The sequence below is a fragment of the Monodelphis domestica genome, chromosome 4 (assembly GCF_027887165.1).
Source record: "Monodelphis domestica isolate mMonDom1 chromosome 4, mMonDom1.pri, whole genome shotgun sequence".
Lineage (NCBI taxonomy): Eukaryota > Metazoa > Chordata > Mammalia > Didelphimorphia > Didelphidae > Monodelphis > Monodelphis domestica.
In genome coordinates this window covers 18,364,259-18,486,154 of record NC_077230.1, presented here as the reverse complement: position 1 = coordinate 18,486,154, position 121,896 = coordinate 18,364,259, and the positions used below count along the sequence as shown (strand labels likewise).

Genomic DNA, 121,896 nt, shown 5'->3' with positions numbered 1-121,896 from the left:
ATATATGTATATATATACATATATATATATATACACACACACACATCTTATCTCCCTGGTTAGAATCAAATCCATTTTAAGGCAGGTAGTTTTGTCCTGATTCCTCAGTCCTTTTGGCAGAGTGCTGGCATATAATGAACATAATAAATGAGGGCTGATTGATCTACTGGTTTAATGTCTCACTGATGTGACAAGAAATTGAATTATTGATTAGGTAGGAAAAATCTAGATAATAGCATTATTTAGCAACCTGGGGCAACTCATCAAAAATAATTTATTAAGTATTTCCACCAACAGTCATGGCCTCAGGATGCATCTGATTTGAAGAGACGTCTCCTGAGACAATGGAAGTTTACAATTCTTATATACACAATTCTGGCTTTTGACTTGACTTGTTCTGTGACAAAAAGAAAATAAAAAAGGGCTGACATGGGTTCAGTGAACATTTTTTATTGAATAGTCAATTAGTATTGATTATTGCCCATAGGCATTATGAGTAAGAGGAAAGAAGGAGAAAACAAAGTACCTGCTCTGCAAATATGAAGGCATGGACAGCAAACAACATATAAGTAATATGAATCAACAGAGAATGTATATTCAGGGAAGGCAGGAAAAGATCATGATCATGAGGTGGGGTTATTTACAGAGTCAGAGGCATCATGGGGTGTACACTGAAGGCACGAATCAGGAGAGATTCCTGACTGGACAGCCAAATAGCCCTGTGACCTCTTGAGCAGGTCGCTTCCCTAATTTGGATCTTCATCTGCACAATAAAGAGGCTGGCTGAAGTCTAACATTCCTTTCCACTCTAGGAGTGGAGACTAGAGTCTATAAGTCTACTTCATGAGTCTAGAGTAGGTAGGAGAGGGAAGAAGATAGCAATTAAGAAAATCAAAAAATGGTCACAAAGGTAGTGAGAAGCAAGGCACAGTGAGAGAAATCTGAGAGTAGCAAGCAAGAAAATGGAGATAAATTTGATGGGAGGCTTTTAAAGCCAGGTAGAAGACTTGATGGCACAGACAGAAGAAACAAAAACAAAAACAAAAAATCTATTTTCTAAAACTGGGAATCTAAGTACTTCTGATTCCCCCCAAAAGGAAATATGCCATATTGTCTGTGGGGCTTCCTCAGTTTCTCAGGAGGAGCCCCCTTTTATATGCAAAGAAAAGAGCAGCTGCTGAAGAGAAGACTGTAGATAATCCAATCAGCCTCAGAAGTCCTGGCACAGAAGGCAAGTTTCTCTCCAAGAAGGTGGTGGTGATTGGCCGGGCTGGCACATCCTAGATAAAAGAACATTCTATATTAGTTGTGGGACAGGTGGAGGAGAGGACTAGCACTTATATCACAAGGTCAAAGGATCTAGAGAAAGAAGAAGCTTGTATTGTCCATGGCCACAGAGGTAGCAAGGGATATAAAAGGCTCAAATACACCAGTAGGCTTAGATGCTTTCCCCTCTTTGGATACTAGTTTTCACACCTGTAAAATAAAACATTGAACTTTGTGATCTCAAAGAGATCCTCCTCCTATTATTAAGAGGGGGTTCAGACGCATGGTGAGCCTCCTCATTTCCAGCACAGGATCTTTCTGTCTCTCCTTGTCTCTCTTCTTTCTCTATCTCTGTTTTTCTTGAGAATTTAATTTTTAAATTTAGTTTAAATTTAATTTAATTTTCTTGGAATTTAAAAAATATATGTATATCCTTATTATTTGTGTGAGTACATATGTAGATCTATATCTACAGACATATTTACGTAATATATAAAACAATAAACATTCACTAAGCCCCTATTATGATCAAGGTGCTAAGTACACAAAGTACACAAAGGCAAAAATGAAATAGTCTGTGCCCTCAAGTTACTTATATTCTGCAGCAGATGACACTATATTCATCGATAAGTATATCAAATTTATGAAAACAAAATAATGATTGTTTATCATTTGCTTGCGAAGAGGACCAACATGATCCTGAGGTGACATCTTGGCTTGTAACATGAATTGAATTTAAGTGAGGCAGAGTTCACAATGTTATCAGATTTACTCTCTCTTCCAGAGACATCCCAAGACAAAAATCAGGATGACTGGGATGCAGTGGATGACCTTGGCTTCCATGTCTGACCCCAGAGCACCTGCTTCAGCCATCTTCATGGCTGAACCTGGAAAGGAATTTGCTGTCATCTGTCCATTCCACCATGCCATGTCTTCACCCCTAACTCACTGATGGGTCTGGGGCTCATTGGTTACCCCCAAACTAGTTTAGTCCATTGGCCAAGATGTTTTACCAAGATGTGACCTCCCCATGTGTTATACTTTCTTAGAGCCACAGGAGAGAGGTGAGTACCAGGCAGGCACCAAAGGTGATTGAGCAGACTTGAAAAGGTATTGGCAAGCCCTCACACCAGAGGTGCTCATTCAAATATGGCCTCCTATACCTGTTACCCTTGTGACCCGGTACAATTCACTTAACCTCTGTTTGCCCCAGTTTTCTCATTTGTAAAATAATGATAGTAATACCACCTACTTCCTAGGGTTGTTGGGAGTACCAAATGAGTAACAAATTTTTGACATATATGACAAAATGAAATTCAAAGTAATTATTTCAAGGAGGTAATGTTCTCATGAATATAAAAATTTAAAATTGCTTGTCAGAGCTCTACCGTTAATGAATTTTATTGAAAAATCTTTGAACTTCGTTATCAGTTTCAATCTGTACCATATTCTAAAGTAAGTTTAGATAAATATATGAATATTTTTAGCTTTTCCCTGTTTAAAGGTCTGCTTCTGGGTCACCATACTCTGGGTCTTTCAGTAATACCATTGCTGAGTCTGTTTCCCTAGAAGATAAGGAAAAAGGAAAAGAACCTCTATGTTCCAAAATATTTATAGCAGCTCACTTGTGGTAGCAAGGAACTAGAAACTGAAGAGATGCCCATCAGTTGGGGAATGGCCAAAAAAATTATGGCTTATGACTACAATGGAATACTACTGCCCCATTAGAAATGATGAACAGACTAATTTTTTAAAAAAACTTAGAAAGAACCATGCAGGATAAAGAATAGTGATATGAGTAGAACCAAGAGAACATTACACACAGCCACAGATTTAGTACTTGAAGAATAAATTGTGAATGTTACTTCCAGAGAATGAACTGAAAAATGGAAACATGAAAGACCTAATTTATATATATCTTGAATGATGCCTTCTATGGGGGAGGGAAAAGAGGAGCTGAGAGACTTGTAAATAAAGACTATTAAGAAAAAAAAAAGACTTGTGTCTAAACCAGAGACAGAAATAGGAAACTAAAAAAAGCAAACAAATCAATATTCTGATTCTTAATAAATAAGCACGTAGCCATTGGACCCAGGCCTTTAATGACTGAACAAATTTTTATGGTAGCTTCCTCTTAATCTTTACCAAAAGAAGAGACCTAATTATTTTTGAGTCTTTTTCAGATATGGAATAGACTAAATGGTCACTGAATTTCTTTCTAACATTGAAATTCTTTGATTTTTTCTGTGCATGAATAATTTTAGTCTGTATTCACACTGAAACCTGTTTATTAGTTCCATCATTTGACTTGAAGTCATTCTTTTGTATGTTCAAGGGAAGGACACATTTTTTACTTTCATTCTAAAGCTCTTCTTCAATAATGTTCAGCATCTAAGTAGTCTATTTGGACCTGATGGCAACATGAACTTTTTGGAGGAAAACAGTCATTTCAGATTGAAGGTCTCCCTCTCTGTTTACTTGCATTTTTACTTTCAGACACCATTTTCTGAAACCTTTCTAGTTTTTCCTCATCATTTGACATCATACAATTCAAAAAACCTTAGTGTCTTTTGTAAAATTGGAGATTTTGCTAAATGCTTCTTTTGAAGATCATTTCGAAAAAACAAAACAAAACAAAACAATAACAGTGGATAGAGAGTGTTGGGCTTGGAGTCCAGAAGATTTCAGTTCAAATCTGGCCTCAGACATTTACTAGCTATGGGACCCTGGGAAAGTCATTTTAACTTGCCTGCCTGATTTGTAAAATGAGTGTAAGAAAGAAATAGTAAGTACTCTAGTATCTTTCCTAAGAAAGCCTCAAATGGTGTCACAAAGAGTCTAAAACAACTGAACTGGCTGAACAGGAATTAAATAAGACTGATCTTAGCTCTTATCTCTGAGGTTCTCCTCTATTCAGAGAAGAACCATTTTCCCCCTACTGTTTTAACCTTTTCTTTTCTGACTTTTTAGTACATTGTGACAAAAACATACATAACCTTCCCACTTCCAGCCCCATGGTATTAAATGGTAAAATATTCATTAATTGAACACATAAAGATGGAAAATTATAAGGTATTTTTTTTCAATAAAGGAGATTTATACTAATGTCATTAGGACATCTGATTACCATGAACTATCACCTACCAGAGATTCTGGTTCTGGCTTCCAAATGTCCTCTTCTGGAATTTTCCCCATAGCATGTAGTACCTGAAATGAGAGTATTTTCTAGTGAATCACACTAATTTAATTTTGACTTGTAAACCTGCATTAAAGGAAAAAGAACTCACTCATTTCCCTCATCTAGCCTCCCTCTCTGGCTCTTTTCCACAGTAAAGGTGTTATTTGGCCAATCACTGAGTCATCTGTTCATCTGTACCTTTCCTCCCCCCCCCCCCCAACCCCCAAGTAAAACAAAAAATTATCTTCCTCTGGTTACTACATACTGTTTCAAAGCCAAGATTTCAACACAATGCACCAATGGGGCAAATTTAAAGATAAATTATAAATAAATGTATTTGTAAAAATGTATAAATTGTAAGTTGTTAGTAAAAATAACTGCAATTCATTTTTTTCAAGAGTATGTAAAAATTACAAATTCCTGTGAAGCAGTTCAGAGTTCTTTGTTCTTCAGTGTTCTGAGTTTGAGTTGGAGGCTGGGGAAGAATCTGCTGACTGGACCTGAGACCCTGGACTGGGTGAGACTTCTTAAATCTCTCCCTTTGAACTACCATGTGGGGTGAGTGAAAAAGGCTGATTCCTTCCCTGGATTTTCTGAAGGGACCAGCCTCAGGAGAAACCTCCCCTCTTGAGAGAGGCTTCATGACTGAAACTCTTGTTTTATTCATCCCCGGGACCTTGGCTCAAGGCTGAGGACTAATTAGTCCAGCTTGGGTTGAGCCAAGGGGCCGGAGCAAAATACTGAGTGTGAAGGTTAGATATCTTACCCTTTCCTCTCTGATTTTTTTACTTTCACTCTTTCTATATTTTATAAATAGATTACCATAAAAATTATTGGGAATTAAGTATTAATTCCTGGTGACCGTACTCTTAAATAATTTAGTACAACCATTGAATTTTAACCCCCAACAATTTTCCCGCTTACATTCTGCCCCTTACAAGTGAGAGTTTAAATTGGTCCCTGCCTTCCATTCTTCTCTCACTTTCTTAAGAAACTCATCTTAACCTGTAGACTAATATTATCCATGTATTTAATTAGGCATTTCCTGGACTGATTTCCTGGATTTCAATTTGGGAAGTTATTGTCAATAGTGTGATAATTACAAGAAAAAAATAGCATGTGATAACTATTCTCTAATTACCTCAAGAAAAATGGAATTTGTTGGTTGACATTTAAAACTCTAAAGTGTTCTCCTCTTGTGGAAGTTTAAGCTCTAGAACAAAAAGAGTTCCAAGAGGGACATGGGATCAAATAGATGGTTTTAGATATTATAGGTTGTTAAAATGGATACATAGTCTTCGAAAAATAACATATAAAAATGTTGCTTATAGTTTTATGTTTCATATTTAAATTTTTTGTTCGCAGATGTGAATATTTGTTTTTGCTAGTATTTAGAAAAAAAGTGGAAAGTAGATTTTGTTTAAAAAAAAATAGACATTGGCTCCCTTCCCATACCTCTCTAGCTGCCCTCTCTCCTGCCTGTACTGCTCCTTCCATATATCCACTCCAATGTGTAGCAGTTTCTGTTCCGGCAAAATAAATCCTGCCAACTGGCTGTCGAAGAACCCTTGAAACCAAAGCAAAGAAGAGAGAAAAAAAAGAGTAAGTCGTGTATTAGAATTCCAAAAACAAATGTTCTCTTTATGGAATGAGCTACACTGGCCATATTCCAGTAACCAAGGATGAAAACTTGCCCTCGCTTCCAGGGCTATGTAGGGCACCCAGTACAAAAAAGGAAACTTAACAAGCACTAGTCTCCGTTGCTTGGAGTTGTTCTTCAGTCATGTTCAACTCTTTATGGCCCCATTTGGGGATCTGCTGACAAAGACATTGGAGTGGTTTGCTGTTTCCTTCTTCAACTCATTTTACAGATGAGGAAACTGAGGCAAACATGTTTACCAGTTTAATTAATCAGGTTCTGCAATTTTCTCCTTCCATAGTCTGAAAATCTTCTGAGGTTTAATAGGTGGTCTTTAGGGCATCGAGGGGGCACAGTAGATAGATTCTGTGCTGGGTCTGGAGTCAGGAAAACTTATCTTCCTGAGTTTAAATTTGGTCTCAGAAACATTTTGTGTGTGTGTGTGTGTGTGTGTGTGTGTGTGTGTGTGTGTGTGACCCTGGGCAAGTCATATAACCCTGTTTGACTCACTTCCTCCGCTGTATGAGCTGAAGAAGGAAATGGCAAACCACTTCAATATCTTTGCCAAGAAAACCCCAAATGGGGCCACAAAAACAATCAGACAATAATAAACAGCCTTCATAAACTGCTGTACTCATAGCAAATTATCCCACTGAAGAGCCTCTCCCAACCTAGGCTGGCTGATCCTCACAGGAGAGATACATAAACCCATCCAAGTTTTGCCAACCTATCATAGGATTGCCATATTATATTCTGATGGTAGAACCCAACGTCACCTCCACGCCATGATTAAAGTCTAGAGTTAGGGGAGGAATATGATTAATAGAAATGAAAAACAGCAGACATATGATCACAAAAAGATGATTTCTAATATGTTTCTTGTTGTAAATAGATGAGATTTGATATATCATTTTGCTCCTGGATTGACTATATGATGATATCTCAAATTCTTCTGACATAAAATTCCTCTTAAAATATGCATTCTATTTCCGCTCAAAGGTTGTGATTAGTTAATACTAGCCTCAGTCTCCTCAGCTAAAAGAAAAGATATCAACATGCTTACAATCTAAGGTAAAAAAAAAAATAAACTCTTATAACCTTTGAACCTGCACCCAAATAATGATTCAAATCTAATTCTGTCATTTAGAGGGCATCGTCCTAAATCTAGAGTCTGTACAGTTTGGGCTCTTCATCTTGGGTCCTGTCTCTCTGATTGTGGCTTAAAGCAAGTTAATAAACCATTTTATGTCTTGGTTTCTCCATCAGTGAAAATGCAATAATAAATCAGGGCTGACATTTTCAAGAGGATGTTTTTAGCAGTGAAAGTGAATTATATGTGGAACCTTGAGTGTTCAACTGATTCCTTTCTCCCAAGGAACACATAAATAAGAGACAAAGAATTACTTTCCAGTATCAGGATGGATGGTCACTTCCTTTACTCAGAGGAACCAGGAATATATCGACAAAAAAGACTTCGATTTCATTGTCAACCTCTGACTAGTTGTTTCCAGATGCTGGATTTAAAGTGGGGGGTTGGGTAATGGCACCCCACAAATTGTCATTAAATTAAATCCATTAAATGGCATTTTAAAATTAAATTAAAGCTTTAAATTAAATTAAATCTATATTTTTCTTCCCACATTTTATTGCCTTTTCATCTTTTACCATGTCCAGTCATTGTTTCCTAGGGTTGGATTGAAAAAACACATGCACTTGTCTCCTACCAAAACACATGAGAATGAAAGTTGCAAAGCAATAGAAAGGAGGCGAGAGAGAACTCAAAAATAAAAGAATTTTAGAAAGAAGGTAAATTTCAAACTCGCTATCTCATTTATTCCTGGCTTAGAGTATATCCATTCTGAGGAAGGTTAATATCAAACAATGGTTCTTGTTTTTGAAGACTTTTCTCTCCTTTTAGAAAACATTATAAACAATATCTTTCCCCCACAATTAAACAGAATGTTTTCCATATATATGATATTTATATTATAATAATGTTTTGACACTGAGTCAAGAGCCTCAGTTTGATATCAAGAAATAAAGCTTCCACATTGCCAGGATGGTCACTCTTAGCAAACTAAAAATGGTTTCATTCAGAATTTTTTAAAAATCTGCTTTTTGATCATTTCTACCAGTTTCTCATAGATGGGCAAATAAAACAAATCCCACGTTTTCCTAAGTCATTTCTTCCTTTGTTTTTTTTTTCTTTCTCTTTAAGATCCTTACTTTCTGCCTTAGTAATAACATTTAGAAAGAAGGGCAAGAGGTAGGCAAATGGGATTAGGTGACTTGTTTAGGGTCATATAGCAGGAAGTGTCTGAGGCTGGATTTGAACCCATCTCCTCCTGACTCCAGGCCTGGAGTTTTATCCATTTTGCCACCTACCTGCCCCCATTCCTTTGTCTTTAATTTTGTTTCTTATGAATTATTTATGTTAAGAATTCCTCAGGACCCAAGTCTTCCTTAAATTTATGCAATAATGACAAACACAGCTTGTGATATGATCATAAATACTCCAAACAAAATCATGATTTTGATGACCTGGGACCTCTGAATGAAAGAAATAATTTTCTGTTTCCTGAGAACAGCAGTGGTAGCATTATGGTACCTTTATTTCTAGGTATGATATGAGGCTTTCGACATGGTAATGAAACATGCAGATGATTATAAAACACAAAGAAGGTATTCAGGTTAATTGGAGGGGGAAAAAAAGTAGAGACATTGAAAAGACTTTCAAAAATCCCAAATTCCAAAAATCAGTAGCAAATTTCCATAGAAAACCACTTGGAGAAAGGGAGCTTCAGAGTACACTCTAAGGATGCCTTGCACATAGCAGTAGACATAGCTAAATGCTTGTGAAATTGAAAGCAGAAACAAACAAAAACTCTCCAGTGGTTCGCCATTGTTTCCTGAGGTCTTCCATATCTAGTCTCATCTTCCAGCTTTATTTTTTTATGATTTTCTTTCACAGACTGGAAACCAATTCTACTGCTCATCATTCCTCATTCTCTAGCCTTTAGGGCTTTCATACATGCTATCTCCCAAAGCTCAAATGGAAATTCTTCCCTTCTTTTAAGATCTGACCACACAGCACATTTACTATGAAATATTTCCTAAGACCTTCATCTATGTTGGATCCTTTCCTATTGTGAAACCCAGGTGCCATACTGGTCTCCCTTAAACCATTATCTGTGTATCTGTTTTATTTTATCTGCTAGATTATAAACCCCTTGAAGGCAATGATTTTGTTTCATTTTTTAAATTCCTACCATTTAGCCCAATACACTTATACATAATAGGTATATTGTTTGTTTAACTAAAGAAAAAGCAGCAGTAGCCTGCCAACAAGAAGCAAACTTAAAAACCAATTCTTCATTTATTTATTTATTCATATATGTATTTATTTATTTTTAAACCGTTCTGTCTTAGAATCAATACAAGGCAGAAGAATGGTAAGGGGTTACAGCTAGGAAGTGTCTGAGGCCAGATTTGAACTCATTTTCTCCTGATTCCAGTCCTGTGTTATAAGGAAAAGTTGTTAAGTAGGAAAGTGTGTAAGTTTGCAAAACAGGAGAGTGACATAAGACAAGTAGGAAAAGATTCTGGAATTTTGAAGAAAGGGTTAGACTGGTACTGAGGGGTTTTCTGTCTCTCTGGAGGGATCTGGGGAGTGTGGCTGCTTTTCCTTAGTGACTGATCCTATTCTTGTTCCTGTCCTGCTTGCTGTCTTGTCTGAGCAGAACCTGGTGATCCTGACCAACTGTCTGCAGTGATTGTGAGACCAAGTCTGGGTCCCTTTTTGGATCCAGGACCTCCCTGGGTCCTATCAAGCTTACACAGACCAGCACCTTAATACCAGCTAAGGGGGGTTTTAGTTGTAGCTCAGCAAGAACAGGGACTGGGGATTTTCTAGGAAGAGAGGAGAGGATTAGTGTAGAACAACCACTCTGAAGACTCTCTGTGAAGAGACATTAGATCCTTGGGGTATTAGTTAGGAAATTAGCTTCTAGCCTATTCTCTTTAATTAAACCCACTTTCCCATTTTACTGAGTGGTCTGTGTGTGATCTCAGACTGGGCTCTGCCCTGGTAAGAGTGTTGACCACAGTCAACTTACTGACGCTGGCCCAATACAATCCCATCCCTAAAACCCTCTCCTTTTTACACCTGGCATTCTATCTCCTGAGCCACCTAGCTACCCTCTTATTTATTTTTAGTGTCAGAAGTCATTAAATGTGCTTTAATATTGCTATTTACATGGATATTTTAATCAGTACCATTTTAGAAAGAGTTGATGGGTTACAACCTGTGACAGGTTTGCACATAGGAAAAGTGCCAGGCTGAAGAGCTTGTGGATCTGCTCACCTCGATGGGGGAGGGGTCCCAGGAGGTCTGAAATGTTGAGAGAAATCAAAAGATTCTGACTGGGATTTCAGTTGGATATCGCTCTCGACCTTGAGAAGCCTAGGAGGAGAGATCTGGCCAAATCTTTCTCCTGGAGATATCCATCTCTTTCCTCTCCTGGTGCCTGGATATTCTCACCCCCCCCCCCCCCCGCCCCCATTCCCAAACTGAAGGAAGATCTGAAGAAAGACATTTGAGCCTTTGTCAAAACTGTGTCCTGGGTCTGAATTGTGGCCAATGGGCCAAACCCAGGGTCAGTCAACCTGACTATGTCTCAGGGGACTCAGGCTGCCAAAGCCTGAGTTTCCCCCAAGATTGAGGAGGGAGGGAAAGGGGTTAGTTAAAGGGACCCCCTTTTCCCCATTTCCCTTTCCCATTCTTTTCCCTGCTGGCCATTCCTTTGTATTACGCTAATTGAATTAATTTACATTAAAGAGGTTATCCTTTCCCAAATTTGAATCAAGTGTGAGTGGAACAGCTCAAGAGGAAGAGACATCTTCCTAAGAAGAAACGTTTTAGGCTTTAGTAGTGGAGGGGGACAAGAACCAATGTGTGAGAGTAGCCATATCTGAGGAGAGAAGGCTGAAGGGGAGAATTCTTCAAACCCCTTCTCCTTTCTCTGAGCCAAACTTAAACATCAGCTGTCTCTCCTAGATCCTGTTTCTTTTACCACCCACAAACCTTCTCCATTACAAACATCAACAAAAACTTAAAACTTCTAAATATACTCACTGACCAATGGAATTATTATTCTTTTTAAAAATTTTAATTTTATTGATTAATTAAGAAAAAATTCCATGGTTCCATGATTCATGTTCTTTCCCTCCCTTCCTCCCACCCCCTCCCATAGCCAAAGGGCAATGGAATTATTATTCTTGCAAACATGGTAAGAGGTATCATGGGAACCTTGAAGGCCATCCTTGTGGTCAAGAATAAAGAGTGTAATAGTATCAGCAATGCCTATGCTCAATTTCCCCCTCCATGGGGAAGTTTCTCTGATGCATCTTCCTTCCCTGCCCTTCAGGCATCTTCCCCCAGCTCCACCCTCCATGCTTAATCAACATGGACTGAGCCTAGGACAAAGCTGTTCCAGGGATATGATTAGCACCAGTTTCTTTGATGAATCTTGGTGGTGGTCTTCTGGCTGCGTGGGGAGGCTAGCTGGCTCAGTGGATAGAATTCCAAGCTTAGGATCAGGTTTTGAATTTGATCTATGACATTTCCTAGCTGTGTAACCCTGGGCAAGTCAGTTTAACTTTATTTGCCTAGTCCTTGCCTTTCTGTCTTAGAGTTGTTATTAAGAGAGAAAGTTAAAAAATAAAGTCTCTGGCACAGGGAGTCTTAGTCTTTCAGATGTGGTGGGTACTTAAGACCATGCAAGTTGGCATATCTTGATGATCAGAGATATTTCCAGATGGGGAGGAGGTAGGCTGTATCCAGAGAACCTAAGTCCACTGGACCTTTGTTGGATATCCTTGCTATATGTTAGGACAAAATAATTCTTCTTTGTTAAATGTTCAATGATTTACCACTGCCTTGTTCTGTTTCAACATCAAACCTGAATTAAGAGGGTGTTGGAGTTAGAAGTTGGGTCTCCAACTCATGGGTTAAAGAACTGGATAATAGACATGAGTAGTCACAGGCAACAGACTTAGCTTCTCCATTCCTATAAAGTACGAAGAATTGCCTTTTGCATGGATAAAAGGAGTTCTTGACAGCAATGAAACTGGGTACCAACCATACCACCCCCTCAACAAGAAAGACCTGAGATATTTTTTAATAATAAACTATCACAGCAATAGAAATGTAATTGGTCTGAATTCCATTGACTTAAAATAGAAGAAATAGAACTTAGATCCTACTTTATGAGAATATTGATGAGAAATGGATAAACATACCAACATGATCTTAAAGAGAATCACTTAAAGAGACCACTCCAAGACTTCTATAGTTACAGTTTTGCTTAAGTTTCAAATACAGTACCTTCCATACTGAGTCATTATCCCTGGGGGGAAATAAGTTGTGTAGCAGCCTCCTGAGTATTGTTCCTCACACCAGTTCTTCTCTTCATAATGTACTGGCTGTAAGACAATTAGGACAGTTTGGAAGAAAGTTGAAGGAAGACAATATCAAACACTATGCAGTAGCTTCTTTCCTAAACAACCTTATTTTAGAATCTTAGAGTTCTCATTCTCTTGCTCTTAAAAGTTTGGGCTTTGGACACCAGATAGAAATGTCCAAGTATAGTAAAAAAAAAAAAAAACAGAACAAAACCTTAATAAGAAATTATAAGTTAGAATATGTGTGATGCATTTACATTCATATATTAGTTCCTATTTGCATAAGTTTCCATTTCCCTTTTTACAAGTTTTCCCTGTTAATGTCTATTTCCTTAAAAAAAATATTAAAGAAGTATTTACTTTTTAGTAGGTTGGGATTCTAAAGGATCAGAAAACTAGGCCAATGTAGCAAGAGGGTGTATCTACCTTGCAGGTGTGAGTAAAGATTTAAGAGATAACTCTGCAGTGGGATTAGAGTGATAGCATCTTTGTGTTATGAATTTTAGATTTACTCTACCCTGCTTAGACTAGCAATCAGGAATGTATACACCCCTACTTAAGGATTAAGTACTGAGAAGGATGACCTATGACAGATGTGCTAGCAAATGACAAATCAGAAACAACTGACAGACCCCCCTGGGCTGTCCTAAGTCAAGCTTAAGCTATCATTGGTACATGTGAGACACAGGAAGTGATGTAAAAAAAAGTCTACATATTCGTGTCACTTCCTCTTGCCGGTCTCTCTCTCTCTTTGGTGGCAGAGGGGTTGAACTCGGGGTCTCTCTCTCAGAGATGTTGGGTTCGACTAGCGGTGTGGCACGTGGCAGTGTTTTGGCATCTTGGCGTCTTGGTGTGCGTCAAGTGAGGCATCTTCCCTGAGCTCTCTCAGAGTTTAAGCTGATTCCTTGTTTTTTTTTTCCTCTACCTTTCCTAAAACGCTATACTCCTAGGAGGCCCCTCTTCTCAGAGGAGGCCTTGTGGCTGCAAGCTGAGCTAGATTAAATCTTGGAGGAGGCTTCACGGCTGAGGTTCTCTGAACTCCCCTTGGCTTAGGCTAGGCTGGAGAAATCTTATACCCTTTTCCCTCTCCTAATTAATTCCTTCCCTCTATATTAATTAAACCACCATAAAATTCCCAAACTGACTTGAATATTTTTATTGGGACTTGAATTAATCCCCGGCGACCATAAGTATAATATATTAGTAAAAAACCCCTACATTTACCCCTTACAGAGTGGAGAGAAGCTGGCATGAAATTTTATGGGGAAAAAAGCTAACTTTTTTTCTGGAAACATGGGCTGTTCCCATTTTGAGTTTTATTCTGCCATTATAAATTATACTTTTTGACACTGTGACATTTCTGTGTTCACTCCAACACTTTCAGCTGGCAAGCTGAACACACTAAATTTAGTTCAAAGCATGATGTCAATTTGTAGTTATGATAATTTGCTATTAAAAGCTGGTGATACCTTCGTCAAAATCAGTCATAGTTCAGAGTAGATCTATCCCATGGATCTGATTTATTGACACAGAGAAAAACAAAGTTATTTTTTTCCCTTTCTAAAAACAGAATTTTATATGAAAGTGAGAAGAATAGTGGGTTTGGCCTCAACGAGCCTAAGACTTGAGTCCTGAATTTTCCACTAACTCCATTTGACATGGAGAAATTATCTCTATTTAGATCTCAGTTTTCTCATCTGTAAAATAAGAGCCTTGGAAGAATTGATCTCTAAGGTGTGTGCCTTCTAGTTCCAAATCCCATGATTCCATGGTACATTTAGGAGGGCATAAACAAATGTTACCCTTAGGTTAAAACTTATTGAAAATACATCAATTCTTTGTTACAATTAAAATTCTTTGGAGATTATATCTTAATTTATAATTATTAATGCAATAATTTAAAAATAAGAGAAAGAAGAAGCACCAGCCATATGTGGTGGACCACTCTTTTAGCTGCCTTCTCCCCAAGTTCGCAGCACCAGCTCCAAGCAAGACTATGACTCTCCTCAGTCTGAGATTCCAAGTAAAGAGAGATTTTTTCCTCCTCTGCCAATTGATGCTCTCCATGTTGTCCCTTTCCCAAGCCTCTTTGATTGGAGGACTCCAACCTCAGTCAGGACAAGAAGCAGGTCTTCCAGACCCCAGGAGTCATCATCACGTCTGCACATTCTTCTCCCCATTGCTATGCCTATCTTATTTCATTTTTTCATCACCCAAGAGCCTTGTTTACTTGAAAAATGAAGAAATTGTCTCCACCCTCTTTCAGCAAGGGGGAGGGAGAAGCAAAGGGATAGCTTCAGTCTTAAAAATCAAACTTTTTTCTCCTTTAAAATCCAAAGGTTGCCAAGAAGGCTTACAGATTAATATTAACTTTCCACAACTTGAATATATGTATTCTAACAGAAATTAATTAAAAAAGATTAAAACATGATGCATTGTTTACAAAACAATGGATGGTAGCTCAAATTCATAAAGCATATATTAAGTTTTGTAAAATTCTTTCCAACAATGACCTGGTAAATGTCAAAATCAAGACTTGACCTTTGGTCCTCTGAAACCAGTTCTAATGATCATCTCATTAGACTACATCTCTCTGCTGCAGGTCTTAATTGTTATAGAAGAAGCCACGTGGTTTACTAATGGTTTAGGAATTGCTACTTATGAATGTGCAAACTAGGCTGTTGATTCAATAAGAGTAGGTAAAACTATCCTATTCTTTACTGATGATCTCTTAGAACCTACTTTAGTGATTTATAAGTACTTGACCCTAAATGAATAATTGTTGAATGACTGAATGAGTGAATGGATTGGATTGCAAAAAGAGTTCATTGGTTAGGTTTTTTACAAAGTTTATTTTTACATTAATATCTATGTTTGTTTGTTTGTGTTTAAAGCTTCACATACAAATGGATTTTTAATCACTTTCCAAAAGTGATAAAATACATGTCAAAAATTTTCAAAATGAGCAGCTTAGTGAATCTACCCAGAACATTAACTCATACTATAGAAAATGAATAAAGATGCTGAATTTTTCTATTGCTTTGCATTCGAGCTGCTTGGTTATAACAAAATGTGCTAAAAGGGAAGGTACAATCTAAATGCCTTTGAATTGAAAAGGAAAAAAAAATCTTCTCTTCCAACTGTTTCCATGGTTACTCAAAACACAGCTTTATAATGCTGCTTCAAAGAAAAAAATGAGAGAAGCTGAGACAAAAGTAGTCAAGCATCCAGGCAGGAACACCTCCCAGTGAATGGACTTGGGGAACCAAACCCTGTGTTTATCTGCTGCTCTTCCATTCCCTACTTTTCCCACTACCCTTTCTATGCCAGTGAAATTAGGAATTGGAAAATAGAAATAAATTGCCTTAGAAAAGGGGAGTGGGTGAGAGAAATCACAATTAAAAAATCACAGTTGGGTAGTCTATGGGATGTGTATGGAAGCTGGGGAGGGGCAACCATGCCATCTGCTTTTCTTGGGTGGTTATGGTAGTGCTGGGGTGGAAGTTTATAGACAACTCAGGTTGTCATCTTTTTGTCCTGGTGTTGCTACCTCTATCCTTCTTGCTAACTCACTCCTCAAGGTTTTGTACAAACAAAACCAATGCAACTAAAATCAGAAGGGTAGCAACAAATTGGGAAACAATCTTCATAAAAAAACCTCTGACAAAGGTCTAATTACTCAAATTTATAAAGAGCTAAACCAATTGTACAAAAAACCAAACCAATCTCCAATTGATAAATGGGCAAGGGACATGAATAGGCAATTTTCAGTTAAAGAAATCAAAACTATTAATAAGCACACGAAGAAGTGTTTCAAATCTCTTATAATCACAGAAATGCAAATCAAAACAACTCTGAGGTATCACCTCACACCCAGCAGATTGGCTAACATGACAGCAAAGGAAAGTAATGAATGCTGGAGGGGATGTGGCAAAGTTGGGACATTAATGCACTGCTGGTGGAGCTGTGAATTGATTCAACCATTCTGGAGGGCAATTTGGAACTATGCCCAAAGGGCGACAAAAGAATATCTACCCTTTGATCCAGCCATAGCATTGCTGGGTTTGTGTCCCAAAGAGATAATAAGGAAAAAGACTTGTACAAAAATATTCATAGCTGCGCTCTTTGTGGTGGCCAAAAATTGGAAAATGAGGGGATGCCCTTCAATTGTGGAATGGCTGAACACATTGTGGCATCTGTTGGTGATGGAATATTATTGTGCTCAAAGGAATAATGAACTGGAGGAATTCCATGGGGACTGGAACGACTTCCAGGAATTGATGCAGAGCAAAAAGAGCAGAGCCAGGAGAATATTGTACACAGAGACTGATACACTGTGGTACAATTGAAGGTAATGGATTTCTCCATTAGTGGCAATGCAGTGATGCTGAACAACTTGGAGGAATCTATGAGAAAAACCACTATCCACATTTAGAGGGAAAACTGTGGGAGTAGAAACACAGAAGAAAAACAACTGCTTGAATACATGGGTCGAAGGGATATGGCTGGGGATGTTGACTCTAAATGAACATCCTAGTGCAAACACTAACAACATGGAAATAGGTTCTGATCAAGGACACATGTAAGACCCAGTGGAATTGTGTGTTGACTACAGAAAGGGGTCGGGGGGAGGGGAGGAGGGAAATAATATAATTCTTGTAACCAAGGAATAATGTTCTAAATTGACTAAATAAATTAATTAAAAAAAATAAACCTGCTTCTTACAAAGAACGCTTTTGATCATGACAACATTGCCTTACTGAGTCTCCTTTTATGGGGTCAGGGGAATGAGAATCTGGCAAATTATGTAGGAAGCGTTGGTCTTACATTAAGTGCTTCTTTTGATCCCAAAACCTTTGCATAGAGCTCACATAGTTTCTTCTTCCTTCAAAAGAAAAAAAGAAAGTAAAATCGAATAAGGACTCTGCTTTAGGTTCTACTTCTCTTCCCTTAGCTCTCAAATTATTTTGCTAGGGTGTTTTCTCATTTTAATTTCATTCTAACTTGGCTAAAAAAGTCATTTTGGATCCAATAACACAAATGCAAATAAAGAGAGTGAAATGCTCAGAAATCTGTCTTACTTTTCTCACTAGAATATAACTTAATTAGGGTCAGAGATTATATCTTAAACATGTTTGGATTTCCATATAGACCTATTTTACCTTACTCATAAAGAATACTGAAAATGGCAACTATATTTAGAATGAACTACAGGATCTGTTTGTTTGTTTTGGTTTTTGGGTTTTTGTTTTCTTTTTTTTTACTCTTTCAGGCTCAGGCAACATTTTAGGCTATGGCAATCACTAAGCTGGCAAATTGATCACTTACAGTTTGCCATTGTTTACGAAATTGTTGAGGAAGAATTAATGGATTTGGTATTGGAAGGTATGATTCTGTCCCAGTCCTTCCATTTAATAGCTATCATGATCATTTGCCTGAGAACCCCTTATTTCCTCATCATTGGGAAACATAAGGACAAGACTATTATTGGTTCCTAACTCATTGTTATGAGGAATAACTAAGAAGTTTCAATTAAAGTGCTTTATAGACATAAATTAGAAAAAAAAATCAGGGAAATGTGATTAATATAGAACCTTAGAACTGGTTCTGCTTCGTCATATCTCTAATGGAGGAACTGAGCCCTAGAGAAATGAAGTGAGTTGGCCAATGCTACACAGTTAGGTAGTATCAGAGCTGGAACTGACCTCCTGACTCTCGGGCCATTCCACATGACCCATTCCATATCTCCTCTCAGGGAAGTCAATCATATGAACTCCCTTCATATAATAAGAAAATAGAAAATATTTGAGCATTTTGGTTTCTATACTATTAAGATTCCTAATTATATATTACAAATATTATCTCATTTTATCATCACAACCACACCCAAAGGAGGGAGTGGTTATTAAACCCAGGGGAGCTCGGTGGTTCAGCAGAAAGTGATGCACTGAAGTGCTTCCTGAAGTCAGGAAGACTCATTTTCCTGACTTCAAATCTGTATGTGACTCTGGGTAGGTCACTTAACTCTGTTTGCCTCAGTTTCTTCTCTGTAAAATGAGCCAGAGAAGAAAATGACAAACCTCTAATTTTGGCAAACACTCTAATATCTTTGCCAAGAAAACCCCAGATGGAGTCATGATAAGTCAGACCCTCCTGAAACAACCAAACAACATCAAAATTAGTATCCCCATTTTACAGTTGAGGAACCGAGCAAAAAGAATTTTAGTGATTGGCCCAGGGTCACAAGCTAATGCCTAAGACAAGATTTGAACTCAGGTCTTCTTGATTACAAAGCCAATGATCTATTCACTATGCCATTTAGCTGCCTTTAAGTGATGGATATGCTTTTATAACATGTTATAAATTATCGGCAATGTATATTTATGTATTATTATATATAGTGCAGATACTTTGTTATTTGAGTAGTGTCAATCCTGGAAGGTGGGAAAAAGACATTTAATTTTTTTAAAAAAAGCTTTTTTTTTTTTGAGCAAGAGTGTCCTAGAAAATACAGGGTACCCCAATTTCTATATCCAATCAGATCAGTCTGATTAGAGTAGCAACTACCTCCAATAGATTCAAAGAATACAACATTGGTCTAAAAGAAGTTTGTCATCTTGGAAACTGAAATGACAGACATTCATGTAGATGCTACCAATGAGTAAGTTTTTCTAAATCATTCTAGAAAGTGCTCTGTGGGTTCCTGATTTGTATTCAAATAGCAATTTATTAAATAAACTAAAAAAGTCAAGGCATCTCCCCAAATGAATTATTTTCTCTCAGCAAATAGCTAGATCCTTGGCAGAAACTCTTTCTCCCACCATCTCCATGAGGAAGCTGAATGGAAGATTCGAAGAGCACTCTTCCCTATTTTTCTTATGGAAAAGTAAAAGGGGTTCATTTTCTAACTCATGAGAACCAGAAATAATACCAGGGCCAGTGTTATTGTCTTAAATATTCAGTAGTCATCATTCATCTAAATGATCAAAGAATACCAGGGATGAAAAGTGCCTGCTCTCTCTTCAAAAATTTACTAATAGACAACTTTAAGAAGTTAGCTGAAAAAAAATCTTATTTAAGTGCCATTTTATAAAAATATTTCCATATAGTGCTTGAGAGTAGTAGCCAATGTACAGTAGTGAAAATGATGGAAAAGCAAGGTGAGGAGGAGAGGGATGTGCGCAAATATAAGTTAAGGATCACTGAATTGGCAAATTATTTGCCAGCTGTAATATACATACAATTTGACAGTGACAAATTAGATTTCCAGAATAAGCTCCCAACACCAGGAAAAATCAATTTCTATCAGCCCGATGTTACATGTGTTTTTGGTGATGTTCATTCAATATTTACCACATACTGCTTTATAACTCTAGTGTATTAGTCTTATTTTCCTCATTAGACTACAACTAAACTAGGGTCAGGGGTTGTAGCTTAGATTTCCTTGTATTTCTCCATATAAATCTATTTCACATTGTTCATAAAGAATATTCAAAATGGTAATTATCTCCAAAATGAATTAGAAAACTTATTTTCATTTGTTTTTTTAATATTGGCTATATTTTTTAATATAATGTTTTATAAGTACCTTGATAATTAAGACTAGTATTTGTGGTCTGTATATTAATTATGAGATATTTTGGACATTAATTTTGAAATTCACAATAATAAAATATCAAATAACAAGCTTTATTTCTTACCTTTCTTCTTTGGTAAGACGTGCCAATTTTCTTGCTTTGTGGGCAAGAATAAATCTAGAACATAGAAAAAAAGAGTATAAAATTGTCTTCCCTTCAGATCTATTCACATAGCTTTATGTACAGATAGCATTCTGTTTTAAAGACTTATCAGAATATATCACACTTTTTTGCCTCAATGTCCCTTTTACTTGCAAGTTGTTTCAGTTCTAGGTACTGAATGCCACTTTCAATCTTGAGGAATTCTAGGGGAAAAATAAAAATATCCATTTTTCAGAAGTCCAGGTCAGGATCATATTGCTTTCCTCCAATGATGATAGGATAACAATCGCTTTTTAAAATTACTCATCTAGTCCAGTTCTTTGTCAAACAACTTCCTTTCCTAAAAGCATATTGTCATTCTAATATTTTCAACAAGACAGCCTTTGAACTGCTGCCTTTCTAACTTCAAACAAAAATGGCAAGTGATAGATGTAATTACTATCAAAATGTAAATAGAATTCAAAATTTTAAGACATGAATTCATTGAACGGTAAAAAAAAAGTAATAATGGTTGATTTATGGAATGGACTGAGAAACCATTTTCGTGGGTAAGATTTTAGTTCATCTTTCTTGACAGCATAGTATCTTTATTCAAGAAAATCTTTTCTCTAGTATGTTTAGACATTAAAAGAGAGATTTTATCTTTTATTCTTACCCTATTATGGCAGGATAAGCACCATCAGGTTTGGTGTCATCCAAAGTGTAAGCAACTGGGGCTTCCTCTCCTTCAATGATCATGGTTCCACAGTAATCTTGACAAGATAGAAAGAATAGATAGAACTTAATTTTCCCATCAAATCAATCCCAATATCAACAATGTAACACTTAAATTAACTTTCAGAATAAAATTGTAGTTGATTGTTTGGACAATAAAAGCAGAAAGAGAAGACAAATGATTTATATTGAAAAGAAAGGTAACCAACAGATCATTTCCCTTTTTCAGTTCTAAAAATGAGGCTACAGATTTGGGTAAAAAAAAGTAAAATAATATAGCACTATGAATAAATTCAAGAATAAATTTAATAGAATCTTGCTATTCATTCTGTTTCCAATATAATTTTCAGCTCACTTTTATGTAGACACTAAGAAGAAAATAAAATTGGAGATAAGAGGAAAAGAAGGATTCTAATAGTCTATTGCAAAATAGAAATGGTATTGAATATATAAAATCCATCAGGCAATTTACAGGCTTTAAATTTTATGGTTATTTTTTTGCTGTTCCCTTCCAAGAAATGTGTGGCAAAAACTATTTGTGCTAAGTTTTCAATGAATTATCAGTTATCTGAAAGACAATGAAAATATGAATAATAGAAATCTACTAATAATACAGAATCTTCACTTCAACAAATAGTTTCATCTTGTAGAGAACCAATAAACCTCTTGTGTTGGCTCATTTCATCAAGATGAATCTCTCCTGACCATTCAGAAAATTGATGTTTCATCTACAAAATGGTGATGCTGAAGTGTGGTGAAGATGCATAGGGTTTTTTTAGGTTATACATCATGAATATTTATTCAACCACATGGAAAAGTTGATTCCAAAAATCTTGTTAGATATACAAAATATTTTTAAGAGGCTGGGATTGGTCTGGGGAGGCACTAAGTAGCTGGGGGATTCAGAAAAGACTTTATTTAGAAGATAGCATTCTTCAACAAAGCTTCTGCTGGAATACTACTTATAAGTAATAAAACTGACTAATGGGATTTTCACGTCTTTTCCTTGCTTATTCTCTAAAAAAGAGACACGACTAAAAGATGAGTAAGAGAAAAGGAAAACTGAGGAATTCAGGCGACTGCTTCTCAATCAATGGGTCTCAGTACTTTGGTTTCTTGCGAAGACATGATCAGCTAACTAGAGATGGTGAGATGTGGATTGACGAGGAGGAAATTGAGTGGATTGGGAAATGAGGTTTTAGGAAAAGGGAACAGTGGAATAGATGACAGAAGGAATAATAGCCACGATGCAAGAAGAAAAGCTAATGATTGGTATGTTTATATCTTGAAGGTGAAAGTTAACAGTGAATAGACAGATGGCAGGACAGGTGGATAGATGGCCATTAGGGAAGCAAAGAAGAGGATGCCCTCTTCCTTAATATGCCTTGGCAAACTCATCTATGTTAGAGGCTAGAAAAGAGTGGAAAGGTCCTTTCTAGATAATCAATACATAGGATCAATTATATCAGTCTGCAAAAATGTGGCATATAATCAATTACAAGAATATGTAAATATTTCTCTTTTAATAATCAAAATTCTTTTTAATTAATTAAAAATAACATATATAAAAGATCCATTAATTGATTATTTTCAGAAATTTATGACTTCAGTATGGATATTTATGTCCTCCTCTGACACAGATCAGAATTCTCCCATGCTTAATTGCTTGTTTAGTAGGACCTCATTTTATATGACCAATATATTCCATCACTCTTTACATAAGTTGAAAATCACACATAGTTGCAAGCCTCAATCCTTAAGAAGTTTTACTTAGAAAAACATGCCTAAGTACTTTACACCTTTTTTTATGCTTATCAGAGCTACCAGCATCACCATTCTAGTACTTTGGGGCCATTATTAATAGCTCCAAATTTAGTGATGCTCTCCCCAAGACAAAATTTTTCTGGATTCAACTTAACTGACTGGTTTAAAAATCTATCACACACATTATATCAGTTAAGTCCTGGATTTTTTAAGGAGAGATTAATTTTATTTTCATACATGAAGTTAGGATCTCAACCCAAAGTTCTAATTTATTCACTTGATTTTCAGTTCCATTCCACCAACATTTATTGACCATTTTATTCTACGCAAGACTCTGCATTAGGTCCTAAAGAAGGTAATAATAATAATAATAATAACAGCTGGCTATATATATATATGATATATTTATGTGCATAAATATATACACATATATTACTATAAAGTTTTCGAAGTGCCTTACACAATTATCTCAAGTGGACTCCAAACAAACTGTGAGGGAAGTACTATCATTAACCCATTTTACAGATGAGGAAACTCTGAGAGAGGTTAAAAAGCTTACTTCTAAGTCCTCAGGAAGCTACTAAGGTCTTCCTGATTCCAAGACCAATATGTTATCCGCTACTCCAGCTAACTAACATACAGATAGAAAGATGAACAGTACATAGCTGCTACTCTGAGATGGAAGTGAGAAGACTGAATATGTGCATAAATCAACAAAATTGAATGCAGAGTGTATGATTGCCTAAGAGAGATACAAGGAAAGTGTTAGGAGAATTAATGAGAAGACGATCATTTTTGGTTGAGGGGAACAGGGAGGAGTTCTGGAGATGACTCTTGAGATGGGACTTGAAGTGGTAACTAGGATGTTGTTTCTCAGAGATGTTGGGAAGATTTTACTGCAGACTTCAGGCATGAGACAAACAAACATATGGAGGTAAGAAAGGATTCACAAAATGTCAAAGAGTCCACTTTGACAGGAGTTGTGAGCAAATGAATAGAGTTGTATTAGATAGGGCTGAGAAGGTAGGCTGTGGAAAACCTTGAACGTTAATGTAGGCTTAAACTTTATTTCATAGTAGAAGAAAAGAAGTGACAGTATAAAAAGCCCTCTAGCATTTCTTTTCTTAAAATGGTCCATTGGAATATTAATTCATGGAATAAAGTACCTACCCTTTTTCCTCCAAAAAGGTTCTTTGTAATATACCATGCATTTAATGACTGAACCCAATGGAACACGAGAAATCAACTGGTTTCTCATCATTGGCAATGGTGGGTTAAAATGTATCTTCATACCCAATGTTGGAGGAATAGCACTAATGACATATTTGGCCTGTAAAGAAACAAATGGCAAAAGGAAATAATGAATCATTGATTTCTATAAGATCATAGATTTTGAGTTGGATTTCTTCCAACTAAGAAGTAAACGAATTCAATCTTTTTTTTATTTTACAGATGACGAAACTGAATCACAAAATGTTTACTGACTTATCCAAGGTCACACAGTTCAAGCGTCAGAGGTAGGATTTGAACTCAGGAACTGAGTACTCCAAGTCCAGCAACCTGTCCATCACACCAGGTTCACCATTACCAAGAATATTTACAGAGTTCAATTACTATGAATCTTTGCATATTAAAGAAAAAGGATAAAAAACCACTTCTGCAAAATAAGAGAACATTTCTCATTCTTGAGGAGAAAAAAGTACTATATCTGAAGTTTGAAAAAATATTGTCTTTATTTAAGTTCTGGGTATTGGCAGAACTTTGAAAAAGAATCTTCTCATTAGAAGGTATGTTAAAGTTTATTTGTTCCAATTTCCAAATTAATCAATCAAATAAAAATATGTATTAAGTACCTACTACATGCTAGGTCCTGTGCAAGGTGCTAAGGAAATAAATACAATGAATTAAAAGAAGGAATCTTCTTTTCTCTAACCCTAACTGATGATTATTTGGTCTTTGCTTGGTTGATTTTGGTAATGAGAATTTCATTGCTTCCTGAGTATTTCACTTCATAAGAAAGTCACAAAGTCTCTTTCTTCATTTTTAGATAGTTCTAACAATTAAAAAGTTATTCTTTATATTGAGCTGAAACAGTTTCCTTGAAATTTCTTACTATTAATCCTGCTTTTTATTTCCCTCCTCTGGAACTACCTGGAATAAATTTAATCTCTATTCTACATAATTCATCAAATATTTGAAGACAATTATTATTTCTCTCTCTTCTCTTCTTCAGTCATTTCCTTCAAATATTACTCATAACAGATGGACTCTAGCTCTCTCACAAATCTAATTACTTTCCTCTGTATGTATATAATTTATCAACCAACAAAACAATATATACAGACTTGAGAAGAATACCACGGATGTGTTCTGAACAATTCAGAGTAGAAGCCTATGATCTTTACCTCCCTTTGATACAGAAACATTTTCATTGTATAATTACTGACAGCCTATGATTACACTAATTATTTTGTCTACAACAGTCAGAATGTTGACTTATTATGGTCTCACGGACCACTAGCTTCCAACTTTTTGTCCCCCACCATTTAATTAATATAGTTCTACCACATCTAGTACTTGTTTAGTTGGGTTTATTTTAGCCTACGTGCAGATTTCTACATTTCATCTTGTTAGTGTCAGACCATAATTACTACTGATTAACATCTTTCAAAATCCAAATTTTGTTTTTTGATGTATTAGCTATTTCTTGCTACTTTAGGACACCTTTAAAATTTGCTAAAGGACCTTCCTAATCTTTTAACCATGATATTGATAAAACTATTCAGTAATACAGGACCAAAAGCGAATCCTTTGACAAGTGTCTAGAAATCTCCCTTTAGCTTAACTTAAATCTATTAATCAATGTTCTTGAGTGCTTCAACCAGCCCAAAGTCTACATTTATATCGATATTTATATATCTTATCCATAGAAAGAGCTAAAAAGTGTGTTAAATGCTTTGCTGAAATTAAGACATTCTGTTTTTATAATATTCCCATTAATCTGCCAGTTTAATAACAATTTTAAAAAATATTGTATTCGTTTGGTATAACACATTCTAGTTCCTACACATCATTTGTACAACTCTAAATCTTACAAATACATCATTAATTAAAAAAGCATAAAGGTTTAAATTACCTCATATATCTCATGGTTCAGGGTCTCCACAATAATATTATCACCCGACTGATCAATATGAGTTACTGGCCTTTCCAGCTTGACTCGGTCTCCAAGAAGTTCCATGATCCTCTCACTAACTTGATTAGAACCTCCAATAAACTTCCTTTCCTGTAAAAGAAAGATGTATTCTAAGAGAGGGGTTAGAGGGGGAAAGAAATAGAATGCTTGTCGTTATTATTACTCTGTCTGCTTTCATCTTCTCTTCTCCTACCCTTGAGAGGTATGTCTAAATGATGACTGGTATAAATCGGGGGGAGGTGAGGGAAGGACAACTTGCCCTATCCCCTACCCAGAATTCCATATGGCTGTGAAGTTATGGCAACTAAAGCCATATCCTTCCTAGGTGAGTTTGATTCTGGATTTTGGCTGCCTTTTATGCTTGTCCTTTCTTGATGTTTTGTGAATGGCTATTAGCTCTATTCCTCAACTGATAATTAATCAAACATTACTATTAATCAGTTTTGAGAATAAATCAAAGCTATCAATAGTTATGTGAAAAAATGCTCTAAATCATTACTGATGAAATGAATGCAGATTTAAGTAACCCTGAAATACCATCTCATACCTATCAGGTTGGCTAACATGACAGAAAAGGAAAAATGATAAATGTTAGAGGGGATACTAATGCATTGTTGTTTGGGTTGAATTGATGCAATCATTCTGGAGAGCAATTTGAAACTGTGTCCAGGGGGATACCCTTTGATGCAGCAATATCATTACTAGGTCTATATGCTAAAGAAATTAAAGAAAAAGGAAAAGGACCTACATGTACAAAAATATTTGTAGCAGATCTTTTTGTGGCTCCAAAGAATTGGAAATTGAAGGGATACCTATACTGGGGAAGGGCTGAACAAGTTGTGGTGTGTATTTCAAATGGAAAATAATTGTGCTCTAATAAATGATAAGCAGGACGGTTTCAGAAAAAAAAACATAGGAAGAATTATATGAATTGATGCAAGTGAAGCAAGCAGAATATTGGTCATGATAATAATATCATTGTACAATGATTGAGTTGGCTATTCTCAGCAATACAATGATCCAAGACAATTTCAAAGGGCTTATGATGAAAAATGCTATCCACCAAGAACTGATGGAATTTGCATGCAGACTGTAATATTTTTTATGTTCTTTATTTTTCTTTTTTTTTTGTCTATTTTCTTTTGCAACATGGTCAATATGTTTTGCATGACCTAACATGTATGACTGAAATAAAATTTTCACCCAAAGCTTGATAATATTAAAATTTGGATACAGTGAGCTGAAACAACTTTTTATTTTTTGAAAAAAATTGTCTAAATCTTTGTGTATTGCCCATCCCTGTTTTGGTTCATAACTGTTTATCACTTATAGTTTGATTGAGACAATGCAGATTTGAATAGATTTTGGGAAAGTGAAAGCAAATTAATATTTTAAAATCTTTAAATTCTGGGTATTTTTATCAAATTTGTTATAGTTCAAATGGGTGAAGTGCTGACAGAAAAATTATCATGCATTTTAGCTTCACATATTTTTCTTCTGATGTGAAAAATAGAAGGAGCAAAGTTTTCTGGGCTAATCTTCCACTTAATAAAACCTTGAACTTTCTTCACAAACATCTCCTGATTTTTGTTTTAGATTTTTGTTTTACGATTACACTCTTAGTTTCTGTTGTTTTGAATACCTATCAACAGATAAGTGTCTCTAAAAATTTAAGAAAGCTCAGACTATTATAACACAATCCCTTGGGGTGTGTGTGTGTGTGTGTGTGTGTGTGTGTGTGTGTGTGTGCAAGCTCTGCTCTTTCACATGGAAGTAACTTTCAAACTAGAAATATCTGTTGATAATTATGGGTACCTGTCCTCCATTGGTTGTTGAAATGATTCTGGTTGTGCCCCCACACTGCTTCACATACCACAGGAACCAGAGGGCAGAGACTTCATGAGTCTCAGCAGTGACACAGAGATTCACAAAGAGAATGGCAAGCTGTTTGGCAGACCTGTATATGAAAAAAAAAAAACAGTTATCCCTCAAATCATCCCCTGCACTTAATTGCCCAAGAAATGTTCAGATAAAGAATTTAGGTGACACAATGAAAATTAATATTGTTAAGTGGATTAGTCTACAGTGAGACAGATCAAGCAAAATTCAGTGACTTGAGAGACTCCATGGTGTAGTGGATGGAACACTGGACAACATGGCATGACAGTTCACCTAAAAAGCACAGGTCCAACCATCCCACCCCCATACTCAACAAAGTCTAGTTGCTTCCTATTGTTACCAGAATTAAATACAAAACTTTCTGTTTAAGGGCAGTTAGTGGATTGAAAGCCAAGCCAAGAGACAGAAAGTCCAGCCTGAGACACTTCCTAGCTGCTTGACCCTGGACAAATCACTTAACCCCCATTCTCTAGCCCTTACCATTCTTCTGTCTTGGAACCAATGCACATTATTAATTCTAAGATGGAAGATGAGGAATTCTTTATTTGGCGGTCCTAGTCTTACCCCCATCTTTCCAATCTTCTTATACTTTATTACCCTCATCCTATCCCTATTCCACTTTGGACTCTTCCATCTAGTGACACTTATCTTCTGGTTGTTCCACAAACTAGACACTATCTCTTGGATCCAGGAAAATTCTCTGGCTGTCCTCCATGATTAGAATGCTTTCCCTCCTTATTTCTTCTGCCTGCTTCCTTAGTTTTCTTCAAGTCCTTGCTAAAATCCCACCACTTGTATAGGAAGTCTTTTCCAATCCCTCATAAGTCTAGCACCTTCTTCTGTTAGTTATTTCCTATTTATTCTGTATAGACCTCCTTTGCACATATTTAGTTGCTTTTCTCCCTCCATTAAGGTATGAGTTCATTGAGGGGATGGACTGTCTTCTGACTTTCTTTGAATCCTCAATATTTGTGACAGTGTCTACACATTGTAAGTGCTTTATAAGTGCTTACTGACTGACATACAAATAAGACATTAGCCAATAAAAATGATTTATTTGTTTGTTATTTTAAAATACCCAGTCTCTCCTTTCTTTCCTCCCATCAGAGAAGGCACCATTTGACAGAAGGATATATGTATATGTAAAACTATGTCTAATTTCTATTTATCAGAAATCAGTAGTTTTAAAGAGTTGCTTGAAGGGTTAGAAAGATGGCTCAGTGGATAGAGCATCAGCCTGGAGATGGGAAGTCCTGGGTTCAAATGTGGCCTCAGATACGTCCTAGTTATGTGATCCTAGACAAGACACAACTCCAGTTGTCTATCCCTTTCCACTCTTCTGCCTTTGTACCAATACTTGGTATTGATTCTGAGACAGAATAAAAAAGGTGCTTAGAGCACTAGAAATTTAGTGACTTGCTCATGAACACAAATCTAGTTAATGTGTCGAGAAAAAGCAACTTTGCCACATTTCCTGCTCCTTGTATTGGTGAAATTTCACAATTTCTATATTAGTTCAGTCCTCATAATGCCATTCCCTAATCATGTCAAGACTTGACAGGTTGCCTCCTACCAGAGTCATCTCTTTTTTATATGTATTTCCCTTTTTTATTACAATGGAAGCTACTTCAGGACAGGGACTTCTTTTGTACTGGTATCCCTAAAGTTCAGCACAATACCCAGTATATATCAGGTGCTTAATAAATGCTTTTTTAATTAATTTATCATACAATTCTGAACAAAATATTCATTTTTTTCTTACTTGAAACCACCTGGGAAAAATACATTCTTGAATGTCTTATAATGTTTCTATACTTTAATGAGTCTGTGATCTCACTCATAGGGGCACTAGTCCAGCCTAGAGAGAGACTGGAGAAAATTCATGCCTTTTTGTCCTGTGTAACTTTTGTCCAGGTGCTTCTATAAATCCTTTATAGATAGTCTACTCAAAGTGCTTTTGTGCCTCCTCCAATTTTTTAGACATTTCCTAGATACTATTGGCTGTCTAGGGATTATCCTGCATATTCATTATTCTCTGTATTTCTATGATTTTTTTTCTGAGAATATTTTAAAGATAAATCTCCTGTACATTTCCTGATACAGTGAGGCTACTTATGACAACTTCTCTCTCCATTGCCTTTTTATTTTATTTTTTTGTAGTTTGAAATAGTCCATGCTTTGCAGTACCCTAGCATCATTAGTGAAATCAGAAAGTGAGATAATATAAAAGGAGAAGAGGGATCAGAATAGAGCCTTGGGGAAGATATACACAGTTAAACATACATTTTTCCTTTCAGGGCCCTTTAACAAATGTAATTTTATTGCATAACAACCAGTAAATTATTTTTTTCTATATATTTTACTTTTCTATATATTTTTTTCTATATATTTTCTTTTCTATATATTTTACTAAGATCTTTCCATTCTAATATATAGTCAATTTTTGTAAAGGTATCAAGTATAATTGAGAAGTATATATATTTCATTTTGTTCCCATTTGGTAATTTCCAAAGATCTTTGTTTCTAATTTTTCTAAAGTTCTATTCAGGGGGCAGCTGGGTGACTAGGTGGATAGCAAGCCAGGTCTAGAGATGGAAGATTCTGTTTTCAAATTGACCTTCGACACTTCCTAGCTGTGAGACCCTGAGCAAATCATTTGATTCCTAGTTGCCTGGAACTTATTCCTCTTCTGTCTTAGACCCAATATTGGTAAAGATTTTTTAATTATATTCAGGTCTTCATTTTCTTGTTTATCTTTTGGTAAGCCAAATTTCAACTCTGTAACTCTATAGCATCCTTTCAATTTTGTAGTTAAAATTCAGTCATTCACTTGTGTCTGACTTCACAATCTCATAAACCATAGCTATCCATGGAGTTTTCTTGGCAAGGATACTAGAGTGGTTTGCTGTTTCCTTCTCCGGTGGATCCAGTTGATCTTTTTATAGTGTAGACTATAATATTTCAGTTCAATTTGCCAAGCCAAGCAAGCATGGCATGAAGGAAGAAATACTGCACTTGGTCTCAGTGACCTGGGTTCTCATTTGGGCTTCACTAGTATCCAACTGGTGAGCCATCTAGGCAAGAAATATTTTCTGGATTTTCTTCTTTATCTATAAAATGAAAAGGCTTAACTAGCTGATCTTCAGTGTTATCTTTAGCTCTCAATGATTTTCTCTGACTAAGTAGTTATTGAGCACTTTATTAAGGATAATCCTATTGGAGTGAATATAAAGTAATCCCTGGCCTAGAGTAGCCATCAGTTTCATTAAGGATGAAAGTTCTTCACTGAGGAAACAGCTAAATTGAAAGTGTAGAGGGTTTATGATTGGTATGTGCTCATATACTGTAGCAGAACAAACATCAGATAAAGAGTCAGGAGACCTACGTTTGAGGCCCATCTCTGGCATTTATTATATCCGTGACCATGGAAAAAGAATTTAAACTCTGAGCTCAGCTCCACTCTCAGAAAAATTCAATAATCCTTGCACTGAATGTAATAAATATATTACAGGCTCAAATTGCTTGCCATCCCAGGGAGAGGGTAAGAGAAGGAAGGAGAGAATTTGTAACTCAGAATTTTAAAGAAGGAATGCTAAAATTTTTCTTTACATGTAATTGGGAAAATATAAAATATTAAATGAAAAAAGGACACAAAATATGCAATAAGATTGTGAGGAAATAACTTAAAATATATTCATATTGTGAAACATAATTATTTTGGGCAGGATACTTAAGGCAGTACTTGCAACAATGATAATACAAAACATTTATATAACTCATTAATATAAAATTGCTTTAGCATATACATGTGCAACATATTGTTAGAGCAGAGTCTTTAAGGCTATTTCGCTCTACTATATCAAATGTTTGTGCATATTTTTTATCAGTAATTATAGTACACATTTTTTATCAAAATTACAGTAGAATCTTGTATTTTTCATATATCTCAATGAATTCTGTGGCTGAAAACATAAAATGTGCTATAAAATTATTGGTAAGAACACCATTACCTTTGCATATTTTTAAAGGAAATTTAGATTTATAGATAACAGACCTTTTCCATAACAACCAATACATATGAAAAAGAAGGCATTGCAGCTGGTACATGATGATGGCTCGTTTGTCTTCTTTTTTTTAAGTGTTAAAAGTACTTAATCAAGTATTTCATCTTTTTAATTCTTTTGGAAATACTAACAGCATATAGTACCTTTCACACGTAGTTAAGCTCATACAAAATCTTTTGGCAGAATGAAGCAGAAGTAACTTTGTTGAGTGATTTCTATTCATCTGTATTAAGTCAGGAATATTGCCCAGATTGGGTCACACAGTTAGATGGGCTACCATAATGCGAATTTGCTAATAAAAGTAGTAAACAGCTATTTCCTTCAAGATCTGAGAAAAAGTTAAATACAAGGAATCAGTACTTCTTGGACTCCATTGTCCTTTCATTCTCTCCCTCTTACTTTCATGCTATTTCCTTCTTTAAGGGTATTTTCACATATTGCTTTCTTGGCCCCTTTGCTTTGGATGCTCTTATCCTGCATTCTCTCCAAGGTCTTTTTCCTGGCATCCCCCCTCCCTATCTTCACAGAAGATATCTTCACAGAAGATATCTTCACAAGATATCTTCACTGTCTCACTTGGCAGTGTCATCATTAAGGATAGTGTATATCTCACTATCCTTGTGTATCCTTGTATATATATTTGGGTAGTTGAGTGGCATAGTGGATAGAGAGCTGAGTCTGGAATTAGGAAGACCCAAGTTCAAATATGGACTCAGACACTTACTAGCTGTATGAACCTGGACAAGTCCCTTAACCCTGTTTCCCTCAGTTTTCTCATCTGCAAAATGAGCTAGAGAAGGAAATAGCCAAACACTCCATTATCTTTGCTAAAACAAACAAACAACGAAACAATCAAACAAAAAAAAAAACAACAAATGAGATCGTGAAGCATTGGGGATGACTGAAACAACTGAATAACAAATTGTATAAATCAACCTAAATATCTAATATTTGTCATTAGTATCCTCTCATCCCTACCATGGGTTACCATATTCCATTATCAGAGATTCATCGTACCACTTTTAAAACCAATTATCCTCTGAATCAGGGGCACCCCCACATTGTCTTCTTACTTGGAGACAAAGATAGATCTGTTGATTCTGTCTCTTTTGGTGTACATTATAACTCTATCGTGCCTTCTTATCTTTTGTGCTGTTTAGTCATGGCTTTCTATAAATCCTCCAGAAATATACTCACAATCAAAGAAGTCTCCTCTGGTTCTTTTACTGTATTGGGGCTATTGTAATACTCAGGGGTCTTTCTGTTGTTTCCCATTTTCACTACATTATCAAGTCATCTCCTTTTATAGTCACACATGGCCTATACATATTCCCTTACAAACTATAGATTATCATTGTCTGGTTCTGTTCATATTCATCCTTTTGATGAAAAGTCAATAGTCATTTATTAAGCATTTGCTATTTGAGAAGTGCTCTACTAAGTGCTTGGGATAATAGGAAAAACAAAATCAAAACCAAACAAAAAACACCACTAAAATTTCTTCTGAAACCTAGGAAGAAACTCTAACAGCCACACATGACTTCCTAAAACAAGACACCTCTCATTCAGGACAAGTGAAAGAATGGAAAAAATATTAAGAAGCTATTTTGCATTATAAGCCTTTCCCTATTTTCTTTGCCCTGAATGGGGTGTTCATTTTTCCTTGTGAAAAATCCTACACATCTCATCGAAAATGTGGCTGGAGATGGGCTTATACACTTACAGGGATTTGTTTTAAATTGGTATCTGCTTCAAATTAAAACTATTGCTCTACCAGAAAATAACCAACTGCCATGACTGGAAGGAAATACTATGATTCTTAAAAGTAATCACCTGAATTGCTAATTGTGTTTTCTTTATTTATTGATCCCCTTAAATGATGCCCAGCATCTGCCAATGTAATAAGTGACAAGAGAAAAAACTATAGCAAATGCTATGTTCACTTAAATGCAATATTCCAGGTGAATGTTTGGGTTTTTGCTTTTGATAGATGACAAGTTTTTCTTTGACAAGAGAGATATTGCTCAGTAATGGTTAACTCTCCTTTTTCTTCAAGGAATATTGTGAAATTCTCATAATAAAATAAAATTAAAATCACTTAAAGAAAGTTAATTAAAAAAAACTCTTACCCACTGTCTTAGACACTCAGGAAGAATTGATTGTAAGGCAGAAAAGTGGTAAGAGCTAGGCAATTATGGTTAAGTGACTTGCCCAGGTTCACACAGCTAGGAAGTATCTGAGGCCACGTTTGAAGTCAGGATCACCAGTCTACAGTCCTAATACTATATCCAGAGAGCCTCCTATATGCTTTTTAAATTAAAAAAAAAATTAAGGCTATGCTACCTAGCAATTTTTTTGGTTGAGGTGAAGGAGATAATAAAAAAGGCCCAAGCACAACAAGCTTGCTACACTTCCACAATAGTCTCACATACGCATACACTAGTGAGAACTGGTTTCAGGTCAGTAAAAAGAGGTCCTTTAAAATGGAATCATACATTAGCTGGAAATCCTTTAAAATCACCACCTTGGTTTTTTGTTTGTTTCAGATAGTTTCTTCTTGATCTCACCCTTTATGATACATATTTTGGGCATCTTTCTCAGTTTCTTCACTGGCAAAACACAAATTGGATTAGATGATACCTAAAGTTCCTTTTGGCTCCCCAAACGTCCTTAAATCTACCTGTTCCTAAACAATTTAAAACTGCACCCTAAAAGTTACAAGTCTCAGTTGAATTTATCGGTATGTCGAGGGCTGCTTTGTCATTTGCAGCATTTATTGTGAAAAGAGCATTACATGTTTAATTTAAAAATCTCGGTTCACATCTTGTTTGTACTTCTTCTGGGTCTCAGTTTCCCCAACTGTAAATTAAGGGCATTATATAAAATAATCTCTTAAGGTCCCTTCTTATGATTCAAAGTTTAGCCCATGTGTCCTGAGTCAAAGCTACATGCCTGTCATTTAAGGTTACTGATTCCTTTTGGCATATGTCTTTATGTCTTAGTCTAGAATTACATTGAAATCTAAATATTTTCCTCCAAGTAAAAAAATACTGGCTGAATTTTAATATTAAAAAAATTCATCTAGTGGTAAGACATAAACGTGAGTCCAGAACAAATCAATTCAACAAGGTGAGGCAGCTAGGTAGAACAGGGGATAGAGTGCCAAGTCTGGAGCTGGGAAGACCTGGGTTCAAATTTGTCCTTTGACACTTCCTAGCTGTGTGACCCTTGGCAAGCCACTTAACCCCCATTGCCCAGCGCTTACTGCTTTTCTATTTTTGTTTCTGACAGAAAGGAAGGGTTTTAAAAAAGTGAGTCCTTCCCTTCTTGCCCCACTCCTCCCAAACGCTGGGATATAATTTCCATATACCTAAAAGAGTACGTGTTTGTTGTCTGTCCTGATAGAATGGAAGCTTTCTGGGGTGAGAACTGTTTCATTTTTATTTTCATATCCCTAGAATTCAGCACTGATTGCCTGATACAGTGTAAGAGGCTTATTAGATTCCTGCTATGGATTGGAAGGATGCACAGTGTTTGGTATGTTGAGGATTCATGTTCATGTATTTTATCACCAATGTGGTGGGTTAAAATTAAAGGAAAAAAAGACAAAGCAAAATGAAAAATGATTTCTGTCTCCATGTATAATTTTATGAGACCTTCATGGAAAAAGCAATTCAATTCTGGCTTGTTCCCAGTACTTTTTCTTATGATAACTTTAGAGAAGTAGGATTTGGAGCACTTAGGTGGCTCAGGGAATAGAGAGCCAGGTTTGGAGGTACGAGGACTCAGGTTCAAATCTGGTCTCAGACATCTCCTAGTTATGCAACACTGAGCAAGTCATTTAACGCAGTTTACTCAGCCCTTGTCCTTCTGTCTTAGAGTTGTTACTGAGGCAGAAAGTAAGGGGTTTGAATGAAAAAGAAAAGAAAGTAGTTTAAAAGTACACTAAGTGGGAGGTCCTGGTTTCAAATCTGAAATCAGCCACTTCTCAGCTGTGTGACCCTGGGCAAGTCACTTAACCCCCATTGTCTAGCCCTTACCACTCTTCTGCCTTGGAGCCAATACAGAATTGACTCCAAGACGGAAGGTAAGGGTTTAAAAAATGTACACTAAGACTTGTTGGACATCCTGATCACCATAATAAAATCATAAAATCTTCTGTGGGTCAGGCACCGTATCTTCTAGTATTTTCCTTCGTGACAACTGGTGTTCAGCACAATACTGGGAGCACGTTAGATTAGATTCACCCACCGAGAATCCTTCCAAACCATCATCAAGAAACCAGTAAGCATTTACATTGTACATAAGCATCTACATTGTATCAGGCAATGTGCTGAGTTCTAGGGATATGAAAATAAAAATGAAACAGCTCTATCAGGGGAGACAACATGTATCCAAGTATACAGAAGTTCTAGGCAAGCTTTGGAGGAATGAGGCAGGAGGAGAAGGGCTCGCTTTTTAAACCCTTCCCCTATGGGGAGTCTCAGTATCAACTCTAAGGCAGAAGAGCAGCAAGGGCTGGGAAATGGGGGTTAAGTGACTTGTCCAAGGTCACACAACACATATTAGAAGCCCGTTGAATTAAACGGCTAAATAGAAATGAAAGATTATACATGATTAGGAGTTATGTGAGCAGGTAACTTCTTACTCAGTCCAGCAGATCTTGTCCAATAGCTCCTTCATTGTCATGAAGTCCCACTCTTCTGCGAGAGGCGCTTTCCAAGGAGCATCACTTGGAATCTATGCAGAGAAGGACAAAGATGTTTTCCTATTTGGGGACATCAGCTAAATAGCATTAAGGCATAACTTCTAGACCATAAAGGAGGTTATGTATCTGCACTCTGAAACTCCATAAAAAGTGATAGAACATCTAGTACAACCAGAGAGCTAAGAGATGGGTAAGTGAATGAGCTACAATGCCCTATAATATTAAAAGAGAGAGATAGACAGAGACTGAGACAGAGAGAGAGACAGAGACAGAGAGACAGACAGACACAGGCATAGAGAGAAGACAGACAGAGACAGAGAGACACAGGCATAGAGAGAAGACAGAGACAGACAGACAGAAACACAGACAGAGACAAGCATAGAGACAGACAGAGACAGAGACAGAGACAGACAGACAGAGAGAGAGAGAGAGAGAAAGAGAGAGAGAGACAGACAGACAGAGAGACAAAGACAGAGTGAGGCATAGAGACAGACAGAGAGACAGAGATAAAGAGACATAAGCACGTGTGCACACTGCATGTGTGTATATATCTGCATTTGTCTGCATTAGCCAGTCGGCCCCTTGTTTTTGTATGGCCAGCACACTAAGAGATTTTATTGTTTACAATAATAAAACATTCTTAGGGAGTGAGCATAGTGGACCAAATCCAACCTCATGGGCCATATTTTTCCAGCTTCTGCACTACGCCAGACTGTCTTTTCTATGAAATATTAGAACTGCTTCAGGTGTTATCTTCTCTGTGGCAATTTTATTTGTTCAGTTTTCACAATATTAGTTCACTTATTGAACTCCTGAATTCACAATGAAACTTTTCTTTCTTTTAATAAACCTTGTCTTTAAATAGATTGTCCCCAGACATGGATCATTGTGTCTAATTCTAATTTTAAAAGAGTATCTACTGTGTCAGATTAGAATAATAAAGAAGTAATGGGTGGAAAAGAAAAAATAGGCAAAACTTCCCTGGATTTGCCCAGAGAAGGGTTAAATTTGCCTCTGAACATAACAACTCAAATTCAAGGGTTCCAAAATGTTTCAAAAATGAAGTTATTCAGGCCTAGAGAGGGGAGGTCCTGGGTTCAAATTTGACCCCAGACACTTCCCAGCTGTGTGACCCTGGGTAAGTCACTTAACTCCCTTATTGCTCTTCTGCCTTGGAATCAATACACAGTATTGATTCCAAGATGGAAGGTAAGGGTTTTTAAAAAATGAGGTTATTCCCTTGAATTTGCTCCAATCTAGAATTCTAGTTTTATTTCACCTTATTCTCTTTACTCATTTTACATTCTAGACAAATGAGATTACTATCAATTTCCTGAATGCAGGCTTCCATCGTTGACTTCCCAATACAGACCAATCTTATACCAGGAGAACAATCCTGCTTTATGACTTCCTGATAATGCTCTTTCTGAAAGGATCCATTTGGTTGTGAAGAATCCTTGGATCACTGAACACTAACATGCTCTCTCCTTCCTACAATTTTCTTAAATCACTTCTTGAGGATCTCTCTTTTGTCCCTTTCTCACTTTATCCTGCCTCAAATATTTTGATATTCATGTCATATTTTCCTAGTAGAACATAAGTTCCTTGAGGCCAAGAACTGTGTCCTTTCTCTTCTTTGAATCCCCAGCACCTAGTAAAGCATTTTGTGTATCATGGGATACTCATAAATATTTCTTGATTTGAGAAGTAGAATGTAACTGTATATACTGATGTAAAGTTTAACCTATAGGATGGGGAGAATAAAGATTTGGAGAAGTATGAGCTGTATCTGGCTTGATCTAATGCCAGCGTAGGAAAAGAGAATTTTATGAATTTTTTTAAAAGAAATGTATTATATTTAACAGTTATAATATGTCAAAATTTCTATTTTTTCCTTTTTTGTTGGTTTTTCCTAAAGAACAGGAGGGAAATAAAATAACATAAGTAATATTGTTGAATTGTGATCTTTTTAGATGCCAGGAAAATATGTTTTCTCTTTAAGCAAAACATTAGAAATGCTTAACCATTGTCCTTTACACTCCAAGAAAATCAAAATGACATCACATGATGGGGTCAATGTACAGTGTGTCTGACTGTGATTGGTCAGACCAATGAGTTCCAACGGCTCTATCACAGATCAGGCACAAATAGCACATATGATGGATATCTCTTAATTTGTGCAGCTCATGGTTCTTTCAAGTTATGTTGCAATTCTACCTAGTTCATATAGTATGACAATTTCTTTGCTGCAGGAACACCATGCTGGACAGTTCTGTGCCAGTGTCTCCCATGTTTCTCAACTGATATATCAAAGTTCTTCAGAGAGACCTTGAGAATGTCACTGTATAGCTTGTTCTGACCTCCTGAGCACTTGCCTTGTGTGAATTCTTTGTAAAGCAGTCTTATAGGTAAATTTGTATTTGGCATTTGAACAACAAGGCCAGCTTATGTACCTTATCAAAGAAGATTGCACAGGCTCAAACATTCATACCTGTTTCCCCATTTCATCCATTGTTCTCCATAGGTTATTATGATCCAGCATTGCAATAGGGTTCCAAACAGGAGGAAACGGACCTCTGAAAGCATAACTTTTGCCCTGTAACATACAGAGTTTTTTTTATCACTTTGATATAATGTTCTATAATCTTTGATTGCTTTGTATATGTTTATATTAATTTCATTATAATTAATACTTTCAAAGGTGAAATGCTAGACTTCCAAGTTTTTTTGTCTTAAATCTCAGCACTTAATATAGTCCACCAATAGAACTTGAAGAAAGAAATGATTAATTAAATTAGGGGTTCTTAATGCACAGTCTATGAATTTGGTTTTAAAAAAAATATTTTGATAGCTGCATTTCAATATTAACTGATTTCCTTGGTTGTCCTATGGATTTTATTTTATGCATTTGAAGACATTATTCTTTAACAAGAAGGGATCCATGACACACCTGAATTCATAGAATTATACACATGGAGCAACTATGACCCAAGATAAGAGAAATGGCCCAAGATAAGAGAAGTCTAAAGTAATAATATCACGAGATCATAATTTAGAGCTAGGAGGTAGATGGTTTAGTCCCAGAGGAACTATGTGGTTTATTCAAGGTCATACAAATAGTAAATGACAGAGATTTTGATCTCTGGTCCTTTGGCTGAAAATCTTTCCACTGCCCCACTGCCTTCTTTTTTTCCTTGGGTATCCTAAAGAATGGGAAGAAAATAAAATAACATAAAAAGCAATATTGTTGAGTCAAAAGACTATCCCAGATCAGTCAAAAATAGCTTATATGAAGATTTGGGATGGAGATGTCTCTAAGTTACCACATAAATATTGGCTTGCATTTATAACAGCACTTTATAAATGTTTTCCCTTGGAATAAATCTCTGAGAAAAGAGGTGTAAACATTATGATTCCATTTTACAAATGAGTAAGCAGAGACTTAATGAGGCTAATGATTTTCTTGCAGTTCACATCTTACTTTGGCAAATAATAGAATTAAGATTCAAATTTAAACCTCCCGACTCTTAGTTCTCTTCCCACTAGACTATACTGTTTCATTTAAAGTTGTGAAATATAGGCAATAGAACTCTATCACATTGGGGACGAGGGAGGACAAGAATAACATACGAGTTTTGTGTCACAGTGAGGATAACACATCAATAAGCTGGCTTAGTTATTGGTCAGTAGTGTCTGGCTTTTTGTGATCCCCTTTGAGGTTTTCTTGGCAAATGGTTTATCATTTCCTTTATCAGCTCATTTTACAGTCGAGGCCACCAGCTAGTGCCTGAGGCCAGATTTGAACTCAGGAAGATGATTCCACAGAGAGCGTTATTTGACTCCTTGGCAACTCATTTCATGGTTTAGTGAAACATTTTCTATTGAAGTTCTTGATTCTTTCTCTAACACAGCCATAACCATAGTAGAAAAAATGGCAAAGACTATAAAGATCAAACAGTTAAGAGTCAAAATCACCAAATTTGAACCAGAGAACTTCCCCAGGAAGTCAGACTTACAGGCTCATGAGAACAGTCATAGAGAAGAACAGTGATAAAGGGGGAAATTACTGAGTTATAAATATGGATGCCCTCTTGTCTGAAACATGTGATATATACTCTCTGGTGTTACTACTGGCAGTGATCAACTAGATAATAAGAATTAATGAGCAGTTGTTCTGAGGATTAAAAAATGAAATAACAGATAACCCATCTGCTCTAGGGTCACCTAGTTAGCAGCCAAGAGAGAATACTTTTACACACAGAAACACAACAACTTACCTCTATGTTTTGGAACCTCCCTAGTATGGAAGCTGAATGATAAATTCTGTGCATAACTATGACAACTTTTAAAATTATGGTTTTCCTCTAGAATTTAAATTATGGTTTCCCCTAGCCAGTAAACCTTAAAGTAACCCTAAATTTTAAAGTAATCCCAAATCACCAGAAAATATTATTCTTATATTTATTTTGTTAGTAGAAGAGTGATGAAATTAAAAAAAAAAACAATTTCCCTATTGTTTCTCTGATGCTAAATTAACATAGTACTTCACATATAATGTGCTTAATAAATGTTTGTTGAACTGAATTTATTGCAGATTTTAAGTTTCATAATGAGAAATCCTGTCTTATGCTTCTTATTTTATTGTCTTCCTCTTACCTCCTTCCCCTAGTGTTTTATACACTGCTACCCAATAAACAGGAACAGATTTATTTTGTAGAGATCTTCTGGCTAGCTGAAGGGCTGGAGATTTGGTGTGAGAAAATATCATGCATTAGGGGGCAATCCCTCATCGGTCCCGGGCAGCTGGGTGATGCAGTGGGTAAAGCACTGAGCTTGGAATCAGGAAGACTCATCTAAGTTCAAATCTGGCCTTAGACACTTATTTAGCTGCATGACCTTAGGCAAATCATTTAACCCTGTTAGTCTCACTCACCCATGAAATGAATTAGAGAAGGCAATGGTAAATCACTCAAATCCCAAATAGTGTCACAAAGAGTCAGATATTGATTAAAAGACTGGAAACAACAATCCTATTCTGCCACTACTAGCTAGTTGTGGGATATCTAGTCAAGTGATCTCTCTTGGTCTTAAGTAAATTGGAGTATGAATGGACAATGGCCTAAGAAAATACTAAGGGATGGGGGGTGTTAGAGGTCATGATGTAGTTAAAGAGTAGATTTAGGAGTTTGGGGGCAAATACAGAGAGGGATGGAATTGCAAGAGATTATAGTCAAAGGAAGGTCAGAGTTTTTAATAAAAATAGAATACTCACAGTGAGAGCCTGACTATAATCATCCTTGTGCATGATTGAGGCAGAGTGAAGGAACAGGTAATGGCATTAGAGAAGATTAATGAACGAAAATTTTATAGTTCTTGGCTTTTGAAATCCTTAGATTAAGAAAAAGAGTTGGTGACGAGGAAAAGACAGTGAGCCAGGTATGGAACTTCTTGAGAAAGAAGAGAGAAAAACTTAGTTGGGAAGCAGGGATTATGGAAAGTAAAACAGATCATTTTAATTAAATGAAATTTAAAAGCTTTTGCATAAACAAAACAAATGCAGCCAAAATTAGAAAGAAAATAGAAAACTAGGGAAAATTTTACAAGAAATTTCTCTGATAAAGGCTTCATTTCTCCAATATATATGGAGTTGAGCCAAATTTATAAAAATAAGAGCCATTCTCTGGTTACTTCTAGGATCAAATATAAAATCTTGTTTGATTTTTATATCCTTCATTACCTGGTCCCTTTCTAGTCTTCTTGTATTTTACTCCCCTGCATATACTCCGTGATTTAGGGTCACTGGCCTCCAGTGGATCTATCTATCAGGACTTTCCAAGGATTTTTGAGTGTGGCCACAGTGTATGTACTTAATTTATGACTATTTAATCTATGTCCCCTCTGAGACTCATTGCAAGGGCAATGTGGCTTTTGAGAAAATTAATGTCACATCAGAAAACTAGAAAATCACTGAATTGGAGGAAATTGAACTTGTCTGTTAGAAAACATATTTATTTTAGAAAGAAGTGAGGGAAGAGTCATTGAATTGATTTGTTTTTTTTTCCTCCCTGGGAATGATGTAGGAATTTTAGAAAACTACTTATGAATTGGCTATTATGGAACTTTGACCAACATCACTTAGATATTTTATCTCCAACTAGAGAATAAATGTTAGAAAAGTTCAGAAATATACTTAGCCTCTGTTCTTTTACTTGCTCCATAGAAATGTATCTCTGTGTAAAAGGTGCAATATGAATATATGTCTCATTGGAGGAGAGGTAGGAAGACGATAAAGTGATATTCCTGAATGTCGGAGAATAGAGCAAAATTCTGTGACATAAGAGAAATGCCACTTCTCCCCAAAACATGCAGCAAAGTAACAACCACCCCCAGAAAAGTTTAGGCCATGGAGAGACATCCTTTGGGGATGTGAAAGAAAATGGGCAGGAAGATGAGATCTGTCCTTTTGTAGGGCCAGAGAACTGAAGACTACTTGATTGGCATTTTTGACCATAGTAAAACCCCATTATGAGTTTTTACAAATAATCAGCAGCTGAACACTTCACAGAAGAGGAAGCCCCATGAGGAAAATGTATTCAGAAGTCCAAATCAAAATGTTTCCAACCAACAGTTTCTTTGTTTTTAGCTAGAAAAATTGGCATGCAATAATTCTTTACAATGAAGGAAATCATCATTATTCAAGACTTCTCCTTTCTTTTTGTTTTTCTGGTTCTGTTCAGTCAGGCCTATCTTGGTGTGACCCACTCTCATGTGCTTGGTTTCTTGGCTAGAATACCTGGTTCTGGTAAGATCTTTGGACTGTTGTCTTTTGCTACTTTGAATCCCAGAACTTAACCTCAGAACACACTATACCCCACTTCCCACAGAGTTTATCTATTTTCTCCCTTGCCAATCATCCAGTAAGGTTGGCATTTGCCAGTATTCCTCTATTCCATTTAATAGGGAAGGAAACTAAAAGAATAGGAATAAGAAAAAGAAAAGAAATACTCAGTGATTTCCTTTGTGTGAATAAAAGGTTGAAGTGAATGTAAAATGATCTGTGATTAAAAAAAGAAATAAAATGTCACATCTCTTTAGTATTTATAATACATTTTCTCTGGGTTAGAGTAATAAAGAGCTTCACTGCTGAGTAAAATTCATAAAATTAATTAAGATTTTCATATGGACAAGAAAAGCAGCTCGTACAAGCAAGCATTATTATCAGGATTCTACAATCTTCATGCTTCAGTGAGCCAATTTATCACCAAAGGGAGAGCGAGGCAACATCGAGCTACTAGATATTTTTTCATATAGTAGCTTTATCATTAGCCTTACCCCCAAACAGATGAGTATAAAATCATGTGAGAAGCTGGGGGAGGGCAAGATTTCAGCTTTGTCAGGTAGGTTTGGCCTGGATTTCCATCTTGGTACTTTTTTCTTGATGGTTCAACACTAAATTTCTTCCAAGCAACAAATGTGGCTAGGAACCGTATTCTTCATCTTTACATTATTCTTTCTTGGAAACAAAAAGGTTTCTGTGAGAATGGGAACTCAGTAAAGCCAGAAAGTCATGTGGCTCCATATTCTTCTACTCTTACCACCAGTCCAAAAACCAAAAAAACAAAAATCACGGCAAAGCTAAAGAAGCCTCCATATGAGCCTGGAAAACTCCTGAGAGGAGACTGGTATAGACTCTAACCAAAGAAAGGCTAAACTTGCAGCTAATGAGAAGCCTAAGCTGTGGTGAGGCCAAAGGGAGGCATGTCAACATCAGCGTTAACCTCACCCTATTTCCTCACAGAACTTGCTAAGAAAATCTCATTGAGTCCCATCCTCCCCATCTCCCCTCCCCCCAAAAAATCATCCTCTGCTTCGAAGCAGAGATGAGATATTTCCCATTTTGATCATTTTTGAGCATATTCCAGGCCAGATTCTTGATTTATATTGAACATAGGGGCATTTTGCAAGTATCTCAGGAGAAAAGGGTCCTTACTGGTGATCATTCAGAGAGGAAACTGAGTCTGACTTGGGGTCAGGACTACGTAAATTCCAAACCTCCCTCTGACACACACTGGTCCTACCGCCCTAGTTAAGGCTCTTAGCTTTTCAGTGCCCCAAGGAAGTCCCTAAGACTACAGTTTGTAGAGCAATAGCCATTCTGCATGGGTCCAGGGGAAATTGTTCCTGACCAGAAAGTCTCCTCTACTGATGGTATGAGAGGTCTAGATTAAAAGAAAAATGATAGCACCTTGTGAGGTATCTGGTGTATGCCTAGCACTCCTCTAGATGTGATAAGATCAAGCTAGGTCTCTACCCACCAGTCATTTGATATCGAAATCGGGAACCAATATTGTTATTCAAAATATTAGTATTATTTGAAGTCAGCTAGGCTAGAAACTTAATTTTGAACCCAGGGAGTCTTCAAGTCCTGCCAAAAGCTGCAGGAATCTGGCCAATTCTCTCAGCAACCTGGCCAATTCTCTAAGACTGTTTAAAGTGCTGAGAAGGCACCGACTTGCATTGATAGAGGGCGTTTCCTGGCTGGCAAGTCTCCTATGTGAATGATATCACAAGTCTGATCTCTTTACACATGACAAAATGGACTCAGATTCAATGACTTCACTGATAATCACATGGCTAGCTAGTATGAGGAAAAGAAAAGTCCAACCCTCTTTCTACTATACCATAAAGTCTCTCACTAATAATGCTGACAAGGGGCTGAAACCTGAGCATGGCTTAGTTTTACAGCCCCAAATGCTCTTTCTTAGCTATCCTTTTGCTCCACATGCAAAATAACACTGAAATAGGAAAAGGTCTAATTACTCAAATTTACAAAGAGCTAAATCAGTTGTATAAAAAATCAAGCCATTCTCCAATTGATAAATGGGCAAGGGAAATGGATAGGCAGTTCTCAGATAAAGAAATCAAAACTATTAACAAGCACATGAAGAAGTGTTCTACATCTCTTATAATCAGAGAGATGCAAATCAAAACAACTCTGAGGTATCACCTCACACCTAGCAGATTGGCTAACATGACAGCAAAGGAAGGTAATGAATGCTGGAGGGGATGTGGTAAAGTAGGGACATTAATGCATTGCTGGTGGACTTGTGAACTGATCCAACCATTCTGGAGGGCAATTTGGAACTATCCCCAAAGGGCGATAAAAGACTGTGGAGGAATTCCATGGGGACTGGAACAACCTCCAGGAAGTGATGCAGAGTGAGAGGAGCAGAACCAGGAAAACATTGTACACAGAGACTGATACATTGTGGTACAATCGAATGTAATGGACTTTTCCATTAGTGGCAATGCAGTGATCATGAACAACCCAGAGGGATTTATGAGAAAGAACACTATTCACATTCAGAGGAAAAACTGTGGGAGTAAAAACACAGAAGAAAAACAACTGCTTGACTACATGGGTCAAGGGGGTATTATTTGGGATGTAGACTCTAAATGAACATCCTAGTGCAAATACCAACAATACGGAAATGGATTCTGATCAAGGTCACATGTAATACCCAGTGGAATTGCACGTCGGCTATGGGAAGGGTGGAAGGAGGGGAGGAAGAAATAGAAAATGATTTTTGTAACCAAGGAATAATGTTCGAAATTGACCAAATAAAAAAAAATAAATTAATGAAAATAAAAAAAAAAACAAAAAAAACTCAAAAGGAGTCTATTACGCAAGATTCTTCATACATACAGTGTATGTGATTAGAGAGAAGGAAGGAAAGAACATTCATTTTCAATGTTGAATAATGCATGTTTTGCTTTATAAATTTTTTCCCAGATTACATGTAGATACAATTTTAATTATTGTTTTCTGCCACTTTGTGATCTATACTCTCTCCCTTCTTCCTTTCCCAAGACAGCAGGTAATAGGATATAGGCGATGTTGCCATATATAATACATCATTCTGCATGTAAAGGCATTGTTGTAAAGTTCTATGATCTTAAATGTTCTTGGTCTGGGGGGCTTCTGGGAAAATCCTCTAAAACCTCCAAACTGGGCAGTTAGGTGGCACTGGATCACTGGACTTAGAGTCAGGAAGATCTAAGTTCAAATCCTACTTCAGACACTTAATAGCTTATGATCTTACCTTCTGCCTCAATTTCTTCATCTGTGGATGAGAATTAATACCTAACTCTTGGGATTATTGTAAGGATAAAATAACATAATATGTGTGAAGTGCTTTGTAAACTTTAATGTACTCTATAAATGCTGGTAATAATAATGATTAACTATTTTGCTATTTACTAAAAGAAAAAAAACTCTTGTAGTTCCCTCAATAAGGGCACTGCTAAAGAGGAGACTACGTAGAGAGGAGTTGTTTGCATCATGTGTGTGTATATATACATATATATCTAGCAATCCATTTCAGAGCTTGGAAAATGCTTGATAATGCATTGTAATAGTACAAAGGAAACTAGAAATGCCATTTCAGGTTCCTCTTGAGCTATGAGGCAGCAACTTGAAACTTAATTTAACTACATTTACTGTTGTACCTCAAAATACAATGACCAACATAAAGATGGCTTCTAAATGCAATAGTCAAACAAAAGTGATCCTATAAATCCATATATTGGATTTTTCCTAGTTTAGGACTTTGATAAACTCTGTATTCCTTTCTTTTCATTAAGTATACTGTCAAGTTCTTACTCATTTCCACAAACACCACAAAGACTGGCTAGTAATGCTTTCTACAAATATCACAAAGCCTCCCACGTAACCAATGGGAATTAATTTGCCTGAATACTCCCTTGCTGACAAAGGGATCAACTAGAAGGCCAGTGTATCTTGTTATTTGAGAGCCAGTGGATAGCTGAGAATTTGTACCCAGAAAAACAATCTCAAATTGCAGAGAAAAAAAAATCTTTTCATCATAGTAGGTGCTCACCTGTTCTCAGAATTTTAAGAACAGTTTCTGAATCATAAGTGCTGCAGCAATCAGAACCTATTGTCTTCAGTCATTACCCAACAGTCTGGCTAATCCGTAACAACTGTAATGTCTCCAAATCTGAATCAGTTATGCTACTAACACAGGTGTCTAGAGATCAGTTGGTCTCCTCTCCTTTCAAAAATATTATCTGAATGCATTTGATGTCCCTGACATATAGGACAAACTCGCTTGTGAATCTGCTTTGATGGGGTGAAGTAATTGGGGAGAGAAGGGAAACAAAGGAAGCAAAGGGAGAGAAATGACCACTTTCATGTATCCATCCTGATTTTTTCTTCAAATTGAGGTTTCTCACTAAATATTTCTAACAGCTCTCTTTGTGGTGGCAAAGAACTGGAAACCGAAAGGCTGACCATCCATTGGGAAGGGCTGAATAACTTGTGATATATTGTGATAGAATAAGAAATGGTGAGCAGGTTACTTTTCTTTTTTAAACCCTTCCATCTCAGAGTCAATGCTGCGTATTGGTTGCAAGGCAGAAGAGTGGTTAGAGCTAGCCAAATGAGTTTAAGTGACTTGCTGAGGATCACATAGCTAGAAAGTGTCTGAGGTCAGAATTGAACCCCCAACCTCTCCTTTCTGGACCTGGCTTTCAATCTACTAAGCCACCTGGATGCCCCCTGAACAAGCTACTTAGAAAAAAACAAACATGGAAAGACCTATATGAAATCATGAAGAATGAAGCAAGCAGAACAAAGAGGACATTATATACAGCAACAGAAATATTGTTTGAAGAATGACATGTATATCCACCTCCAGAAAAAGAATTGATAAATATAAACAAGCAAGATGTAGTTTTTATATACATAAATCCTTTTGTCAAATGATTGCCCTTTTCTAGTGTTGGAGAGAAGGAGAGTATTACCACTGAATTTTAAAACAAATTTAAAATAAAGTTTTCACCAAAAGTCAACAATTATTTTTTAAATCGTCATGGAGCCTTTATTAAAAATTAATTGGCCCTGTGATTTTATCACTTTCTTTGCAACTTTTAAATATAGAGAGCAGCATGGGTCACTGAGAAGTTAGATAACTTGCTTATGGTCAGTGAGCCAGTGTCTGTGAAAGGTGGTAGGACTGGATCCCAGGTCTTTGTGTCTGTAACAGTTGCTTTTGATCCATTATGTTAGTGATCTTTAAAATGGGGGATATGGCTTGATCTCAAGGGATGTATAATGATGCAATTAGGATGTAAAAAAGATGGGTCGCCATCTTCCCTGCAATAAAGCCTTTCCCAATCTTCTTAAACACTAGTATAATCTTGCTGAGTATTTCCAATTTATCCCAACTGTATCCTATTTATATGTAGCTGTTTTCATGTTATTTCTATAAGACTTATGAGCTCCTATAAGTAGGGACTGTTTTTGCCTTTATTTAAATCCCCAGCACTTAGCACAGTGCCTGGCACATAGTAGGAGCTTTTACGTTTATTTGTTTCCCACACAGTTATCTTTAGCCTCTCAAACTTTCCTTTGTTCCTTTCTACTTTCTCCCTCCATTATGTAAACTCCTTCCACTGCACAAGCTCTCAACCTCATTCTTTTCATGCATCAGTACTTCAGGTCAGTTAAAAACTGACTACAATCTGTGCACTCCATTCCATTCCCACTTAGGAACTGTGAAGGGGCTACTGGGAAATTTAGTGTCTTCCCATCTAGCGTGCCCATGTCCAGAACACCCATGACTACAAAAAGCATTCTTGTGGCAGGCTGTGTGCTTCAAAGAGATGGCACAGTAAGAATCTTGACCCTTTATCCTTTCTCATTTGGGGGACAATGAATTGCCTAGAATAAGCAGTTCTGGGAATGGTTGGTAATTGCATTATGCTCTCATATCCAGTCTTCTTCCCTATTTTCCCATTATGTGAAGATCACTACTGTCATTTTAACATTTTTTCCACATTACATGTCGATGCAGTTTTTAATAATAATTTTCTGAAATTTTGTAATTCATATTCTCTTCCTCTCCCTTTAAAAAGGAGAAATACAGCATAGATAGTTTGCATGAAATAAATTCACCTGACTGGTCAGAATGAAACTAATGTGTGCCATCAAGAAAATTGTGCATCAGAGCGATATGATAAAAGAGGCTTTGGAGACCCAGGTCAGACACAGCTGCTCTCAGAGATGTCCAAACTGGGAAGATTTGGCCATCATGCTATTTACCAAACTCATCCTGTAAATTGCCTCAAATCTCTGAGTATTATTAGATGCTCTTTGTAAAGTCAAAGAGAAGCATGGGATACTGACTAGTGCCTCGGCTAATGTGAGCAACACAGATCTCCCAAGAGTTCCCATGACAAGTTACATAAGCAACTACCATGATTACAAATATTTAGAATGGTGCTAGCATAAAGAGGAAGGTGAGAAGGATAAAATACCCGGAGGGAGAGAAGAAATGGAACAACCAGAAGGCAGGGAGGGAGTTTAATCAGAAACAACTTTAAGGAACTGGTGAATACTGAATACATTTAAAAAATTCTCATCTTCTGTTTTAGAATTAATACAAAGTATTGATTCCAAGGCAGAAGAGTGGTTAGAGATAGGCAATTAGAGCTAAGTGACTTGCGCAGAGTCACACAGTTAGGAAGTAACTGAAGCCACATTTGAATCCAGAACCTCTGGTCTCATATCCACTGAGTCATCTATCTGTCCCTTGAATACAATTTTGAAGGAATAGAAAGGCAAGGTTGGAAAATGAGGTGGGTTAAAGTCTTGATACAGGATGTGAATATTTCTTTAATTCATTTATTTTTCTCCACTCATATATTCACCCTAATTCAGTCCCTAAAAACTTCTTACCTGAACTATTATAATAGTTTCATGATTGATCTTTTCCCAGTTCTTTCCTCTCTCTCTAAACCATTTTTCACAAGGTTGCCAGTATTATTCTTTAAGCACTGGTCAAAAATCTCAATAGACTCCTATTATCTCTTAGAAAAAATCCAAACTCCTCATTTGACCATTTTAAGGCCACACCAATCTGGCTCCTGCCTACCTTTTCCAGATTTATAACCCATTATCTCACTTTGTGTGCCTGACCTTTGATCCTATTTGTCCTTCATATGGAACATTCTACCTCTTATCTCTGAGCATTTATTCCTCATGCTCAAAATAAATTCTCTCCTCAAGCAATCAATAAGAATTTTTAAAGCTATTAGTATATGCTAAGCTCCATGATAGGTGCCGGGAATAGATTTCTTTCCTCTAGAATCTCTAACTTCTTTCAAAGTTCAATTTCAAGTGCTGCCTCATTGATAAGACCCTTCCTAATTCTTCCAGCGCCCAGACAGGGTCTTCTCTACCTCCAAAACATTTTGTGTTTATAAATAAATATAACATATTTATCATGTATTTACATTTACTTACATGAGTAAATAAATGTCCCCCTCCACCCCAAAAGAATGTATGATTTTGAGGTCCTCAGTAACATAATAGGTACTTGAATGCTTATGGATTGATTGGTAAAGAGTCTTAATACCAATAAATTGCAATTTCAATTTGATACAATCAGATGAAGGTCCCAAATGATAAAATAACATTCATCAAAATATTCTAATGATAATGATGATGATGATAGAAAGAAAAGTAAAGAAAATGAGGCAAAAGGTACTTGAGTTCTTCCCAGAAAGATTGCAAAGTTCCTGTCTCTGGCACTAATTAGCTGTATAATCACAGACAGATTATTCAATTTCTCAGTTTACTCATTTGTGAATGATGACAATAATACCTCTAATGTATATCTCAGATTTTTTGAAAAGATCAAATGAATTAATGAGTGTAAAAAGCTTTGTAAACCTTCAAGTAATATCTCAGGGGTTCCCAAATAGGGAGTATATATCTCTTGGAATAAGAGAGAATCTTATCAAGAGAGTAATTGACTTTGTCCTAATGGACATTTAACAACTTTACAAATCTAAGTATGTTTTATGCACTAAATAAAATATTCTTTATCAAAGCATTATGTGTAAATATATAACATGCAAACCTATTATATATAATTATTTTATTTCTTATGTGCACATGAATGGTAAATTATAAAATTTCCTACTGAATGTATGGGGAAGACATAGTGAAATTCAAGGATACAGGATCTGGGTATCTGACCTCAAACATTACCTAGCTATGTGACCCTGGACAAGTCATTTAATCCTAACTGCCTAGCCCTTGCCACTGTAAGAATTAAAATTGGTTTGACTCAGTATAAGAGTTATAAAAATAATACTGTGGTTGCCATTTATAAAATATTAACCCCTGAATCAAAATGACTCTTAGCAGCTTTTATTTACAACAAGGTAGAGATATCGAAAGTGGGAAATGTTGGAAGGAGACAAAGCTTGGTTTAACCTACTAGTCCTAAGAGGTGCTCGGGTGAAGTAAGGCTCAGCCCCTGGCAGGGGCTTCCCCAATTCCAGATCTCCACAGAGATTTCCCTGTAGTCTTCAGCCAGAGTTCCACCAATGTTTCATGACTCCAAGGAAAAGCATGTCTCTTCAGCTCTACTTTACCAATGCAGAATCCAAGGGAAGTCTCTCCAAGGAACCAGTCTCTCCAAAAGCCAAGGAAGTAAAATTACCAGACCATGTTGGTCTCTTCTTTTATACCCTTTTTTTCCATGTCATTTCCTGTCTCTCCCTCTCTTTACAGAAACCAATTATAGTCTTTCAATTTGCTTAGCACTGCCCAGGGCTGGGCAGTGTCCTTTGGAGGTGAGAGTTTTCTCTAGAAAGTGACTTTTGAATTCTCTTCCTGGAGGGTTAAGTAGGAGTATTTTGAGTTCTTGGTTGATTGAGATAAAGGTTGCTGATAGATTACATTAAAACAGACAGAGAGAGTTAATTTTTCTCTTCACACCACTCTTCTGTTTTAGAACTGATACTTTAGTCAGATCTGTGACCCTGGGTATGTCACTTACCCCAATTGCTTAACCCTTAACATCCTTTTACCTTGGAATCTATACATAATAGCTATTCTAAGACAGAAAGTAAGAGTTTAAAAAATGTATCCAGTATTCACAAATTCTTTAAAGCTGCTTCTAACAAAGTATGAAAGTCAGAAGGTAAGGGTTTAAAAAATTTCAAGAGTGCGTGATCTAAAAGAGTTTGGGAACCTCTGTACTTTGTCAATGTCAGTAACTAATCTTATCATTTTTTAATCCAAGGCATATTTATTTCATCAAGAGAGATTCTAATCCAAAGCTCTAGTGCACTTGAATGACATCCAAGCTGGCCTTAAAATTGTATAAGACTCTATATTGTGTGCCACTAAATCTTGTCTGTTTTCTCGTAATTAAAGACAATCAAATTTGGCACATAACTTCTTCTTACTCATTGTTTAAATATCACAAATTTGGAGTCTCTAGCCAACTTTCAAAAATATCTTTTTTAAATCACTGCTAACTGAAAAATAAGCAGATCCCCAAGTCTTTCTTTCCATTGGCATGTCCTACCCTAACATACAAAGATTCCTCAATCGATATTTCTTCCCTTGGTAGAGCTAAAGAGAAACTCTAGCAGTTCTGCACAAAACTTAAACAGGAAGACAAATCCTATTTTCTACACTTGGTTTTGCAATGTACCAGAAAAGCTGAATTTTTACCTGTTCTTTTGTCCTCCAACATGATCTCCCGCCTACTTCATATCTCCTTCCCCTAAATTTGTTCACCATTACTTTTCTCCTTACATGTATTGTGCTTATTTCTCTTGTTAATTTTAAATTCTTTTAAGGGAGGTGCCATATTTCATCTGAGGGCAAGGTCTGACTTGTTTTCCATTCTTATATCTTTAGCATTCAACATAATACCTTAAAAAGAGAAGGCATTTAAGCCATGCTGGTTGAATTGAATCAAACTGAGTTCAATTGAATCTTAGAAATGCTTTCCACACAAAATACTGAATTCTGCGAGCAATCAATAAAGATTTAGAAACGTATCCAGGAGGACTATAACAAATTTGGTCATGGTAGATATGATTTCAACCAATTAGTCAATACAGTGACTTGGTATATACACTATGAAGTCCAAAAGGAATTTATCTATTATTGTCCAGAATTACCTGAATTTAACATATGCCTTTTCTCAACTGAATCTGGGTTTTTCTGAAATATTGTTCAGTGCCAGAAAATGTGTTTATTTCTGCAAAACAAGAAACACCATGGTGGGTGGGAGGCTGGTGGTGAGAGGAATCATTAAACCCATTTCAGAAAATTCTAGACTCTTGAATGTGGCAGACAGATAGGTTTCCTGGTGCCAGATTAGCTCTAAATGGTATGTGTGAAACTCATGTGAATCAGGCAGCTGTTCCTGTGTGAAATAGAAGCATTTGTCTAACCTGTTCCTATGGATTTCAATCATCAGAAGCAAAAACCAACCCAACACAAATGATGATTACAGGCAAGTCTAGTGTGGACTTTGATCCAGACTCCTACCAAAAAAAAAAAAAGATTGGGGTGAGAGTCTGTCTCAAACTTCTTGTTTAGTTTTAATTTTTTTTAATCAGTCCTGAGGCTCTTAAATAGAAGACACTGGTGTTTTCCCATTCTGTCTTGCAAATTTAATTATCTTAAATATTTTCTTTCCCAACTTGTCAATTCCAATTCCATTTCCATTTTTCAAATGCAAGAGAAGTCTTGAACTCTATTAATTCTTTGGCAAAGTCCAGTTTTCTGAATTAAAATTATTCTCTCTACCCACCTTACTCTTCCTGATGCTTCCTTTATTGCATCCTTATATAAAATGTTTTCGAATGGATTTCAGGCTTGGGGTCATTATTAAGGGACAATCCTTAAGGTTTTCTTCTCACACAGAATTTGGCTGGCAGCCACAACACCAACAGAAAACAGAACCTGCTTCATAGATGGCCCTGATCCATCTTTTACTAGCTTTTACGTTTACCAGCTGTGTGACCTTAAGCAAGTCACTTAACTTCTCCTAACCTCAGTTTCTTCATCTATAAACTGAGGATGAAAACAGCACTGACCTCACAGGGTTGTTGTGAAGGTAAAATGAGATAACACGTATAAAGCATTTTGCAACTCTTAAAGAGCTATATGAAGCCCTTATTATTATTATCTATGTACTTCTTCACTATTGATAAAACCAAATGAGTCATTTATGAAGAGAATGGCTTCTTGTAGTCTCATAATTAGTATAAAATGAATATATCCAACTCACAATGTAAGAAAACAAATGCCCCAAACTATTTTTACATGTGAGAAAAATGAAATATTACTGTAATTGTGGGGGAAAAAAGAGAGGGAGAATATTTTACCAGCTTCTTCAACCCTCAAACTAACTGCTGTGTGAATTTGGGTCAATTAGTTTTCCTGGACTTTAATTTCCTTCTCTATAAGATGAGAGGGTTAGATTAATAATCTTTTAAATTCTTTTGGGTATTAACATTCTAGGGTTCAAATACGATCACATAATTGATATTTCTGAAATGGGATGAGTTACTTTATTGAAGTAACCAAAACTAGAAGAGCTACATCTTCAGATATGGTGACTGGTGATTTTTAAAAGATCTTGAAAAGGAGAGAAGGAGTTATGACTAAAGAAGGAAAACATTGTTTTGATTTTCCAAAAATTATATCCTGTGATATTCATGATGGGGGACAATGTGATAGACAATACGTTCTTTAAAAAAGATAATTAGACTTTAGTGTGTTTCAAGTCAATAAATATTTATTGAGTACCTACTTTGGTTTTCCTAAACAGGGAAGAATTATGGAAAAGTGAAATGGGTTGTCCCAAGTGTGAGTGGGTTCTCCCTTCAGAGTAGGATTTCAAGTGAGATCTGGATAATCACTTCTTCAGATATTGTAAAGGTGATTCTTGGTTAGGTATAGGGTAGACTAGATGGCCCCTGACATCCCATCCAATCCTTTGATTACAATTATGTTAAAGTTCAGCAATAATTATCAGTCATCAGAGATCTGGTACAAACCAATTTCACTCATTATCCTGTTGATTTGGGAGCTAAACTATTCTCCATCCCTTGACAAATTTCAAATACTTTTCATTTGTATGTAAGGAAGTTCACTATTACCTACATTGTTTTGGTTTCAAAGAATAGATTAATACAAAGCTTCTTAAACACAGGAATTTCATTTGTCAGTGACCCAATTTTTATCAATTATCAGAGTCCACCTAATAAAGTCAGATGAAGGAAACAAGACACAACACTTCCTAAAACTGTATCCTTTCCTTTAATTTGATGCATCCCAAGAAGGAAAAGGAGAGCAATTTTACCTAGACATTCAAAAACCATTTAAATGACTGCGCAGTAAACTCTACTAACAGAAATCTTCCCTGTTTTCTATACCAGTTTCAGTCTCAATAGACCATATAGTTCAGCAGTAACAGATAAATCATTGGCATCAGAGAATTGAGGAAAACACCTTCTGGATTATAAAGCTTCAGGCAAAAATCACTGTTTAACCACATTGAAAATTAAATCTTAATTAAGCTGTGCTGTTTTATTCATGAATAAAGTCCTAAAACACTATGTGTTAATAACCAGAGTTGGATATATAGCAGTACTAAAAATGAATGATACCCTGGAGGACCATAAATATTTCCAAAAGAGATCATAGGCATCTGAGGGGGGTATATTCATCAAGTGATAGTTTATTTAAAACATTTTTAGGGACAAGAATAAAAATCCCTCATCTCTCAGGAGGTGATATGAATAGTAGAATCCAGCATAATACAGTATGTCACCAGATGGTACAAAGTTACAAGTGTGGAATTTAATCTTGTGGGCTGAATCCTTTTAGTTGGATAAATGTCCAATCATAAGCTGCCCTATAATTTTCCCTACTTGGGTGCCTTCTATTCCATCTATAAGGTAGCCAGGTGGCATAGAGAATAAAGTACTCAGCAAGAAGTCAGGAAGTCCTGAGTTCAAATCTGCCTTTAGATACTTGACAAATCATTTAACCTTTGCCTTACTCTGTTCAATTTTAAATAGGGGTTAATAATAGCACAGATATTGCAGAGAGATAAAATCAGATATTTTCCAAGTGCACAGCTTATAGTAAATGTTTGATAAATCCTTCTTATTTTATCTCTAAAGGTTCTCTGGTAGCAGTTTCTACTCCCAAAGTTCCCAACTTCCTGGCATACCAGTGTTTTATTAGATTTCTTATTAAAACATGGAAAATACCCTCCGGTTTAAAACTAGAGGATATAAATAGTTTGAATCCTTACTACATGATGAATTTTTCAATTATTTCTTGGATTAAAATAGTATATTACTGAGGCAATGTCAAGATGGCAGCATAGAGGCAGCAAAAGTTCAGATCTCTGAAAACCCTTCCTTATCCATTACAAACTAAATGCTCCTAGGGGACTGAAAATCAAACCTAATAACAAGACAGAGCCAAGGAACCCTTTTGCTAGACTCAATTTAAAGGTAAAACCCCAAAAACCAGAATTCAAGAAAATTTGTGGTTTAAGGAGAAAGAAGAAGGAAGGTCCTGGGACCCTCGCCCACCTAGAGCCCTAAGCCTAGGGCAGAACTTCTGGATGGGCAAGGGTGCTGGTCTGGAGGGAGTTGTGGGCAAAGCTGTGCCAGACTCAGAGTGTCAAACACAGGCAGTTGGAAAGCAGTCAGAGAAGAAGCACAGAGCGGGAAGCCTAGTTACAGCAGGGGAGACACTACATTCTGACCCCCCCCCCACTCCCGAGGTTTTGGCCTCGGGGCACATCCAGCTCTGCAACTCAGTTCAGGGAAGCTCAAGCTCCAACAACCCTCCACCACGGACTGCTGGACTTAATTCCATCAAAGCTTGCAGAGGGAAGGGAAGCTCAAGCTCCAAAAACCATCCCCCACAGACTGCACTGAGAGATTTGCTGACAAAACTCCAAGGATGAAGGCTGAAAGAAAAGCTGAAACCCACAAAAAAATGAGAGGAGCAAAAGCACCAGCAACTGCAGGGAGTAAATAAGGGGTAAATATGAGCAAAAAAAAACAGAAAAAGAAAAGAGAAATTACAGTCAATGGCTTCTATACAGGCAAAGAACAAAGAACAAACAGAACAGAGAAGGATGAGGGAACAGCAAGCAAAAAAAAAAGAAATCCCAACGAATTGGATACAGGCTTTGGAAGAACTCAAAATACAATTGAAAACACAGTTAAGAGAGGATGAAGACAACTGGGAAAAGAACTTAAAAAGTAAAATAAGTCATCTGGAAAGAGTAAACAGTGTCTTAAAAGCCAAAATTAACCAGCTTGAAAATGAGGCAAAGGAGACAAAAGATGAGGCAAAGAAGATAAAAGATGAGGCAAATAAAATGAAAGATGAGACAGAGAAGATGAAAGATGACCTCCAAAGAAAATCAGACCAGAAGAAGAAGGATGACCAAAAAGCCAGGGAGGAAGTCCAGTATTATATATCCAGAATACAACTAGAAGTAAACAACTTCACAAGGCAGCAGGACACTATAAAACAAAACCAAAAGAATGAAAAAATTGAGGAAAATATGAAGCACCTCATTCACAAAATAGAAGATTTAAAAAATCGTTCCAGGAGACATAACTTAAGGATCATTGGTCTACTGGAAGATCATGACAAAAGAAAAAGCCTGGACATCATACTACAGGAAATTATTCAAGAAAACTGCCTCGATATTCTAGAACAAGAGGGAAAAGTGGAGATTGAAAGAATCCACAGATCACCTCCTATACTTAATGCCCAACTGACAACACCCAGGAATATTATAGCCAAATTCAAGTACTATCAGACCAAGGGAAAAATATTGCAAGCTGCTAAGAAGAAGTCATTCAGATACTATGGAACCACACTGAGAATAATTCAGGATCTGACTGCATCTACAATGAAGTACCAAAAGGCATGGAATATGATATTCTGAAAAGCAAAGGAATGAGGTCTACAACCAAGAATCAATTACTCAGCAAAACTGACTATATTCTTACAGGGGAAAGGATGGTCATTCAACAAAATAGAAGAATTCCAAGAATTTGTAAAGAAAACTCAAGAACTGAACAGAAAATTTGATGCCCAAGCACAGAATTCAAGAAAATCATCAAAAGGTAATTAAGAAAGAGGGAAAAAAGAAAAACAAAAAAAAAACCCTTTTTTAAGAGACCTAATACATTAGAATGATATGTATCCCTATAAGAAAAGAGGTCATTGGTAAATCTTAAAAATGCTATTATAACCTGAGCAGTTAGAAGAATTACACTTAGAGGGAATGGTGACAAACTGTATACAATGAAATACCAAGACATAAATACATATATATATATATATATATATATATATATATATATATATATGAGTGTGTGTGTGTACACACACACACACACATGCAACTAGAACTAAAAAAAGAGGCTAATACTAAAAGAAATGGGAAAAGAAACAAATGGGGGTAAATTTATATGTCACAAAGAAGCTCATGGTGTGAGGGGGGAGAACATCAATGCATGGAAGGGTAAAGAGGTTGGAGATAGGAAATACTTAACTCTTACATATATTGAAATTGACTCAAAGAGGGAAAAACAGTCAAATACATTGGGGCAGAGAACTGATTTGACCCCTATAGGGAATTAGAAGTGTAACAAACAGACTAGGGGAGAGGGAGGCAGTACAAGTGTGGGAGAGGATGGGGGGGTAGTATAAAAAGATTGTAAAGAAAATTAGAGGGAAATAAGAAGGGGGGTGTAAAAAGGGAAGTAAATAGGGGTGGGAATTAGGGGGACTGATTAAAAAATTTGAATGGAAGGAAAGAGTGAAAGAAGAAAAGGCAGGACTAGGAGTGGAAATCAAAATGCTAGGAAATACACAGCTGGTAATCATAACTCTGAATGCGAATGGAATGAACTCACCCATAAAATGCAAGTGAATAGCAGAGTGATTTAGAAACCAAAACCATACCATATGCTGTCTACAAGAAACACATATGAGGAAGGTAGACACACACACAGGGTAAAAGTAAGAGGATGGAGCCAAATCTATGGGGCATCATCTGATACAAAGAAGGCAGGTGTCTCAATCATGATATCTGACAAGGGCAAAGTAAAAACAGATCTAGATAAAATAGATAGGGTAGATAATTAAGTCGTGATAAAAGTCAGTACAGAATGAGGAAATATCAGAGCTCAACATGTACACAGCAAATGGCACAGCATCCAAATTTCTAAAGGAGAAACTAGTGGAGCACAAGGATGTAATAGATAGAAAAATTATACTAGTGGGGGACCTGATCATTCCTCTATCAGAACTAGAGAAATCAAACCAAAAAATAAATAAGAAAGATATAAGAGAAGTAAATGAAATCTTAGAAAAATTAAAGGTAGTAGATATGTGGAGAAAAATAAATAGGGACAAAAAGGAATATACCTTTTTTTCAGCAGCACATGGTACATTAAAAAATTGACCATGTACTAGGGCATAAAAACATTGCAAACAAGTGCAAAAGAGCAGAAATAATAAATGCAACTTTATAAAATCACAATGAAATGAAAATAATAATTTATAAGGGTACATGGAGAGGCAAATAAAAATTAATTGGAAACTAAACAATAAGATTCTCCAGAATTGATTAAAGAACAAATCATAGAAATGATTAATAATTTCAATGAAGAAAATGACAACGATGAGACATCCTTTCAAAATCTATGGGATGTAACCAAAGCAGTACTCAGGGGGAAATTTATAACTTTGAGTTAATATATTAACAAATTAGAGAGGGCAGAGATTAATGAATTGGGCATGCAAATTAAAAATTAAAAAGTGAACAAATTAAAAATCCTCAGATGAAGACTAAATTAGAGATCCTAAAAATCAAAGGAGGAACTAATATAATTGAAAGTCAAAGAACTATTCATTTAATAAAAAATACTAGTACCTGGTACTTAAAAAAAACACAATTTTTTTTTGTTTGTAGACAAAGTACTGGTCAGTCTAATTAAAAAAAAAAAGGAAAGAAGAAAACCAAATTGATAGTATCCAAGATGAAAAGGGAGATCTCACCTCTAATGAAGAGGAAATTAAGGCAATCATTAAAAACTCTTATGTCCAATTATATGGCAATAAATATGGCAATCTAGGTGATATGGATGAATATTTACAAAAATATAAATTGCCTAGACTAACAGAGGACGAAATAGACTACCTAAACCACCCCATATCAGAAGAAGCAATTGAACAAGCCATCAAAGAACTCCCTAAGAAAAAATCCCCAGGTCCAGATGGACTCACAAATGAATTCTATCAATCATTCAAAGAACAACTAACCCCAATATTATACAAACTATTTGACATAATAAGCAAAGAGGGAGTTCTACCAAATTCCTTTTATGAAACAAATATGGTACTAATTCCAAAACAAGGCAGGCCAAAAACAGAGGAAAAAAAATTATAGACCAATCTCCCTAATGAATATAGATGCAAAAATCTTAAATAGGATACTAGCAAAAAGACTCCAGCAAGTGATCAGAAGAGTTATTCACTATGACCAGATAGGTTTCATACCAGGAATGCAAGGATGGTTCAATATTAGAAAAACCATCCACATAATTGACCATATTAACAAGCAAACTGACAAAAATAACATGATTATCTCAATAGATGCAGAAAAAGCCTTTGATAAAATACAATACCCATTCCTATTGAAAACACTAGAAAGCATAGGAATAGAAAGGTGTTTCCTAAAAATAATAAACAGTATATATCTAAAACCATCAGCAAACATCATCAGCAATGGGGATAAACTAGAAGAAGCCTCCCAATAAGATCAGGAGTAAAACAAGGATGCCCATTATCACCTCTATTATTTAACATTGTACTAGAAACACTAGCTGTAGCAATCAGAGAAGAAAAAGAAATTGAAGGTATTAAAATAGGAAATGAGGAGACCAAGGTATAATTTTTTGCAGATAATATGATGGTCTATTTAAAGAATCCTAGGGAATCAACCAAAAAAACTAATCAAAATAATCAACAACTTTAGCAAAGTTGCAAGATAAAAAATAAACCCACATAAATCATCAGTATTTCTATATATCTCCAACACATCTCAGCAGCAAGAATTAGAAAGAGAAATTCCATTTAAAATCACCCTTATACTTGGGAATCTATCTACCAAGACAAACACAGGAACTGTATGAACATGACTTCAAAATACTCTCCACACAATTAAAACTAGATCTAAACAATTGGAAAAACATTGATTGCTCATGGGTAAGATGCACTAACATAATAAAAATGATCATCCTCCCCTAATTAATTTACTTATTCAGTGCCATACCCATTGAACTACCAAAAACTTTTTTTTACTGAATTAGAAAAAAACATAACAAAGTTCATTTGGAAGAACAAAAGATCAAGGATATACAGGGAAATCATGAAAAAAATGCAAAGGAAGGAGGACTTGCAGTCACAGATCTCATACTACACTATAAAATAATGGTCATCAAAACAATTTGTTACTGGCTAAGAGACAGAAAAGAGGATCAGTGGAATAGACTTGGGGTAAGTGACCTCAGCAAGACAGTCTATGAGAGGCCCAAAGATCTCAGCATTTGGGACCAAAACCCACTATTTGATAAAAACTGCTGCGAAAATTGGAAGACAGTATAGGAGAGATTAGGTTTGGATCAACACCTCACACCCTACACCAAGATAAACTCAGAATGACGAATATAAAGAAGGAAACTATAAGCAAATTAGGTGAACACAAAATAGTATACTTGCCAGATCTTTGGGAAAGGAAAGATTTTAAAACCTAGAAAGAGCTAGGAAAAAATCACAAAATGTAAAATCAATCATTTTGATTACATCAAATTAAAAAGGTTTTGTACAAACAAAACCAATGCAACTAAAATTAGAAGAGAAGCAACAAATTGGGAAACAATCTTTATAACAAAAACCTCTGACAAAAGTCTAATTACTGGAATTTATAAAGAGCTAAACCAATTGTACAAAAAAATCAAGCCATTCTCCAATTGATAAATGGGCAAGGGACACGAATAGGCAGTTTTCAGCCAAAGAAATCAAAACTATTAATAAGCACATGAAAAAGTGTTCTAAATCTCTTATAATCACAGAAATGCAAATCAAAACAACTGTGAGGTATCACCTCACAGCTAGTGGATTGGCTAACATGACAGCAATGGAAAGTAATGAATGCTGGGGGGGGGTGGCAAAGTTGGGACATTAATACATTGCTGGTGGAGTTGTGAATTGATCCAACCATTCTGGAGGGCAGTTTGTAACTATGCCCAAAGGGCAATAGAAATCTGTCTGCCCTTTGATCCAGCCATAGCACTGCTGGATTTGTACCCCAAAGATATAAGAAAAAAGACTTGTACAAAAATATTCATAGCTGTACTCATTGTGGTGGCAAAAAAAAATTGGAAAATGAGGGGATTCCCTTCAATTGGGGAATGGCTGAACAAATTGTGGTATAAGTTGGTGATGGAATACTATTGTGCTCAAAGGAATAATAAAGTGTTGGAATTCCATGGGAACTGGAACAACCTTCAGGAATTGATGGAGAGTGAGAGGAGGAGGACTAGGAGAATATTGTACACAGAGACTAATAACACTGTGGTACAATTGAATGTAATGGACTTTTCCATTAGTGGCAATGCAGTGATCCTGAACAACTTGGAGGGATCTACGAGAAAAAACGCTATCCACATTCATGGGAAAAACTGTGGGAGTAGAAACACAGAAGAAAAACAACTGCTTGATTACATGGGTCGATGGGGATAGGATTGGGATATATAGACTCTAAATGAACATCCTAGTGCAAACACCAACAACATGGAAATAGGTTTTGATCAAGGACACATGTAATACCCAGTGGAATTGCGTGTCAACTATGGGAAGGGTGGGGGTTAGGGGAGGGAGGGAAATAATATAGCTCTTGTAACTAATGAATAATGTTCTAAATTGACTAAATAAATTAAAAATAATTAATATCATATATTACTTATGTTCAATGCAACATATTCTCTAATTAAGAAACAAAGACGTTGTCACTTAAATCAGATTTCTTAAAGTGTGATCTAGGGACTCCAAGGAGCTCCTGAGATTCTTTCATGGGGTCTGTGAAATCTAAAGTATTTTAATTAAATATTGATACTTCAATTTTTATTATGTTAAACATTAATAGATATCACCCACATAAACAAAAGTTCCTTGGACACTCAGGAATTTTTATGTGACAAAACCATTTGAGGAGAGCTGTATTAAAAATTATTTAGCTTTGAGAGAGGAGGGTGGAAAGGACAGAGGAAGGTAGTGGATTTTATTGCAACTTTTGCTTTGAAAACACATTCCTTGTTATTGAATTATTGAATTTGTTCATGATATGTTCTAAAATTTCAGAATGCAATAAGCATAAATTTTTCTACAAATATTTGCATGAAACTGTCTCAGATGGTTCTCAGGAACCGCCTAGTCATCTAAATGAGAATATGAAAGAAAATCACAGGGCAGCTTCACAAAGGAATGAAACAACTCCTTCAATATAGACAGAGCTGGGATTTCTACTACAATTATAAGGTAAAGAATTTGGAAGCACTAAAGAAAGCCTTATGACTAATTGCAGAAATAAGTTCTGCAAACAGAAGTGTATTTGGAATCTAAGACAAGAAAGAAATGAAGCAGAAGTGGAGGAAGGGGTTTAAAACCAAGTGTTCATTTTTGAAAGATCTTCAAAATACAAGATATTTATTATCATAAAGCCTTCTATGGAGAAGATGCATTAAACCTCAAATTAGATAATATTTGAACCAAAATTTGGAATTCTTTAGAGTCAAATTGCCAAAGAAATTATTCTTTGTATTTTTTGTAGTTTTGTATTTGTAGTTTTGTAGTTTTGACTGATCTAAAACAAAAATTAAAAAAAAAAAAGTCACACAAGCTTCAAACTTCCTCACTTAGAGAATAGACAATTTCAAGACTATGGAAGTGTTATGAACCCAAGGAGTCCTTTTAAGACTTGTTAATGCCAGGCCAATGAATAAAAGCTAAATATACCATGTTCTTTATAGCATAGCCCAGTTGCCCATCTTGACTCCTATAACAATGTCTGGTGGAATTGGAATGTCATTGGTCAAGTTGAATCCTGGTCAATTTTTCCTCCATTAATAAAAATATTAATACTAAGAAAACCATTTTGTGCACAGTTTTTTTTTTACAAATATAAAGTTAAAATAGTCACTTGCAAACTCATCAGCTTTTGCCAAGAATATAAAATCTACTGTCACTTCCTTTTTATAAATAATATTCTAGAAAGACATGCTGGGTAAGGAAAAAAGCCTTAAGGAATGTATAAAATAAGCATAGATTATAATCATATCTAAAAAAGATCATTTGAAATCAAATTGGGCAATTAATGACACCTTTTAATGGGAGCTAGCAATTTATGTTCAGTGAATCTAATGATGCCTGTACCCACTTCTTAATAATAGATCCACAGTAGGTAGGGGTCATGTTAACCATATAATCTTACATTCGCATTTTTGAAATGAAGAAATTGAGGCACACAGGGTCTACCCTGAGTATCAGGGTGGGGTATGAATAAAGGCTTTCAGACTGCTTGATTCCTCCTACATTCAACTATTTTTTCTTTAAAAAATGATTTATTTTTTTCCTAAGTGCATGTAAAAACAAATTTAAAACATTTAAAAAATTATTATGAATTTCAGATTTTTTACCTTCCTCCTTACCCTCCTTCTCCCTCAGATGATAAGGAATTCAATATAGGTTATATATATGCAAACATACAAAATATATTTCCATATTAGTCATGTCGTGAAAGAAAACAAAAAAAACACAAAAAGGTGAAAAAATTGTTCAACTATTTAAAAAATAATGATTAACTTTGTCTTGCTGCTCAATAAGCAGAGAAGCAAAGATGAAATGTGTATGGAAATTGAAATTTGAAATTGAAATAAGATATTCATTTTAAAATTAGGAAGTACTTGCCCTATAACATTATTTGGGGTTGTTTTTTATTTCCTAACATACTAAATTGTTTTTATGCCTGCTATGCTATATTTTCTACTTATTATTATTCACAAAACATGGTGATTTTAAAATAATCTTCCAGGTATCTTTGAAATAGAAATTCTTAGGCAAAATATTGTGACACTTTCAACATCCAACTTTAAAAATTACGAGATACAACATAGTCTCTGTTATAAAACGGAAGGAAATGAACAAATTAAATTCCAAACGTGCTTCTGGGATTTTTTTAACAACATTTGATTAAACAACACTTTTATTAAGTAGGTGCTGACCCTAAGTTAATGCCTTCCTTTTCCATAAATTCAAGACCCTACCTGATTCTCACTAAAGAAGATGAATGAAATTAATTTTGAAAATGTCCTTAACTAATGAAGAGATAAAGATAAAGAAATAAAGATAAAAATAAAGAAAAAAAGATAAAAATGCTAGGGTACATGATGTGACCTTTATAAGTGTAAACATTTGTGCAGAAAGTTTAAAATTTCTCAAAGGTAGATGTGAGCTTACCTTGACATGGTGGATGAGACGTTCTTCTTCATTCACTTTGTAGGTCTCTAATCCCAGTTCTTTAGCTAACCTCAATATACGATTCTGGGTTGGCCCAACATAGGATCCTCCAAGGTCTACATATTTAACATGTTTATTCTGGTTTTCCGATTTTAAAAAAAGAGAAAGAGAAACTATTGAACAGAGAGGAAATAGTAAGCTGGAATTTATCTTTTACTATTTTTACTATTTTACTCTATTTACGATTACCTTGAGTGTCTCTTTGAAACTCTTCCAGTTAATGTGTTTACTTTCTGTTTATATTTATTTGAAATTTTCATCATCTTCAAATATTGTTTTTTTTGTTATTTCTTAGCTAACAACAAAATATTTTTATCTAATGTATCATCTAAAGGTACAACTATATTTATGTGTATATATAAAGCAAAATTTATATATTACAAATTCTTAAAATACATAGAGATATGTAAATATGTATTCTACACAGACACAAAGTCATCATCCTGTTTAGATTGTATAGGAAGATTGTTTAAAATTAATTATGTGGTCCATGATGTTTATTCCCCTTTTTGGACAGCTATGTACTGATATCTGGATTACTGATGTTTTAAGTAAGAAATGAAATGTAAATTCTCTTTCCTCAGTTCTTAACCCTTGGTTAGGGAGAGTGTCTGGTCATTTAAATGCCAAAGAGAAAAGAAAGGGATAAAATTAAACACAATTCAAATCACTCACAGCAGAGTTTGCTAGTCTATCATTTGGAAAAGCATAGTTGAAGAGGGAAAATACAATTAAAATGTATCTAGTTAAAATTCTCTACATCCTCAATAGCTTGAAACTGAGTCATTGTTTGGCCTCAGCTACTCAGGAACAACATTCTAAGAGTTAGAGCTCATCAACAATGTTAAGGGTGATCTCATGAGATGGTCAGATTCTCTAGGTGGGAAAGCCAGGGAGGGTCTCTGAATTGGGGAAGCATTTGATCAAAGATAGGCTTTAAGAAAATGAATTGTAGCTTGAATTATTGGGAGTTCTGGAAATTCCTCAGTCTCTAAAGAACCAACAAATCTTGGGTAGAAATCATTGCAGTTGAAATAATAACTAACCCCCACTCCAAAAAAAAGAGAAAATAATATCGTAACTCTCCAATATTTTTGTGGCAAGGGGGATTTCTTTCCCACCTTGACCATCTCGAGTCCTGATTACTTACTCTTACTGTATAGGTTCGGCCTCCTACTCGATTTCTGGCCTCCAGTACTACAACACTTAGTCCAGAATCATGAAGTAACTTGGCTGCTGCCATACCTGAATGAGAAATGAGAGCAGAAATATCATATTTGGATATTCTACATTTCTATAACTATTTAAGAGAATATTTGATTTCTAGATTCTTTTTATATCATACTAATTAGTGAATCTGCTGATGTTTAAACTCCCCAAACACAGTTTTACTAAATGAATGGATATTTCAACTAATAAGAAAAAAACAACAAAAAGCACTTCATATTTCGATCAATTGTACAATCCTAGGTCAAACTACACTAATTGAAGTTTAGCTGAAAGAAGTGTGTGGACCAGGTCTAGGGCAAGATACAAAACTAGCTTATGATTATGGCAATATATATTTATATCTAATATTTATGTATAATAGAATTTATTATTTACAACTTAATAAAATGTTTTATTTATTTATAGATTTATTTTATTCTATTAATAGCCCTATAATTTGGGAAAATACATCTTGAAAAAAATTCTATAAAAGGGCTTAAACAAAATAGATCGTGGATGATAGGTCTCAAACCATCTCAGAATAGTGAGAAAAGGCATCTGAAAAAATTTTCATCTATTTTTGCTATGGTACAATGAAATGAAATGATACCAAATTGGTTATTGGAAGGATAAGCAAAAAAATGGGGTGACAGATATGTTAGTTTTAGCTAAAATAAATGATTTTTTAATTGTCTTTTTAAAGCCCTTACCTGCCCTCAGTATAAATTCTAAGATAGAATGACAAGGGTTAGGCATTTGGGGTTAAGTATTTTTCCCAAGGTCACACAGCCAGGAAGCATCTGGGTCCCTCAGAATCCAAGCCAATGGGTTCTATCCATGGTGCTACCTAGCTGCCTCTTAATTGAGTTTTGAAGGAAGTGCAATTTGAAGAAGCCAATGTCCCAGCAGTATGAAAAGGCAATAAAAAGGAGAAAAAATTATCTAAGACATATTCCCATAGGGAGAAATACCTACTCTCATCAATTCTCTCATCACCTAATTTCACACTTCCTCACTATGAAGAGCAGTATTTAAAGAGGTACTTTTCAATTTTTTTATTCGCTCATTTATAATTCATATTTTAGTTTTTGATATTCATCTTATGGTTAAAGACTACTCTAGCTTAATGTAAAATTAGAGGATTTTTCAAAGTTGCAATGGAAATATAAGTTAGTTAATTTATCCCAAGAACTTTAATTGATTGTTTTTAACAAAGAAAATATTTTACAATTTCCATTCTGGAAACAGGTCTGGTTTGGCTCTTTTGTTTTTCTATTTACTTGAGCATTCTTCTTACTCTGTCCTTGGATGTTGAGCCAATTTTTAAAAATTTAAAGTATAGAACTCATTATAGAAAACTAGGTGCCAAATAAAACATCTGAACCACCACCCTCTCACCCTCTAACTCAATCATCTGTAGAGGCTGAAAGTATAAAGATGAAAATAAGTATGTGAATAAGAAAATTCAGGAGACAGGTAGTTGGAAAATTGGCCCAGGGCTTACCACTTCATCTCTCTGAGTCAACGTCTTAAATTTTAAAAACATGATTCAGGAATGATAAATAATTCACTGAAGTTCTAGATAATACATTCTCAATTCAGCAAATAAAATGACTTGAATACAAAATGGCATAACACTATTACCAATAAATTTTCTTTCTTTAGCAATAGCAACACAAAGTCCAGAAAAAAAACCCTGACTCCTCTTTAAAAATGTTATTCTTAACTTGACAAATGTGCATATGAACATTTTCATGTAAAAGAGGAATAACAACAACAACAAAAAAGGATTACATACACAACAGTGAATCATCACCATGTCCAGGTTGTTCTTTTCTTTAAAAGAACATGCCATTCTTTCACTTTATTTCCTCCAGGAATATTTCTCTAATGTAAGTAATCTTTGTCTTATTTCGTAACAAGACGAGCAGGGAAATATGTGTCCTATGATAATAGATTTACAACCTATATCATATTACTTGCCTTCTTGGGAGTGTGGAGGGGTGGAAGGAAGAAGGGGAAAAAAGAATGACACATAAATTTTTGAACAGAATATGAGAATTTGTTTCTCTTGGATAAATATATTTATTATAATCTATTACCTATTTATAACAAACTACATGTGATCATATCATAGTCATGTTATATTTCATGTTACAAAAATAAATGGTAACTCAAAACATAAATTTAATTCATTAGTTTCAAAGAGGTCCTGGTCTTCTTTTCTTTTCCTTTGAATCTCCTATTCTCCTCTAAGAGAATGCTTCTTTTCAATGCTTCACTGCAACTTTTTTCCTTTTCCTTTTCTTTGGGGCAGGGGGTGTCAAAATCACTAGCCCTTCTGTATTCCCTCCCTTGATTATCTCCCCATCTAAAAAATCCTCCATTTTAACACATGAGCATAGTCAAATATTGATCATTTTTTAAAATCTATGCTTCATTTTTCAGTTTTAATTTATAAATCTCTAAAAAGAAGTTTCTAAAAAGAAGTGAGAAGCATGTTTCATTAGTTCTTTTTAAAACTGGTATTTCAGTTTTCATGTGTTTTTTTTAACAGTTGTGTAGTCATTCTATAAATTATTCTCCTTGTACTCAGTTCATTCTGAATCAGTTCATAGTCTTTTGTTTTTTAAAAAATATATTCCTTTAATATTATGGGGAAAATTCTATTCTTTTATATTAACATACCATAATTTGTCCAGATATTCCATAATTGCTTGGTACCTACATTGTTTCCAGTTCCTTATCACTACAAAAATTTGCAGATAAAATGTGAAATTATACCATTCACAATAAAGCTACAGAATGGAAAAGTCAGATTGCAGGCTCCTTTGGGAGCAGAGTAATATCTGTCCTCTCCCATGCTCTAAGGGAATCAGCATCTAAAATACAAATATTAATGATAAGGCACATAAGATTATGTGGGGTTTGCTGAAACCTCAAGCTGTGGGAAGGCTTTTGCTCTGAACAAGTTGGCTGAGTATAAAAAACAGCCAGCTTTCATTAAGTTACTATAGCAACCTGATACCCAGATGCAGCTATTTCAAGATACTGAAATTACTTTCTAGTGGATTCTGGGTATATTTAAAATCATTTTTTAAAAGTAACTCTTTCAAATTTTACATGCAAATGACTGATTTTATTGAAATAATAGCCATCATCACAATCCTTTTTTTTAAAGCTCCTGCTTTTGTCCTTTTCACTTTATTATTTGTCCAGAGTTGAATATCTTCAGCATTTTGCAATCCTTTTAGGCAAAGCTGCTTTCCTTTGACTTTATCTTAGACTCACAAGATAAAAGAAGAAAAGAACGAACATGACATGAAGATTTTTCTAGGTTGGTTGTCTAAGCATCATTCCTCCTCTTTTAGATGTGTGCAATCGATAAATAGCAAAGCTTTCAATTTGACTCCAACTATTCAACAAATACTTTTCTGAAAAAATATAATGCAAAACATGGCAGGATTCTGTTCTCTGAAATGAAGACTAAATAAGGCAGTTGTTTTAATTGCTTTAGGAAATATTTATTAGAAAGAAAGCATAACTATCAAAGCAGAATATAAAATTAGTAGCTTTCCCTCCAACCAAAGATAGCAATTTTCCTCTAGAACATCTTTGTCCTGGCCAAAGATGTTTAAGTACAAATTAGGAAGAGGGAGGAAATTCTTTTTTTTTTAATTTTATAGTATTTTATTTGATCATTTCCATGCATTTTTCATTAAAGACAAAGATCATTTTCTTTTCCTCCCTCCCACCCCCCGTGGCCGACGCGTGATGAGGGAGGAAATTCTTAAAAGACCAAATTTCTAGCAGATAAGCTAAGCACATGCAGAGAAAATAGATGAGGGAAGAAAGAGACAGACACATAGATAGATAGACAGAGGCAGGGAATGACAAACAGACAGAGAATGAAAGAGAGAAAGACAGAAAATACTACAAAGAAAACAGCAAACCAATGGTGAAATTTAAAAAGGCAGTTTGGTGCAGTATAGATTTGGGGGTATATATTTTTCAGACATCCACTCTCAACCATGGTTAAGTCACATGACATCTCTAAGCATTAGCTTCCTCATCTATAAAATGGGAACAAGAAAACTTCCCTATTTTACCTTAGGGCAGTTAGATGGCACAGTGGTTAGAGTGCTGGACCTGGAGTCAGGAAGATGAATCTTCCTGACCCCAAATCTGGGCTCAGACACTTAACTAGCTGGGTCACCTTGATCAAGTCACTCCACCCCAACAGTTTCTCCTTTGTAAAAAAGGGCTAGAGAAGGAAATGTTTAGTCACTCCAGTATCTTTGCCAAGAAAACTCCAAATTGGGTCATGAAGAGTCAGTCATTACTGAGATGACTGAATAACAAAACACCTTATTTATTTCACACGCTTGTTATATGGCTTAGTTTGCTGATGAAACAAAGAGCTCCTTGTGAATGACAGGTGAGGTAGATGATTCCTTTCAAAACCACTCAGAGGTTATCTGAAAATAAGAATTTTGATATTTTTCTGTTGACAAAGAAAAAAGAAGGGAACCCATTCCCTCGCTTTTCATCTTCCATTTACCTAGGCACTGGCTTTCCAGCTTTCTTATGCAGCTTTGTCTCTGTTATGGTCTTTCACAGAGTAAAACCAGAAAATGGTTCAACAGAATCTTTGACTGTTTAGCCCACATTAATTATGTAATAATCAATTAATTATATTATAATCACTATGTGGCACAGTGGATAGAGCCTTGGACTTACTGTCAGCAAGACATTGGCTCATTACCTTCCTCAAACACTTAGTATAACCCTGGCCAAGTCACTTAATCTCTCTTATTCTCAGTTTCTTCATCTGTAAATGGGGACAAAAATTGCACCGACCTCAAAGGGTTATTCATGGATCAGATAAGATATATCTAGAGATAAAAGAGGAAGATGGAGTCCCCAGATTAAGGAATAGCTAGTAAGCTAATATAGTCATAATGTCAAGTAAATGGAAGTATAGAATGTATAAAAGTGGATAAGCAGGAAGAGATGAGCTTACAGGGAGTTTTAAAGGTCAAGTCCAGAGGCCAGAGGAAGCCAATGGATTTTACTAGGTAGGTAGGCTGTATAAGCAGACCAATCCTTGTTACAGGATTAAAAACCATTTAAACACAAATAAGAAACAGCAATAGCTTGTGGATGGTCCATGAATTAATTGATGAAATATTCAAAATATTATATTAAGTAATCAGCTAGAGTCAAGGGCTCTGTATCATCTGCTAATTTCAAGCCAAAATCATTTCATTCAAATCCAAGAAACTGCACGATGACTGATAGGTAATTTTCTCATTAAGTTAGAAGATTGCCAGTGCTATTTTTCACCCAGCAGCAAACTATCATTTCATATACACACACAAACATATATATATATATATATATATATATATATATATACACACACACATATCATTAGCTCTCTCAATAGCACAAAAGTTACTTAACATCTGTATGTATATATGTATGTATATGTAATGTAAATATTTACTGTTCTATTAGATATCATTAAATACTTTAGACAGCTTTCCAATATAATTGTTGTGATCATTCAATAGCTATTTGCTAAGTCTCTACTGCGTATGGTAAGCTGCTTCATAGTTTCAATGGGAAGGAACCTCTGCATCCCGCGGTACCATTTTTTTCATCGTTTTTATAAATGATGAAATGGGGCTGAAGCCAAGGAACTTAAGTGACTTGCCTAAAATAAAAAAGCTGGTAAATGGGAGAGGAGAGATTTGAACTGAGCAGACCCAGGGCTCTTTACTACACTGTAAAGTACTTCTGTTGGCAGAAAATACAATGTTTGAATAATTCCTGTGCCTGTCCTCATGGTATAAAGAGAAATATATCAGATAGGATATAGACACAAATAAGTAGTATATACAAAAATACAAGAGAACTGTATTAGAAATGACAAAGTACTACTCTCTGTGAGGTCCAAAGGGAGAATCTTCATTCCAACAAGTGCCAAGAAGGCTTCATAGTGGGGCCATTGGGTAGCTCAGTGAATTAAGAGCCAGGTCTAGAGAGGGGAGGTCCTGGGTTCAAATCTGACCTTAGACACTTCCTAGCTGTGGGACTCTGGGTAAGTGACTCACCCCCTTTTGCCTACCTTTTACTGTTCATCTGCCCTGGAACCAATACATAGTATTAATTCCAAGATAGAAGGTAAGGATTTAAAAAAAAAAGGCTTCATAGTGAATAGATCACATTATTTTCAGCCCTGTGATGCTGGAGGAAATAGATTGAGAACATGATTAATTTAGGTAGCCATCCAGAGGCTGTGAATGTGACAAGTCCAAATCATTACATTGTAATGTCTTACCTCATTGAGTTTTCCTTCCAATACAGCATGAACAAATAATTTGAAACAAAAGGGATGATGAAACTAATTCTCCCACATCCACAAACACCAGCATGCTTTACCCTGCACTCTCCAAAGCCTTTTCCCTCCTCATGCTAAATCAAAGGAATGGTCTTTAATGGTTTGCTCTTGTTAATAGTAAAACATGGCATTATTTTTCGAGTGTGAACTGGAAGAACAGAGTATCAAGTGAATTGTTAAGAGAATATGATAGATTATCAAAGTATTTGGGAGAAGAGAAAGAAAACAATATTTCTAATAAAATAATAATTTGTTAACATGATGATGCATTTTTCTTCAAACAGATATAGAACTATTATGCCTAGAAGGGGCACTTTAAAAGCGTAAAATATAAAAATGTAAGCAAAACTCTTTTCTTAGAAAACTTTTACATTCTATCACTCAGCAGAGATAATGGTTGTACTAACAGACACCAGCTAACAAAATACTAAAGAATACTATAATGTGGTGATTGTCTAAAAGCCCACAGTGAGTCAAAATGAAGATTATAAATTTCTACCTGAATGCTGACATGTTAATACTGGCACTGAGCTAGATAATAAATAAAGTATAGATCTCCTTTGCTCTCAACTTTTCCTATAGTTGCAAAAATACAAGATGTTCCCAAAAGCTGCAAGACGGTAATCACTCTTCAGAAGTTTTTTTTTCCCCTCTTTTTCTTCGTATGCCTATCTAGCAAAGGTTTGTGAACCACTCCAGGAAAGCATAGATCCAGAGAGGAAGAATTCAAGGCAGGAAGAAGTTTCTAAGTGTGTAACCTCTGGTAGCAGAAAAGAAAGAAAATCATGAAAGGAGAACTAGTCCTAGAACTTGGTAGATGTTCCAAGGGAAAGGAGAGAGTCAGAGAGCCCTGTTGAACAACTAGCTAAGTAGAGACTGTCCAAAGAGCCTTGTTGTTTCTATAAGACTGGATGTCAGGAGAGAAATTAGGTCTAGATAACTAGATTTGAGAATCATTTTCATAGAAATGGCAGTTGAACCCATGGGAGCTGACAAGATCACTAAGTGAGTAGTAGAGAGGGAAAAGTGAACAAGGCTTATGCCATATTCTTAACCCTCCAAAAGAGGATCTAGCCTTATTTTAAAATAAGGACAAGTTAATGTATTTCACTCAAGAAGAGAAGGAATGTCTGATCTTTTATATTTAATAGATGACAACTTTTCTATTATATTAGCTCTACATTCCCTATTCCGTATTCCTGGGAACACAGAATGGAATAGCATGTTTAAATGAATCGAGACGAATCTAATAAGATAGAATAATAATATCAAAAACAGAAAAAATTCACTTTCACAGAAGAGCATAAATACAAACCTAACCAATGACTTTACTAATTGTTCTTTTTTACACAATACTGTGAGTATTGCAAAATAAAGAATGAGCATGGTAGAGTATTATATTTTCTATGTGGCCATGGATGAGTTATTTAACCTCTCTATACTCTCAATAAGACTTTTAAGCCATTCAAGAATATCCTGGTGTGGTTTCATTCTCTCTCTTTTTAAAAAATATTAATTTTTTCATTAAATTAAAAAATATTTTTCTATAGTTACATGATTGATTTTCTCTCCCTCCCTAATCCTGTTCCCCCTCCCAGATCTGACAAGCAATTCCACTGGATTATACATGTTATAACACTTGATACCTATTCCCATGTTATTCATTTTTGTAATAGAATAATCTTTTAAAACCAAAAACTCAAATTATAAACCCATATAAACAAGCGATAAGTCATATGTCTTTCTTCTGCATTTCTACTTTCTTGATGTTGTTCTCAGTGTTCTTTTTTATAATCCCTTAGGATGATCCTGGATCATTGCATTGCTACTAGTAGCAAAGTTGATTACATTTGACCATTCCATAGTGGTTCACTTTCTGTGTACAATATTCTCTTGGTTCTGCTCATTTCACTCCACCTTCATATCATCTGCAAAGAGCAATGCCTATTTTAATGCCTTCAATTTCTTTTTCTTCTCTAATTGCTACAACTAGTGTTTCTAGTACAATGTTAAATAATAGAGGTGATAATGGGCATCCTTATTTCACTCCTGATCTTATTGGGAATGCATCTAGTTTATCCCCATTGCAGATGATATTGGCTGATGGTTTTAGATATATACTGTTTATTATTTTTACAAAAGACCCTTCTATTCCTATGCTTTCTAGGGTTTTTAATAGGAATAGGTATTGTTTTTATCAAAGGCTTTTTCTGTGTCTATTGAGATAATCACGTGATTTTTGTTTGTTTCCTTATTGATATGGTCAATTATGTGGATGGTTTTCCTAATATTGAACCAGCTCTGCATTCCTGGTATAAATGCTACTTGGTCATAGTGAATGACCCTCCTGATCACTTGCTGAAGTCTTTTTGCTAGTATCCTGTTTAAGATTTTTGCATCTATATTCATTAGGGAGATTGGTCTATAGTTTTCTTTCTCTGTTTTTGACCTGCCTGGTTTTGGAATCAGTACCATGTTTGTGTCATAAAAGGAATTTAGTAGAGCTCCCTCTTTGCTTATTATGAAATCTGAAAATCTGAAAATCATGTTCCATGCCTTATGGTCATTCAGAGTGGAACTTGCAAGGTCTTGTCAAATAGTTTGTATAGTATTGGGATTAGCTGTTCTTTGAATTGTTTGATAGAATTCACTTGTGAATCCATCTGGCCCTGGGGATTTTTTGTTAGGGTGTTCTTTGATGGCCTGTTGGATTTATTTTTCTAATATGCTATTATTTAAGAATTCTATTTCTTCTTCTGTTAGTCTAGGCAATTTGTATTTTTGTAAGTATTTATCCATATCACCTAGATTGGCATATTTATTGCCATATAATTGGACAAAAAAGTTTTTAATGACTGCCTTAATTTCCTCTTGATTTGAGGTAAGGTTTATTTATTCTTTAAGGAACATTTTGTCATTTTATCATCATAGGTCTGAATATTTGAAAAATCGATTATCAGATATTTTTGTTTTGTAATTATTTTGAATGTGAATGTTTTATATAATTTTCCTTGTTGTTTGTTATTGCTGTATTAAATGCCATTGATTTTATAGGTTTAGTATCTGTTCTAATATTTATTGATTTTGTAATTACTTTCTCTGAAAATTCTCTGTCTTTATAACTCTAGTTACTTTCTACCTTATTATTATTACTACAATGAGGAAAGAAGGTAGTCTTATTTTATTAGGAAAACTTCATGTGTCCTCTATTACACATGAGGCTGACTTTTGGTTTTAGACAGATACTTTTTATCATATGTTAACAAATTTAACAAATTGCATATTTATTGTACTGGGTATATGACAAAATAAAAGTTTTTCAATATTAAAATATTGTATTTTATAAAAGGCTTTTTCTGTATTTGTTGATATCATCACATTATTAAGGTTCTTTTGTTTTTATATGTTTAATAATATTATTTTCCTAGTGATGTCCCATCCTTACATCCCTGGTATAAATACTACTCTTTGGATATATTACAAATTCTTTTTGCAAAGATTTTATTTTATAATTTTGAATTCCCATGCATTAATGAAATTAATTCATGTTTTTCCTTGCTTCCTACTTCCTACTTCCCTGCTTTAGGTTGTAAGATGATATTTGTCATATAAAGGAGGTGGTAAATTATTCTATTTCTCAATTTTTGAGAATAATTTGTATAATATAGATAGCAATTGTTCTTTAAAAATATGATAGAATTGCCCAACTTGACTAGTTTCAGCCTTCTTGCAAAAGTCTTAATTACGAATGTGCCATGTGGTGCTGAGAAGAAGGTGTATTCCTTTTTGTCCCTATTTATTTTTCTCCATATGTCTATTAATTCTAATTTTTCTAAGATTTCATTCATTTCTTTTACCTCTTTCTTATTTATTTTTATTTGATTTATCTAAATTTGATAATGGTTGGTTCAAGTCTCCCACTAATATGGTTTTACTGTCTATTTCTTCCTTCAATTCTCCTAGTTTCTCCATTAGAAATTTGGGTGCTATATTATTTGGTGCATACATGTTGATTAGTGATATTTCCTCATTATCTGAAGTCCCTTTTAACAAAATATAATTACCTTCACTATCCCTTTTGATCAGGTCTATTTTTGCTTTGGCTTTATCAGATATCATGATTACCACTCCTGCCTGCTTTCTGTCAGTTGAGGCCCAGAAGGTCTTACTCCATCCTTTAATTCTGAACTTGTGGGTGTCTACCCGCCTCATGTATGTTTCTGGAAGACAACATATGGTAGGGTTTTGGATTCTAATCCATTCTGCTATTCGTCTATGTTTTATGGGTGAGTTCATCCCATTCACGTTCAAAGTTATGACTGTCACTTGTGGACTCCCTAGCATTTTGATTGCCTTCCCTAATTCTAAACTTTCTTCTTCAGCTCTACCTTTTAGTCCAGTGATTTGCTTTAAATCAGTCCCCCTTGTCCCCCCCCTGATATGTTTCCCTTTCTAGTCCCTCCCTTTTTGTTCCCTCCCCTCCCCCCTCTTCTTCCCTCCCTTTTTTTGTGTTCCCTCCCCCCTCCCCCCCTTGGATTTCCCTTCTCCCTACCCTTGTTGGGTAAGATAGAATTCAAGATCCCAATGGATCTGGATGTTCTTCCCTCTCAGAGTTGATTTCCCTCAGAGTAAGGTTTAAGTAAAAACTCTCTTCCTCTCCTTCTTATAGGAGTTTTCTTCCCCTCCCCTTCCCGTGTGAATCTTTGTGTGAGAAAGATTATTCTATTTGGTCTTTCCTTTCCCCCTATTTATACATTACATTTTCCCCACATGTTAGTATACATAGATTGATATAAATGTAGTCCTTATAGAAGAGAGTTTGAGTAAAAGAAAAAGATAACATTTTTCTCCTTTTCCCTTTCCTTCATATTTACCTTTTCAGGTATTCCATGCTCTTTATTTTTCAATATTGAACTTTCCACAGAGCTCTGGTCTTTTCTTTGCAAAAACTTGGAAATCTTCTATTTGTTGAATGCCCATACTTTCCCTTGGAAGTATATAGTCAGTTTTGCTGGGTAGCTGATTCTTGGTTGGAGATCCAGCTCTCTTGCCTTTCTGAAAATCATGTTCCATGCCTTATGGTCATTCAGAGTGGAACTTGCAAGTTCTTGTGTGACCCTGATTGGCATTCCTTTATATCTAAATTGTCTTTTTCTGGCTTCTTGTAAGATTTTTTCTTTTGCTTGAAAGCTTTGGAATTTGGCAATTACATTCCTGGGAGTTGTCTTTTGGGGATTTAGTGTAGAAGGTGTTCTGTGAACTCTTTCAGTGGCTGTATTGCCCCCTTGTTCTAGAATCTCTGGGCAATTTTCTTTGATTATCTCTTGTATTACGATGTTGAGTTTTCTGTTTATCAACTAAAACTAGACTTGAGCAATTGGAAAAACATTAACTTCTCATGGATAGGACAAGCCAATATAATAAAAATGATCATCCTACCCAAACTTATCTATCTATTTAGTGCCATACCCATGGAACTTCCAAAAAATTTCTTTACTGATTTAGAAAAAACCATAACAAAGTTCATTTGGAATAACAAAGGATCAAGGATATCCAGGGAAATAATGAAAAAAAATACAAAGGAAGGGGGCCTTGCAGTCCCAGATGTCAAACTATATTACAAAGCAGCAGTCATCAAAACAATTTGCTAATGGCTAAAAAACAGAAAGGAGGATTAGTGGAATGGACTTGGGGCAAGTGACCTCAGCAAGACAATATATGATAAACCCAAAGATCCTAGCTTTTGGGTCAAAAATCCACTATTTGATAAAAACTGCTGGGAAAATTGGAAGACAGTGTTGGAAAGACTAGGTTTGGATCAACATCTCACACCCTACACCAAGATAAATTCAAAATGGGTGAATGACTTGAACATAAAGAAGGAAACTATACGTAAATTAGGCAAACACAAAATAGTATACCTGTCAGACCTTTGGGAAGGAAAAGACTTTAAAACCAAGCAAGACATAGAAAGAGTCACAAAACATAAAATAAATAATTTTGACTATATCAAATTAAAAAGCTTTTGTACAAACAAAACAGATATAACTAAAATCAGAAGGAAAGCAACAAATTGGGAAGCAATCTTCATAAAAACTTCTGACAAAGGTTTAATTACTGAAATTTACAAAGAACTAAATCAATTGTACAAAAAAATCAAGCCATTCTCCAAATGATAAATGGGCAAGGGATATGAACAGGCAGTTCTCAGCCAAAGAAATCGAAACTATTAATAAGCACATGAAAAAATGCTCTAAATCTCTTATAATCAGAGAGATGCAAATCAAAACAACTCTGAGGTATCAACTCACACCTAGCAGATTGGCTAACATGACAGGTATGGAAAGTAATGAATGCTGGAAAGGGATGCGGAAAAGTAGGGACACTAATTCATTGCTGGTGGAGTTGTGAATTGATCCAACCATTCTGGAGGGCAATTTGGAACTATGCCCAAAGGGTTATAAAAGACTGTCTACCCTTTGATCCAGCCATAGCATTGCTGGGTTTGTACCCCAAAGAAATAATAGGGAAAAAGACTTGTACAAGAATATTCATAGCTGCACTCTTTGTGGTGGCCAAAAATTGGAAAATGAGGGGATGCCCTTCAATTGGGGAATGGCTGAACAAATTATGGTATATGTTGGTGATGGAATATTATTGTGCTAAAAAAAAATAATAAAGTGGAGGAATTCCATGGAGACTGGAACAACCTCCAGGAAGTGATGCACAGCGAAAGGAGCAGAACCAGGAAAACATTGTATACAGAGACTGATACACTGTGATACAATTGAAGGTAATGGACTTCTCCATTAGGGTCAATGTAATGTCCCTGAACAACTTGCAGGGATCTAAAAATACTATTCACAAGCAGAGGATAAACTGTGGGAGTAAAAACACTGATGAAAAGCAACTACTTGACTACAGGGGCTGAGGGGAAATGACTGAGGAGAGACTCTAAATGAACACTCTAGTGCAAATACCAACAACATGGAAATGCGTTTGAACCAAGAAAACATGTAAAACCCAGTGGAATCACGCGTCGGCTGGGGGGGGGGGGGGCGGGAAGAAAATGATCTTTGTCTCAAATGAATAATTCTTGGAAATGATCAAATAAAAATTATTTTTAAAAAAGTCTTAATAACTACAGCTTCAATAGGTCTGTTTATATTGCATATCTTTCCTGTATTAGTTACTCTTTTTAACTGTTTTATGGTCTATATGAGATTACTATTTTTATACTTGTAATTTCTGTTTTATCATGTACTTTTTTTGTAAAAGTGCTATGTGAAGTGTGAAATATATTGCAATAAATAATATTGGAGGGGGTATATTTGATGGATACTAGATAACTACTAGATCAGGCAGCTATCTTTCTTTTGCATGCCCTCCTCCCTTTATAGCTCCCTTCCTCCCTCTTCCAATCTTCCTTCCTCCCCTCTTATTCCCTTCAGTTTCCCCTTTCCCCTTCTTCAGCCTCCTTCTAAGTCACTCATGGTGAGCTATGATGTTTCAGAGGAAATACTCCTTTCTCTTCTTTATCTCAGATAAGGGTTTATTGGGGGAAATAGGCAAAGATGAAGGATGGAGGTAAAAGGATTGAGGTTTTCCCTATTATCTACAGTGAGTCTTAGGTTGGAAGATATTGAGAGAAATGGCAATTCAGTCACTAGCATGAAACAGAGCAAATCAGAGAGAGATATGTGGACTATTGTCCTTCTTCTTCTGCCTTCAAATCAGCCATGCCACCTCCAACTTGATTATCCCAAGTCCCAGAGATAAACCCAGCTTCTTCCTTCAAAGTCACCACCATCAGCCATGAAGCCCAGAAAAACAGTTAGCAGTTGGCTCTTGCCTTCAACTGTTTCCCAGTAACATTCCAAATGGAATCTTCCTTTGATTAACCGCTGATCAATCTCCAGCTTCTTGTCTTGATACATGCCTTGTAATTTCTCTTTTCTCCACTATATATATATAGATATAAACACTTATACATATTAACTCAAGAATATATATTCTGTAATGCTTCATCTCAGAAGATGGCATGTCTTTCAACTCTAAATTCTCTAGCCATTTGTTCAATTCTATATTTCCCCTTTTGTTTACTTTTTATGACATGTCCAGTCGTAAAGAGGAAAGTCAAAACTTCCAACTCTTATTGAATTACTAGCTATATCTTTTTTGCGATTCAGTTGTTTTTTTCTTTATAATTAATTTGCTGCCATTTGGCACATATATATTTAGCATTGATACTGTTTCATTGTCTATTGGTTCTGTAAGCATAATCTTCTGCTTTTTAAGACTGACCTGATGCACAGTAAATTTTGTTCCAAGTCTTATTTTCTTTTGTATATTTAAACCAAAAGTAAGAATAAACAAAACTTTAAGGAGAATTTTAAAAATACTTTTGTAACAAATACTGTGATACAAAAGAAAATAAATTAATACCTGAATAAAGAAAAAAAATCTCATGGATGCCTCAGGAAGCATGGAATGACAGAAAGTCCAATATAGTTGAAAGAACAAATAAAACCCATAGAATAAAAAATCTGGAATGACTATACCTATAAATTACTCAACTTAGGGTTTTGTTTTTTTTTTAAACCCTTACCTTCTGTCTTGGAGTCAATACTGTGTATTGGCTCCAAGGCAGAAGAGTGGTAAGGGCTAGACAATGGGGGTCAAGTGACTTGCCCAGGGTCACACAGCTAGGAAGCATCTGAGGTCAGATTTGAACCCAGGACCTCTCATCTCTAGGCCTGGCTCTCAATCCACTGAGCTACCCAGCTGCCCCCTTGGGGTTTTTTAAAGGCAAATTAGTGAATAGAAAAAGTCTAATCTGTGATGAAGAGATTGCTCATGGAGACTTTTATTGCAGCTTTATAGATCCATTCTAGGACCAGACTAATCAGAAAGCAGTACATTTTTAGTAGAACTGCTTCACCAAGGCTTTCCTCCTTCTAGTGGTTGGACAGTCAGAATCTATTACTTCTTTTAAAATAGCAAATGCAAGCATGTTTATGTAGCCTCTTTAGTAGTTCATATAGGAGAGTTCCCTATCTTAGAGGCAAGTCCTACTGCATTAGTCTACAATTTTGATGCCTGGAATTAGGGGAGGAGATCTGTGATAATTCATACAAGATTTTCTTCTGTGGATTTAGATGTAATCTCTCTGCATATGGCACATAATTCCTTTCAGGTATAGGAGCTTAAAGGATAGTGTTTCAGTGGTTTGGAGAAAGCATTTTTGGAGAAACCCACTAACTTGTTGGTCATGTGATCCAGAATTTGCACATTGCTTTTAATGCCTGCAAGTTTCTTCCTGAAGTAAAGATAATATAGAAAATTGCAGCTGTACCAAATAGTTTCATGCAATGAAATAGCATCATTTCAAAATAAAAAACAAGTCAAGCAATTTCACAGGACAGTGGGAAGAATACTTGTGGAATCAGTAGATCTGAGTTTGACTAGATATGTCAATTACTCTCTGTACTTGAGTAAATTGATTAACCTCTCTGATTCCGAGTTTTCACATCCATAAAACAAGGGGCTTGGATTAAATGATTTCCAAGGTCTCTTTCAGTTCCTGGTCTATGATTTTACGATCTAAAGAACAAGTAATTTTGAATAGGCTATAATGTTATTACCAAGAAAAAAAATGCTACAGAAAAGTGTTTTCAGGAATGCCATCAGGACTATGTGTGGAACATGAATGAAGGAAAAAAAGAAAGAAACATGTAGTAAGTGCCTACTGGGTGACAGGCACAGTGCCAAGATCTTTTCATTTGATTCTCACAAAAATTCCAGGAAGTAGATGGTGTTATTATCATTCCCATTTTATAGTGGAAGAAACTGAGGTATACAGAGGTTAAGCAACTGCCCAATATCATACAACTAGCATCTGAGATTGATTTGAACTCAAGTCTTCTTGACTCCAAGTCCAGAACTTTATCCACTGCATCACCTTGATGTCACTAGGGAATCATGTAGGAAAGTTTCACATATTGTACTGGTATCTACTGAAGTCGGAGGAAGGCACCTAGAATGTTTAGTGTGTCCATCCTGAGCAAAGAAACACAGATTGTAAAATAATGTTTGGACTGTGATTTGTACCACCAAATAGAATGCCCACATCAGTAACATCCAATAAATTCTATATAGAGATTATTGAAGCACTGAAGAATTAAATATTTTAGAATAAGTTTTTATTAATGTATTTCCTAACTTTTATATCACCATAGTTTCCCCCACTTTTCCCTCCATCCTCCTCTTCCTCCCAGTGCTATCCTATATAGTAAATTGCTCTTTGTTTTTTATCTATGTTTTTTAAAAACAAAAAATTAAAAAATGGTAAAGAAGGGGGAAATCATGGCAATTAAACAATTCATCAAAAAGTCTAGGAATATGTACAGATTACAACACTTATAGACCTCTTACCTCTGAAAAGGGATGGAGTGGGAGTGTCAGACTCCCTGCTCTTAATGTTATGTTTTTTGTTCTTAACTTTTAGAGAACATAAATTAAGCCAAGATATGGGAGTGACATTTATTTACTGATCTAGACCTATGCTTTCCTTTCTTTAGAGAACTTAACCTGAGGAAACTCCTTCACCAGTGGACATAAGGGTTATTCTGCAACTTCAGAATCTTAGAGAATTGCCCAGGACACCAAGAGTGTCTCTATTAAATTCAGTTAGATATCAAGTATGTGTTAGAAGTGGAACTTGAATGCTGGTGTTTCTAACTCTTAGATTGGCTTCCCATCCATTAAACTATATTGCTCTTTACTAGTAATTTTTAATGTTTTAAAGTTCAGTATGTATTTTACATATTTTTCCTTATTTGATCTTCTCAATAACTCTATGAAATAAGCACTATGGATATTATTTGTTAGCTCTATTTTACACATGAGGAGAGGAAGTCTCAAAGAAATAAAGAGTAGAATGCCCATGGTCACAAAATTAGTATTAGAAGTAGGATTTGAATTCTGGTCTTCCTAATACTAAGTTCATCACTTTATCATTAGATCAAACTAGATGCCTTGGTTTTGGTTCTTCAGTCCCAAATAATTAAAAAAAAATAATATTTTATTTCTCCCCAATTACATGTAAAAATAGCTTTTAACATTCATTTTTTAAACATTTGAGTTCCAAATTATTTCCCTCTTCCCCACCCTTCCTCCTTCACTCCTTCCTCTCTTCATCCACTCCTTGAGATGGTAAGCAATATGATATAGATTTTACATGTACAATCATAGAAAATATTTTTCCATACTAGCCATTTTCTGGAAGAGATTTCAAAGGAAAAAAAGAAGAAAGTGAAATATAATATGTGTAGTTTGCACTCAGACTCCATCAGTTCTTTTTCAGAAAGCAGATGATATTTTTCATCATGAGCTTCAAAGATTTTGTTGGATGACTGTACTGCTGAGAGTAGGTCACTCACAATATTGATGTTATTATGTACAATGTTGTTCTGGTTCTACTCACTTCACTATTTCTATTATGTTAGCTCTACATTCCCTATTCCTTATTCCTGGGAACACAGAATGGAATACCAGTGTTTAAATGAATCGAGACGAATCTAATAAGATAGAATAATAATATTGAAAACAGAAAAGATTCACTTTCACAGAAGAGCATAAATACAAACGTAACCAATGATTTTACTAATTGTTCTTTCTTACACAATACTGTGAGTATTGCAAAATAAAGAATGAGCATGGTAGAGTATTATATTTTCCATGTGGCCATGGATGAGTTACTTAACCTCTCTATACTCTCAATAAGTCTTTTAAGTCATTCAAGAATATCCTGGTGTGGTTTCATTCTCTCTCTTTAAAAAAAAAAAAGATTTATTTTTTCATTAAATTTGTTTAAAAAATATTTTTCTATAGTTACATGATTGATTTTCTTTCCCTCCCTAATCCTGTTCCCCCTCCCAGATCTGACAAGCAATTCCACTGGATTATACGTGTTATAACACTTGATACCTATTCCCATATTATTCATTTTTGTAATAGAATAATCTTTTAAAAGCAAAAACCCAAATTATAAACCCATATAAACAAGCGATAAGTCATATGTCTTTCTTCTGCATTTCTACTTTCTTGATGTTGTTCTCAGTGTTCTTTTTCATAATCCCTTAGGATTATCCTGGATCATTGCATTGCTACTAGTAGCAAAGTTGATTACATTTGATCATTCCATAGTGGTTCACTTTCTGTGCATAGTATTCTCTTGGTTCTGCTCATTTCACTCCACATCAAGTCATGGAGGTCTTTCCAGTTCATATAGAAATCATCCTGTTCATCATTCCTTATAGCACAATAGTATTCCATCACCATCATATACCAGAATTTGTTAAGCCATTCCCCAGTCAAGAGACACTCCCTCATTGTCCAATTTTTTTTGGCAAAGATACTAGAGTGGTTTGCCATTTCCTTCTCCAGCTCATTTTTCAGATAAGGAAACTGAAGCAAACATTAAATGACTTTTCTAGGGTCACACAACTAGTAAATGTCAGAGGCTGGATTTGAACTCAGGAAGATAAGTCTTTCTGACTTTACTCCTGGCACTGAGCCATCCAGCCCAATACTTAGCTAGATACTAGGAATATAAAAATATTATAGATTTGTGCTAGAGTCAGGACAACAGAGTTTAAACAGGAGTAGTCCTGGGGGTCCCATGTCCAAGTCCACTCTGGGTTTTGTTGGACACTCTTGGCTTTTGTTCTGTCTAAAGTAGTCCCAGAAAGTCTTTCTAACTTCAGTAAGGTGTTTAGTTCCATTCTGAAGAACAGTAACAAGGAAGATAAGGAATGGATTTACTCTCCTGAGAGCATCTAGATGAGGGTAAATTCAAAATCCCAAGAGAACCAGAAAGTGATTGAGCTTTTGGGAACAGGAGAAATATGCCACTAATTAGCTGGTTGAATGCTGCAGTTGAAACAAGGCTCTGATGACATCACAGTCTCTCTGGCTGATCTCATTTATGTAGATAATTAAGCTGCCCCTAATGAATAGCAACATACCTAACATAGCAAAATGCATTCTCAGCTTTTGACTTTCCCTAATATCATTGCAAAATGGTAAATTGCCTTCTAGCAAGAATTAACTTTTAGCTTTTCTCCTGACCATTCTTCAGAGAAATGTTCCACTGAAAGAGAGTTTTGGCCATCAGCAAAATACTTTTTCATGATATTGTGCTCTTCAGTCATAGAGAGTCGCCATAGCACATTCCATTTCTGGAAATTCCGTTCCCCTACAGTTGGGTAAAGGTAGAAGGAGCACAATATGTATAAGGAGATTAAAACCATATAAAAGGCATTTCAAAAGAGGCCCACTTATCCCATTAGTTCATTCAATTCCATTCAGCAAGCTTTTAATTACAGTATCAGAATCAACACATGGCTCTTACTGACACACCTGGGAATAGAATCTACCCTATGGAAACTAGTTTTGAGATATATACTCACAGGCTTTCATTATGAGGGCAGGAATACCTGGCTAAATTTTAAAAAATCAGTTAGTCAATTAATCAGTCAGTCAACAAGCATTTACTATGTACCAGGCACTGTACTAAGTACTGATGATACAAAGAAAGACAAAAACACAATTCTTTCCCCCAAAGCATTCTAAGGTGGGAAAATACAAATAATTATGTACATACATGATATATAAAGTATAGCTGGAAGGTATCCTCAGAGAAAAGGTATAATTTTTCTCTGGTGGAGGAGGGAAGGATTCCTGTGTAAGGTGGAATTTGAGCTGACTTTAAAAAATGTCCAGGTAGCTAAGAGTATGAAGTGAGGAGGGAAAGAATTCAAAGCTAAATGCAAAGGCACGAACTAAGGAGATGTTGTGTGTGAGGAAAAGTATGTAGATCAATGTGTCTTATTTATACAGTGTGTTAGAAAGTAATGATCTTTGTTTCCAATGAATAATGTTTGAAAATGACCAAATAAAATAATATTGAAAAGTAAAAAAGAAAGGAAGAAAGAAAGAAAGAAAGAAAGAAAGAAAGAAAGAAAGAAAGAAAGAAAGAAAGAAAGAAAGAAAGAAAGAAAGAAAGAAAGAAAGAAAGAAAGAAAGAAAGAAAGAAAGAAAGAAAGAAAGAAAGAAAGAAAGAAAGAAAGAAAGGAAGGAAGGAAGGAAGGAAGGAAGGAAGGAAGGAAGGAAGGAAGGAAGGAAGGAAGGAAGGAAGGAAGGAAGGAAGAAAGAAAGAAAGAAAGTATTGACACAAGAATACTAGAAAGGTAGGACAAGGGAAAGCTATGAAGAAAGACTTTGAATGACAAGTAGGATTACATATTTGATCCTAGAGGTAATAGAGAATAATTTGAACTTACTGAGAAAGGGAGTGACATGGGTGGAGCTACACTTTAAGAAAATCACTTTGGCAAATGAGAAGATGGATTCAAATGGATAGAAACTTGAGTCAGAGTGAACTACTGGAAAACTATTGCAAAAATCTAGGCAAGAGGTTCTGGGAGTGGTGGCCATATGAATGGATAGGAGGTATACACAAAGTTTATTGCAAAGCTAGAACTGAAATTTGACAGGGATTGGATATATGGACGTAAAAAGTCTATGAAAATATGGTTTATCATATGTTTCTTCAGTGGTTCTGATAAAAAGTAACAGAAAACAAATTTAAAATACTTCCTACTCACATGGCAAACCAAAAATTCCATTTCTGGGCAGGGTGTGAGGAGAAGGAAGGCACAGGGAGACTAGTTACTAGAGGTTTTCAGTAACTACTTGTCATGTATTCTACATTCTAGACAAACTGACCTTCCTATTGCTAATCTTGCATAGCATTCCATCTCTGTGTACTTTGGCACAAGTGATTCCCCATGCCTGAGATGAACAACTTACTAGCTGTTTTCAAGATTCAGTTAAAAATAACACAGTAAATGAAATGGAACAGTAGATACTTACTTCCATCCTTACCTCCTTGCATAGCTCTCTAAAATAGGAATTGTCTACAAGAGATGAAATGTTTTTAGCTCTCTAAGACACCAACAGCCCTAAGAAGATAACTAAATGAACTACCAAGAGAAAACTTCTTTCAGGCTTCTCCAACATCCCTTCAAATGTCTAGTAGGTTCTGGTAGGACTATATAAGATATCCCATATTCTTGCAACCAAACTCAACACTACTGTTCCCCATGGCCACCACCACCCATCTTTCCTCCCAGTGTCAAGGGACAATGAAAGTGAAATGAAAAATGATTGAAATGACCAAAAGTATTGGCCTAAGCAAACACTTTGGGGATATTACCATTTGCATGTGATCATATACCAGACAAAGACTCTTCTTCCCTAGATGAGTTTATGAAAACAGGTAACAATAAAAATGAAGCAAATAAAGTAAAGGAGATAGACCAATAGGGAATATATTAATAACAGAAAGTTATTATGACCTCCAAATCAGTTAAATAAGTGCAGACATCTATGAATATAAATAATGCAAGATAAAGAAATATTGCTAACATTGGATGAGTCAAAGGATCTCTGCATTCCCAAGAGATCATAGAATCAGAGTAGGATGTCCCTGAAGAATTTAAAACAGAAATGATTGTAAAGTTAGAAATCATGAGACATTTATAGATTCTTAAGAGAGAATGGATAGGCTTAGATCAACATCTTACATCCTATACCAAAAAAAGGGTTATACAAAAATATTCATAGCCAAAAAACTGGAAAATGAGGGAGTGTCTCTTGACTGGGGAATGGCTTAACAAATTCTGGTATATGATGGTGATGGAATACACAGGATGATTTCTATATGAACTGGAAAGACCTCCATGACTTGATGTGGAGTGAAATGAGCAGAACCAAGAGAATACTGTACACAGAAAGTGAACCACTATGGAATGGTCAAATGTAATCAACTTTGCTACTAGTAGCAATGCAATGATCCAGGATCATCCTAAGGGATTATGAAAAAGAACACTGAGAACAACATCAAGAAAGTAGAAATGCAGAAGAAAGATATATGACTTATTGCTTATTTATATGGGTTTATAATTTGGGTTTTTGGTTTTAAAAGATTATTCTATTACAAAAATGATTAATATGGGAATAGGTATCAAGTGTTATAACATGTATAATCCAGTGGAATTGCTTGTCAGATCTGGGAGGGGGAACAGGATTAGGGAGGGAGAGAAAATCAATCATGTAACTATAGAAAAATATTTTTTTAATTTAATGAAAAAAATAATATTTTTTAAAAAGAGAGAGAATGAAACCACACCAGGATATTCTTGAATGACTTAAAAGACTTATTGAGAGTATAGAGAGGTTAAGTAACTCATCCATGGCCACATGGAAAATATAATACTCTACCATGCTCATTCTTTATTTTGCAATACTCACAGTATTGTGTAAGAAAAAACAATTAGTAAAATCATTGGTCAGGTTTGTATTTATGCTCTTCTGTGAAGGTGAATCTTTTCTGTTTTCAATATTATTATTCCATCTTATTAGATTCGTCTGGATTCACTTATATTCCATCCTGTGTTCCCAGGAATAAGGAATAGGGGATGTAGAGCTAACATAATAGAAAAGTTGTCATCTATTAAATATAAAAGATCAGACATTCCTTCTCTTCTTGAGTGAAATACATTAACTTATCCTTATTTTAAAATAAGGCTAGATCCTCTTTTGGAGTGCTAGGAAAATGGCATAAGCCTTGTTCACTTTTCCCTCTCTACTACTCACTTAGTGATCTTGTCAGCTCCCATGGGCTGCCATTTCTATGAAAATGATTCTCAAATCTAGTTATCTAGACCTAATTTCTCTTCTGACATCCAGTCTCATAGAAACAACTGCCTATTGGGCATCTGGACTTGAATGTATCATAGATAGCTCAAACCCTACATATACATAACAGAATTAATTCATTAACTTTCTTCCCAAATAATCCCTTCTTTTTTTACCTTCGTTACAAGGCAGAAGAGTGATAAGGGCTAGACAATAGGGGTTAAGGGACTTGCCTTGGGTCACTAGGCTAGGAAGTGTCAGATGCCATATTTGAACCCAGGACCTTGTGTCTCTAGGCCTGCCTTTCAATTCACTGCTTCACCTAGTTGTTCCCAATAACTCCTTCTTCTTTATTCCACTATTATTCTACAAGCTACTGGCAAAATGTCAGTCACCCAAGCCTCATGGTTGGCCTTCCAACTTCCTACTCAACACTTAACTTACATATCCAGTCTGTTGCCAAGTCTGGTCATTTTTACCTTCATACCTTCTCTTATTTGCCCCCTTCTCTTGACTTACATAGCTGCCATCTTGGTATAGGCCTTCATCACCTTATATCTGGATCTTTGCTATATGGTTGGTCTTCTTGGCTCAAATGTCTTTCCCCTCAATCCAATTCTTCATTCAGCTGCTAAAATAATCTCATTAAAGTACAAGTCTGACCATTCCACTCTCACAACACAATAAACTCCAGTGGTTCCCTATTGCCTTCAGGATCAAATATGAAATCTTCTGTCTAATTATTAAAGCCCTTCACAATCAGGCAGCTTTCTATATTTCTAGACGTCTTTCTCTTTACCCCATACACATGTCTTATCATCCCAGTTAATTAGGGACCATTCAATAAAAGCTGTAGTCTAGGAGACTGACCTAAACCAAATATAAAAGTAAGAGAAAGAGGAATGTGGAGTACATTACATTTATGTTAGGCATTTGTCTGTTTTTTTTTTTAATGAAGCCCATGCTAATTTACAGGAAGTACCATAGCATTTAAAACTGGAAGAGAATATAGATAATTTAATTTAATTTTTTCAATAGGAAAAAGAATGCACAAAAGTGAAATTACTTGGTTATATTAATACAGGATTAAGAGATCTGATATTCAAAAATAGGTCTTCCTACTCCAAAACCATGGTACCTTCTGCCATATGATTTTCATACCTATACCACTTTGTCTCTAATTATATGGAAACAAAGAAGGAGCACCAACCTTTAGTTAAGTCAGGGGGGAAATTTTTCTACTCATGAACAAAATGAAAGACAGCTTGGTGCAGAGGGAAAACCTTTAGGCTTGGAAGGCCAGAGCACTAATTGGCCTTGAACAAGTCACTTACCCTTTTCGATCCTTTGTTTCTCATTTGTCATATAAGGAAGTTGACCCAGAAATTCTCTAAGCTCCCTCTAGGATCTAAATCTTATGATCACAATCAAAAAGAAAAAAGAGAAAAGAGACACAGAGAGCACAAACAACTGACCCTCAGCTCCCCCAAAGAAAGCAATCTCTCAATTTTTCATGTTCATTCTGAACAAATTTTTGCAGATTAGCAAGTATCTTTTCTTGGTTTTGCAACCCTCACATCATGGAAGTATACAATCTGGTAAAGTTGAAGGCAAGCCACTAGCAATGGCAGACAGACAGATATTTAGTGCACAGCAAGAAAGAGAGTATGATCTTTCTTATGCCAAGACAACAAATCCAGGAGGGAAAATTGGCCTGCTATACTTTTTTTTTCTTTAAAAGGGCATATAAACAATGAAACTTTTCCAATACAGATGGGGAATTGTCCCAAATGCCCACAAGAGCATGCATCTCATTCACACATAAATTAACTTGGATTTGATGGGGCCCAGGGAGGGATGGCTGTGGTTACGGTTGATAGAATTGTGTTTTCTTGGGATATAGTATTTTTAAAAATATTCTGTCCACACTTGTCTGCCTTGGTTTCTGTGTGACTGAATTACCACTTGCTCCCTCCCTTTAACAGTGTCCTTTTTACATTTTTCCCAGCACATAGGTGGGGATTATTCATGGGTAACACCATAAAATATCCAGCTTGCAGTGGAATCCTAGGACAAAAGTGGGAACTAGGTTTTGTTACAAGATCATAGAACTTAGAACTTGACAGGACCTTGGAGAGCACCATCTCTACTTTTTTTAAAATGGGAAAATTGAGGTCCAGAAAGGTAAAGGATGACTTGCCCAAGATCACACAGCTAACAGGGTTAGGAGATACACCCAATTCCTCTGTGTCTTTTATTTCTCAGGAATTTAGCAGAGTGCCTGGCACATAGCAGATACTATATATGTATTCCCTTCCCCTTCTCCAAATCTACCCCCCTAGGAACTTTCACTTGCCCTTTCTCCTTCCTATTTTTCTTATAGCAAGTTATCAATGAAGGGCCCTAAAGTATCAGCATTTTAATAAAGTCTGGGAGACATAATTTTTTTCTATACTAAGAAAATAATTAATTTCTAAAGGTGAATTCCTGAGCAATATAATCTAGTATGGTTTAAGGCATGTCACTAGTGGTAGCAGGTGGAAATGGGAGGTTTGGAGGGGAAGGGGGGCAGTTTATATATTTAAGAAGGGGAGCTTAAACATCCTTCAGCTTCACTCTCTCCAATAAAATAAAATAATAGAGTGAGACCAACTAGTTGTTGCAACTCTGCCTCTCTTAGATCTAATTTATGTATGAGTTGAAAACCATTTTGCTCTTCGTTGAGTATGAAAGACAACAATCAATCAATTATAAAGAACTTGGTACAGTGCCTGGTCCATGGTAAATACTATGTAAATATTAACTAGTATCATTAATTAATAGTAGTAGGCAGTCTAATATAAGTACTTATTAAGGGTGGGGAAAACCCTATTATTTTTTGCTCTTCAATCTTCTGTTTCTCCGTAGCTACTGGTTTCTACCCTTTTCCTAAAAGTATGGCCATGTAACCTCTCCCAACTCTATCCTTAAAAAAATCCTCACTTTATCCATACATTCCTGCTGGCAATCATCCTAGATCTCATCTTTCCTCCTCAGCTAAACTCTGAAAAAAAAAAAACTGCTGATTTTTTTTTACTTTCATTTTATTCCCTTCTAGACTCTGCATTCTGATTTTATGAGTTCATCATTTAACAGAAATGAAACTGCTCTCTCTAAGCTTACCAGTGATCTCTTCATTATCAAATTGAATGGTCTTTTCTCAGTATTCATCCTTTTAGACATCTCTGCAGGTTTAGATGCTGTCAATTTTCTTTTCCTCCTGGATATTCTCTTGTGGTATTCGTGACAAAGCTTTCTCTTTGTTTTCTTTCGCCTGTCTGCTCCTTTCTAGTCTCTCTTGTTGGATCATTATCCATTTCATACCCACTAAGTGTGCTGTGTCTTCCACATACCTGTTTTAAACCCTCTTTTATCCTATCTTATTTTAACACAATCTATGCTTTCTCACTAAATAATCTCATCACCTCCCATGAGATTAATTATAATCTCACGAAATGATTTCCAGATATCTGCCTCTATATCTAGTCTCTCTGCTGAGATCCAGACTCACGCTAGCAGCAACTTTTTTTAGACATTTTTAACTGTATGTTCCATTGGCATTTTAAACTCAACCTGTCTAAAACAAAATTCCTTTGGTTTTCACCAAAATCATCCTCGCTTCTCATTTAGCCTAATATTATGTCCTCCCCACTCTCCAGATCTCTGAGGTTTATAGTCATGGTGTTGGTCTTAACTTCTCACTCTCATTCATCTCACATATACAAGATGTTTCTTAATTCAATTCAAAATAAAAAGAAAATTTTAATTAAAAAATAACCACAAAGATTAACATTTTGACAATAACAGACATTTAATTGATTATTATGTGCTCAGCACTGAGCTGGAAATACAAATACAAGCAAAAGACTAGTTCCAGATCTCAAGAAACTTACTTTTTGTTGGGGAAGACCAAACATAAAAGAAAGATGTAAAAGATGGGGAAAGGAAGGTAGGGAAAAGGTACCATGCTGGAGAAATAACCACTGCGATGTGTGTTTGTGTGTGTGCTCTGTACAAATAACATAATGGTGTATACTGTGTCTGTAGAGACTTCATGTACTGCACAAACTTGGCAAATAAGGCAAATATGTCCCCCAGTTGAGCACGTTGCATGTACAACTGTGATAGAGACATGGAGAGAGATTTTGCAGGACTTGTGGACCAAGAGGCAGGGCTGGAGATCTAGCTCTAGATGTCAGTCAAGAGAGGATTCCAAAGGAATGTCCCTGGTTGGTGGCAGTTTGAGCTGATGGGGGAGGGGCTTTTGGACTTTGTCTCTGACTGGGAGACATACTTTCTCTCCCTGGAGGTTTGAAGCTGGCTGAAAGACTTTTGTGAAGCTGGTTTGATTTTTTGGCTTTCTCTGACTGAGTAGTTGAAGTTGACACTGAGAAGAGAAACTTAGCTTTTGGGAACTTGGTCTCTATTCTCTCTGGCTCTGAGCAGTGGAAGCTGGCCAGGGGAGAAGCTTTTGAGTTTGGTGGTCTATAAGAGAGTTGCACTGGCCAGGAGAAAAGGAGAGACTTTGAACTTTATTTCTTTCTGTGGTTAAGCTGAGAGATCTGGCTGATTTGTGAAGAAGAAGAAAGAAGATTTTTAAACTGGTATTATTCTCCATCTTTCTAACTGTCTAAGAGTCACACTTGTTGATTCCCCAAACCCTCAATTTTATCTCATTTAGATTTGAAAAATTCCTCATCCCTCTTACCTCAGCTTCCCATCCTGTTATCCCAATAAACCCCTTGACTGAGAAAGCAACTAGAGTATCATTATAGTTCAACTCAGGAGGGAGGGAAGGAGCCAAAGGCTTCAAGAAGATCTGGGAGGTGAGGGAGGCAAAAGGGAGAGGTTGGTTAAGGGAGGGAGTGAGGGAGGAAGGGGGTTAGGAAGTAGATTGATCCATCAGCCATCAGTAGGGATCAATAGGCAAACCCCAGAGTAAACCCCAGGGCAGTCCCTTATAAGCAGTATCCCCTGTGTACCAGCATTCCTGTGTGGTGGCATCCCTGTACCTCAGCATTTCTCTGTTCTGCCTCCATTACTAATAAGCAGGGTTCAAGTCGCATTAGCAGCTCTCTGAAGTCACAGCCAACCAAAGAACAGCAGCCATTGCTGAAGAAACTGGTTCCCTTCAGTTTACCTTCTCTACTTCAATAAGTAACAGTTTCTCTCAGTTTACTATTTTATTTCACAACCTAATGTATCTATTATAATTTCCCTGTCACTTCCTAATCCTATGACTATTTTCTTAAGAATACAGGTTGTGGGTTATGGGTTTATTTGTTACTTTGCTATTTTATTAATTTTTTGCTTTTCAGTTCTGTCAAAATTATAGACAACTTTAGAACATTGTCATTTATAGCAGACAGCCTTCTAAGGACCACCAAATAATCCTTACAAAATCTTTCAAAAAGCATAAAATTGGAATTCATGATAATTTAACCTAGGCTATACTTTAATTTGCCTTTGTACTACTTTTGAAGAAAAAGGTTCATAAGCAGATTTATAAATAAAATTTATTGGTTGGGGGACAGGAGGGGAGGGAATTTTCTTGCTTAAACTAGGTAAGAGGGCACAGTGTTTTCGCAAACTTTGCAGATTCTAGGCAAATGTGCTATTTATTCTGAACAAGTCCTAGTTACTTATTATCAATAACTAGTATTTATGTAGTACTTGAAGTTTTCAAAGCTTTTTAGATGACAAAATTAGAATAGACAGAGGTCCTAAGTTGCAATTTTCTCATCTCAGGCATTCATTTATTTAATTTTACCTTTCATCCTCATTTCATGGTTGAAAAAATGAGACTTGAAAGTCAAGTGACTTATCCAGAGTTCCATGGGTAATAGGTACAAGATTTGGAATTCAAACCCAGTTCTTTTGCCTTTGTCCAACACATGCATTATTTAATTTCATAATATGTAGTGAAATATTTGGGGGGCAGTGAGGTGGCACAATGGACAGAGGACAAGGCCTGGAGTCAGAAAGACTCATCTTCCTGAGTTCAAATCCAGATTCACACAATTACTAGCTGTGTAACTCTGTACACGTCACCCTGTTTGCCTCAGTTGCCTCATCTGTAAATAAAGAATCTTTACTCAGTTTCCTTAATTTTAAAATAGGAATAATAAATATTTCACTGTTGTTGTTTGGTCATTCTTAGTCATGTCCAACCTGATGACTGGTGATAGCATGGCTTGCAGTGGGGACCTTGGCTTCTTCAATGTATAATTAAGCTCTTAAGTGCCCCCACTGTGTCCACTTCTACTTCCTTCATGGCTCTTGAAACAAATTGTTCTCATCCATTCCTTGCATTGGGGAAGTCTTCACATGCCTGTGGTAGACACCCCACCTAACTCATCATGCCTGTTAGTTAACCTGATTTAACCTGCCTGCTGAGATGATTTAACAAAGTGTGGCTACTGTGCATGCTACAGTTTTTGGGGGTCTTAAGTAGGAACTGGGTGGCAGGAGGACACTAAAGGAGAAAGCATCCTTGGAAAGGGCATAGCAAACCCTCACACCAGAAGGTCTTCTCTGAATATCTCATACATCCCTTTATACTACTGTCCATTTAATGCTCATGACAAACATTGGAGGTAGGTTCTTTGTCCTCGTTTTGCAAATGGGGAAATAGACATGTACAGAAATTAAGTGACTTTTCCAAGATCACACAGATTGTTAATGTTTTGAGTCCAGATGTGAAATCAGGTCTTCCCAACTCCAGCTGCAGTATTCTTACCCACTGAGCCACCTAGCTGTCTCAGCTAAATCTGTGGCTATATAAAACCTGACTGTTATTGCACTCTTAGTTTTATCCATTTTTATCAGCCTCTTCCTCCTATCTTTGTATCCATTGAAAAGAGAGTAGTGGTAAAGAAAATTAATAAAATTAATTCCTCTGAATTGAAATGCAAAAATACTTTTTATAATAATTATATTAATAGTAATTTTATATAATTAAATTTATTGCATACATAATATCTTTTTTCTTTTCAAAGAATTCTCATTTTAGTAATGCAGTCTAGATGTGATATTGCCTATTTTCAGACAAATACGGTACATTTCTGGGACTTTTTAATGAAAAGGAAATATTAGTCTTAACCCAACATCCTACAAAAAGCATAAATCTTGAATAATATTCATCATGAAGGAAACACAACTGGACTAAAAGTCCAAATACACTTTAGCAAGTTATTTGAATTTCATCTATTTCAATTTGTTTTGAAAGGAAGAAAGTTTGAACAGTTGGTTTACTTTTCTCCTAAACACATTATGACAGTCTTGTTTGCTTTGCTTCTACACAGAAACAATTGTCACACAGGTTAGGCTATACTTCATTTAAAAAGCAGGGCTCGTTTGGGTCCTAAAACTTCTCCTTTGTGGTTACTCATATTAAGGTCGTACCTTTGAACATAATAGTAGGTCTTTGATTTCAGTTAATTGGCATTACATAAAAAGATTATCTTGATTAAGCAATCAATATTTCCTTCCATATCCCTAAGGCAAATCAAACACACAACAAGCTTTACATATGAGCTACAGAAGTAACCTACAATACAAAACAGCTGTTTGATCAGCAGTCACAGTAGTCACAGTGGCGGTGGTCAAAGGTTCATCTTAGCTAGGCGCCTGATCTAAATAGTCTTCAAATCAGCTGTTAGATGTCTGACTGTAAAATCACTTCAATTTTCTTATAATCTTGGGGTTTTAAGGCTGAAATTGACCTTTAAGATCATCTCATCCAACACTCTCAACAGAGAGAGGAGGAAAGAGACCCATATGGGTAAAGGGACTTCCACATGAAATGACCTAAACATAAAATTCAGTAGAGCTCAAACAGAAAAGTATTGTATTAAGTTGTCATCTTGCTATTATTTTTTCATGTTTAATTGAAAAGAATAAAGGAAAATTCTTGTAACAAATATATATTGTCAAAAAAAGCAAATCTGCACATTAGTCCTGTCTCGAAATGTATGACGTAAGAGTATGGTGCTTGAATATCTCACCACTGCCATGGTTAATCGTCAGTCCTCTAGAACTGTGATTGGTTATCAAATTAATTAGACCGTATAAGTTTCCAAGTTCTTTTTCTTTACAGTATTGGTAGCATCATCTAAATTCTGTACATTTCTGCTCATTTAACTCTGGTTCAATTCTTTGAACTCTTCTCCAGTTTCTCTGAAATCTTTCCTTTCATTATTTCTTTAGGCACCATAATATTATATTACATTCATGAACCATAATTTGTTTAATCATTCTCCAAATGATAGATATTCCCTTAGTTTCCAGCTGTTTCCTCTATGAGCTGCTATATATATATATATTTGTAAATATTTGTCTCTTTCCTCTTTCTTTGAATTTTTAAAATATTGAACAACTAATGATATTCATGATTTTTCCTTTTCCAAAATACCTGTAATTTGGTTTCCTTTTAGTGGTCTTTTCATTTATGTAGTCGAGGTAATTGGATATGCTGTTATTCTTGCTTCTGCTTATTTCACTTTGCAGAATTCATATAAATCTCATTTTTCTCTGGATTTATTTGTTAATAATGTATTAAAATAGCCCTTTACATTCAAAAAACAAAATTTTCAGCCATTTTCCAAATAATGGGCATCCAACTTCTTTCAGGTTCTTCCTCCCTGCCTCCTTCTCTTCTTCTGCCTCCCTCTCTCTGCATTTCTCTCTCTTTCTGTCTCATTCTCTTTTCCTTTCTTTCTGCTCTCACAAGTGGGATGATGAATATTTTGGTACATATTGACCTTTATTCCTATCTTTGACTTCCCATTGGATCAAGGTGGAACAAAAAAGAATGCATAGTTTAACCATTTTTCTTGACTAATTTTAAATTGATATCTACAATGACTTAACCAACTCACAATTCCATAAATACTGTATTAGTGTGAGGGTTTTCCCACTACCCCTTAATGATGTTTTTTTTTCCCCCAATGGATGTTTTCAAATCATGATTTATATTTTGTAATTCTTATTTTGGAAACTGTAACCTTTGGCCACTTATCCATTAGGGAATGGTTCTTAGTGTTATATATTTATGTCAACACTCTATATATCTTGGATATTTTTTTCTCTTTTATTTGTGTATAAGGTTTAATTGCAGGTAATAAAAACGGACTATTTTGTCTTTTGTAATCTTCACTATCCTTGATTTATTTTTCTTTCTCTAGCAGTGGCTGCAAAAAAAAAATCTCTTTTAATTTTTAAAGGATTATTTTAAGTATATTCTGATACATGGTAGAAAGCTTTCATCCAAACCTAACTTCTTTTAAAAATGGAGTTCTTAGGGGCAGCTGTGTGACTCAGTGGATTGAGAGTCAGGCATAGAAACAAAATGGGAGGTTCCAGATCCAAATTTGGCCTCAGATGCTTTCTAGCTGTGTCACTCTGGGCAAGTCACTTAACCCTTATTGTCTAGCCCTTACCACTCTTAGCCTTGGGACCCATACACAGTATTGATTCTAAGGCAAGAAAATAAAAAAAAATAAAAAATAAAGTAGATAAAAATGGAGTTCTTCATCTAATAATTTATGTTCTTGGGTTTATCAAACATTATACTATCATTTTGGATTCTTTTGCTTCTTTCTTATCTAATTTGTTAAACTAATCTGCTTTTTTTAACTGGTACCAAATAGCTTTGATAACTATTGTTTGATAACATAGTTTGGGGATTGTTAAAGCCCTCATTATGTTTTTTTCCCCATTATTTTTGTTGCTATTAAAGAACTTATGGTATTCCAAATGAATTTTGCTATTGCTTTTCCAAATTCATCCCTGTTCATTTGATTGATATAGCACTAAATCTGTAAATTACTTTGGATAATATAATTTTTAATAAGTTAGTACAGTCATAAGTAGTATGAATAACCATCTAATTATTTGTCTTCCTTTCCATAAAAATGTGCTATGCCACTATATTTATATATATTGTATATTTGTTAGTAGGCTAACTATAAGATATTTGATGAATTTTTTATTTTTTCAAATGGAATTTTACTTATCATTTCTTCCTGTTTTTTTGCTATTCTTTTATGCAAATACTGAAAATTTTAAGGAATTTGTAATCTTTTATTTTACTGAAGTTACTAATTGTTAATTTAGTTTTTAATTAGGAATTATTACTGTTAATTGCTAAATTATTTTATTTGATGATTTTGGGTCTGATTTAATGAATTATCAATATACTATCATCAGGAATCAGGAATATTTTGTTTACTCATTGGTAATATTTACAGCTTTAATTTTTTTCTTACTGATATAGTTAGCAATTCTAGAAGGACATCATATGATACCACATATTAAAGAAGATACCTTCTCTGCCTATACTTTTAAAGATGTTTAATATAAATGAGTATTATATTTTGTCTAAATTTTTCTGCAACTATTTAAATAACTTGTGTATTTTTAAATGTTTAGATGACTAAAAATGTAAATTATATTCCTAATGTTAAATGATGTACATATATGCAACTTGGAATAGCAAATTATTTTCAAGATATACTGTTGGAGTTGTTTTGCAAGGATTTTACTTAACATGTTTACCTCAATATTTATTAGTGAGCATGGGCTATAGCTCTATTTGTTTTGTTTCTCTCTATTTTGAGTTGCAGAAACATAATTGTCTTAAAAAAGTAGTTTGGCAGATTTCCTCCTATATTTCTGAAAAGAATTTTCATAGATAAGTTCCAATTGGTCTCTTCAAATGTTCAATTAATTCACTTGTAAAAAAAAAAACACATCTGTTTAAGGATGGGTATTCTTGGCAATTCATTTATGTCTAGCTTGGTTTATTTTTCCCAAATTGTGTTGTTTAGGATGGGTACTACTTGTTTCGGAGCAACTTGGTGGCATCCTGGAAAGAGTGCCAGACCTGGGGTCAGAAAGACTCATCTTCCTGAGTTCAAATCTGACCCTAGTCAAAGTCCACTTAATCCTGCTGACTGAAAAAAAAAAGATGAATACTGCTTATTTTAAATAGTTAAAGTGTTTTATGTTTTAATAGTCATCAGATTCCCTTGAATTCTCAGTTTTGCTGACATAATTATGTAGATTCTTTATCTACCTTTAAGCTGATGATTCTTCTCATTTCCTCTCCATTTATTGTAAATTTACCTTGTTCATTATTTACATTTTAGTAATTTGATTCTTCTCCCTCATTTCCTCTATCAGTTTAGCTAGTTGTTTATCAATATAATTAGTCACTTCAAATCACCAATGTTGAGTTTTATAGGTTTGAAAAAAATTCTGACTCCATTTCTCCTCTAATTTCTTCTTTTTTTATTGTTTTAGGGTTGCTGATTTCTGGATTTCCTATTTATTTTAATTGTATCATCAGTTTATGTTCCTTTCCTATTTAGTAAATTCAAGCCTTAAAAGAAATCTATTTTTCTCTGAAGTTTGTTTATGTTGCACTCAATACATTTTGGCATCTTGTCTCATTAAACATCATGGAGTTTGCTTTGTATGAATTTGTTTACATGTTGTCTCCTCTATTAGATTCCAAGTTCCTTGAGTACAGAGATTTTCTTTTGCCCCTTTTTGTAACCAAATGCTTAGCACAGTGCCTTGCATTCAGTATGTGCTTAATATGTTTATAGATAGAGTACTCTTAGTTTTTTTTTTTTGTTTGTTTGTTTTTTTAAACCCTTACCTTCCGTCTTGGAGTCAATACTGTGTATTGGCTCCAAAGCAGAAGAGTGGTAAGGGCTAGGCAATGGGGGTCAAGTGACTTGCCCTGGGTCACACAGCTGGGAAGTGTCTGAGGTCAAATTTGAACCCAGGACCTCCCATCTCTAGGCCTGGCTCTCAATCCACTGAGCTACCCAGCTGCCCCCTACTCTTAGTTTTTAATGTAATTATTTATCATTTCTATGGTCTTCTCTTTGACCTATAGGATTTACTTATACTCCATTTAGTTCTGAATCTTTTCATCACATTTCCTTTACTAATGACTATTTTGTAACTTATAAAGGGAATTTTCATCATACCTTTCTTTTATATTTTTAAATAATTTCTTCACATCTTAGCATATGATCTTTTTTATGTATGTACAAATGTCATGATAGTAAGAAAAGTATGTATTATTTAATATTCCCACCAAAAACCACAAAACATCAATTTGTTCTGGCTTTGCAAGATTTCTGTTCAGATCCAGATTCATATTTGATAGACAAATATTAAAGTCTCCTATCATCATATAATTATCAACAATTGTTTTCTAATTTGCCTCCATTTAAGTTTTGAGTTACCATTTAGCTTTATTTTATCTATGAAATATGTAACAAAATAATATAATACATATGCTTTGTTATAAATGCATAATAAATTATAAGAAGTATGCCTATCCAGGAGAAACACATTTTCACATTAGTTATGCCCCCAAATCTCTCATTCTTTTTTTCCCCCTTTTCTTCCCTCCATCTCCCCTTTCCCTTTCCCCAAAAAATTTCTTTTAAAAATATAGAATCTGGGGGTAGCTAGGTGGCTCAGTGGATTGAAAGTCAGGCCCAGAGATGGGAGGCACTGGTCTCAGACACTTCCTAACTGTGTGACCCTGGGCAAGTCACTTTACACTCCATTGCCTAGCACTTACTTCTCTTCTGCCTTAGAACCAATATTGGTTCTAAGACAGAAGGTAAGGGTATTTTAAAAAATAAAAATAAATAAAAAATAAAAATGTAGAAGCTGTGTTATTTGGTACACATGCTTTATAAATTGGCTTCTCATTATTTATAATGCTTTAAAACAATTTAGTTTCCTTATTTCCTCATTAATATTCCTTATAAATGTATCTTGACATTAGCCAGGGTCATATTCTGCCTTAAGATTGAGTTTTTTATAGAGTGCTCATTTGTTCTTTCAAATTATTTTTACTTGACTTCATTCACATATTTTCTTCCTGTATCTGCATTTTTTTAAACATAATTCACATTATTTCATAAAATATATCGGTTTTCAAAACTATCTCTGCATTTTATCCTACTTTTTGCTAGCTCTATGGAGTTGATTTTTTATAACAATGATAACTTATGTCCTTTTTAAAGTGTTTCCATAATTTTATTTCATATCATTCATACTTCATAATCATTTTTCAGTTTTCAAATTTTTATTTTCAATATTTTCAAAAACACTTTGATTGCTTTTCCAAATGATTCCTTAAGCACTGTTCTAATACACCTTCTTGGAAGCCTGGAACATTGCTATAATATCTTAACTTCAGGGTACTTGGAGTCAATTTCCTTGGTCAGTAAAGTAATTGTTCACAGAGAGGACCACGTTCTTCCAAAGTCCATTCACTTCTAAGTTAGCTTTTGTATAAAGATTTGTCACTCTGCTGTTTATTCCTATTCCCAAGACATCTTCACACCAGCTGCCCAGTCACTTATGCCAGAAATCAAGTCTTGAGATCTTAATCCTTTCATCTTTTGAGCTAGCCTTGGAGCCCTGTTGATGGCATTGTTGAGTGCTTCCCAAGACCTATTATTTCAGACTAGATCCAGCTATGCCTGACTTCACTCTCTGCCCATCTTTACATCAGTTGCCTTGCCAGCCAGGCCAAAATCATGCTCTGAGGAATTTACCCCACTAGACTGGCAATTTTGGAACTAGAATCAGTGAATGTTGTCATTACTTCTGGAAAGAGAGTGTTGTTCTATTCTCTATGGCTCCCATCACAGTACTTATTAGTCTCCAAACTAAAAATGCTTCTCTGACCACTATTTCCTATATTTATTGCCTCCTTCTAAAAGAATTTAAGCTTGAAACTGACTTTTTTAGTTGTATCCCTATGCTTAACACAGTAATTAAGTACCCTTAATGATTTTTAAATATTTTTATTTTTAAATTAAATATTTTATTTATTTATAACATTTTATTTAAAAATATTAGAAATGCATTCTTATCCTCCATATTTCTAGAGGCCCAGTACTGTCATGGTCCTTACCTATGCTTCTTTGCTGCCTGTTCTTTAGGACTGGATCATACCTATCTCCTTCAGCAGTTGGGAGTAGCCAGTTCAGACATGGCTGTCGGGAGACTCTAGGAGACCACTGGAGGTAGATCTATTCTCCTCTTTTCCTGGTGGTGGTGCCCTTCTGAACTCTACTTTCTGTGGTTGACTTTCTTCAGTAAGGAGGCTAACTTCATGGAACTAGTCAGGAAGGGATGGTAAGGTGAGGGAAAAAAAGCCTGTGGAACACCGATGAGGAGAACTCTGAGAAGATTTCGGGATGGGTCTCTTCCCCATCTTCTCCACAACCCTTATGCTGGTTGCATGTTCAATCCTATAAAATATTAAGCAATTATGTCCAGCATTACACTTCTAGGGCCACCCCTTCTCTTCAGTCTTCTTCCTTAGGCTCTCTACTATATTACTTTTCCTGCTGCATAATTCCCTTCATCTTGAACTTCAAGACTATTTCATTCATGGACCTCAACCAGTCCATGAACTAACCCAAACCAATTTAATTCCAAAAAGCAATGGCTAAAATTGCAATTATCTGAGAAATACAGGATGGCTACAGGCCAGAACAGACAAAGCCAAGATAATATACAAATAACAGAATTGTCAAGAGTTTGACTTGGTTTTAAACTAAATTCCAATCACTATTTAATAAGAATTACTGTAGGGATAATTCTTTCACTTTTCTCCCTCTTGCCATCATTTTTTTGCTTCATCCGTGGCCTTTTCCCAGTGTATTTAGTAATGGAAAAGAAGCTGTGTCTTGATGACCTCTCAAGGATTCTGCCCTTAAGCAAATTCACTAAGCTGCAGAGGGACTGTGATCTACATTGGTGGAGGCCCTACCCCACTGATAAAATTAGAAATCCTTAAAGTTTCAAAATAACTGAAGTTTTTCTAAGAATAATTCTTGTGGATATGTAAAAGAAGACAAATAAGATTTGAGTAATTCTGCTTCCTCCCCATTATCCATTATTATCACTTCTTCAGCCCTTACCAGGAGTCTTCTGTCTTAGTAACAACTCTAGGACAGAAGGGCAAGGATCACGTAGCTCTGAAGGATCTGAGGCCAGATTGAAACCCAGGTCCTCCTGACTCCATGGCACTATGCCACCTAGCTGCTTCAGTCTTATCATTCTCCTTCCCCCAAATAGTTTTAAGCTCCTTTTCTTGTCCTTAATGAGCTTTATCTACTCTGACGACTCATTTAAGGAATTCTTTCTTGTTCATCAGCAATTAACTCTCCTCATTTTCATCTTCTATATACATCTTTCAAACATATAGGCAAGTGTACAAAAATATTTATAGCTGCTCCTTTTGTGGTGGCAAAGAACTGGAAATGGAAGGGATGCCCATCAATTGGGGAACGGCTGAACAAATGGTGGTATATGATGATGTTGGAATGATATTGTGCTATAAGGAATGATGAACAGGATGGTTTAGAAAGAGCTGGAAAGACTTTCATGCAGATGTGAAATAAGTAGAACCAGAAAAACACTGCAAGCAGTAAAGCAATACTGTGAAATGACCAACTGTGAAAACATTAGCTATTCTCAGCAATAATTCTGAGAGGCACATGACAAAGAATACTATCCACCTCCAGAGAAAGAACAGTTGGAGTAGAAATGCAGATGAAAGCATATAATTTTTCACTTGTTTATTTGGGTTTATATATTGGGGTTTTGGTTTTATAAGATTAAAAAATCTAAACTGGCCAGTAGGGATATTTTACCATTCTCCTCCTTCTTCCTTTACTCCCATGTCAAGGGAAAAGGAGGCTCTTCTTGCTAAAGTTAAATCCTTTATTGCCTATTCCTGCCATTTCTTCTCAGAGCTTGCCCCTTTATCACTCCCTAATTTTCAACTTTTCCTTACCTACTGGCTTTTTTCTCTGCTATTCAATAATATGCCTAGAGTTCCTTCATTCATAATTGTTTAAAAAATTTCATTATTTCCTCAAATTATAGTCCCTTATCAGAGCCAAACTTCTAAAAAGACCTGTCTACACTAATTACTTCTGCATCCTCACCTCCTACTCATTTCTCAACACTTTACAGTCTGGCTTTCCATGCCCTCCATTCAACTGAAATTTATCTTTCCAATATCTTTTATCAGTACTTATATTCTTGTTGACCTCTCTGCAGCATCTGTCCCTGGTGACCACCGCTGCCTTCTGGAGATTCTCTTCCTTTGTTTGTTTGTTTTAACACTTCTATATTCCGGTTCTCCTGTCTGTAAATTGATCATTCTCGGTCTCCTTTTCAGATTCATCCCCATATTTCACAGGTCTCTTTCCCCTAAAAATACTCTTCTCCAAGCCTGTGTCTGGGGCTCTTTTTTCCTCACTCTTGTCAAGATTTTCTCTTTCTTTATTTTCTCTTTTTTATTATCTCATCAGTTGTTACTGATTCAACTATCAATTCTTTGCAGATAGCTTTAGAATCTATATATCCTTTGATCTCTACTCCTGTATTGCCAGCTTCTTGCTTGACATATTCACCCAGAAGTCCTATAGGCATCTCAAAGTCAGTACATCTGAAACAGAACTGATTATATTTCCTCCTGACACTCTTTCCTCCTATTAATTTCTGTACTACTGTTGAAGGTACCTCCATTTTTTCAGTCATCCATTTTTCAACTTTGCTTCCACTGGGATGCATGTAATGTTACAGTGTTGTAAAAATTAAACATATCAGCTGGGTAGCTCAGTGGATTAAGAACCAGGACTAGAGATGCAAGGTCCGAGGTTCAAATCTGACCTCAGACACTTCCCAGCTGTGTGACCCTGGGCAAGTCACTTGACCCCCCATTGACTGACCCTAACCATTCTTCTTCCTTGGAGCAAATACACAGTATTGATTCCATGATGAAAGGTAAGGGTTTGTATTAAAAAACAAATATCAGTAAAATGTATTATTATTTTTTACGAAAGAATATCCAGTTCCTCTTAATGAAACTTCATCTGTAAAACCATGGAATATAAAATTTTACTTAACTTTTCACTGAACTTTTTGAAATTTAATCTTCCCAAATCTATGAAATCCATGAATAAGGCTGTTGTTTTTCTTATCTTTTATTAGATAATAAGATATCTTATATTACACATTATCTAATAAATATTTATTCAGTTGAACTGCCAAATCTCTTTGAAACTCCAAGATATCACAATCACTTTGAGCAGTACTTTGTAAACTAGTTCTTTGTGGCCCATCCAGAAAAGGAATTCTCCTGGCTTCTCCCTCATTCTGAAGGACAAAACAATAAGAGCAAGTAAATTATTTCTTAACTATCCTTTTTATGTATACAGAAAGCATTCTAGCAGATGTCTAGATAAGTGAAGTTTCCTATCACTCTTGTAGGTTGCCTCCATGACCATTTTAGTATTTATTGCCTGATTATTTTAGATGATAGTGTTTCAGATTCATTATCTGATTTCTCTTTATCACTCTATGATCTATAATATTCTCCTGCCATAATACCTCCTCTCCTCTTCCACTTATTTTTTCCCAGATGCTCACTAGTTGATAACTACTATAGCTTTCTAAATGTAATTATCTTGCTCTAGAGATTCTTAACCTAGATTCCATGAACTTGGTTTTTTTAAAGTATTAATACCATTTAGTATTTGGCATTAGCTTACAATTATGATAACCACATTGAGTATAATTAATTTTCTTTATAATCCTAAGTATTTTGTTGTATGTATTTAAAATCATTATTCTAAAGCTTCACCAGATCACCATTGGCTTGTTCTCCCAAACACCACTTTTCTTATGCTCAAGAATCTTTAGACCCCTTATTTTCTACCATATAAAATTCAATTTCCTTTGGTTGGATTTTAAGGCCCTCCATAATTTGCATCTCACTATAATCTTTTACAAACTCTACTCTGACTATTCCCATTCCTTCCATTTCGTACAAATAGTTAGATACTTTGATGAATCCTTGGCTTCCTCAATATAAGAAACATGGCTAAAAGTACAAACTGCAAGTCATCCATGCCTTCTCGTGCTGGGCAACTCCTGTCCATGTGTTCCTGAAATGCGCCAAGTTAAAAGAATTGTTACAATTAAAATTATTTCAAAAGACTGATTTGGGGATAAAAATATGAGTTTATTGATTATATGAGGCTTATTAGTTAGGCCAACATCATAACCAATAAAGTGATATTGATCTTGATGGCTCTCTTGATACCAAGGGAAGACTGATATTTAGGAGCTAATTATTTAGGTTCTTCCTTGACCATTCCAAGACATTTTTAACTGGTGATAGCTAATTAAGAGGTGGTCCATCAGTCCTTCAGCCCTTCACAAAGCTGACAGATGAAGTTTTGCACATATGTTGGAAAACAAAAACAAAAAACAAACCTCTTTCCCCTTCATTTATTAACCAAATTCTGCTTTAAAAAAAAAGAAGAAAATATTCCTTGGGAATCCCAAGGATAAAGAAAATACAAAGAAAAAAAAGACTCGATGGTATCTCTGACCCAGATCTCAAACACAGGGATACACAATAATCTTCCCTAACATCCAGGAATTAATACAGTATATGGAAAATAAATTCTCACAGCATCATGACCACAACATTATTCTTCTCACCCCATGTTTCCAATCAGTTGCTAAACTTCGTCATTTGTAACTTCACAATATCTCTTGCATCCATTCCCTTCCCTCCACTTACACAATAACTGCCTTACTTTAGGTCCTAGTCACCTCAAATTTAGGCTATTGACACCATTTCCTTATTGGTCTCCCTGATTCAAATCTTTTCTCACTCCAATCTATCCCACATACTGTTGCTAAAGTAATTTTCCTCAAGCACAGGTCTGACTTTCCTACTAAATCATCTCCATACTTTAATGTCTTATCTCTAGGATCAAATAAAAATTCTTCTTTTTTTTTAGTTTAGCATGCACAATAGATCCTTTCATCTTCTTTGGACATTATTCACTTTCCTATACTCTGTGAGCCAGCCAAGCTCTTTACACATGACACTCTACCTTTCATCCCTACATCTTTACACTGTCTGGAATGTACTCCCGCCTTACTTTTGCCTCAAAGAGTCCCTTTCTTCCTTGTTAGGTGTAGTTCAGATTCTTTCTTTTGCACAATATTTCCTGTAATCAACAAATACAAATGCTCTTCTAACAAAATTATTTTGTATTTAACTACACACATATATTTATTCACTTTATTATTTTCATATATATTTTTAGAAGAACTTGTTGTCTGCCCCCTTTAGAATGTAAATAACTTGCAATAGAATTGTTTCATTTTTTCACTGGTATTTCAAGTGCCTTACACAGAACCTGGAACATATTAGATCTTCACTAAAGATCTGGGATCTTGTTTATTTGTTTGATTGGTACAAACCTCTTCTTTACTTTTCCTAATCCTTCTCATTCTTCAGGTCCAGTTCAGATCCCAACTCTTCAAAGCACATTACCTAGTAAATATCCCTAAATCATAAACATAGAATTGAAAAAGGAGGTCTAATCCAACCCCCTTATTTTATAAAGAACCCAGAAACAGGGCTAAAGGAGTTGCTAATTATTATCCTGTGCCCAAGAATTAGGAAAATCAGAATCTGAATTTAGTCCCATTTCCAAATCCTTTGTGGTTTCAATTACATCATACTGTTTTTCCCCACATTCTCTAAACACCATAACAATTTGACATTTAATTGTGTGCTGTTTTGTATTGTTCACTGTTATTTCATATGTTAGTTTTATCTCCTTAGCAAGATTCTTAATTCTTTGAAATCTTCTTTGACTGTAGTTCGTCTGCAGTATTTAGCACAATCTTTTGCTAAATACTCAATATTTAGCATATAATCATAATAAAGAAATGGACAAATAATTGTTGATGACAAAACTGAATGTCCTATTTGCTTACCAAGAATAGATCTGAGTTTTGTTCTTTTGAATGAAAAGTATTCTGGAAGTAGAAACTATAAAAACTGGGCATATGATCATTTTTAACATCCAATTATTGCTTTAAGAAATATAATTTGAAATAAAAACAACTCTGAGGTATCACCTCACACCTAGAAGATTGGCTAACATGACAGCAAAGGAAATTAATGAATGCTGGAGGGGATGTGGCAAAGTAGGGACATTAATGCATTGCTGGTGGAGCTGTGAATTGATCCAACCATTCTAGAGGGCAATTTGGAACTATGCCCAAAGGGAGCTAAACGACTGTCTGGCCTTTGATCCAGCCATAGCACTGCTGGGTTTGGTGGCAAAAAATTGGAAATGAGAGGATGCCCTTCAATTGGGGAATGGCTGAACAAATTGTGGTATATGTTGGTGATGGAATACTATTGTGCTAAAAGGAATAATAAAGTGGAGGAATTCCATGGAGACTGGAACAACCTCCAGGAAGGGATGCAGAGCGAAAGGAGCAAAACCAGGAGAACATTGTACACAGAGACGGATACACTGTGGTACAATCGAATGTAATGGACTTCTCCATTAGTGGCAAAGCAGTGATCCTGAACCACCCAGAGGGATCTATGAGAAAACACTATCCACACTCAGAGGAAAAACTGTGGGAGTGAAAACACCAAAGAAAAACAGCTGCTTGAATACATGTGGGTGGAGGGGATATGGCTGGGGAGAGACTCTAAATGAACATCCTAGTGTAAATAACAACATGGAAATAGGTTTTGATCAAGGACACAAGTAATATCCAATGAAATTGCATGTTGGCTTCGGGAAGAGTGGGTGGAGGGGAGGGAGGGAAATAATGTGATTATTGTAACCAAGGAATAATGTTCTAAATTGACCAAATAAACTTATTCAAATGGAAAAAAAGAAATATAATTTGACATCCTAAACATAAACACCAATTTATATTTGATCCTGGAGATCAGATATGAGTGTATGGAGATGACTGAGTTGGAAAGTCAGTTAGACCTGTGCTTCCAATTGAGGTGGCTTTATCTTTCCTGTTACCACTGGCTGAACTGTGTTATTTTTAGGCAAGTCACTTAGTCTCTTGAAGAAGTTGAGCTGTGTTATTTTTAGGCAAGTCACTTAGTCTCTTGGAGACTTGGTTTCCTATCTGTAAAATAAGAAGGTGCAACTAAACAAAACTCTAAAATTCGTCCAACTGTCATATAGTATAACCTTTCACCATAACTATATTTTTTAAAACCTACACATACTGACCTCCTTCTCCTCTTCCTAACCAAAGAAAAAGCAGGATTGTTTCCCAATTTTTCTGCTACACTGTAGTTAATGTAGCATGTAGAGGCAACCCCTAATTTTTAGAGTGTGTTCTCAGACAAGGTTTTTCTAGACTTAAGATACTCTGTAGACATGTATTCCCTTTAAATCATAACTCTCAAGGTCTCACTGAGATATTTATATTTACTAGTTGTAAGTGGTTGGGCCAGGAATCCGTTAGTTCATTTTACAAATTGGAATGAAATGAGGCACTTAGAGGCCATTCAACAATTGACTAAAGGAAGGTTATTAGCCATAACACAGAAAAGATATTCGACAGGAATATTAAAGTGCTTAGCTTGGGTAAATGATGGCTGCCATGCATTTTCAATGAGGCAGAATGTATGGACTTCACTGGCTTGGGGTCCATATGCCAAAGGGACAAAGAAACCATGTCAATATGGCTGGAGGTTACACCAGAATGCTGAGATCAATGGAAGGACAGCTTCAGCATTAGCTCCCTGGATCAGTCAAAGCTCTGGGTCAATTTTGTAACTTTTCAGGAAAACAACAAGAACCACAACCACAAATGCAACAACATTTCCAACTGGACAGAGGTTAAGACATTCTCACTATACCAGTCAGCGAGAATACACAATTAGTTTGATACAAAGGTATTTACTAAAATGGAATAGCAAGAAAAGCAATAATAAATTATTTTCTCCATAAAGCTGGGTCAAGCTCTCCTGAAACTACATATGCCATCAATGGGAACAGTATAAACTCAGATCTTTCTGAATCTAGACCCAGGGCTCTATCCACTGTACTACTTGGCTCTCTATATAAGCAAATGTAGGTAATATAGAGGCATACTCAAGGGAGTATAACTCATGCCTTTGATCTTGTAGGGCCACCAAGTGTCTTCTGGTGAAGCCGTTTTTAAGGTGTACAGTCTCTTCTGGATGCATAGGCATGAATAAACCTGGTGGTTTCTACTGGTCATTACTTGACACAGTTCCTCTGGTCATGTGACTGTTGTTAGGCATCAAACTAGACATACAGTTGGGAAACTTCTCTCTATGCCAGGCTTCAGATAGAGTCATCTATAAAGGTTCTACTTCTTCCTCAAAAGAAGAGTGAATTCTGCCACTGCTCTTTTACCTTCAAGCCCAGAGATTTTGCTACATGGTTTTTCTAAGGAGGAAAAATGTCAAACACATACATATCCTTAAAGATCAGTCCACTTTCTGAATATTGGTTGTTATGGATGTTTCCTCTCAAGACAGAGGCTCCTTACCCACAAGCCAAACTCTTTGGAATCCAGAGCCAGAGTCATTCTAGCCAACTAATATCTTTAGGTTTAAGTCAATTTAAAAAATGTATTTTTAGATAATAAAGGTCCATGTCTCTATCAAAAGTCTCATTCTGACATAGAGTCTGAAAGTTAGTCCACTCAGCATTTGTTTAGATTTTTCTTTTTAGCAACCTACTAAGGAATCTTGAAATTTGAGGTCCCACAGTATTTTAACTCCAAAATTCACTTACAGGTTCTCCCTTGCTAATAAGAGGGTAAGAGAGGAAGCACAGAAATCAAACTCAATCTAGGTCAGCAAAGGTATTTTCTTGTGAAGAGTGGATTTGGCTCTCCCCAGATTGTAACAATGAAGGTATTTAGCTCTTCCTTGATTGTGAAGATTAAATTGTAATTCCCTTTCTATTTTTAGATTTTAATCCCCAAAGTGTAAAGCACAGTACTTAAAGTTAAGTATGGAAATCTACCCATTTTGGATTTTAACTACAAAAAGTGTGAACACCCATTTCATACACTAAGTGGGAGGTCTGTGACCCACTTGTGAAAGAGTGGGCAGTCCTGAAGTGGAGCGATGGCTGTGATTGGTAGACATAAAAATTTAGGGGAAATGACACAAGAGAAAAAGGTCTTTAAAAATGGAAATGGAGACACACAGAGAGAGACTTGAAGGGAGTCACTTGGAGTGAAGACAATTGGAGTGAGGAGAGAGACATGCTTGGAGTGAAGAGACATTCAGAGTGGAGCCTGCTGGAGTTGATGGCTGATAAAGAATCTTGCTGATTGAACTGACACATGGTGAGTCTAAATGTTGACTTTCTTCCTTGCCCTTTCTGGAGGCATGAGCCTCTGGGAAAGGCCCATTGTCTTGAGACTCCTTTCCCCTAGCTGAGGCCTTAGAATTTCTACCTAGCTCAGAGATAGTTGGAGCTTTCTCTCTCTCTGTCTCTCTCTGTCTCTCTCTGTCTCTCTCTCCCTCCCCCTCCCCCTTCTATCTTCCTTAATATCTTCCCTCTATTGTAAAATAAACTACCATAAATTCCATTTTTATTTAGTAATTCATTTTTGGGATTTAGAAATTAAATCCTTGGCGACCAATTAAATATTCAGTCCAACCATAAAATTAACCATCTTTGCCCTACTTAGCTGGGTTCCTGGCCTTCTCAATGGCAATACTAAAATATGCAATAACAACTAATATTTATAGATTACTTAAAAGTTTACAAATTGCTTTCCTCACAATAACCTTGTAAGATATTACTCCATTTTACAAATAAGAACACCAAAGTCCTGAGAGTTTATGAAGTATTGTACACCTACTATCATCTAGAATTGTAACCCAGATCTTTCTGGAGACAAGGGAATTTAGGGTTTTATTATACCTATTCCTCTCTGCCAACTTTAGTGAAACTACTCCAGATGTCAAGACTTTTGGCATTACAACTAAAGACAACTTTTCTTCTATCAGATTCTACTAAAGAAAAAGAGGTTAATATTCTTTTAAAATGGCTGTTAAGTTACCTAATGATATCAACAGAATATGTAATCTAATAAATTGGAACATAATAAGTAGGGATTAATATAAAATATTATACATAGGACCCCCCAAATTAGCATCACAAGAAATTGGGAGGAGATGTAATTAGAAACTAAGTCATGTAAAAAAAAAGATCTAGCAGTTTTAGGGGACTGCAAACTTCAGATGAGTCAACAGTGCGATATGACAAGCAAAAAAACCCTATTGGAATCTTAGGTTGCATTAAAGCAGATACATGTTTAAAGCATCATTTATTCATCAATGGGCAGTTTGGTGCAGAGGCTAGAATGTAGGACCTGGAATCAAGAAGACCTGAGTTTAAATCCTGTTTCTTCAGACACTTAATAGCATTATGACATATTGATCAACAAGACACATTTGGTATAAGGTCATAGTATAAAGAAATCATTTAGGGTTAGAACAAAAAATTTTGGGAATTGCTACAATTTTAGTAGGAGAGGGAAAGGGGCAGAACCCCAACTGCAAATATAAGAAGCATCAAAACAACCACATTTTTCTGGTTATAGATAAGCAGAATAAAGTTAGAGTTGATCCTAGCAAGGTAAAAAACAATGACTTTGCCTCCTTAGAATACCTTCTATTTTGGATTCATTAATTTTCATTAGGAACCATAGAGGATCTTAGAAATATCTAACCCTAAATTAGATAATTCTTTGGAATAGAGACCTTTGTTCTGCAGACTACGAGTAAAAAATCTTTATCTTAGCTAGAGCTCTTTCCTTCATTGGTTGCAGTGGCTATGACTAAAGAGTTACCTGCCTATCCTTATCTGGGAAAGGTGCTAGCTTCTACAAGCTATGAGACTGGAGCTGAAATAGATTAGATGGCCCAAAAAAGGTAAGTCCAGAAACCAGTACAAGTGAGAGATGCCCAAGAGACACTATGCCCCCAGCATATCACTTTGGTGACACTACTCAGTTCCCAAAGTAATCTTAGAGAGCAAGTTTGACTACATCCTCCCCTATTCCACTAAGGCCAGATGCTCCTTAGGATAGCATATCAAATCATGTTTGGCTTTTAAAGCCTTCCAAAACCTGATATATTTCTATTTTTCCAATCGTTTTATACTTTACTCTTCTTCACCACCTCTTTGATCACAGTGGCACTATCCTCTTTGCTGTTCCTCATCATGATGCTCCATATTCTAAGTCTTTCACTGTGTCCCCCATGTCTGAAATGCTCTCCTTCCTGGCTTTCTTCAAGCCTTAGCCATTCCTAATCCTCCTCAATTGCAGTGCCTTCTCTTGGAGATTACAATCTGTTACCCTGCCAGTTCTTACAACACAGGTCTTATGTCACCCCTGTTTTTAGTGATTCCTGTCCCAATTTGGACCAGAATCCTAGGTTTGGCTGGAATCCCCAAAAGGAGGCAGTTTAGAATACAATGCCTTCACTTCAGGGTCTATAATCTTCTTTCTCAAGTATTCTGTTTTCCCACCAAGTAAAATTAAAATTAATTTGTCTGGCATTTAAGGATCTGCTTAAAAACTCCTAACCCCACTTGTCAATCAAACTATCAACAAGTATGATAATCCCTACTGCCGCACCCTGGACTTCCTCCTATTCTCTCTATTCTTTAGATCCTTTTTGTGGAATAGTCCCTTTTCCATACCACTGGGCATCAAAAGAGGAGTCTTACTGATTTCTGCCAAATACATTAGGAAGTGTGCTGTTCTTAGGGATGAAAACCTCCCATTTCCCTTTTAACAAAATCCCTTTCATGTTGACTGGGGGGAAGGGGGAAACAGGGTGTGTATGTGTGTGGGTGTGTGTATGTGCACCTTCTGAAAGAGATTCAGGGAAGGAACACCCTTAGAAAGTACTGAGTGCTTGAGATGGTTATTATACTCGTTAACCACAAATCTTTAGAATTGAAAAGTATCTTGAACATGTACCTATGTTCCCTCAATGTTTTCAGCTGAGTGCCCCACTCTAGCAGCGCTCAGCACAGGGCCCTGCACATAGTAAGTCCTCAATAAATGTTCATTTATTGACTGTCTGAAAGTATCTCCTCCTCCCCCTCCCCCACTTTATACTGATCTTCCTCTGGATATGTATTGCATAATTGAAGTATGAAAGGCAGATATATTTATTCGACTATTCAAGGAACCCTCTTATGAAAGCTTTGCATCTGCCCTCCACAGGGTTCTAAATATAGCATATATTTAATAGATTTGCTGAATTGAAAAGTACTTTAATAAAATTCTAGGATTTTTCAATGCCCTTATTTTATCCTGTCTCATTCAAAAGTTTAATCCTTTGCCCATAATTTACTTTTGAATCAAACTTGCTTGAGATAAACCTGAAATGGCAAAGTTTGAGCAATGATGGGGTGCAATGTAGGACTGGTAACAAGGGGCGTTCATATGCATTTGATCATCAAGACGGGAGGAAGATAATACTATGTGTGTATCAGCATATTTATGCCATTACTTACAGATTTGCCCCTAGTGTGAGGATTCTGAATCTGCCCGTCTCTCTGCTCCCTCTCCCGCCCCCAAACCAGCTTTACTTATAAACAAGAGCCAAGCCGGAATACAAAGTTTGGACTGTCATCCCAACTGCCCGAGGCTCTCCACGCCACTCCACCGCTGTCACTGACTGAGCTGGCAATGCGGTTTGGTTCCCTCCCTCTCCCGTTACAATCTGGAGCCACAATCCAAGAAGGAACTGCCACCGGCTTGTTGGCAAGGAGGAGAGTGGGGCACAGGGTGAGAGCTGATTTTGCTGGTTCTAGCTGGCCTTCAGGGCATCGGAGTTGCGTTATTCTTTACCCTTCCTAGCTGAGGGGTCCAAAAAAAGTGAGCGCAAACTCTGGCCAGATGACTTTGCACTCGTACTCCCTAATCTCTGAATAACCTAATTAGTCTTTCCCAGGAGTTGGGGAGGAGAGTGGAACTCCGAGCGACCAAATCTCCGGATTCTGGGTTCCCAAGAGTTAAAAAGGAGCTTATTTTAGATTCCTCCAGCTGCTGTTTAGACAATGGATCTTTAATAGGGAGCTCAGCTCTCCGCAGAGCGCTCACAGGTGTGAAAAATCCCTAGGGCCATCCTTCATTCCTGACCCCCTCATCCTCTCCCCTTTCTCCGGAGCCATTTCCTCAGCCCATTACTCCCTACAGCAGGACAGATTCAGCCTCAGAGACCGAGCCAAAAGGGGGGAGGGGGGGGGGGGGCAACAATCCAAATGGCAAAATCTCCGGCGCGACTGACCTGAGATTCCTCCGCCCACCACGATCACATCATATTTGCTGCTCATGGTGCCCTTTCGCCCTTCGGGGCTGTGACCTCAAACTGTTTCTGTGCTTCTCTCTGACCTCCGGCGCAACTTTCTCTTCTCCAGGTCTCTTCGCATTGGAGCCTTCGACCCTATATATTGCTGCTCCAAAGGGCGCAGAACTGTGCTCCGCCCGCTAATACGCGGAGCGCTAGGGGAGGAGAAGTAGGTTTGGTGAAGGGAGGTGGTGCCATAGCCACCACCACCCTTCGTGCCTTTTTTTCCCATCCCTGGTCTGTGCCCAGAGTTCAAATACCACCCCAATCCTCACCCCCACTGCCACCAAACACACCCAAAGTTTATTGGAGTCAGTCTGGAGGAAGGAGAGCTCAGACCTGGGCTGGGATTAGACAGTAAAGAAATCAATTGCTGATCCTGGAAGCAAGAGGACAATCACGCAGGCTGAATCACCCCACCTTTCTCTATGACTGGTTAACCCTGGTCTCCCTTGCCTTCCCTTCGGTGTCCAAGTTAAGGGAATGGAAAAGAAGTGGAGGAAAACTTGAAAAAATGGGGAAGCTTAACCAGAGTTGAGGATTGGATCGGTTTGCCTATAACTGCCCTTAACTATGGGAACGGAGGGTAGAAAACGATGGGTAAAACGTCAGCTATCCTTGCTTGTAAACTCCAGTTTCATCTACCACCAGAATCAATTCATTCCTTTCTCCCTGCTACTTACTTACTTCTTTCCTAATCTTTGTTGTTTAATCAATGAGATATTAAAATAGTTCTCCAATTATTGTTTTATTGAATCCTTTCAGTCATGTCTGACTATAGTTTTCTTAGCAAAGATACTGGAGTGGTTTGCCTTTTTCTTCTCCAGTCTATTTTACAGATAAGGAAACTGAGGAAAATAGGGTTAAGAGATTTGCCCAGGGTCACACACAACTTGGTTGGAACTGAGGAGGAGTAATCATCCTGTCTACAAGTCTGGCATTCTAGCTGCTTCATAACCTTAACTATGGAGTCCTAATTCTTTTCCTGAAATCCAGTATCATTAACTTCCTCTTAGAATTCCCTGAATATCCCCAAAGTAGCTCAAATTCAAAATTTCAAAAAAAAAAAAAAAGAACTCATATTCTCTCTTTCCCTTCACAAATCTTCCTATCTTTCAAATTTCTCTTTAGGGGATCCTTCATCTTCTCAAGCACTTCAGTTTGTAAGTTCATAATTATCCTCAATTTTTCCCACTCCCCTACGAATCCCCACCTAAATCCAATCCTTCCTAGTTTGTTGGATGAAGGAAGAAAGGAAGGAAGGAGGGTAGGTTTTCATTTTTAAGTACACAATACAACTGACATTCATCTCCTTCCTTCTACTCAGAAGCTATCCTCTCCTCAAATTCATCACCTTGGGTTTTAAATGGCTTGTCTTTGCTACCCCCTCTCACCATCTCCAATTTGCATTCCAAAATAGTGTTCCTAAATCATGTCAGATTATAGTGCTCCCTCCCTCAAAAATCTTTAGCAGCAAATCATTGCAACAAAAGAGAAGAAGAAGATAGTCAGTAAACATGTATTAAGTACCTGTTATGTGTCATGTATTGTACTGAGAGCTTAGGAAAAAAGGACTGCATCTATGATTACAGGTGCTACAGGGAACTTCCAGGTGAGGAAACTTTTTACCAAGACCACTTGACACCTTCTCTGTGAATTACATTATTAGGGAGATGTCTGGAGTACTGAGAATTAGATGAGTTATCTAGTCGTTAAATTAGTTTTCTAGACATCATAAAGGTATCAGAAGTAGGACTTGAACTCAGGTTTCCTAACTTCAAGGCTAGCTCTCTTTCTATTATGCTACATTGCCTATAATAGCTGATAGCTAATATTTATATTACCTTGCAAAGGACTGCGCCTTACAGAGATGAACTCATTTCATCACACAGCGCCTTGAGGTAGGTACTATCATTATCCTTGCTTTTTTGATGAAGAAACTGAATCTGAGAGGGATTGATTTGCCAAAGCAAAACAACTGTATTAAGTATTCCAGGCAGTCTTAGAATAAGTCTTCTTGCTTCCAATTGCAGTATTTAAACCATCTATAAAATAAGATGCAAACTACTCAGCCCAATTTTTAAATTCATCCATAATCTGGCTCCCATTGACCTTTCTAGCCTTATTCTCAAGAGGACAAATGATCCCACACTTGATAATCATGACCCACCCCTATGTTTTTGCACAAACTGTTCCCTATGCCTGGAATGTATTTACTCCCTGTTCATTTCTCCCTAGCAGAATGTTTTTTTTAAAAAACACAAAACTTGAGTATAACCTTCTTTTGGACATCCTTATATATATATATCTCGACTTGTCAGTATTTTCTCCTTCCTCAGTTATACTTGTAATTATATATATTTCTACTCTGTTCCTCCCTTCTACCCTCTTTCCCTCCCTCCCTCATTCCTTCATTCCTTCCTTTCTTCCTCCATTTCTTCCCACTTCCTTACCTCAGAAAGTTGTGATATCAAATGAGATAAAATTTAAGAAGCGCTTAGCCCAGTAACATAGTAGTTGCTAAATAAATGCTTATTCTCTTCCCCCTTTTACTGTCTCCCCTATTTTGGATAAATTAATTGAGTGTATAAATGAATACATGCTCCTCTGAGGATTTGGTTCAGTCTTGCCAAAGAATGTGTAGCAATCTACTTGATAGCATCGCAATGTGAACCCTTTAGGTAGAAGTACAACAAAACAAGACTAAGACTTGAGGATTTTAATATACTTAGCTCAATCTTCAGGGATTACATACAGAATGAGTTGTGACCAGTTTTCCTCTCTTATGCTGCCAGAACCATGTTATGAGCTGTCTTCACCTCACACCTGGACTAATGCAATAATTGTCTTTTGACTGGTGTCTCTGCCTCAAAACTCTCTCCACTCCAGTCTTTCCTTCATTAATCAGAGTGGTCTCCATATCAGAATGATCTTCTTGAAGTAGAGATCTCACCATGTCACTGCCCTATTCAATAAATTCCAGGGTCTCCATAATAGCAATAGGTTCAAATGCAATATCTTCTGTTTGGCCTTTAAAACTTTTTACAATCTGCCTACCGCTCAGTTTTTCATCTTCATTGGACATTACTGCCCTCTTTGTACTCTCATTTAATGTCATTGGCCTCCTTGCTGTTCCTCAAATAAGATACTCTATTTCTCAACTCTAGGCATTTTCACTAGCTATCCCTCATGCTTGGAATTCACTCCCTTTCATCTCTACCTCCAGCTTTCCTTGGCTTCCTTTAAGTTCAGCTAAAATCCCATCTTCTTCAAGAAACCTCTCCTTGTACTTATTAATGCGAGCTCCTTTGCTCTGAGCTTATTTATCCTGTATAGATTGTACATAGTTGTTTCCTTGTTGTCTTCTGGTTAGACTGGAAGCTTCTGGAGATCAGGAATCATTTTGGAGATCAGATCATTTTTCTTTTTTGCCCTTCTTTGTGTTCATAGTGCTTACCTTAGAGAATTATAGCCATTTAATTATCCTTTCCACCTTCACTTGACTTAACCTCTGGGTAGAGAGTTAGTGTCAGAACCAGGAAGAGAGGCTACTGTGGATACCTTGATCTCCCCATCCAGACCTCCAAGTGGTACCTTTGTTGTTCATCTGTGTTGTATCTTTTCTTTCTTGATCTTAGAAGAATGGGTATCAGACATGGATGAAGATGGTTATGACATTGTAACCTTCAAAAGATTGGAAGAGCTAATAGAAGTCTTATGAGATCTAAATTGCTTGAAATAGAAATCAGTGGATCCACCTCGTAGCTGTTACACTATGTTCTACAAACAAAAAAATGATTCATTCATTGGCTGAACCACACCTAGAAGTGAACTCTTTCAGAAACTAAGGTGTGTAAAGAAAAGAATGTTTCTCATTTCCAGGGAAAACACTTGTATTTCAGTCTTTGTTGTACCTTCTTAGCAAGGACCTTTGTTGCCTCCCTGGCCATCACCAGTCATCTTGGCTTTTCTCTTGCCATGGACTTGGATGAGTGAAAGAGAGAGGGAGTCTCATGACTTTAAGCAACTC

The 121,896-nt window shown here is 35.9% G+C and overlaps 1 protein-coding gene across 1 annotated transcript; it reads right to left on the bottom strand.

Annotated features, from left to right (window-relative positions):
* Positions 1-434: 434 nt before the first annotated feature.
* On the bottom strand, positions 435-118,166 carry LOC100027805 (amine oxidase [flavin-containing] B). The gene is made up of 15 exons (XM_001377961.5): positions 117,807-118,166; positions 67,313-67,407; positions 66,103-66,240; positions 39,121-39,225; positions 36,570-36,661; positions 27,774-27,915; positions 25,899-26,048; positions 23,933-24,092; positions 20,940-21,036; positions 20,246-20,299; positions 17,373-17,430; positions 12,469-12,566; positions 5,900-6,011; positions 4,411-4,473; positions 435-1,280 (listed from the first exon to the last, which is right to left on the bottom strand). The coding sequence occupies exons 1-15, from the start codon at positions 117,850-117,852 to the stop codon at positions 1,128-1,130; spliced, it is 1,563 nt and encodes a 520-aa protein (XP_001377998.3). The 5' UTR covers positions 117,853-118,166; the 3' UTR covers positions 435-1,127.
* Positions 118,167-121,896: the final 3,730 nt, after the last annotated feature.

What these genes read in the sequence shown, in the direction of transcription:
- LOC100027805 (XM_001377961.5), bottom strand. Translation starts at nt 117,852, where the DNA reads ATGAGCAGCAAATATGATGTGATCGTGGTGGGCGGAGGAATCTCAG. An exon ending in GCTTATCCTGCCATAATAGG is followed by an intron (nt 20,300 to 20,939) that starts GTAAGAATAAAA and finishes TCTATGTTCTAG; the next exon opens with ATTTATTCTTGCCCACAAAG. An exon ending in GATCAAAAGAAGCACTTAAT is followed by an intron (nt 12,567 to 17,372) that starts GTAAGACCAACG and finishes ATTGTCTTACAG; the next exon opens with CCAGTACATTATGAAGAGAA.